This window comes from Dermacentor variabilis, chromosome 4 (genome assembly GCF_050947875.1).
Source record: "Dermacentor variabilis isolate Ectoservices chromosome 4, ASM5094787v1, whole genome shotgun sequence".
Classification (NCBI taxonomy): Eukaryota; Metazoa; Arthropoda; class Arachnida; order Ixodida; family Ixodidae; genus Dermacentor; species Dermacentor variabilis.
The window spans coordinates 58,710,848-58,855,026 of NC_134571.1; the positions used below are offsets into that span (position 1 = coordinate 58,710,848).

Here is a 144,179-nt window from a genome sequence, read left to right on the forward strand (position 1 = left end):
TCGATTCGGCCTTCGAATCGAATAGTAATTATTCATAGATGTGAATATTTTTCGATTATTGCAAAACATCAACTGCACCCAATTAAACATAAAATTGGAGCAGAATTACGGTAAATTTTCACCCTCGCGGGCATATAAAACATGAGAACTTCCGTAGTGGAGTATAAGTCGCTTAGTAGCCGTACTTTACAGGCTATACAAATATCATTCATGCTCTCTGAAGAGCCCTGTGCATGCGAAGAAACTGCTTGTTTGTTCCTAGTGCTCAGTTTATGACTTTAATAAACAACGCTTCATAATGCACCATGTAATGACGGAAGCTTGCTAACTTTAAGAATACCAGCATGTGAACATTGTGATAACGGCCTGTTCATTATCCGAAAATTATTCGATATTCGGCATCAAAAACCACTGTTCTCACAGCCCTGCAGTCAACTGTCAAGGTCAGCCACCGTAAAACCACGCGCGCAGAAAAGTATATCCGTCAGGAGGCGAAACAAACGCGTGCTGAAGCATCGGTTCCGTTCCCCTTCGGAACCCCTCCCCTCCTCCTCTAAACTCCCACGTACGGCACCTCCGGAAGAAAACGAGCAAAACGACGGGCCAGCAACGAAACTCACCGCGCACACTTTCGCGAATCGCCCTTTCCCCGCCGCGAACACAAAAGAGCTTTTACACTCCTCGGACCACCACCCACCCTACACCGAGGGCCGGTCGAACTACGTTCGCGCACTCTCGCCCACCCTCGGACCGTCGCCGCCGCTTCGCTGGCACCGCCGGCGTCCCCTACGGCATGACGTCCATGGAGACACAGGCAAGTTTCCCCTTTTTTTAAAAAAAAGAAAATACGAACTTCGTGCAATGTATTCGCCCTCATAGGTAAGATGGCTAGTGGAGCTACGATAATGTGCACAGTACCTCTCATCGTAAGGTTGAGCAACCTGCACATTTCAAATGTTTTTGGGCGAGATGCGCTAAACCTGCCGGAGCCACCACCATCGCTACGCTCCGTTTGACAAACGGGCGCCTGGGTGTGTTTGTGTCGGAATCGAAGCCATGTAATTGCACCGCTTTTCCACGCGCGAAGTTATACGGAATGAGAGTTTTATCAGCCCCCTTTTTTGAGTGCCGATGTTTGGAGCTTAAGGTCCCATCGCATGCCATAGGAGAGCGCGCAGTGCCTGAATAGAAATTAAGGGAGAGAATGACTGGAGAAGCGCCCTCCCACAAGCCCCGCTGGCCCCGCCGCAACCACCGCTCAAATCGCGTACCTCTGTGGCCTGTGAACCGTGTTTTAAGGTGTGCTCATCGAGTTGACGAAGTAATCCGGCCACACATCTGCCGCTTGCATGGCTACTGTCAATTCGTCAAACTCGCGTACGCGATAAATTCTAGATAGCACAACTCGAAGCTGACTGTTACCGAAGCTGACTTTTGGCGCCAAAGAAGACGACTTGGGATACGCCGATTGTAGCAGTATGTGAAATGCCCTTCAGCGTTGCCTACCAGCAAGTAAAAATAACATGCAATGTCGTGCCCTTCCGTTTTGGTAATTCATCGTTTACGCGCGGAAGCATGAAGCAAGCCCTTCCGCTAGATCTATGCCCATTTCTGCAATGTAAGCTTTGACGTGGTCGTTATTCATGACAAAGGACAGTAGCTGAAATGACCAAAAATTAACTCAACTTTGCGTGCGTCATCATACCAAACGACGGTGCTTACGACAGTGTCATAACGGTTGGTTGCCTATCGCGGAGATTGAAAGGTTACATTGCGGTTGGCATGACGCGGGGGGAAGACTTGCTGACGCCAAGCAAGGCCACATTTCTCCGTTTCGTCGTCGGTGGCGCTTCCGCGTAAAAAAATAGTTTCAGGTGCAGCGCCTCTGTTGCGCAGTGTCGGGTGTTTAGTTGTTCAATGACAGCATTGCAGACGATACGTAACTCGCCCAAGGAATATATGAATTGTCTTGTGTATTGAACTGGCCACTTTGATCGAGGTATTAACGTCATTCGGCGCGGAGTAGCACGACAACAAATGCTCGCCTCCTTGACGCCAAATTGTTGATGTGTTGTGACTGGTATTAACAGTTATTCGGACATTGTGACCCCCATTCGTCGTCTTTCAACTCTTTCTGAATGGAATTAACGCTATAAGATCACCTGTTTACGTCGGCTGTTCTTGTTATGTTTTCAGGTGGGTCTCATTTGTTACTTGCCTTGGCTTGAAAATAGGCTTATTTTCGTAACGTGTTAGGAGAAATGGTCAATTACTTATGTTGCTGCAATGCCACTTGGACACGACGTAGATCGTCGTCATCTGCGGTTCGTTTTGTCGCTGAAGGCGTTCGTCTCTGAGCGTCTGGCTGCTTGTCGTTTGAAATAGTGACTTAATTGGCCCGTTTACACGTAACGACGGGGAAGAACTAACTGATTGGTTCCGTCGCCACTCTCTAAAATTGCTTCCCCGTCGTCAAACTGGCTTTGTCCAGCTGTTAACGGTTTTCGCGACTTGTTTTTCTGAAAGTGGCATCCTGTAATGGGCGCGTTTGAAGCTGTTCGAATTCTCTAGCGTCCTTCAAGTTGCCGATGAACCGTGCGGTAATCTGTTCCCGTAACGCTCGCCGTACGGACGCTCGGTACCTTTGCCGCGCTATGTTTAGCCAGCCTAGAGCCAACCGAGCCCTCATTTGCCATCATGAGTCACAACTCGCGGGAAATTCCCCGCAAGCGTTCGATGATGAGTGTTGCGCAACCTCTCCCCAGTATCGACCTCTGTAAAGAACGGAATATGACGGCGTTCTTGCGATCCTCGAATGCAGCTGTTACGCGACGGCATGTAACGTGTTTCTTGGGTCGTGAGAAATACCTTGCCTCATAACTCGGTCATGCTGTATGTAGTCATCGGCAGCTTGCTTGTGCCATAAGTTCACTTTCGTGTCAGGATCACGTGTGTGCGCTTTAAACGCCTTTCCCGTGGGGAGGTGGGGGGAGCGTTTGACCTGCCTGCCGAGTATACATGCGCCAACACACTTGACACCGTGGAGGCTGAGAACTTCACAGAGTATTCATTGGCCATGTGCTAGCGCCAAATGTTGGAGTGTTGTGCTGCATTTTATCACCAGTAGAAGCGCATATCTGCGAGTCGACACACTGCTGCATTGCCGTTATTAGTAATGGCTTAAGCGTTATTTCATGTGGTAGGTAGCTGCATCTGGAAGATTGCTCTTGTACTTTCCGTGCAGCCTATGTAATATGTACTTTCTTTTGGGGCGGCGCAGGACTGGAAATGAACAGTGCACCTGTTTGCTATTGCAAAGAAAAATGTCTTGTTGGCCCGAATGCCAGCTGCGAAATAAGTCATTTTCTTTATTCTGTTTTGCCTACCATAGGAAGGTTTGTTTACATTTTCCAGTTATAAATCATTCAACACATTATTGTGTTCGAGCCACAATACCTATTCACCATATTTGTACACTGTGAGCTTTCTATTGTGATATTTTACTTTGTTTAGTATTGCTGCTTTGTATTTCAGGTTCTGTCAAGCAAATTTTGTTATGTTGCTATTATAGTCCTCACTCTATCTGGCCTTTGCTACAAATATGTGTTCTTGGAATAAATTATGCTGTACGGTACCGTCATGTTGCAATGGAAAGTGCAAGCAAATTTTATCCTAAATGGTTAAAAATTTTGAACTGAAGACTTCACCCTGTTATATCACAGCACAGAAAAAGAAGAAAACCTGTTTATCTATGAAGTGGTAACTACCACAGCCAACTTTTCTAGTTCCTGCAGCTATTTCAAGATATTCAGTGTAGTATGAACAAAACAATATACCTAACATGAAAGCGAAAACTTTTTGGGGGGCAGTGCTTGCATGGAATCTTTATCGGTATATGGCCTGACGTTGCTGGTCATGAGGTGGCATTGAAGGCAGAAACGTTTTTATAATCTGTACATGTGTAACATAAGCCTGTTAAAGAAAGAAAGGAGGACGGGGGGAGACCTAAACTTACCACATTAGACTGCTGCAAGGCTTAAGAGAAACCTTTAGCTTGGCTCCAAATATATACATATCCAAATGCATTTAAGCTATATAAATGTTCCCCCTATGTAATTGTCAAACAGGTTGAAGGTAATTGCATTAGCAGGAGAAAGTTAAAATCTTTCAGTGAGTGAAATTTTTATATACGCGTTGACTGTTTCCTAAAATTTACTAAATGCACTAAGAAAGTATTAACTATCTGTAGACAGTGTTGCCATGAAGATGTGAACGAAATATCATTCTACAGCACATAGCAGGAAACCTGCGACCTCGCTTAATGGATCGCTTGCTCTCGTGACTTGTGAGGCCCCCACTTTTATCCTCCCTTTGCGACGTCAGTGATGCCATTAGTTGGCCCACAGACAGCAGTCATTGGCAATCAATTATGATCATGCGCCCCCTTCCAGGTATTCTGAGAAATTAGAAAGTGGCAGTTGTTGATGCATCCCGCCCATCCTGTCACAACTTTGTCGAATGCCAACCTCGAAGGGTTACCATAAGTGCTCTGCAGAAAAAAAAAAAAAAGGAGTGACAAGCACAGCACTGCTTGAGGCACCACTTTAGCAGAGAGAGAAGGATAAGTTGAGGGGGAATAGGAGAAGTGAACATAGCATTGTTTATATCTTCTATAATGGAGGGGTTGGGACCAGCATTCTTCTTCAGCACTGTCAGCTCTACACTTCATTCAAATTAGGTCTCTTTCAATTTCTCTGGAAATACATTCCTTGAAAGGCATCACGCTCGTTCTGACATGTCGCTCAGGCTTCAAGAAAAGCCTACCTGTTGATGTAATGCTGCTGCATAGGGCATTTGTGATAGGTAAAGGTAGTTCTGAACTGCATGCTAACAATGGTTTGTTTTGGCATAACCCTTCCCATGTAGAATGATCCAAGCAGGATGTCATATTCATTGGCTGAAGCCAATCGTCAGTCGAGTCAGTTTATCATTTGTCATCAAGTGATAGGAAAAAAACAGACACACTAGCGCCATTAGGTCATGTGAATAATTGGAACCTTGTTCTCTCAATTTAGAGGTTGGTGAACTAAATTACTTGCTGCTCAGTAACCATACTGTCTCTGAGCAGAAACAGACCTGCTTTTGGCATCATATGATCTGATATGCTGTAGCTCTAGAGGCCTGCAGAAGTTGTTACCTCAGAAGTATCCAAAGCCTGTAAGGCATGCATGGCTGTGATGACCATGGGAAGCAGGACATAGAGGCAAACTGTTTTGAGCACCAATGGGAGGGTGGGCAGCAGAGTCATTCTTGCTGTGGCCGTTATCAAATAAGTTTTCGCTTCTCAGTTGGCACTGAAAATTGCTGCCTTTGTTGAAGCAAGGCTACTTCACAAGGGTTCATTGCCTGGTTGGGAAATAGAAAAAAAAAAAAACTGGTTGTACATGCTCATTGAAATATTAGCTATACCATGATGTTCGATTTTGTGGGCAGACTTCATCATCTGAAATTGGTTAGCAAGATTCACACCTACATCTTATTGTTGAATATTGCAGTGTTGGGGGCAGGCTCACTGGAGGAGGCATCCCACATTTGTGAAAAGGCAGCAGTCATTTGTCATCTATCATTTGTCATCTATCACTATACGCAGGGATACTTGCTTTCATATGGGAAGGGGGGGGGGAAAGGGAAGGGATAGCACAATTTCCCTGCCTCGGCGTACCCCGTCGAGATAAAGGTGTTCACAGAGTATGCCTGCTAACTCCTCAGAATTTTTCTTAAAGTTTACGAATTCGAGCTCGTTCATTGATTTTACGACTGTTTTGCAATTTATGAAAAATGCATTCTGATTGCAAAAAAAGTTGCTCATTGGTTTCCGACCATACCACGGGTAATCTTCTGACGGATAAAGGAAAGCAGTAGAGTACTTGCTTTGAACAAGTTTATTTGGACAAGTTCCTGAAGCTGGCTAAATCGTCAGTAGCAAAGCCACTGAAAAAATTACTGATATAAAAACTATTTACTGCTACTTGAAGTTTGCTGTTGCTTGCATGTTGCATCTAGAAGTAAATCATCATTATTGAAATGTGTGTATTTCCCACAAAAGGTGTGTGCTTGGGGAAACATTTGAGGAAACCCCCACCCACCCACCTTTCAATCATGTCTGGTTCGAAATTTACGCATTTTGAGGTTTACAGATTGGCCATTATGCGGGAAGATGGAAACTTGGAAGTGATCAGCAGTGGTCAAACAAGGGATGTCTTTGGAGCTAACGTTTTGACAAAAAAACTTCACAGTATCAGGGCAGGTTGAAACACCTCTTGTTTGACCACTTTTGATCACCTCAGTGTATTCTGTCACTTAACCAATTCGTGAATGACATAAGGTTTTGTTTGCGCTTGCAGTGTCAAGGCTGTGTGTGGGCACTGGTGTATGTTCATGTGAATGTAGTTACATGTGCCCCATCCCACATTTCTGCATTCGACAGCTGCGCTGCATACTTCAGAAAGAATGTTACTCTTTGCCCTCACACTCTCCTCCTGCTTTCAAATCTGCATGCTTCAGTAAAGCATGTATGTGAAAGGACAATGCGAGCAGCCTCAATTTATTCTGTCCATGTATGCTCTGCCTCCCCCGTGAGCAGATTGTGCATATTTTCTTTAGCTACACTTCTCCCTGTGAGAATGTCATGGACTTTGTTGCCATGGGATCACTCTTCAGTTTCAAGCGGTTAAAGCACTTGTGATAGCTCCTCATAGCTTTCACTGTCATCCAGAATAATGTGAAGTATGCTTCATTGTTCCCTCATGCCATGATGTATTGTTGTGCGCATACAATTTATACTGTTGTCATACATGAAAGGCTCTCCCCTTTGGGCTACTTTCTTATCCAATGCATTTACCACCGCTAATGTAAGTTTGCTTTGGCCTGATGACTATTTTTGGCACGAGCCCATTCTGTGTTTGTCAGTAGCTCACTCGAATAAATGGGTCAGACTGAGGCTTCTTCCAGGTCTGTTTACTGCTATTGCGTAGTTGTGACACTTCAGATCAATGAAGGCACACTTAAAAGGGTACTGACAGAGAGCGACACCTTATGGCTTCTGTTTGAGATAGGGCAAAAACTTCGTACTAATGCACACAGCATTCAGAGTTTGCCTAGCACATTTATGATACGTTAATTATGTGTGCTGTGGTGTAGTGAAATACTTAGCAATCCTCACATGATTCTAGTATGTTGGCACATGCTGCATGTGTAATCCCAATGATGTAGGTACAGCTCCCACCTGCAGCAAGTTTTCTTTTTCATTTCAATTTCATTTCTCATTTCCATATTATTTCCACATTTCAATTAAAAAGAAAGCTTAACTTTCCTTATGCTTTCCCTAGCTTTGTTGCCTTCATGTTACTAACAGAAAGATTATCCAGATCCAATGCACATTTTGAAAGAAGTGGTTAATGAAATGCCATAAATTTATTCATTTCATTCCTGCATCATTGGCATGTGGAAACTGGCGTGTGCAGATGTGCTCTTGCGCACCTGTTATACGCAAAGTGACAACTCTTATGTGGGCTTGTACTTTATCTTTTTCTATCCTTTAATTTAAATTTACTGCCCTCTTCTTGGCCAATCTTCTGTTGTGAGTATGTGCCATAGCATGTAAATCGTCATCAACATGTGGCGATCATCTCAAAAATCTTGTTGGCGTTTTCACGATAGAACAATACGTGCGATTGTGGCCTAATGATTAAAGATATGTACTGCTGTGCTGAAAAGCCGCTGTTTGATCCCAGTATCGGGCACATAATTAAATATCTTTTTAAGTCTGAGTTATTCAGCAAGACAGCAGCAGCAGCCACAGTCAGAAATATCCGGAAGGGTTTGAAAAGAAAGCTTCGCTTTAAAAAAATCTAGCCCCTCGGTTCGACTTATTTTCCTTGCTCATAGCACAGCAGTTGTCATGTAAGGCGATGCAAACTGACAACTACATAGTAACCTTATTGCATGTTTCTCGGAATGTTGATGATGTTACAGTAAGGAAGTTTATACAAATACAATTCCTAGCTTTCTTGCTCTGTAGCAATAGTAAAGGGAACAGTACTAGAAGCACTCAAAGTACTTGAAAAAGTTTTTACCATTTGTTACACAGTGTATCATGCATTCAGCAGCTTGAGAGGGAAAAATTGTCATTTACCCGACAGTAGCCAAAGCTACTAGGGAAACCCATGTGGGTTTCTCATAAAAGTTTTGCAGTTGAAGAAAAATTTGTCCTGTTCTGGGGTTCAAACCTGGGACCAATGCCTTCTGGTTTGTGTAACCAGCAGGCTAGCAGATTGCAGAGCAAGGGTGAATTAATTGGCAACTCAAAGCCTCGAGGTACAAAATATTGCAAATAAGTTCTGCGGAAACCTGCAAGGTTTCTGCGGAACTGATTTGCAGCAACAACCTGCAGGAAGAAAATACAGTGTAGTAGCGCAGCAAGTTGAGCTAGTTAGTGGCAGGAAGGAAGGAAGGAATATAATTTATTGATAGGAAAGACAGAGAGGTCGACCTGAGCTAGTGCGCTCTAATCTGCTACTCTGCACTGGGGATGAGGGAAGGGGAGTGAAAGTATTGGGATGGATGATGATGATAAGAGAAGTGGTGAGGGCTTATGCACATGAGACAGTTGTCTCGCTAGAGCCGCTTGTCGAGCTTGGTGTCCTGCAGAAACTTCAACAATACTTTAGTTGCACACATTGAAGTTGCAGTGTTAGGCCATGGGCCGAGGATAGCTTCCTCCGACAGTGGTTGCCTGCCAACGCTGGCTAGGAAACTGTCTAACGTCCTTCGCTCCAGCATATATACTGGGCAGTCGCACAGTACGTGTTACAGTGTTTCGGGCATCTGGCAGTGTTCACAATCAGGGCCGTTCGATTGGCCGATGAGGTGTGCGTAGCGACGGGTGAAAGCAACGCCGAGCTGAATCCTGTGTAGCAATGATGTTTTGCTCTGTGTATGCTTCGGGTGCAAACAGAATTTACCATCTGGGTCAATCATATGTAGACGCCTGTGAATGTTGTCATAGTGCGCTCTGTAAGCCTTCGTAAGGTCCTGCATGAGTGCCTTGATCATGGAGCTGGTGTCAGGTCGCGAGTAGGCAATCCGTACTTCATCAGAGGAAGAGTAGGCCGATCTTGCCTCACTGTCAGTGAGTTAATTGCCAAAAACACCACAATGACTAGGCACCCATTGAAAAGTTAGTCGTAGTTCATATTGTAATAAGGGGGTTACTGCACTATAAAGCGCAGTGATATATAGCGCAGTAACCCCCTTATTTTAGGATGAAAATACAGTGTACTGGGCACCACTGTTCTGCACAATTTACACTTCATGTGGAGTATAAACAAACTGTAGGATGAATACATGTGTGCCACTAAGCAAACCAAGGAACTGTGTCTGCTGAGAAAGAGATCAGCATTGAAGAGGAGGGAGAATTTTAATAGTGTATATGGGGTTGGGGAGGATGAGGTGCAAGAATGCTCGATTCTTCAGAGGAAGGTATCAGAATAGTCATTTGCACCCTGCTTGCTTGCCTTCTGTTTCATTGAAAAAGCCTGTCCCTTGAATGTGACCATTCATTTCATTTATAATGCCATGTTGTAGTGACGCCAAAGTACCACACAGTGCCATAACTGAGAGTCTTGGAACTGGCTAGTTTATTTCTTTATTGGGCGAACTTGTGCCCAGAAAGAAAAGTAACACTCTAAGCATAACAATAGCAGCTAGCACAAAAGCCGGTTGTCTAAATCTGATATGACGGGTCAACTGCACCACCTATTTTTGCATGACTCATCTTCAACATTCTGGACCAGTAACAACATCTTGAAAGTTTCGGGTACATGTAGGCATTTTTTGTAACTGGTTTGGCGGTGAGGTGTCCCTGGGTTGGTGCTCGGGTAATTGTAGGAGTTCTCGTCTTGAAAGGAGGCTATATAAAGATTTCTACGCGTAGTCACTGGGCTCTCCTTGTCCAACCACAGGCAGCCTTGTGGTAGAGCAGCCACCGCAGCTGTGGGAGGCAGACTAGAGCTGCCGCTGGGTATTTGCTGGCAAAGTGGGTACAAGCATGCTGACGGCCAGGTGCTCAGCTATCACGGGACCTAAATGCTTGGGAAGGGGTGTGTGTCCCCAATCCGACCTAATAAGTGCTTTGGGATGCCACATGGGAAATTGCTGCCATGGGAGCAGCCCGGATGGTAACAGTGGTTAGATGGCGAAAAACAGTAGCCAAGAAAGACAAACAATGTACATGTGTCAATAGCGTGTGCCGTTTTTCTGTGCGTAGAATATGGTGAGCAACGGCTACAGCGGCCCCAGCAGCGGCGGGGGCGGGGCATTTGACAAGCTGGAGGACGCTATGTCAACCCTGAACAGCCTGTTCTCCTTCACGAGCCCCGCCGTGAAGAAGCTGCTAGGCTGGAAGCAGGGTGACGAGGAGGAAAAGTGGGCTGAGAAGGCAGTCGACTCACTTGTCAAGAAATTGAAGAAGCGAAAAGGGGCTATCGAGGACCTTGAGAAGGCCCTATCTTGCCCGGGCCAGCCATCAAAGTGTGTCACTATTCCGCGGTCCCTGGATGGAAGGCTGCAGGTATGCTACATGCTTTTTCCACCGGCATTTCACATGTCTATGCCACATGCATCAACATTACTGTATTCAGTGACAACCCAAGAATGTGATCGCAAGTACACCATAGTCCAACTCTAAGAGAACTTATGTAGAGACCCCAACCGAATAAGTTTGTTCATGCCATGATGTAACAATGGAAGTGAGTTTCAATATTGGCATCTCGGGAGCAGCCTTTCTGGTGCGCAGAAATTTGGCGTATTTGGGCATGTCGTGAGATTTTGCTGGTAATGAAAAGATAAGATTGCGATTTATATTGATACTATGGAACATGCTTTCTGTTTAATTGAGAATTTAAATTTTTTAAAATATCACATTCTTTATATTTTAGAAGTGTTTGTGCTTTATTCTGCGCATGTTACGATCTAAGGAAAGTTTGTGCTTATAAGCGGTGTTGTCTATGTGGCATTGAGTGGAAGGGCAGAACCGTGGCATCCCTTGTTGCATGGAAGTGCACATTATGCTGTTTTGCATGCTAGTTTGTGTGAATGAAATTCTGATCGTGAATTCGAGCTAAGATTCTTCACTCCAGCTCACTTAGGTTTTCAAGAGATGACATGCTTCTGAATGGCAACATGTTGAACTGTGCACCACGTGTGAAAGTACAGTTCATTGTAATAAAAGTGTCATTGCACATTCGAAAACTTCGCTTGGCTTGGCTAGAAAAATCTTGGTTTGATTTGTGTATGACCAATACAGTTGGACAGGAAACCATGAGAGCACTTAGCTGTAATATCAGAATTAATTCAACAGTTCAGGGAGCAAAAACTGTATGAACATCAGCTTAGTAAACAAAAGATTAATTTCTCATGGCTAGGGCTGCACTTGTCTGCTTCCCACCAAAGCTGGCGTACAATTGCTATCACACTCGCCTCTCAGTGTTTCCTGCGTAGGATTGTATAAACATGATCACTACTTCATATGGAAAATTCTGATAAAAATGTTCCACAACATTCTCCACGTTACCGCTGCAGTATTGGACACTCTGGCCGACAAACTTTCTGTTGCACTAAAAAAAATAAGAAAGAAAAAAGAGGGTACCATAAATATTGTTTGTTGATCCCTTCAACAATACACCATGTATTTATACATGTCCTGTCAGCATCGTAATGCATGCAGGCCAGCTAACTGTTGTGGGATGCTTAAGGTAGCTGCAATGCTTTGTTGCGCCCTCTGTTTATGGAATGCCTTTGTTGTTTTTTTTTGCTAGACGAAAATGTCACTTCATGTTCTGTTTCCATCAGGTTTCACACCGAAAAGGCCTGCCTCACGTGATCTACTGTCGAGTCTGGAGATGGCCAGACCTACAGAGCCACCATGAACTCAAGCCCCTCGAATGCTGTGAATACCCGTTCTCAGCGAAACAGAAGGAAGTGTGCATCAACCCTTACCACTACAAGAGAGTTGAAAGCCCAGGTGAATGTCTGCATCCATTGTTCACTGCATGATGTGGATATATGTAATTTAAATGTCCAATCATGTTATGTACTGCTGTTCACATTACCTGTACTACATGTTGTGCGACCTGCCCAAGTCCACTTGTTCCTCTTAATCTTGACTTGAGTATAATCTGTAATCAAAGAAAGGAAAACGCAGTAGGAGGGGGCATTATATGAAATGATGTGATTGGAGTATTTGCAGGTGTGGGGCTAACTTCACTGATCCAGCACAAAAATTCAGCACAGTGATCCAGCACAGTGAACTGTAGCAGCTTTATTACAGCATGGTGATGATTGTAATGACTGGCCTTTATAGTCCATTATTTCCCATTTATAAAGAAGTATCAATCTTTTACTGGCATGTTTAAAGTGGAGCTGATCTTCATTTAGTTCTTAAGAAAGACACTTGCACACATTTGGCATCCTGAAGTCATTTTGCTGCACAAACTATTTAACAGCATGACAATGACAATGCATTGACAATGACTGCAGTGTGATGCTGGTAGGTTGACAAAGATGGCAGCATGGCGATGACAAAATGGTAGGACAGTAGTGGCATGGTAATGATGTCACAAAAATGTTGATGACAGCATGACAGTGAAATTTCTTTAACTGACATATAAGGCTGCAAAGAAGCTGCTTTGCAAGAGGAATGCCGAGAATGACTGTAGGACTGAAATCTGTGCTGTGAATGACAGTGATGCAATAATGACGACACTTCGGTGATTGAAGATGGTGAATGACAGCTACACTGAAAATGACACTGAAAGGGGCACTGCGAGTGACTGCGTCTCCCTTGACCAAAGGTGTCCGAGTCTTGATTTTTTTCCTTGTTTCTTTATTATAAATTTTGACAAAGCCAATTACTCCATGACCTTGAAGCTTTCAATGTTTCATATGCACTTCATTGACTCTGTATTTGCCAAATATATCTCTATCTCTATTAGCTCGCCCATAAGAATGAAAGAGTGTACAGTGTACACAGTGAATGTTATACTACAGCATTACACACGCACATTTTTACATAAATAGCTATGGCTGTACAATTTTCCCATGATTTTGAAATTTTCGAAATCTTACTTGTGGTCCAACTCTCTCTGTGCCAAATCTGTCTTTGTATTTCTCTTAGTTTGTACACGGGAGTGATTTGGAATGCATGCTGAGCGTGATGCTCTTCTGGATTGAGCATTGCAAGCTTTGCGTAGCTAGCATGACATGTTGGTGCTAAGTACAGCTGATTCAATCTGGATTTGCCCTTCAGTGAGTATTCGTCATTGTGCTTGAAAAAACTGAATTATAAAATTGGTTTGTGCTTAGTATCATCCTGCTTTAAGGGCTCATGGTGTAATTACGGCGGTTTGCCGCATTTTTGTTTTAGCATGGGCACCATTAGGCATTATGCCACTATCACTGCTCAAGAGCTGTGCTTTCTGTCTAACACATGGTGGCATAATACTCAGCATTGGTGATGGGGAAGAGTCCAATAAAGCCTCTTGGTGGACACGTGGGTATCAGGCTGTAGCTGTATTAGGTGCAAAATAGTGCTAATTTGGGCTGGTTGGTACATGTTATAACAGAATAGAGTAACAGTGCATGGAACAGAACAAAAGGAACGGAGGAGGTGCTGATTGTCAACTAAATTTTATCCCACACATGGCAATACTATATGGAAGGGCCAGAGGGAGAGAGTAGACGAGCAAGCAAAGGGACACATAGAAAAGCAAAAAAAGGAAGGAGGGGTGGGGCATCAATCGTACACGTGAAAAAAAGTGAGATTTTTTTTAAAGTAGCGACACTAACGGCACACTTGAGCATGCATCACCTTTCAGCACTTTGTTCTTTCTGTCTATTCCATACACTGTCACTGTTACTCTATTTAGCCATGTTTAACGGAATCCTTGTTAACGGCCTAACTGAATCAAAATTTCTGTATTCTGCCAAGAAATGTGCCACACAATGGCTATCTAAACATGTTGCGCAGTCCTCCCTCCCGTGCTGGTTCCCCGGCACAGCGAGTACCCTCCAGGGGGCCACACGATGATTCCTCCGGTTTTCCAACAAGTGGCCGAGTCTGCAATGCCGCACAATGTCAGCTTCTCGGCGCAAGGCTTCAGTGCCACCACTTCGGGGTCAGGGGTCACGGCGGGCGCATCCCCTGCGGCGGGAACCACGGCAGCGGCGGGCGTTCCCTCACCGGGCCCCAGCCTTGGCAGCTCCGCACCTAACAGCCCCTTTGGATTGCCCGGTAAGTGGGACTGTAGTGCAGTTTCACCCTAGCTAGTTGGGCAAATCAGTACGATTACATCTTTACCTACAGTGCGAACAAAGTACACTGGGCACTAAGGAAGAATGACACAGCATGAATGCTGTTCAGCAAAATTTAAAGTGCTAACGCAAGAAAACTGCAAAACATGGTAAGGTCCCACTCGCCACAGTATATCAGTGGGTATGGCATTGCCAATGTGCAATTAAGCTTGCAACCAACTTTATTTGACAAGAACAGGAAATCTGGATGGGGAACGAAGTGCAGCACATTACGGTGGTGAAGAGACAAACCATTGATAACACCCTGAAGTGCTGCTACATTTAAAGGTGTTTCAACAAAGTTGTTCAACATAGAGGAGCTCAAAGCAGTGTCTTCTCTATCTTTCTGTCGGTACTGGAAGTCCATGAGTGTAAACATGCGAGTTCCCCTCCCTGTCCAGAAGGGGCTAATGCAACTAGAAATCACTGGGTGTCCCAAAGTCATAGGCAGTTGTGCGTGCTGTGGCATTTGTAAATGCAGTCTGTACTGGCCAGTGTTGCTCACCTTGACCTTCACAGTTCCTTTCAACAGTGCATTTGTGGGCAGTTCCATTTTGTGAAGAATAATGCTGCAGATTTTGTAAACAAATCTATCACTAAGGAAAAACCTCATCGTTGTCCACATAATAATTTCCTGCATGAGTTGGATTAGTATAAAAACGTTAGAAATGGTACAATTAGTTAAGGCTTGCCATTGGGCATGCCCTGCCACTAATTATCAAAATGCAATTTAGTGATCTCCATTGTGTGGAAGCAGGGCCAGCACATTGTGCCTTTGGTTTCAAACAAATGAAACCACAATTTAGGTATTATGCTGTATGACAAGGGAAGGACACACTGTGCTTACTGTGTGTGTGTGCGTGCGTATATGTTTCTTTTTTGGAGCACACGGTTTACAAGTGCGTTTTGTCCTTTTCCTGTGCAGCAGACACTCCTCCACCTGCTTACTCAGCTCAGGACGACAGTCAATCTGCCACTGATGACCAGCCCCAATCAATGGACACATCGACTGTTCCTCCTGGTAAGTGCTTACTACTGGTATTCACTCAGTGGGCTCTGCTTATAAGTGATACTGTAAACTATTATAAAGCAAAGCTTTTGTTACCTAGCTCCTAAGGATTTGGCATGTCACTGTTTGTCTGTTTTGCCTCATAGTCTTAGCAGGAAGAGATCATTTTGCTGCTAGCCAGCTAGTTACCACTCATTTAGCTGACAATAAAAGTGTAAATTTTATACCTGAGAAAGAAGGCCATGCAGAATCATCATTCGTTCGCAGCCGTGCTTGCTGAACCACACTCGTAAAATCTTTGTTGGATGTAGTTGGGAGGTCATGTTTAGTGAAGCTTTCCTTGTGGCATCCAAATGTTTAGATGCTGTGGTCAGTGGTTACTGTGTTGCGCTTCTCCACAAGTGTCTGGAAGTACTGCTACTATGACTGAGAATGGTTATGGGACATGTTTGGGGCTGAAATCCCGCTGCACAAGGTGCGAAAAAATAGAACTTTGCGTATGTTAATGTGTTGCACCGTTTCCTTTTGCTGGCTTACCAAAGCCTTGATTACGCAGGTTCCCACAGTGTGTATGATCGGCATGTATCTTCTTTTTTAGACAAAACATGAAAAACACCTTGAGGATACTGGAACTGAACCTATGGGAATGCAATAAATGTGTCAAACTGCTCAGCTTATTGGAGGATTCAGAATGATGGAGCTTGCCTTGAAAGGAGCTTACTGTGCACAGTTTTGATTGGGGCAAACACATCACTGTTTGAGGAGTACAGATATGACACTCTCGACATTTAATTTTATGTTTTGAGTAAAGGTCCTGGAGTTTGAAACTCTAGACAAAATGCTGGCAAGCCTCTTATCACCCTAGATAATTCACTATAAATGCTTTTCTAGGACCAGATTCAGTATCGCTTCTCATGAGTTCTGTGTAATGTCCTCATGACACAGAAGGTGTTCACTTGGGAGCAGAGCATGGTGACGTTTTTGCACTCGCTCCAGCTTGCTCGACCATCAGCTATTTTGGTACCTGGGGTAGCGCAATGAGTAGTAGCATAGCAAATGATTGAGTGAGTCGGAGCAATTGCCAAAATGTCACCATGTTCTGTTCCCATGTGACCCCTTTCTGTGTCATGACTTCATGACACAAAACTCATGAGAAACGATAACAAAACTGTTTTTAAAAAAAATTTATACTAAATATTTTAGAGTGCTCAGGGGTTTGCCAGTATCTGTTCAAAAGTACTGTTGAAAAGTTTTGAACTTCAGGATGTTCACCCTGTTGGCTACCAAATATTAAAGGGGCCCTAAACCACCCCTTGGGCTTGGTGAAATAACATAGTCCGCGGGTAGCATACGCTGCTGTGAACATTTTTGCTGTGCGACACTTCTGCTGTCGTACGCAGTGCGTGAAGCTTGCAAGTGGATCACGAAGTCGCCTTTCTCTCAAGCGCTCCCTTAGACAGCTGCTATTGGCCGATAGCTGACATCAAGCTGTAGCAAACTACATGGCCTAGATACCGCGGTTGCCGCGGGGTGCCGCCACCATAGTTTCCTACAGTATACTAGAGGGAACTCTGGCGCTGCAGTCGCTGTCCTACCATGGGAAGGATGAAAAGTACATGGATTTGTCTGCTGTTCATGCTTGTGGATTCAGACGTTCTTGTGGCTTTGTATATATGCTATATAAATCTTATTTTCATAAATTTCAGAGCAATCTACACTCTTCGAAGTGCAGAAGACGCCGCGAACATGCACAATCGCTGCTAATTGCAACCATTGAGCTTGTCGAGATGGCCAAATCGAAACACACTGAGAGTCTCAAGGCGTCTCATGCCCATGATAAATTCATAAAGGCGTTTCACACCGCTTGTCGATACATGCGTCCGTGGCTTAATGTTTTCAATATCCGGCTTCTGTGCTAGAGGTCTTGTGTTCAAATCCTGCCGTCAAACAATTTTAATAATGCTTATCTGATTACTTATTACACAGTACAATGTTGAAAATGATGAGTTTACAAAGTCACAAAGCTGTTTGAAGTCAGAATAACGAAATTTAGGCAGATCCATGTACTTCTCATAATTACCATGCTGGTACAACCGCTCCCACTGCAGCTCCCATAGACACTAGCGCCAGAGTTCCCTCTAGTAATTATTTTGACACTCTATGGCCGCCACATGTCCACTGGCTAAATGCACTGCAGCTCACTGAGGACAACAGCGTTTGGCTTATGTTTAGCCCGTCGTAGGCATCAAAGGCAGAAGTCATGGAATCTTCATTAACGTCCAAAATTAAACTTGAACTGCGCACCACGGTGACATATATAAGGTGGGGCACTGTGGGCACGCTCCATTGGGCCGTAGCCTTCGCTGTGCAAGGCATTGAAGAAGGAACGGGAGCACAGCAGAGGCCGGGTTTGATCGCCAGTAACTCCGCTTCTGCTGAAAGCATTGAAGTACATGTTGTGGCAAAGCGTTTGTGAAATAGCCTATTTTCGCCTCAAATGCTTTTCTCCACTTCGATAAAAGGTGGTTCAGGGCCCCTTCAAGTGCACCACAAGGCCTTCGCACCGATTATTTTTGCTGCATACAGGCGCTACAAAATTTTTCACTGAATACTAAAAATAAAAACAGTCTAACCTATGCTGTAGGGGACAAGTATAGCCTATATTGCCGGTTGCAACCACCTTTGAACAGCCTTTTAAACCTTCCATAGCTCCCACCTGTGAATCGCCGACTTTGGCAATATGGCCCCTTGGCAATATGGCCCCTGCTATTGCACGCGACAATTTGTTGGCTTTGGTAGCAAATGGGATAATGCGAAAAATTAAAAGTCGGAAATGTCATGTCCAAACATCTGAGCTAAAGGAATAATTTATGTTTGCTGATTCAAGCCCATCAAAATGCTGCCTCACTGGTCAGAAAACAAATGCACAACCTGGTGCTCAGAGGCAGAAGGGCATAGCAACTGAGCAGCTGCACCAGGTCTCAAATCTGTGTAATACGCATCTTTTTCAGTATATGTGTTCAGAGCCAAAGGAATAGCTGGTCTGCTGTCCTTTCTTTTTTTGTTGCGTGTGGCGGTAGAAGCCTTCTGTTTTGGTAGTGATGCGCAGTGCCGCACAACTTTGATAATTGCATCAGTAAAAATAATTTTAGCCACTCTTGTGTTTCGTATGGCTACACTTAAGCACAGCCATGCGGTTAACAGTCACATGCCAGTGGTAGCCTCCGTGTGTGTCTGATGCCTTGTTTTTTCCTGTCTTTGGCAGACGTGTCCCCGGTCACCTACCAAGAACCACAGTATTGGTGCACTATCGCTTATTATGAGCTGAACTCAAGGGTGGGCGAAATCTTCCACGCACAGAGCCACAGCATCGTCATCGATGGCTTCACCGACCCATCAAACAACAGCAACCGCTTCTGCCTTGGCCTCCTGTCAAATGTCAACCGCAACTCAACCATTGAGAACACACGGCGGCACATTGGAAAAGGTGAGACATTTAAGTTGACTAAGTAGGAAAGAATATTTAGCTGGGGCAGAGCTTTGTCTTCATGCTAACTTAGACAGGCTTCATCATGGTGGTCAGTTCAGTGATCTTTTACATGTGCTCTGTCTATAAGTATCTGAAAGCTCACATATGAAATGTCAGCTCAGTAGTTTCACACTGCCTTCATGCCGAGGTTCTATGCCATTGACTAAAACGCCTATCATGCATTTTATGGTGTTGGTGACTTCTAATGGTTAGCTTTTTACCTTGCAGGTGTTCATCTGTACTACGTTGGAGGCGAAGTTTATGCCGAATGCCTCAGCGACAGTGCCATCTTTGTACAGAGTAGGAACTGCAACCACTCGCACCAGTTTCATCCAACCACTGTTTGCAAGATTCCGTCGGGCTGCAGCCTGAAGATCTTCAACAATCGAGTAAGTTCGCTTGAGCATGTCTTCTCCTGCTGTGAAAGTTGAGCCTCAATTTAGTGAAGTTGTTATTGCTTCTAAACAATTTGTTACCTTGCCATGTTGCTTCTGTACAGCATTTCTATCATTGCACAGTAAATTCTTGCTTGTTATATCAGCACTTATGGTGTATATTTTTAAGTTCGTGTGTTCCTGTGCGTCTTCCACTGCAGCTGAAAAGAGTGCTCAACCAATTAGCCGACCGAATTGTGTTAGGCAGCATTACTTTCCTAAATTATAGAAATGCCTTTTCCTCTGAAGAAGTGTTCTAGGAGGCCCACTTTTTCCACATTTGTTGATTTTGGCATGTGTGTGCTGGTTTTCAGTCACATCAAGGAAAAAGGTTGGTTATAGTGGGAAAGAAGATAAAGGCCAGATTCCTTTTTCTTTTTTTGACATCAGTGTGCTGTCATAGATTTCATGCTATTTTATATTATTGGGCCGTTTCAGCACTGTAAAATTCGCAAGATTTGGTAGGTCAAGTATGTGGTTCTCTTTAGTGTAACATACCGTAGTTGTTTTTTACCGATGAACATTAACTAGACCCATGTAGACACTGTCAGAGTTGGCTACACCAAGGCCATCTGGTGCAAAAGCTTCAGAGGAGCATTGCCACTCGTTTTATTTTCTGCATTGTTTATGACTTACCAAGCTCCCTCTTGTGGTAAGAATGGCTGTTTAGCTATTGCAGTAGTGTAATCTACGATATACTACTGAGCTTAATACTGCATTTACTTGTGTAGGGCCTGCACTTTCTTTTGAAATTTATTTATAGGGGTGCAGGCCTTACATGTGGCAGGCTTATGGCTACGCCCTGAAATCTCAGAACTGCACTCAGACTGCTAAGCAGAGCATCACAAGCACAATCCACCGGCTATGATTGCTTATGTTTATTCGTGCTTGTTGCTTCCACTGCCGTCGTCGTTTGACGAGTTTGCCTCATTGGCGCTCTCCCAAAACAGGTTGAGCTCTATGCTGTCCTGTCTGCAATACGGTTGCTTTGAGTCTCTTTAGACTGCCTTAAACAAACATGCACGCCACACGTTCGAAATTCATGCTTACACTTCTTGCAGCTGTGCGCCTGAAAGTGCAGTGCCGTTAAACCTGCTAAACGATGTGCCTCAGCATTGCCAATTACTGTTAAAGCATGCTGGATCTGTGTGGTGATGATCTGTGCCACATGATTCTGATTGCGATCCAGAGAGAGAATGTGATGGCGACGATGCCATCATTGGCAGGACAGTCACTAGTGCCAGCTTAACCGATACACGGGTGTGGCCTCCAAGATAGCAGCAGTGCCGTTGTTAACTTGGAGGCCACACTTGCAAGTATGTGCATGATGCTAAGTGAAAGCTTTTTTTTCCCCCAAATTTCCGCATCTTAAAATGAGATGCAAACCTTACTTGAGGGTTGGCCTTATACAAGTAAATGCGATATTCCTCTTTGGTGTGCCTTTAAAGGCGCACTGACATGATATTTTTGACTCTTTATTTCTTTAGTTTAATGAAGATCCTGGATCTCTGAAACCTGGGAAAAAATATACTCGCAAGCCTCATATCTTCCTAAGGAATTTAAAGATAGCCTTTCTGCAACGAGTTTCAATTTTGTTTATGCTATGTCTTGACATCATGACATGGAGCAGGACATTGAGGCATTTTCACAATTGCTCTGGCTCACTCGTTTGTCTGCTATGCTGCTGCATCGGCCCTCGCAGCGAGTAGCAGCATAGGACACCATTGAGTGAGTGTCAGAACGTCATAACATTGTATAACCACGTGTCCAACTTCTGCATCATGATGTCATGACATGGTAACCTCCTGGGAAATGAAAGTGCAACTAGCTATAGAAAAGCTATTATATCAAATTTTGGGGGCATTCCCCTAAAACTTAGCGATATTTTTGTGGGGTTGAGAAGTCTAAGGCTCTTATGTAAAAGAAAAAATTTAATAATCGTAAATATCGTGTCAGTACCCCAGAAATGTCTTAGGGAATCTTGTGGGAATGTGTAGCCTGTTTAAGAAGCATGTTTGTGAATAACTTACCAATAAGCATGTACTAAATGCAAGTGATGTATGTGGCCCATCACGGTTGCTCAGTAGATGCGTTGTTCTGCAAAAAACTTCATGGGTTCGACAACTGGCTGTAGCACTCTTGTTCTAACAGAGGCAAATTGCACAAATATTCCTTTATTTAAATTCACACGGGCATTATTAACCCTTTCAGGGTCAATGACGTAAATATACTGCGCCACGAACAAATCCAAAATTGTCGATGCCGTATATTTAAGGCGCAGTCTGTTTGTTTATAAAGTGCGCCAATTTCCCAACTTTTTCTTTTCTGTCATGTGCTGCCACTATGTGGAAATGCAGGTAAATTTTTTTGCGTGCCTCCGTCCCTCAGATTTCGTTGCATGGTTTGTTTTAGAGCTAGTTTGCTCCGGCGCATCTATATACTACCGCTTGTGCATTGGGGCGTGGGCGGGCAGCCGTTTAGGTTTTGTTCTGTGTGCTGTTTCGACTTCGTGTGCTTGCAAAACTGACGGCTATCTCATTTCGCTCAAAGGATGACCGCCTGTTTCTTGCTCGTTTAATGCTCACAGGGGTGCGCGCATAGGAAAGATGCTGCCATACATACGTTTGTTTCTTTTATTTATTAATTTTTTTGGAGACTCGCAAAAACTAATTGCCTCTGGTTGGCGATAAGATGAAGATTAGCGGAAGTTCGTTACATGTTTTGCTTTTTTGACGTGCACACAACCATGTAGTTAGATGTGTGCACCTACGCAGTACGATTACGCTGTGGACGTAAATATTAGTGTAAGAGCAGGAACATAGGAGACTTGCGAAATATTCTTGTGTGCGCATTTTCAAAGCCTTGAACTATGTGTATAACAATGCATCAAATTTTTAATTATAAGTTTATTTCCTTTTTTTATTGTTGTTATTCATGAATGAAGAGTGCATATATACAAACGCAAAATATCTTTTTCTCACTTTACGGTCACCTTAGGAAAATTACGGTAATTTTTTTTCGAAATAGGTCCCTAAGAAGAATTCGAATCTGCAATAAAAAAAATCTACCTTGGGCAGTCGCATATGGCGAAAAAAATCTACCCTTAAATAGTTGAAACCCCAGATGGCCATAATTAATCCAGAACCCTCCAGTGTTGCTCCAATTGTTGCTTTCGGAATGTTGAGACATGTGAATTTGATTATGCAAAGCATGCCACACTGTTGTGATGATTGTCTTTTTTTCTTTCCTTGCTCTTCTTGTGCAGGAATTTGCTGAACTGCTGACTATGGCAGTCAACAATGGCTTTGAAGCCGTGTATGAGCTGACCAAAATGTGCATCATCCGCATGAGCTTTGTCAAGGGCTGGGGTGCCGAGTACCACCGCCAGGATGTGACCTCAACGCCTTGCTGGATTGAAGTGCACCTCTCGGGGCCTTTGCAGTGGCTTGACAAGGTGCTCACGCAAATGGGCTCACCGCACAACCCAATCTCATCGGTTTCGTGACAAGACCCCTCGTTTTCTTTTCTACCGGCAGTACTTCCCTCTTCACCCGTTCCTCTGCCGTTCACAGATCCCCTCCCTCCGGCCATGTTTTACAAGCAGTCTCAACACCCACACATCGTCTGCAGGCGACAAGATGGTCTTCTCTTGCTCTTCTGGCATGCTTGGTGTTGTGTTGTTTTTGGAGTCGGCTACACAACGTGTTTGCTGGAAACTATGACTTCCAGGTGTGCTTGGCTCCAAGTTGGTGCCATTCTCTCTGGGCACTAGTGCGAGCACAAAGCAAGATGCCTTCTTGTGGTGGTGTGGTTCCCTCAGCTTTGCCGTGACAGAGTCTTTTCTGTGTGTGTGCGTGTGTGTGCATGTGCGTGTGTGTGTGTTTGAAAGCTCCCTTGTGTGTTAGACAAACACGTGGCACTCAACACGCGCAAGCCGAGTGACAGGCGCAGTTTGCGGGGGTTTCACCACTGCGCGGCGACTCGTGTCGCATCTGCCACGAATTGAGTCTGCATTGTGTGTTGCACAAGTTTTTCTTTTACACATGCAAAGAGCCTGGAAGGTTTGCTTTCTTGGTGGTAGTATCAGCACATATACCGGCACATCTGTGAAGGCATGAAATTGGGCTAGTTTTTTGGACGTCCATCATTCTTGCGCTGATGATGAGACAATGGTACACAGACGTGAGCGTAAAGAGACGGTACTGGACAGATGAAACACGGCAACATTTCTTGAAGAAAGAAGGGTGAGAGCAGTGACAGAGCCATAATTTCAATCGCTCGTGGATTTTTCTTCGGTGCATCTTGCAGACCGAGCACTAGAAAGTCGATTGTGCCCTGTTGTTGCCATTAACACAGGAACGATTGATATTTTTGGCGCATTGTCTCTCGTGTTTGATTTAAATAGCATAAGGTTGCAGTCGGCAGACACCATCGACCGTGTCCTGTCGAAGATCATTTGGCTATCCTGTTTTTTCCTAAATAACGGGAAAAGCTTTATAAAGTGGGAGTGAATTATCAGCAACTTTCATGTGGTGAGGCTTATGCACGAAACAGATGGTATAGCTCTGTGTGTTGCCTGCTTTATGACTGGTTGCACCAACAACCACATCCAACGAGTTTCAGGCAGGTTGCAAAAGTTGGAGCAGCCATGTTTGCAAGAATCCTGCTTGTCTCATTGAATGGTTTGTTGTGCCATGTGTCTTGTGCATTACTTGGTTGTTAGCAAGCTCCCTCTAGTGTGTAAAGAATCTGCAAAAGATACAAGGAACACAAGGACAGGTTTCTGTACTACCATTTGCATCTGTAAGAGTGTAAAGGTGCTCTTGCACAATTTCTGTCCCTGCATTATTGCATTTTTGCACCAACCTTTGATAGATGTTGCTTACATAATTGTGTAAGTCGTGAAAATAAGAAAAAGCACTCTAAAATTTGTGTCAGAAACTTAAGTGCAAGTTGCACATCTCTTGCTCACTTTTCATATTTTTTCCATCCCTCCTCCCCCCATTTTCCTTTTTCGTTCAAGCACCTACAGCCTGCTGCTGTCCACATTTTCTCACCATGGGCCTTTTTTAAAATTTTTTTTAACACACAATTCTAATTGTTCTATTTTAATTTGATTTTACTTGCCATGTCATTGCCATGCTTTTGGCTCCGTGAAATTGTTTTTTTTTATTTTTTTAGCCTTTTTGGCAGGCCTGAAAACCTGAAGGCTTCCTGTGGATGATTTGTGGGTGTTCTGTCAATGTAACCTTCATGATTACACCCTTGTTATGCTGTACGCTTTCTTTTCTTTTTTCCTTTTTAAACTTGCCTGTCATAGACATTTGCAGTAATCTGTGCTCATACTTTAGGGAGATGCTGCTGTTTTGCTGTATTTGCCAGTGGTCTTTATTGAGTCTGGGGTTATTTGCAGTTTGCTTGGGCAAAAAAAGAAAGAAAAAAGGAATGTACTCACAAATATAAAGGTTACTTTGCAGCTCTCAAAACAAGTGTTAATGAATGGACCTAAGCCAGTGCCACTTCTGAAAAATTTAGCAACCAGTGTCTATGCTACAAAATAGTCATTTTTCAAGCGTATTGCTTTCGGCTCGGGCAGATTGAACAACAGAGAAAAATTTATGTGCATGCTTTCCTGCCGATGTTATTCTTGCATGACATAGCAGTCGAGTGTATTGACAAAATGAGTGGAAAAAAGCTTGTGCTGACAACGAGAGACTGTTGCTAAAGTGAGCCACCTTATCAGGCCATGGGAAGCATCCCAAGAAGGAATTGTGTTGGAAGGTGCCTTTACTTTCGGGTACTTCACTGAAGTGCAGGTGTGATAAGTTTTCATTTTCTTTCTTATTTTTCTGTCATTTTTGTCTGCTACCAGTTGATTAGGGTTTCACCAAACAGATAATCTCTCCTTCTAAAGCAAAAGCTAGTAGTGAGGATTTTTGGCGCAGATTAGTCGGGGCTCAGATTTTAAATGTCAACTGAGATGTTTGTTCCCTCACCACCGCCATTGGAGTTCCTAGCCTTGAGTCGTACGAGTATGCCTCTTGAATATGCGGGAACAGAAAAAATTGTTTACTTGAGTGTGCTTTTTACACGGTGTGCTCTTGAGTAGGTTCTACAGCTGGCTGCCAAGGTTATCAAAGTGCATGAGGTTTGACAGTGACAACATCAACGACAACAACAAAAAATTCTATGGCTGCACTGCACTACTTTGTTTCGGCAGGTGCGCTGTGATGGTCTGCAGCCTTTCAAATCCTGGAACATGTGCATTGTTGCAGGAAAATTTAGCTCTTTTGGGACTATCAAGTTGTTTTATCACAGACAGTATACTCGGTTGTTTTACTCGGTGGGGTTAGTTTCACTTTTGCTTGACATCCAACGATATGCGTCACGAGAGCCAGCAGGCTTGACTTGTCCGGTGGCTTATCCACTGGGATTTGAAAACAAGTTTGTTCCTTGGTAAATATTGTTGCTGCTTTCTGGAAGCATCTGATCTGATTGGCATTTTGCCGAATTTGCCAGGTTGCTTGCATGGGTGCTTGCACTTTTTTGTTCCATGCTTGTGCACAAACCGTGTGTATGTGATTGGTATGGAAGTAAAACTACTTTGCAAGTTTCAGCTTTTATTTTTAGTAAAATTATAGTAGGCGGTGGGAGAGAATGGAGGTTGCTAGGCGTCTGAAGAAAGAAAAAAAAACTGAATTTGAACTGCAATCGCTTCTCCCTGTTGTACTGTTGTGGTCACTGCAAGTGTGACAAGCTCTAGAAGTGAAATTAGTTTGCTTGTTTCAACTTTTATTATTAGTCAAATTGATGTGCGTGTGTGTATGGCGGGGGGGGGGGGGGAGATCACAATGACATCTGTCGTAAAAGCTGTTAACTTGAGCTGTAACTGCTGCTCGCCATTTTGCTGTTTAGGCATTGTTGTAAGTATGACAAGCTCTTGGCATTACTGGTAGGGCCGGCTGTCACAAGCATAATGTGCCCCCTGGTTATTCGGTGCCTGCCTTTGGCCATCATTTCGCATAAATTGGGTGACCTGCCTATAGCAGTGCATCGAGACACCTTTGGAAACATTTTACATGCACAAGCTTTTGCTGCAATGTGGTTCTTGCTGACAAGTAATGTTTACTGCACAGTTTTATTGGGGCACTATTGTTTCATGTCTGCTCTTGAGCTGCACGTTTGGGTGTGTGTTGTGATGGATGTTTTCTGGAGGTACCACTACGATTTTGAGCTATTGGCCCCAATACTACAGCAGCAGCAGCAGTAAGCAGTTGAACAGCAGCTTGCACATTTTTTTTCTCGGCTTTATAATGGAGTTGCTTGGAGCTCTGTACTGAGCATTTCAGTTTCTATGTGTCGTTCATTCTAGCAGTATATAAAGTGAAGGTTGATGCAATAAGTCTTGCTCTTGACACTGCATTACTGATATATTGTACAGTTTTTGTCAGATTGTTTGCTGCAATATCTTAGAACAAGATCTACATTTGGTCATTTCTGACAAGAAAGTGTATGCATGTAATATAGCACATAAACATTTGCATTTTTTTGCGTTGCAATGTAGCATTTTAACTTTTTAACCATAGCGTGTTGATGCTGCTTTCGTGTACTTCTTGCACTGTGTAACAAGTTTGCATTAGTAAGGCAGGTGTTGCATGCTGCTCGTTGTTGCCATATGTGCGATGTGGTCGAAGGTGTTCTTTCGTAACTGTAGCCATTCACTCAGCAGGTGCTAAGCATAGTGGATATATGTAGCACATATTGTACACATTTTGTGCGTAGCATACATTTACACACTGAGATGAGCAGAAATGGTGCATGGCCTTGCATTCTTTTAATTTCTTATCATTTGTAAATGTTTAACTCTCAACCAGCCTTGTAGAATGGCCTGTCTCTGCAAGTTTTTTCTTGAATGCGATTGAGGGCACAAGACAAGCACGCCTTCAGTTTCATTTCATTGTTGTTGAGCGTGCGTAGTTGCTCTTTTTTGAAGTTTATAACCATGCTATGCAGAGAAAAACTATACACTCAAGAGTTGCATTGTGTAGACTCTTCCATCCAGCAAATAGTTTTTCAAAGTGCGCCCTTTGAAATGCCTTCTTTTTTAAAAGCTTCACTGAGATTATTATTGCTACGTGCCTTCAGCAAGCAAAGCTGTTTTTACCAATTCTGTGCTGCACTTTTTGCGCCACTTTTCGGCCAGCTGTTACATGAACATGCAGCCACATTTGATGCTAGCCAACCATGTGAAGAGCTTGTTACGATTCACTTTTCCTTTGCCGCAAGTTGATAACTCCATTCTTCTTGCAGGAGCATGTCACATTTGTGTCCTTACAGCTCTACATTGAAGCTTGGTGGCTTTGTACAGTTTGTATTTGAAGCAGTTGAGTGCAGAGCGATGTGTGTGCGTGCGTGTGTGGTGCCCTCTCTTTCGTATTTCGAATTGGACTGTAGCAGAAAATAAAAAAAAAAAACATTTCTCCCAATATTTTTTTTGTCGTGGTGCTTTGTGGGACTGTGCGAGTGCTTCCTTAGCCACCCGCCGCATAACCGTCGGTTGCTGGTAGCTGGCCCAATCGACTGAAGGGATGTTTGGCGTGCCGCTTGGAGCGGAACAGGCCCGGGTGCGGGAAAATCCGGTGGGAAAACCTGTACGGAGGCGAGTAGGTATGTCGGGAAGGTGAGTACACAGTACGCAAGCCTTCGTATGTATTGCGCGCCAGTGCGGTGCGCGCGTTCGCGCATGCGCACTGCGTCCGTTTGCGGGTGGTGAAACTGGCTGAATGACCTGGAAGGACTCAAGTCTTGATAAAGGACTGGCAACTATGGCATGTTTACAACCTTGACGTCATAGGTTTGCGTTTTCCTACAACCCGCACACACGCAGCAGTGCTGCTGAGCGCGTGTTGCCGGTGTTTGGCAGTCCGGGAGCCTGCAATTTCTTTCGTGCACCGTTAGCACGAGCTGGTGCTCGTAACGAGCCCGCCGCGATCACCCTGGACGCCGAGGAGAGCTATTGCACCTGGTAAGTAGGTTCTTTGATGGATGTTACGCGTGACTCTCATACTGCCGGGTTTTCCTACCAAAGGTTTGCGCGCGGTAATGCAGTATTTGACCTACACTTGTCGAAATCGAACTTCTCTATGTTCCTGCATGACAGGAAAATGGATTAAAGTCGGTTAATTTTAGCGGCATGCGCTATCTACTCGTAGTCGTGGGCTTACCTGAAACATTTTGGCGATCACGGGCGTTTTCGCATTTTCTTCTTCCAGATCATGAGCTCCCTCTTGGTTGGAGTTCACGTGATTGGGGAAGCTGACATAAATCAAGCTAATCAGAAAAGCGATGTCTTGGGTGTGATTAGGTTGTCAGACGTGAACGTGAACCTCAAAGATGTGAGGGAACTTATGGCCCATGAGCTGCCGACATTCCATCGCGACTTTCTGTTCCTGACTCAAGAAAGGTGCGTCTGCGACCCCTTTACTGCATCGGATGCTTTGTAGTTAAATAAAAGAAGAGAGCAGAAGGTTGTTATGAATGGATAAAATGTGCTTTATAATTGCGCCATCAAGAAGCAATTGCCGATCCGTTCAAAAGCCAGCGAAGATTTTGCTTGTATTTAAGAGTCTGTGAAAATATTGTCTTCCTTTAGGATTCCAGTGTTGAAGCACCAAGAAGAGCATATAAACGCCATCGATGTTTTGAAGGGCACCAACGCTCTGTTTATTACGAGGAACTTTGGTAAGTACATGTGTTGCTTTGATACACAATAAGATGACCTGCAGTTGTAATTTCTTTACATATATTACCCCTCGGTTCCAGATCGATGGCGAATTGGGATTAGAAAAGCAGGCGGTTCTGTTATTGGCTTTGTCTTTGCTGATCGGAACCTCAGTGTAACAGATCTTCGTTCTGAGATAAGTGAGCAGGTAAGTGTTGATTTGTGGTGGCAGTCTTTAATCCCTATTTTTTTTTATGGTAATCTTTAGCTGGTTGCCCAAAATTTTCATCTTTTCTATTTGCGTGTCCACAAAGCTTTTAGATGGAGAGTTCGCCTTCTGTGATAGGAATGGCTGGCCTGTTCTCAATGCCCAAGAGCAGGCACTCTTTGCTTGGGACGTGATCTGTCAAGGCGTCGTAACCATACAGCTGCCGCAAAACAAGGCCACCACACCTTTCCATCTGCGGGGCAACAGAGACTGCAGAAAGCGCAAAAAGCACAGGTACAATTACATTTATTTAATGAACACATCTTCTTTGCCAGCCATCCATTTACTGCTTTGCTGACACTATTTTTCTCTTTACTGTTGATTTGCAGCACTGGCTTCACAATACAAGAGGTCTCTAAGAAGGATATTGTCATAAGTTACGCACGTAGCGAAGCAGATGAACATGCAAGGAAGCTCAAAGCGCAGCTTGAGGTTTTGGGAGCACAAGTATTTTTGGTATGTCATGAAAGCATTCCTTGAACATGGTTCCTATTGTGTTTGGCAACAAGCTGTTCTATCTTTGTCTTTTATCTGTGTTGAGATTTTCATTACTAAATTGTACTAAGGGTGCTAAACCACAAGGTTTGAACACAATCCTGAATACCTTGAATGTCCTTGAGTATAAAGAAAGTTTTCAGGGCATTCAAAACTCCATAAAGGGACTACAGACACAACTCCATGCACCTCATCTCTTTTGCATTACTGGACAGCCTGGTTTATTCCAAATTCAGTTTGCATTTGTATGATGAATAAAAGGTCCAATTATTGGAGAAAAAATTGCAGTTAGAGGACGAGTTTTCAAACATAAGAAAGAACGACACAAACAGTGGGATGAAAAATATGCTGCCATGGAACAGTTTTTAAATATCACGCCACGATTTTCATATCAAGTGATGTACAACATGATGGATTATGGGAGCTGTGAGGAGGATGGGAAGCAATGTGGCTGTTGCCACTACGTCCAAAAGAACTGCTGTGAGTGACAGATGCTATCTGGCTTCATCGCTTTCCAGCTTGAGGCAAGCAACCTTGAGCAATATGAAAGGAAACAGCAGAGCAGCTGTTAGGTTTGACCTCCATTGTGCGAGAGAACACTGAATAACTGGCAAACATTACACAAGTTTAATGTTTTGATCACTTAGAGAAGGTGACACCACACAACCTTTCTTTTGCTCATATGAATGCAAGCTCATCTGCATGTTCCCCATGCCATGGCCTGCCAAGCCTCATCAAACATTTTTTAAAGACAGTCTTCTTTGCTGACTTTATGCTGGATTTGCTTATCTGGGATCTAGCTGTCTATCTTGTAACATTTTAACAAAAGGGGCAAGTTAATTACTTTGAAGTGTTGTATGAACCTGAAGAAGGTATCGAAGTGTTCACGTCGTCTCAACAAGACAAGAAGCGAGATTTAGTCGCAGATTAGGTAAACTTAATGTTGCGAGCATAATTAGCTCCAAGATAACAAAATTAACCACATTGCACCATAAGCTGCAATATTTCCAGGACCGACCCAACTGGCCTTTCAGTAAAAAAAAAAGGAAGGCAGATCAACGAAACTTGACGAGAAAGAAGACGGCAACTACATAAATGCGCATAAGAAAAGAAAGTGAACGAAAAAAAGTCAACATGAATGAAAAAAATAGAGGGTCTGTAAAGAAAGTAAGGTCTGATAATGGAACGAAAGAAATATAGCAAAGATTTCATGCAGTTATGCGACTTTGCATCGTCTTCCATTCCCAAATTTCACTACATATACTATGTACGTTGTCTTCTTTTATGTCGTCTTATTGACGTCTTGTATTACAGCAGGCAACTTTGTAGCACCATCTACTTTTCCAACACAAAACAGTTTATGGTTCTTAGTACAGACTTCTATCAAGGTCAATTAGGTCATGTCAGTTACATTATGTTGTTCTGGCTGACAGCTCTGTGTTGCATAGAAGATAGTCAACAGGGTTCTAGAACATTCTAGAATATCGCTGCACACTTTCACTCCATGTAGGTGTATGTTGGGCATCTTTCTCATAGTAGCAGTCATTGGAATGTTTGATCAACTCGGGAAGCACTGTGCACATGTTGTTTCTTTCCATTTATTTCTTAGGTTTCTTTTTGTTTTATACATTTGGTGAACCATGCATTTCTCCTTTCTTTCTTTTCATTTCTTTTTTCACAGTGGCCAAGTTTAGCATTAGTAAGCATCAGACTGTACAATGTTGATTATTCGTTAAAGTAGGTGTGGCCACATTGTCATTTTTGTGGGCACCACAGAATGGGGGACTATTTTCGCATGGATGCTTGGCGTAATAACCAAGACAAACAGTCCAACAAACAATTGAATAATGTAAAGACAGAGGAAGTCACACTGAAGAAACAGTCTTAGCTAAAAAAGAAAAAAAAATGTTTGTTAATTCAAATGCTTAAGCAAAATGTGCTTCATCCCCTTCTACTTCCACTTGCAGCATCGTTAGGTTGTCCTTGAATTTCGAGTCATATAGTTCATTCAGACATTGTACCAGGCATGTTTAACATTTAATAAAGCTCAATGAGTGTTGCTGCTGGCTTGAACTGTATGCTGTTATTATAAAGTGCAACTAATAGTTTTACAGGAAAAGGACAAATGCAGATTCTCCAAAGTTGAGCTTTCAAAGTTTTTTGTAGACACTATTGGTAGGTGCGCAAATGCCATTGTTGCAGCTGTGTTATTTTGTCGGGCACATACAAATTGCAGCTATAGATTTAGCATAGGTTTAACAACTATCCTACAAATGGATATTAGTCTGCTTTTTTTTTAATTGCACAGTTTACATATTTCATTGATATCAAATTGTTTATGCCAGTAATCTTCAGAGGCAAGCGAATTTTGTCTAATCTCATTGTGCCTGCCAGCGCTGCTTCCTACAGTGTGCTATCAGCTGCTAGGTATCAAAGATGTCTCAAATGGCCATGTCACAATCCTTTGTGAACATATGACATAGATAGTAAGCAACACCATATCCTGGAACACAAGAACATTGGCTTATCTGCAGGAATGCTGAAAATGCTAGTTTGCCCATTTGTCATTCAAATTAGTGAGAGTATTTACAGTGTAGGGTCATGAGGAGGGGTGAAAGGCAGCTTTTGACATGATATCTCAAATGATGCACTCATTACATATATGTTGGCCTCCAACAACAGTTGCCTTTATATTTGCAATATTAGCTTAATCTTTAAAGGAATTTGAAATCTGAACAAGCTTTGACAAGCAAATTTGATCAAGTTATTTAGCTGCAAATTGTGCACCTCGCCAAAAGATGCAACTGTAACTGGTGTAGCTACTGTAGCTTCGTCTAAATAATTTTGACTGCTTAGGTTTAAAGATCTCCTGCAAATTGTCAATGACACTTTATTATTGTTAAATTACTGTTAAATGCTCATGCAGCCTAATAACAATCATCTTAATTATATCTCTCTGAAAGGACCAAGATGACATTGTACCTGGTGATGACTGGCAGAACAGATTGAATGATGCCATTCAAAATTGCACAATATTTGTTCCCTTGGTAACGGCAAGATATGGGAACACCACATATACCAATAAAGAGGTATGTGATTTGGTTAATTTCGTTCTCTTTATTTAAATTTTGCTGCACAGCAGTGAATTATTTGTTTTTTTTTTCAAATAAATTGCTGACTCATATATGACTGCTGGTCACATTGGCTGGCTTGAAAGTTAGATGGTGTGATCTGGTTGGCACTGCTTTTTTTTTTTTTTAACACGCTCTCTGTCTTTACTACAGGTGACATTGCAGCATTTGAAAGATTGCTTGACTGACTTCAAATAATGCCATAATGCAAACATTGCTTTGATTCTGCCTGTGCCCTTTCTTTGTTAACTACCTTAAGTAGCTAAAAAATTTATCTTCTTTCTTTATAGGCTTCGATAGTAAATAGCATCCATAGCTCTGTAATATAGTTCAGTAGTTTAGAAGTATCTTATCAAATAGCCACAGATATGCCTACTGCATATACTGTATTTTTCCACGTATAACCCATATCCCATTTACAACAGCTGGGAAAGAAAGAAAATATGGGCGCATATAACCCGCGGAACTAACTGCATACGACAGTGCTCAAATATTTGCAAAAATGGGCTTCATTCATATATGCATGACTCATTCACAGCGTATCTTTGGCCAGTGGCTTTGGTCTCCTCCTCCTTGGTGATACTGATAATCTTCAGCATCTGCTGCACCGTAAAAGACTGTAGCTGAGCGCAGCTCATTGTGATCCTGAGTTCTAGTTCGCCGGTCCCGCGTGTACTATTCACCAACTACTAAATGCAATATGGTGACCCTTAAAGAAGAGGAGAATGGGCGACTATGAAGGAGCTTCAATATGCGGGGGTGAAGTAATTCTGTTATGTTCAGTTCTTTGTTGAAACATGAAGTTCCTTGGATGGTGATCAGTAATGATGATCAAACGCTGACAGGAACTAACGTAGACCAGTTGTTCAAGAAATGTTTATACGTAAACATTTCTATGCAGATGGATCGCAGGTAAAGCAAAGGAATTACCGCTTGAACAGTAGAGCAAGCAGTGTCTCACCCTTCAACTGTCTCAATGACTTTTGGAGTCCAGACTACTGTGCGCTGCTTAGCTGATCGATCAGCAAATCTGATTACAGCTCAAATTCCTCTTAATGTACTTGCACGGAGCCTCACTGGTCTATATCGGCAGTCCTGATTTCATCCCAGACTGAGGGACAGGATATCATCTAGATTAATATAGCTCAAACAGACAAAGCAAAAGGGCGGTATTGTCCTTGGCCTGCCCTCCAGATGCAATTTCCAATGAGAGTCAAAAGTTTGGTAGGCCACAGCCCACAGCAATGAGCTTTCTCTCAAAAGTAAAGATGTTGGAAAACAAAACTATTTGCTCTCTTTCTACACCTGTGTTTATTATTCCCACTAGTCAGTCACGGCTTAGGTGGGAAACACTAGGCATGAACAATTTATTGCCAGGCCATTTCAAACCTGCGTGGCATCTCTAGCCAGCAAAGAGTTTGGGAGATGGCGCCACAACACTGTGCACACTAGTCCCACTCGAAGTATGCCCATGGGGAGAAATTATGACCATCAGCAGCATCCGTACTCAGTATATATAAGACCACATTCTCCGAATCCATTCTTTGCATCCGTACCATGCCTTAAAAAACAAAAAGAAAACTGAAGCAGTTGCCGGCCGGACATGTAGGGGAGTGAACCCCTGCTCTGTGCACATACCTAACATTTAGGAAACCCACAACGATGTGAAAGTATATGAAACAAGTATGCAGCCTTACAGGTGGGTAGAGGGTGGTATTCCCTAGGAGATAACGTAATTGAATGGCGGAGAAAATTGCCTTCAAGTGTGGCTTCGTGGCAGCACACGCTGCACTGCCATGAAGCCACACCTTAAGGCAAATTCACATATAACCCACACCCCAACTTCACTGTTAAATTTTTGAATTTTTGGTGTAGGTTATACATGCAAAAATACAGTACTTAATATTGTGTACTTCGTATCATATTAGTAGCTATGGTTTGCTAGTACAAAATTGCATTGTAGATGCCGACCTTGCCCAGAACATAGAGGTATGTGTTTCTTTGTTAACCTATTTTCTGACATTGTTTAAATATCTGGTCATACAGGTGAAGCTTGCTGATTACATTGGCAAGTTTGTCATTCCTGTGAACTTCATGAAGTCTTGGCCTCCGAACCATCTTGCCATTCAGTTCGCTTCTATACAGTACATTGACTGGAGGAAAGCGCACGAAGTGCAACAAGGTATAGTTAATTTACTCATTCAGATCACTTTTTACAGTAGTGAAACCGCCTTACTGCATGGCTCATCTAGCAGCATATTTATGAATAGTATTCTGCATTCAAGAAAGACAGTTAGAGGCCCCACCAAAGGGGACACTAAATAGGTTGCAAGAATATATATATTTTCTACCTTTAGTGTGAAATTGTCATTTCCATGGTGTCTTAAGCAGACCCATTATTACTATTATTAATTTTATCGTTATTATAATATTATTATATTAGAGAATATGGCTGGTTGCTGCCAGAACACGAGGAATACAAATTCGAAGTCAGTGTAACAAATCAAAGCACAAAACAGGGCTTTTTTGAAATGTAATTAAATGTTTGTTTCATCCAAAAAAGTCAGTATATAATACATGGGGATAGACACATCTGGGTTCATAGCCATTGGCTAGTTATGGATCGGATCAGCGTTGTTGCGTGCTCTTTTCACCCTGCATTCCAATGTGCATCTGGGCCAGCTTCCCCTCTTCTAACCAAGAAATGTAGCTTGACCCTTCAGTTATCTTATGTCTGAACAGTGAAGTTCTATCTGCAAGTGCTTTGCGTTATAAAGCAACATCTGCTAAATGTCTCCATCCTAATAAAATTGCAAAAATGTATGCTTTACAGCAGATATATGACTGGCTTGGATTTATGAATGAGCAACAGTTAATTAATGGTGATTGGATGCTGTTGAGTGCTGGGACCTTGTTGTAAGAAACTGGCAATGATACCCCTCCCTCTCTTGTCTCATATAGGCTGCTTTCATTGGTAAGCAACTTCCTGCGACCGCCTGTGGCTGTCTGAAAATTCCAAGTTGCTTAGAATTCCTGATCATTTGGAGATGGCTAACATTCTCTTATATTCAAACACTCCCAGGTTCGCGTGAAAGTGACGGTGAAGAAGATGAAAGTGTTCGTACTTGGGAGACTCGCTCCGTAGAACGTGTTGCCAATGACATCTACGGCATCTTGAGGCAGTGTAAGGAAGTGGCATTCAGGAATGCGACCAGTGTAAGTATACCACTTTCCTTTAATACATATGATAACCACTTCTGTATTCGTGTGCCATATAAGATGCGAGCAAGACTGTAGAGATCAAATCGGCTTTCCTTACAAGACTGAAGTTTACTTGAGGAGGCGAGTTTGGAGAAAAAAAAAACTTGTATTGCAATGTTATTGCCATGTAGCTACTCTGAAAGATTAGGTAAATAATAAAATTTCACCTCCATCCTAGGTTTGAGCTGCACCTGTATTAAAGTGAAAATATGCAGGTCATATTTTCTTGCAAAGCGGAAATTTTAAAGGTGTTTTTAAATCACTGCCACTTTATAGAATGCTTTAAAACTAAATGCAAAACTGACAAGGGTAAATGCGAGGTAAATGAACTTGCTCCCTTAGCAATTTCGTGCTTATTGGTTTCTCCAATGGCATTGGAAAGCTCCAACTGCTCCAACGACAGTTGGAGCTCTTATCACCTGATTTAATTTCTCTTATTCTAAACATTGCTCTCTTTAGTGCAGTTTGTGTGTAGTAGACATGTATAGCTCAGCTTGAACAATCACAACAGTGACTGTTTTCATTCCGGTGCATTAGGTCAACAGAACTTCCACCGATAATTAATGTGCGCAACGATGGAAGAGGAACTGTATGTTGTGACTGTTCTTTTGTAGTGTATCTTGAACCATTAATGCTTGTGGGTGTAAAGGTAATAATAATAATAATAGTTCTGCCTTGAAATGAATACAAAGACGGGGGAGCTGCAGAAAAGGCTGTCATATATTTAGGACAGCTTGCCAAAGCTGCAACTCTCAGGTGTGTTGAGCCTTTAAGGAAGTTTCTGCCTAATCAGCAGTAGTGTCTAGACTAGTTTGTTCTTGATTCATCCATTAACATTCTGCCTGGCTTACTCCCCTCATCAAATGTTGGAGCAATGTACTGTCTGTCTTAAGCTGATTGAGTTTTGTTTAAGTTCACTTACTTCTAGAGGTATTCGAGTATCAAATTTTTCAAGTATAAATCGAATATGAATATAGTAAGTCATCATCATCATCAGCCTGTTTTATGTCCACTGCAGGACGAAGGCCTCTCCCTGCGAATATAGTAAGTATAGAATATCAAATAGAATATCGAATAGACAAATGCAGACGCACGCATTTACAGCAGGAATTTATTCTGGTATAATTAAACGCCACGCTCATACTGACTAGTAAAAAAAGGACAACTAAGTAAAAGAGAAAATTCTAATCAGTTTAAAACATAAAATCACTAATTGCCACTTTAAAAACTGCATGAATAGCCTTTCAGCATCATTAGAGCATAATTCGTAATCAAGGTTTCTTAGAATAAATGGCTGCTGTTTGACTAGCTTTCCAAGAACGCTAAATAAATGGGTGCTGTAAAGAAATAAGTCAGAAGTTGCGGAAGAAGAAAAGAAAAATGTGCTGAAGGACTTGTGTGCCATAGACACATGTGAAAATACCCAAAGAAAAAAATTACAGGTTGTAAAACTGCTACACGACTAGAATAGCTTGGGGAACAGTGAATTCATTGAACACATGTCATTTCTCGTCGAAAACTCCTTTCAACCCGCCCTAGAAATATTTTCAAGCAGTAACCGTTGCCCACAATGTCTAGTAACGGTATTTATCTTACTCTAATCTGCGCCTTTCTTTTTGTTAAAGAAAATTGTGCCGGAAGTTGCCAGCGTGGTGCAATCAGACGCGAAACCAAACCCGCCTTCGCAATGGTCGTATGCTTTACTGCATAACCCGAATGTATTGCGGTGAGCTAGCTAGCTGTGCTATTTCTAGCAAAAAAAATCTGGGACGCGTTAGGTTTCTACTTTGCACACATAGAAAGTGGGCGAGCTTTTGGTTCAGGGGCGTGTTAGAATAGGGAAAATAATGACAAAAGAATCACGGTGTGTTCTGGCGTTTTAATGTGAAAGCATTATATGCCCCATTACGTGCAAACCCGTCGGTGTAGTCAGCGTAACCGAAAGACGGTACCAAAAATGACCGATAACGCAGCTGTAAAACATGTCACAAAATGCTTGGATTCACGTCAGATTTCTCAGGGACGTTCCTGTAAACAAAGTAAATTAATGGCTGTGAAAATAAAATTCGGGAAATTTCGATCTGGGCAGAAATTGGACCCAAGCCTCCGGGGTGTGAGACGAGCACGCATCCCGGCGCCACGGCGACGGTAACGTTCTGGTTGACTACAGGTGTACCTTGTGCATGCGTCAGTGGGCACGTGACGGTGCAGCCAATGGGGCGGAGCTGGTGCCACGTTATGAGTGTATAAAATAAAAAGCATTGATGTCCAGTGGAACGGTGCTGAGCAGTTGTTCGAGTTATGAACTCCTCATGGGCAAGTGAGCGTGTTAAGATGCTTGGTGCATTTTCATTTGGCCTTACTGAGGCGCGGTTAGAACACAGGCGAGAGCTTGCGCAGACAAGGAACATGTGGAAAAACGCATTTCACCAAAGGGACTATAATGCTTTTGAATTCCCATACGTAAGCAGTCTGAAGAGGAAGCTTTAGCTCGGGCCCAATGCGGCCTATTCGAATACATGTAAAACGCAAGAACGCCTTTCTGAGATAATCCCTGGACCGATTTTAATAAAATTTCTTGCATTTGAGAGAGAAAGGTAAATTCTAATGACTGTTGGAAGCAGAATTTAGATTTAGGGCCTGAATTTTGTTAAAAGAATTTTAAAGAATTCGCAAGTTTGAAAAAAATATATGTGCAAAGTTTATAAATTAATAGCTCTGCATCAAGAACAGATATCGCGGTTCTTTAAACGGCATCCATTAGATCATTAAAAGTGGACAAATTCTATATGTCAATTTATATCTTACATGAATTTGTTACGTTGTGTACAAAGGTTCTGCAAAGGCTGTATTTCCACATTACTGACTTTTTTTAGATTCATGTGCAACATATAAATTTTGTCTGCTTTAGATGCACTATCATATGCAATTCACATAATTCTGATGTCCTTTTTCCTTGCTGAGTTAGTTATATGCCTGACAGTTTCGTTTTCTGAAAATTGTCGATTTTTGCAAATTTTAAATAAAATATTGACGACCTAAATAAAAAATTTGGAACCAACAGTCACTAGATTTTAAGCTTTTCTTTTGAATTTTTGACAAACCTTGTCAAATTGGGTGCAGTGGTTGCTGAGAAAACAAATTCTCCTTCTACATGTATTTATATAGGAGCACCCGAGCTAAAGCTTGCTCATAAATGCCTCTGCTCAATTTTTTTCTGCGTCTTGTTTAATTTGACCAGTTAGATAATTTGATCAATTTCTTTGATCCCCCAGGGTCAAATTACTGGGTTTAGACTGTTCTTCTGAAAGTTGTGAGAAATTGCTTATACATCTTCCCCGTCTTTGATGCGTCAGTTGTCAGATTTGCATACATCTGTGAAGGATCTTTTTGTTAGGGCAGTGCATTTCTAATTTCGCTGCTGGAAAATTGCCTGGCTGTAGAGCATAGCTGAATTTATGTACTCTCATATCTTAAGTGTATCAGGCAAGTGCCAATGTGCTGCTTCTTACCCGCCGTGGTTTCTCAGCGGCTATAGTGTTGGGCTGCTGAGCACGAGGTCGCGGGATCGAATCCCGGCCGCGGCAGCTGCATTTCGATGGAGGTGAAATGCGAAAACACCTGTGTACTTAGATTTAGGTGCACGTTAAAGAACCCCAGGTGGTCGAAATTTCTGTATTCTTCCACTACTGCGTGCCTCATAATCAGAAAGTGGTTTTGGCACGTAAAACACCATAATTTAATGTGCTGCTTTTTATTTTTCTTTATAGCCACACGCCCTTGTTGCACAAGCGGACAGTGCTACACCTTTGCTGTGCCCAGATCATCGGCCTTTCATTGTGATTAGTGCCCATCCCCAAGACAAAGAATTTGTGAGTTCTTGCACGAATCGTACAAGGAATGTTAAAAAAAAGAGACTTGTTACACCAGCAGCACCTTCTAAAGAGCTTTAAAGGTTAACTAGCATGAAAGAATGTGCTTTATTAAGTTTCTCTTGCTGAGGGTGACATTTTCACTACCAGGATACATATTTTGGGCTGTGAGTAAACAAATATTTGCTTTGCTGCAGCTGATATTAACTCATGTATTCCATATTCTGTTTATTTGTAGCTGTACGACACTCACGTGCCTGCCAACTTTCCCAAATTCTATTGTAAAGTTTAGTAATTTGGGCTTGTGTTACAATTCTACGAATTATGTGTCAAGTTTTATGAAATCTGAACTCGTGAAAACATTTTGCTCGGTGGTCTCCAAAGCTTCCTTCAAAGTTCTTCTCATGATGAAATCCATGGAAAATACAGGGTATGGGGGAGGTGAAAATTAAAGACGAGCAAAATAAGAACAACATGAAAGCAGGAGCCAAGGTTCTGACAAGTGGACTTGTATTTTTCAAGGCCTTTAAAAGACAGTCCACTTGTCGAAACATTGGCTCCCGCTTTCACGTTGTTCTCATTTTACTCAGCGGGCTCATGATGAAAGCACATATGAGGGTACTTGCTTTGATCAAGTTCATCCAAACAAGTTCCTGTCATAATAATAATAATAATAATAGAGAAAGCTGGCTATTCCCCTTCAGTGTCATGTCGGTGGAATTCTTATGAATATTAAGGTTTCCAGGTTGGCAGGAATGTACTCACTTATGCAACGCATAGTCAGCTAGATTTTATACGTACTTCATTATGTCCGGCAGTTCAGTATATCTCCGGCAGTTCAGTGTATCTGTGTACGTTTTATTTGAGGTTTGACCGTATCACCAAATCGAGGTTTCTGTTTTTCTCCTTTCTTGTATCAGTGTTGCCGGCTTCAGTGTCTGCTCGAGCACAATCATTACGAGGCCTGGTGCTCATTGGACAGCTTGGGCACGTCCCAGGGACCGCTAGGTGTTGGTGGTGCATCGAGTCCGAGCAGCGCGGGCACCATCACACCCGGCACGCCCCTGCCCTCTGCAGTGCCAAACTTTGGCTCGCAGGACAGTCGAGGCACGTCGGATTCACAGAGCACAGGCCACGGACAGCCGCGGCCGCCCCCATTGCTTCGAATTCCATCCTTCCAGTTTTCTTGCAGCATGGACACTGTTGGCAAGTGGCGCCTTTGTACTGTATTCTGAGCTATGTTCCATTTCATACTTGGCAGGCAATGCTGCAGAAGCTGCATCATTAGTGTGGTGTCGTTGTGTCGCAGTTGGGCATCACACTGAGGGTTGCTCTCTAGCCTACGCTGCCAATGTGTCTTGGAACAGATAGCTGGCCTAAGCTACCGCGCATCACACGGAGGCTAAGCTGGCCCAAGTCATCATCCAAACTTCCTTGGCGAGAGTTGCTTCCTTCATGTTGAGCACAAAGATGAGAGGTTGGAGGAATGAATGGGGCTTTATTCATAAGGGGGAAATAGGACAACCTTATTTAAAGACAAAGACGTACTCGTACTGGCAGGATTTACAGCACATGCTCCATCATAGCACATAGCCACATTGTTCTTGGAGCGCTTCTGCATGATGGCAGAGCATGGTAAATCATTCTGTGAGAGCACTCACCACACACAGAGGACGTCTCTTCAAAACCGTCTGTCCTCCCTAGATCACTTGCCATGGAAATGGGCCATGTCCTAATTGGCCAACCCGGTGGTCATGTACACATTGCTGACCTCACCTCCGAGGAGGAGAAGGTCAGCACAAAGGATGATCGTCTTTAGGATGATCGAGGAAAGGGATAAGCGAATACACCATATCCATTGTCCCCACTAATCACCAAGGGAGGTGAGCAAACCAAGCCATAAGCAGGAAAGCCGCTCCCCAAAATTCCCAGCCACTTCTTGACTGGCTGATGGATTGGCATTATACACAACACTTGTCTTTGGTAATTAGCAGCCTCTTGGATGTGGTCAGCTTGGGCAGCTTACTGAATATGCACGCACCCCTTCTTCAGCAACTAGCCCACATGCCGTGTCTCCGAAGACTGGTTCACAGCCATGTCACCAGCAAGTCGCTGAGATAGAATAGCAATGTGCTCGCTTGTAGGAATGCCGAATTTGTCAGGATCTCAATGTCCATGTTGACTCGGTGGAATATTGTTTGACGTCAATAGCACAATGACCCCGGCCTCCTCTATGCAGCGAGTTCTTCAAACTTAACAATGGTCTTACAAATCTTGCTTCGTGCGTTTCAAAATGCAGTTATTTTTATCTACAACACTTTCTGCAATATAGCTACTTCACATATATATTCAACTACAACTTATGGTTGTCACATTAATGATATTTTCAGATTAACAAGCTTTTCAGAAATCTCCTGCTGACTGCTTGTAGTTTTCATGTGGCAATATTTAGGTACTACAGACTTCAGAATAACGATTGTGACTCAATTTCCATGTCATGTTATCAACGCCCGAGTAATACAGTTGAACCCACTTATAATGATACCGGTTTTAACAGTACATCGGTTATAACAATGAGAAGCTACTGCACTGTCGACTTTTGTATGCTTTCCATGATGAAATAACCCGCTTACTTTAAAGCCCCAATGCTATATTATCAGTTATAATGATGAAGTCTGGCCGCTGAGTGTCTGAGCCGAAAGGTAGTGAAACGCGAAATCCTTGAAAAGAAATAAAGAAAACGAGAAATTTGAGCCGCTGCACGATAAGCCGCTGTTCCAACAGCTGCTGCGCACTCGTTTTCTAGCCATCTCCGCGCTGCTCTCTCCCGTCGCCCTTCCACCCCTCCGAACAGTAATGGGCTGCACCCATAGCTCTACACCGCCCCACCCTCTGAAACACAAATGGACTGGGCCAACTGCGCCGCAAGCAGATTGCTCGCATGTTGCTTGCTGGCTCCTCATTCAGTGCAGTCTGCGAACAGCTTAATCGCTCACATTCGTTTTTGTTGGTTGTGTCGAAATCGTTCCTGGCCACGCGGTTTCTCAACTTTGCTTGACTTGCCACCGAAACGGAGCGTGGCGGATCCACCCGCTGATCATCAGCAATGCACGCTGTTGCCGGTGAAAAGAAAGTGCACAGCTATAGATTTGGAAACTAAGTGCTTCTAACCGATGAGACGATCGTCGCAAACATACATACTTGCATCGGATAGCGATGGCGACAACGGCAGCGATGACGCGGTAGGGCAGGCTGCCTCAACGTTGTCCTCACAGGAGGCCCGGCATGATTCAGTCTCTCTGGGGCTTCATTTTTGTGAGGAACCTTCCGCTGTGCATTACGTGGAGCGCTCGGATGCCTTGGAGAAGGATGTCGGCAAGCTTCGCGTAGGATAAGCGAATAAAATGGAAGAATGTAAAATTGCTCGCTTATAAAACTCTCGTGCGAACAAAATTGGAATATGCTTCACCAATTTGGAACCCGCGACAAGCTTATATTCAAGACGCCCTTGAGTCACTTCAAAAACGTGCCACTAGATTCATTCATCGTTCGTATTCTTATGATGTGAGTGTGTCGTCACTAAAATTAGAATCTAATTTACCCCTTCTCTCATGTCGCCGCCGTATCGCCAGTCTTTGTTTATTCTATAAACTCTTTTATAGCTCGATGGGCATCCCGCCATACATTGTTCCACCAACACGCATATCTAACTGCACTGGTCATCCTCTTCAAGTCGCGCGCCCACGTGCACGCACCGTTACCTTTTCTACGTCATTTTTTCCTCGTGCAGCTGCTGACTGGAATGGATTTCCGGGCGACACCGCTGCCATCCCTTGTCCATCCACCTTCATAGAAAGCGTCACCAATCACCTTTCACCATAGATTAACACATGGTTTCTCCTTATTTCTGTGTAACCCACCCCTTATGTAATACCCCATTACGGGGTTTTTAAGGAATAAAAATGAAATGAAATGAAATGAAAGCATGCATGGCTGACGGACATAGGCTTTTCTCGTGCAAGCCAGGGAAAAGTACGTGGTGAGATGCTTGTGGCGATCTCTCCTCAGCATTTCTTCTGGATTTCTCAAGCTGACAGGCTGCTGCGGCAGCCTTCTCGCACTTTTTAAAAGGGCCCTTTTGGGGCCACCAAAGTGATGCCTCGGTAGTGCTCGCATATCGCTTGCCACCTGTGACACCTCTTTGCAGTTGTTATAGCAGCGCCATTCTTTAACGCCGACAGCCACGGCTTGTTACATGCAATCGGAGCGCCCACGAAGCAGTTAAACGAGTGAACACAATCAGCAGCCGGACAGAGGAAGGTGGTGGGGAGGGGCACTGGGCCTCCCTGCCTATATAGTTTTCTCATGTCAGCTCTGCCATCCCCCTACTTTGATTTTTTCATGCAACCCGGTTATAACAATTATCGGTTATAACAATGGTATTTTCCTGGCACTTGAATATTGTTATAAATGGATTCAACTGTACTACAAATGAATTGAAAAATCTGATGATTCTTAGATTTCTTTGTCTTTCACGCCAGCCAGAACAGTAGGCTAGCAGACGAAAAGGTGCAGAAGGCAGATGCTGCGGCGTATGGGTTCAGAAAATGTGAGACAACGCTGGAGGATAAAAATGCGGGAGGGGACTTTTTTTCTTCTGTTTGCTAAGTAGATGATGCATCAAGCTGCAGGAGTGCATCCTCCACCCAGACAAGTGCTGCCTCCTTCTTCTTCCTGCACACACCTCTTTCTTTTGCGCTTCTTTCTGTAGCCGTACCAGCTACGCACATAGAGAAATGTGGCTTCCATTCTCACGGGGATACCACACTGTCACACTTTCCAGATGGTGTCGTTTACATGTGCTTTTGCTTTCGAATAGTTCAAGTGTCCACCTAAAGCAAGACATTTGCGGTGTCCTTGACAAGGAACGTGAAAAACAAACAAACAAAAAGAAATATTGCACTTTGTAGGCGACGCGGAGCTTCCTCTTTGTCGGTGATTTTCTCGGCATCGGTGTCTCTTTTGTGTGTACCACTCTTACTGTGCGGTACAACAGTGTTGCGTGGCAGTGGAATCGATGTATAATAGAAACAGTGCGGGCGGAGAGCCAACAGTGAAACATACCACTTTAATGATAAATAGATTCAGATTTGCAACATAAAAGTATGAGGCTTAATTTTATATTGAATTAGACGATACATACTTGCATTTCTCTTTCATATGTGGTGCACTATTTTTCGGATGCAGATTCGAGGAGTGAAAGGAGTCTCTCTAGCCTTTGTAACATTGCCTGCTGTGCATGAAACGGTGCGCAGATGGTCTGAGTGTAGCGCACTCGACACAGGAGCTACATGTGTGTGTGTGTTCTATTCTTTCATGCTTCAAGAAACAGTTTGTTTACACGAAAAGGAGCAGCCCTAGAATGCTAGCTATTCAGCAATGAGAACGCACAGCACGAACAGCCAAAATCTCATGTGGGAACAAAAGAAAACAGCTCACAGCACGAACCCACAGGTCATTTGAAAAGGGGGATAAGGAGATGTATTTCATTGACCTTGTGCACAAACTACCTCTTGGCCACCACTCCCCTTAATGTGTTGGTGTCTCGCAGAAAAGCTTTTCCAGCAGGGACACAAAGGATAAAGGTTTCCTTGGACGTGCAGCTGTCCTTGACTATAGTATGATGTACCAACTTATGCAGTGTAAATTATATGTTTAGTCTCTGTGGGGTACACCCTGCAATAGCTTAGTGGCTATGGCATTGTGCTGCCCAACTTCAGATCACAAGTTTGATCCTGTCCGCGGCAGCCGCATTTTGATGGGACGAAATGCAAAAAGGCTTGTGTACTTAGATATAGGTGTTAAAAAATATACGAAGTGGTCTGAATTATTCCAGAGACCCCCACTATGGCGTGTATCATATTCATTTCATGGTTTTGGCATGTCAAATGCCAGAATTTAATTAATTTATTACCCTAATTAATTAGTCTCTGGGGTTGCATGTTGTAATAATTCCCTTACTTCTTTTGCTGTTAGCCCGTGAAACTGAACTTTCCTTGAGTTGCTGGTAGAGAACATCGTACCACTGAAACATGAAAGCCAGCTGCATCTTTTGTTCTTGTGTAATCTTTCTTTTTTTTTAAATGAAAAGTTAGCATGTGGTTCTTTAAAAAGCAAAAGAACAAGAAGGCATCGAGAGCACGGCTTGCTTGTGGCAAAAATTCTGTGCAAAATGTCGCAACTCTTTGATATTATGATGTTTGTACTATTGTAAATGTGTACTCAATTTTGATGAGTCGGCTGGGGGAATCATCCAATAGAATAATCATTTCAAAATTCAGCCCTTGATTAGCTTGATCATTTTGGTACAGTAATGAATTAAGAATGTTATGGAGCGAGAAGCTTGCATCTGTAGGCAACCAAAATTGTGACTGTAGCCTCAGCGCTTTCGTAACGGGCATTACGTTTGAATATGTCAGTTTTGTGAACATTGTCTTTGGGACATTATTACACATATATATTTTTTTTCTTTTCCTTCCAGACAGTGACAGCATGTCAAATAAGGAAAGTAATCGGAAGTACGAGTTTCGACAGCAGGCGTTACGGGCGGAAGTGGTTATTATTGTGCTCTCAGAAAGCTACCTGGAGTCCAAGGCATCCCAACAGCAGGTAACTTACATTTGCTCCCTTGTATCCATTAGAATGTCGCCTCAGTTTGCATGTGGTGCCTGCAACAGCTCATAAGAGGGACATGCACAAATTGTGTGGTGTGAACGGAGTCCACATTGTGCAGCCACCTGATTGGCATGACTAATGTGTAATGATGTCTGGTGGATAGGTGTGTGTCTTGCGTTCACTGTCGGACATAACCAGTAGGAAACTGGTTTTGTCAACGTTGCTTTTGGTATGACATGTTGCCGACTGATTATTCAGACACTGATAATTCAAACAGCTCCGTGGCACTGTCACTGGCTCTGTAGACCTAATGTATAAGGGTGACCGAAATTTTGGATGCTCTACAGCATCCTGTTCAATAATTCTGCCTTCAGTCATATGGTGGCATACTAGGCCACCAAATGTAGCAAGAGTGATATTTTTCTTTTTATAATTTGCGGGCATGGGGGGCTTCTTGGCCATGTTGCCAGTGCATTCTCCAAGAGGGAACTAGCAAAGCCTAGTAGATCCAGTAGTCGCCAGACGTGTGCAAAGCGCAAGACAAGCCAAGCTGCCGAGTCCATGATTGGTGCTTTGTTGTGCGAGTTCTGTGCTTCCAGCATTTTTTTCTTTTATTTTAAAACAGTATTGATGTGATATCGTCAACATCTCATTTGTTGCATTAAAGGAAGGCCTGGGACCTCTAAACGCCAAGAAAGATATACTGGCAAGCCTCAGGGCGCGCTAAACATTTAATTATACAGTGAAACCTCGTTAAACCATAGTTGGCCGGAGATCGAAAAAAGTACACACTAACGGTAGTACTGCTTAACCGAAATAGCATGAAGTGGCCCACTGACCTGTCAAAAACAGAACTTGGAGAGAGTGGAAGAGAGTGCAACGAAAGGGCAGAAACATACAGTATTTATTGACTTGGCGCGACAAAAGTGTGTTTGATGCCACCGCGGCCTAGCAGCAATGACAGCGGCATCTTACTGAAGCTGCCAGCCAGCTTTTCAGCCAGTCCCCTCTTCTAAGCAAACACTCGCATGGCAGATTCCTCGTTGGCGTTGCATATTCTCCATGCATGCACGCGGTAGCACTGCAGAAGTCGCAGGGCGCCTTTTTCATAGTGGAGTGCTGTTCTCATTGCAACGATTGTATATATGAGGCTGACGTAACATGCAGCTTCTGCCACTGTCAGGCCTGAATCGCCCGTGTTGTCGCTTTCCGTGTCGTCGCTTTCCACGTCGTCCTTAGCACTGTCGTTAGGTGACACTTCAGCAACAACAGAGGCAACGATGGTGAAAATTCGAACCTCGTAGCTGACATCTCTTCGTGGTCGCAGCAGGGTTGCCAAGCAACTTCGCATTCCAAATGCCGCACACTGTAGTCAACAATAGATCCCTGTCGCGTACCTGTGCCGACTTCTTCATGTCACGTTCGATAGCATGAACAATGTCCAATTTTTCTTCTATGCTGTGCACCCGGCATTTTTTTATGCGAGCTTCGGCACGATGCGAGTCCCAGCTTGCACGACGCCACAACCCCAAGCCCGTGACATTCCCGTAGGACCAATGGGGCTGGTCTTCGCAGGCAATGCTAGTGCCGCCTGGTTTCTAACAGTAGTTGCACTGATACCAGAAAAATGTTTACTTACTAATAATAGATAACGTTTTGAATATTATTCACTTACAGTTTAAATTTAAAAACGACAGGCGACGTCTGAATAACTTCTAGTTGCTTTGAAAGTTAAATGCGTATCGAAAGCACAATGACGCTTGTGAGGAGCACTGCACAACAGACGACCGACGCTGGCGTCGTCTGCTTCTGTTATTCCTGTTGCGCTTCCCACATGCTTTGGCCGGGTTTATCCTAATTTTACCTCGTGCAAATAAGACATATATATATATATAAAGTGTGTGTTGAATCACACAAGGACGGTATGGTGCACTAGAAGAGAAGGAGGAAGACGAAGCATAAAGTCAGTGTTCGGGGGACCATGTTTGTCTCCGTCCACAATCTCCTGCTTGCGTCGACACAAGTCGACAGGATAAAGACCTGGCAGCCACCTTATTAGCCCCACATTGTCATGCAAGTACTGAACACCGTGGCGTGAACCCAGAGTGCACAGCTCCACCACCACCCACATCCGACCAGCATCATGACTGCATCACCGTAAGCCTTGGACATACCCAAGTACACCGGATCAGCAAACAATGGGCCTGTGGAAGACTGGCTCCACCTCTTCAAGCTCCATGCATCCGCTGCATCATGGTCGGAACGTGATATGATCACCTACTTCAATGACTACGTTACCGGTGAGGCATTTTGGTTCTACCTCACACATATCTTTGAAAACAACGAATTGTGGGAGAAAATCAAGGAAGAGATGATCAATCGATTTCACTTATACATTGCAGACCCCTCCATTATCTAACAGCTAGAGAAATTTCAACTGTGTCGCCGCAGTCACCCGCAACCTCCACTTAGCAATCAGCATCAGTGCCAGACAAAGCCTCGTATGAGTAGACCATCGATGAGTTTTCCATGTCATGATGCTCGCGAAAAGACGATGCACATGTGCTTGTCTAGCATGATGATGACTACCGCAGAGCTTTCATCACCATCTACGCCCTCAACATGCCGCAGGAATTATGTCCTTGAACCATCTGACGCGTTCACAACGTTTTCTTATGCGCGTTGCCCACCACCGGGTTTCACGTCATGTGACACTTACATGGCTCTAAGACAATGCCGCACCTCAAGTGCAACTATTATTTATTCAGATGGAGCGAATTTGACTTGCTTTCTGACGATAGGTCAGTGGGAAACCACCAACGAGTGCTCATTTTACACTGAAGGCAATGTAATTTCAGCAGCAATGGATGAACCACGTACATTAGGAGACCACACCACTTCGAAACGTCGTAGAAACGTCGCACACGCAAAGCAGCATCACGCACTACGGAATTATTGAAGCACCCATTCGTCATGTCGTTGCAGCAGCCTCAGAAGAGACTTCTGTGAAGCCTGGCACAATGCTTTTACCATCAGACAAGCCACAGGAAAGCAAGCAGTGTGTCAGTAGCCAGTCACTGGTGACACAAATATGCCAAACAGATACCAGGCTTATTCCTGCATCAGTGCTACAGCATCGGCTATCGCAGCCCCATCAGAAAGATCTAAATCAGCCACTCCGAGATCGACCTCGACTATCTCGGCGACGACTTCACCACAGACGACGACAAAGAGCGTTGCCTAAAGCACAGATGCGACAACAAGAAAGACGTCATTGCAAAATTCCACTCAACCGGAGCCAAACACAACAAATAGGCCATTTTCCCAGCAAGAACCGTCGCCGAGGATGGCTTTGGCAGCGATCAAGACTGGACCTACGCCAAGGACTTCAACGGCGACGCCACACTATACGATTCAAAGGATACGGACCATTTTCGAGCAAGATAGTCCAACAACTATTCAAGCGAGCAGCAGCACATGTCTGCCATCTGCGACAAGTGGACTGAAGTCAAACGAACATGACGAATAACAGACATGAAACAAATATAGGCCACACCATGTGCCATTCGGTCGCTAAAGACATCAAGCATAAACTGATTTACCGATGCTACGTGGCGCCCCTGCCTCATTCATTTGAGACCAGAGCACATGCTGTGACACTAGCTGTATTCATGTGCGGGGCACTCGTATGTCGCCCTGGACACTACAGCCAGCCTCGCCCACCAGAGCTATGGTAGAGGTGGTCGAACAGCTGCACTTTTCTATGAAGCCGATGAGGTTACAGAACTATCGTGGGACATTGGACTAACTGCACATCTTTATTTTTTCATTTATCACTGTCTCCTAGTTCCCTCGTATGTTGCATATTGCTCGCACCATTCTCGGGTGGAGGGGAAGCGTGTGGCGAATCACACAAGGTTGGTACGGTGCACTAGAAGAGAAGGAGAAAGATGAAGAATATAAGCAGTGTTCGAGCGACCATGCTGTCCCACGTCCGCAACCTCCTGTTTGCGTCGGACACGCGCGCACACACACACACACACATATTTTGAAGGTTGGTGCTGCTGCATAGGCTGAGCGAAGTCACAATGCTCACCAATCACACCAACTGGCTGCAAATAAACAGCTTTATTGTAACAGCATCTATGTTTACATGAAATAAAAGGCACATGAATAGTGTTTCAGAAGATATACTGGAGCATAACATGCATAATTGTTCATGTGCAAAAATATGTATGTACAGACTCACCACACATTTCTGGTGAACGCAAGCTGTCCGTCGCTCAATGAAGAAATACATCCAACTACATAGAGCCGTTACACGTTGGTATGTTACCAAAGTCCCTCCACTTTTGTAGCTGGAGACGTCATGCCACTTCGTTCACAATATTAATAAACTGCAGCTTGATTTGAGCATAAACACATAGCTTTCACAAGGGCGAATTCTGTCGCGACTGTTTGTCTTCTGGTCCATAATGCCTGCTCTCTCTCTTGCAGTTACCCATTGGAGAAGTCACGATATAAAACTTTTCACCATTCAAGGTGAATTTGCTTCAAAAAGTTTATAATTTAAGATGAAACGTTTTTGCGTACATATTGTTTTGAAGCATTGCAAATTAAGTTTACATAATAAAGGCTTAGCTGGCGCTTTGATTACCATTGCCGGTGGTGCGCTGTTGTCGTTTTGATGGTGGCACCACCTCAAGGCTTGGACGCGAAACACTCCACATGCCACAGGCTTGACAACGCTCTCTGGCATGGTGCTGAAGGGAAGTTGACGTGGCTTCACGTGCACACGCACAGGGCGCTTGGAGGCTGTTGTTCTAATCTCTGAGGCTTGTTGTTCTGCCGGCCCGCCCGATGGGGACGATGCACCACTGTGATCGCACGATGAAGGATGGAAACACTATGTGTTAAGCGATACGTACGCAATGAGCTGGTACGGTTTATGCGGATACAAAACACATTATGTTAATGGCTGCTGAGTCAGAGATTTGGTTTTACTGCTTTTAAAACGAAACTACTGTTTAGGTGGGTACGGTTTAACGAGGTTTTACTGTACTAGCTTTTCTACCTGTGTCCTCTTATCAGGTTAAATTGGAATACCTTTCATTGTGGCATACTTTATCCAGTAGCAGCACCATCTGCTGCAACCATTTGAACTAGGGGGAAAATTGTATTTTTCAAGCGCAGCTTGTATTGCCTCACTTGTGTCGGCATCCGTGCTGGTGCCGTACGAAAAAAACCAAGCCACACGAAAATAAAAATTGCATGTCGGGCTGCGGATTCGAACCACCGACCTCCAGGTTGCGAGACTGTGATGCCCAATTGGGGACAAAGGTTCGTGCACTCAGAGGTTCTGACGGTTCTCTTAGGCGGAGCCTTCGAGAACCCAATTGAGGACAAAGCCGTTGGTTTCGAACACACACACAAACTTTTAATGGAACTAAAAAAGGCTTAAAATAAATAGAAGAAAATAGAAAACATAAAAGAAACGCTCAAATAGACATCACGGCAGTAAGAAACACAGTTGGGGCTAGTAAGAAGTTAACTAGTGCGCGAGTCCGGGCTTGCCACGACGGCAGGGACACATAACAGTCTCGACGCGGCGAAAAGCTGATGAAAGGAGTTGTGCCAGTCTCACCAAAGGTCGTGGTGTAAGTGGGTTGGCCGGGCGACCGGAGCGCGCCAGCTCTGGCTTGGAGAGGTAAAGCAGGCGGCTTGGCGGCACAAGCAGACGGTGGCGGCATTCTGGCCGGGCAGCTGGGCGTAGAGCTCGAGCCCATAGCCCGATTGGTCTTGTCCTGCCCACGGGCACAGAAGCTCGGACGCCGGCTTCGGGCAGCAGGCGGCACGACAGACGGGGGCGGCGTTCTGGCCGGGCAGCTGGGCGTAGAACTCGGGCCCGTAGCCCGACTGCTGTCGTCCTGCCCACGGGCGCAGAAGCTCGCCGGCCTTGACCAGCTGGCGGCACGCTCGGGTAGGCTGGCGACGCACAGGAACGGGCTGGCAAGAGGCCCCGGTCGGGTGAAGTCCTGATGGCTCGGGTCCGGAACCCGACGGCCCGTCTTCAACTCCCGGTCCAGTGGTTGACCTCCTCCTGGCGTCGCTTCCTGAAACTCTCCCAGCGGCTCCCCTGCGTCTCCCCGTGCACCACGCTTTTTCATCTCTCTGGCCGATTAGGCATTCTCCGATTGGCTGCCTGACGCCCCGTGGTCTTTCCTAATTGGTTGGCTTTTCTTCTTTTAGTTGCTTTTCTTGCGCCGCGCGTTCACGTGCCGGACGCTCTTCGGCATTGTCATTTTTCTCCTTCCAGCACGGAATTCGCCTCGGCGCGCGCACTCCTTGTCGTCTGTTCCTGTCCGTCCCGATCACCGCACCATGTCGCACGCCACACATCACAGAGACCACCACGCTAACCAATTCAGCCACTGTCAGTTGATCACACGGAACCTTTAAAGCGGTGTTTTATATGTATAAAAAGGTAGATGCATTTCAAGACACAAGCCTATCGCACGCGTCCCCAAGGAGGGAAACGGTGTGATTGGGTGTTTGCTTGCCTCGTGCCTGCTGTTTCCCGCCAGTTCAGGCCAAAGAGCAGGCTGCATTATAGGAACGGCAGTGGAAGTGGGCTGCACATCGTGCGTTTGGCCGAAGAACAGGCGGCGTTTGATAAATGCCGCCGAGAACTCGCTTGAGACAGGGCTAGTCGTCGACATGCCGACCTCGCCGTGAGGTAGCGCGAAGCCGAGGCGTTACGACAGCGAAGAGGCGTGGATCTCGAGCTTCGCTTACACCCCTCTTCAATGTAGTGGAAGGGCGTTAAACTTTTTTTATCACTCTGGCATTGGCTGAATCCTACGTTCATGTCTGGTTTGGTCATGAAGGTATACACAGATATTGATTGGCCCGAAACATTACCTCTATAAACTTTATATATACGCACACACACACACACATATATATATATATATATATATATATATATATATATATGTATATATATGGTAATGCATGAGTGCATGTGCTCTGAAGAGCCCCGAGTTTGTGGACAATTCGCTTAGTTGTTCCTAATGCTCCCTTTGTGCTTTTAATAAAGATTGCTTTATAATGTGTAGTGTTATAATGTGTAGAAATACAGTTAAAGGGGCAGCCTGGTCCTAGGAGGCCAAAAATCACAAAAAGATCAAATCTTTAAAACTCACAATTTCTAAATATATCTCTTTTTGCGCTAATCTGTAAAGTATCTTGCTTCACGTATGACTACTTTGGTCAAGGAATAATGAAATTAACTCCATATACCCATGTCCGTCCTATCCCAAGTTGCTTATTTGCGATTTTCTCGATCAAATTTTTTTACTTTTGCAGTCAGCCAGCATTTATATCTCAGCACCCATAGCAGATAGAATCAAATTTTTTTTTTTGCAGTAGAAAGCTGCATGCATGATAAGTCTTATAATGCAAGCAGACTTTGAAGTTCTGGCTGCAAAATTTAATTATTTTCCTTTTTCATGCTGCGTTATTTCCACATTACAAAAAATGAACTTCAATGTACTATACTGGAACTTATATTCATCACTATTTAGAAAAGCTTGCATTATTGCACTCTTAACCTTTTTGGCTATGGACCATGCATTAAAATTAAAATTTTATTTTCCTACTTTCTCACAATAGTATGTGATATTTAATTGTTTTTATTTACTTGTGCAATAATTGAGGTGCACAAGAATCAAAATATTTGAAATTGGCACGAAAAACAAAACAAGTATGCATAAATACAGTTAGACCTAGATATAACGAAGTGGGTAAAATGAGCAATTTGCTTTATTATATAGAAATTTAATTATATTGAAATTCGACCTTTTATGCAAGTAAGTACAGCTGCCAATTGAAGAAAGGGGCCGCAGAATTTTCCGAATTATCGGGCAGTCGAAAAATGCAAATCTGAATGAGCAAACAATTCATTTTGATGAATTTGCAAGTCTGTGACGAATGATACGGTTTCATGCCTGTCAACGATACCTTCACATTGGCAGTACAAATGAAGCGAAGCCAGTCACACTTTTGCGTGCATTCTGCACCCGCGGCTGATAGTGTCGCCCACGCTGGGACGATGCTATCATGAAAAGCACCGGCAGTGAGGAGCGAACGCTTCGTCTGCCTCTTGCTCCAATGGGTCACTGAAACTCGAGATTATGCAATCTGCAATACTAAATGTGCGGGAAGACAGCTTACATGATGCCACGCCGTCTCGGCACACCCAGTCTTTGCTCACGCGGCAGATTACCTCTAAAGCAAGGTGTGTGGCGGCGTATGCACTCGGCCGCGCTTACAGGCACGCAAGCTTGCCCCCTGCTCCCGCCCCTTGCGTGCGCTTGATCGCGTTATCCCAAGCTCACTCCTCTCCCTCTCCCTTTTCTCGTGCGGGAAGACGGCGCTCGTCAAACGACCATCCTTCTCGGCTTGCCCTTGCGAGTGTTCACTTGCAGCGAAAGCATACAGCGCATGGGGTGCGTTAGGATTTTATCGCTTGACATAAAAATTGTAACAGCGCGAACACATGCATCCACAAAGTAACAAGGACGAAATGCAAGCGCTGCGTCTGCGCTTGTGTCTCGTCCTTGTTACTTTGTGGATGCATGTGTTTGCGCTTTTACTATTTTTTTGTCAAGTATGCACCAACTCGCCCTGAAAAAAATTTTTAATGGAGGATTTTATCACACTTGGACTTTACATGGAACATGACACTGCTCTGCCTCGGCAGTCGCTCTTGGTTGTGCAGTGTGTGATTTGAGGGGTGCGTTTGCAAGCAACCGCTTGTCGTTCAATCATTTGACCATCTGCATCTGCATCTGCATAAATTTCCATTTATTGTCTCTGTATTTCTTCATGGCGGCAGTAAAATGTTGTTATATTGAAATTGTATGTAAACACACTTCGTTATATTGAGGTTCTAAATACATGGTGCTCTATTGACAAGAAGTTATGAGAAGTTAAATCGTTTATTATATCAAGAATTTTGTTAAATGGTTGTTTATTATATTGAGGTTTAACTGTATTCCATATATACTCGATTCAATCTGAGTAACTTCTGGCACTAATTTGATTTGTATTCGATTCGGTCTCAAGAACAGCTGGGGTTAACACAGCCCTAGTTATTACTGATGCAAGAAATTAGCGCAACAAAACGGAAATGTAACGCACACAGAAAGGGAAGACATTGCTTTGCAATTTCTTTTTGTTGCGCTAATGTTCTTTATGAGCAATGCAAGACCAACTGATGACGTGTGGTGTTTAGTGGCGCAAGAGGCAGGTATGGCCAGGTAGTGCCATGACATATGGTAATAAGTTGTCTTTGTATTCTTTATGAAACGATCAAATGACTTGCAAATGGTAGTTGTATTGTGGCTGTAAAGAGGCCTAAAAACGGGTCGCTGTGAACTGTATAAAACATATAAGCATCAAACTAATGTGTATGACTTAGGACATGAGCTATGACCATAAATGCAAGACTGACTAGCCAAACTATGAATTCCCCTAGTTATTAGCCATACTGCCCCATGTTTTGACTGATACTCAGATTTGTACTTTTTTTCTGACCAACAAACACGCTGTACCTCATTCTCATTGCATTTTTGCAGGCATGTTATTGTCTCTTACGAAAGAAAGTGGTGGTTGTGGGCTGCACCGAAAAGGAAGTGCCAGTGTCAATCCAGAAACGCTTGCAATTTGCGACTATTGTGAACAAAGTGAGTCTGCTGATGAGATTTTTGACATTTCATCGAGCACCGAATTTCGCCTTGTTTGTGCAGAAGCTGTTAGAGTGCGAAAGCATGCAATGCCTCATCTTTGGTTCATTGTTTTTTATTCAGCGGGAATCTGACGACTGGGAAGGCCAGTTGCTTGAGAGGATTACCAGACTCTTGAAGCAACCTGAAAAACCAGTTTTTGATGCAAGTTTGGAAGAAGCGTCATATTTGGTATGCTTCCATTGTGATCACTTCATTCCTGTAGGAAAGATGCTCTTAAATTTTTGGTTTGCCACAGAACATTTCCACCATCTTACATTTTATAAATTATTGCGCAAGTTTCGTATTTATGTGTACTTCCCACCACCTGCCCCTTCAAGCTCCCTTTCATGCTCCCTTTCAGGGCATCACTCTGGTAGAACATTGGATATTGGTTGTATTGCGTAGGCTTGTGCAAACATTCATTGTTTTCGATATTATTGAATATTGCTCTTCGATATTTGCCTAGTCTCGAATATCAGTATTAATAGTTTTCAAAGTATTTGAAACGAATGAATATAAATTCAAAACGCGTGTAATCGACAGCTTCAGTTTCGGTGATCAGGATTCCTTGCCATAACATGGTTCATAACCAAAACAAGCCAAGGACTGGAATTCATTTACAGCCATCGACTGAATGCTTGATTATTCGTATATTTCGTGGAAGCACCCCCTTCTCTCTTATACCAGTGTATGACGGCGACCTAAGTTCTGGGCGCCGAAAGTTTTCTAGCTCAACATGACCATTTCTAGGGAAAGCTAGTCATTATGAACATATTAGTAGCTAACTTCTCAGAACATCACGCAGCCCAGCACCACACCACTTGATGATGAATTTTTGTGATGACCACATTGCCTGGGGCACAGGGCTTAATCAGAGTTACTTCAGAGTTAATCAGAGTCAGACGTTGGCTACCAAAATTAAAGTTTGGTGCCTAATCAATGAAGATGTTTTGACAGTTGTCGTACGGCACTGAAAGCCAAGAAGTTGCCCCAATAATATTAACGAGAGTACAGGTATCTGATTGGCGACATTGTTCATGGCCACCTTGTTTACAACATGGCACATAAGGATCATTTCTGAAAATCAAGAACATCGCAGATTGCCTGAAATTTCAGTCGCCATTATATACATTGTTTCTATAGAGTACGTAGCAGTGAAGTCGTGTGGTCTGATTAATCCAGAAAGTTAAAAATATCAGACAATTGAAAAATAGTCGACGCCTGTGCAGCATTTGCATGTTGTGGGGATCTTGTATCTCGCAATGATTACTGAGCACCACGGGTTTGGGTTCGGCGAGCTGCAGGGTCACGCCAGCTGTCGCCTTAATCTAGTGCACCATCGTGCACCCCGGCTCAGCCTGCCAAGACCGCTCAGCACTGTGCCGCAAGAAACAAAGTATTGTCCTAAGTTAACGGAAACAAGTTTATTTGCCTATGGTGACACCACACACTGCACAAACACCTGGTCCTGGGGCGGCATGGGAAGCAAAAAGGCTGCCGTGCCGAGGGCGAAAATACAGAAAGGTGCCGCTAGCATGTCACTGTTGGAGGATCGCTCCCTGCGACACGCCGCCAATTGAAAAGTGTTCCTGCGACTATGTTGCATACTGTCGTGATGACCAGTGGGCCTGCTCACGAGAGAAGGTGCAATCTTCGTCAGGTCGGGCCTTCGATAAGTGTGGCTTGGCATAGTACGACCACGCACAAGCACTAGGCACTGCTCTCTGGCTTAGCATTCAGAAAAGGAGCAACACAAGGTACGTGCTCACCGTAGTAGGGGCAAGGCACCGCAGACGAGCTCAAGTCTGAGCAACGCCCTAAGAGGCTGGTGGACGAAAGGAAAAATGTGTACATACCTCGTGCTGTCCCGGAGAGGTCTCTCTCGAGCCTGCTCTGTCGGTCGCGCCACAGCCACAAACAAGTCCATGGAAAAAAATGCCAACCCTGTCAGCCTTTGCGTGTGGAAAGGGAGAGGCATGGGGACCACAGAATAGGCAAATACCTGCTTAAATGTGTCAGGGCGCTCCTAAACTCCACAATGCGCAGATGCTGTTCCGGAGAGTTCTTCCTTGCTCTCGCTCTGCTGACTGTGTTGGTTTCCTGCTGTGGCCCACAGCATAAGGTGCCACTACTGGAGACTGTCCGTGTAAAAATGCACTCCCGATAAACCGCCGCGAGTGAAAAGGGGAAGGCGCCGGGATGGCAGATTAGGCAAACACCCACATGAAGGTGGCGGGGTGCATCTAAATTCCCTCATCATATATAACTATCAATATACCGAAGTGATGGATGTTTCGGGGATCGAGAAATGAAATACGAAGTATATTGTTGTGGTTATTCTTATGTCATCTTATGTTGCACACAGACACTGCAGTTTGGGGCTTAGAAAATGGACATGATACGGACAGATGCCTCTAAACCATCAATTGATTCTATGCACCATTACTGCATGCTTTCTTCCTACCATGGAGGAAGCAAAGAAACTAGGAGGAAGCCTCATACGACAAAATTTGAAGCCAGAGGAAGTTGGCTTCCCACCACCATGTTTGGCATGTGCTCCTCTTAAAAGGCAATAGGAGCGATAGCATCGTGTGGCTGCTGCATTCACATGTTGCAAAAAAGCAGGTAAATGTATAGGTTATAAGAAACAGCCAAAATTGCACAAACATATCGAGGGAAAATATGCAGAGTGGTTGGCACAGCACCCAAAGAAGCACACACCTATTAAAACTTACCAGGAACCGAACATACTTCATAAATACGTTCATCAAATGAAGTTATTCCGATGTACATGAATCCAGTGTGGCAGCCGATCGAGATAAAGACTCACACTGCGTAGATGAAGTTGATGGACCGTTTACAGGCCAGTATGTTGTCATCGCTCGTATTTTTCGCTACAAATCCTGCCTCACGCTTTGAAAACACTACACATCTGTGGCATGAGACTTTATTGTCTTTGCTGCTGGAACATGCAAGTTGTGTATCACGACAACTGAATAATGGTTTAGGTTTCACTTGCATCTACGGAAACACGGATGCATTTAATTTGTCTGCTTTGCCACAAGCCAGCCATTTGTGGCATTCCCTCCCTGTCAGCACTGTCATGCAAATGGACAGAGATAAACTTAGGCAACTCCTAAACCTGCAGTTTCTGTCCTAAAAATGTGTCATTCTGCATGCCATGTTCTGTATATTTATGTAACGTCGCACTGATTTTTAGAGCGCATGTCTTAGGTGGCCATTCTTGCGGCGAGCGTCGGTCCGCGTAACCAAGTGAACGAACACAGCGAAAGATGAAAGCAAAAGCGAAGCGCAGCAGGAGATGAAAGGCGCGAGGACGAAAGCGGAGAGCAGGGTGCAGCGGAACCATGAGGCGGAAAGCGAAGATTGTCCGCACCAGCTAATATATCGCGAAATGAAAACACTTATAGAGCTGCGCTCGAATTTCTCATTTGAGAGTATCATAATCATTGGTGAATTTTTTTTTTCTTTCATGCTTTAAACTACTTTTTCTTACACAATATTTGATTATGTGTGCGAGCACTGTGCGTGGTAAAATATAACATATGTTTTGATTTCTGCTTATCCTTGCAGTTCTCCTGTCTAGGTATTCACATGTCTTGCAGTGATACCTGCCTTACTAAATGCTCCTCATGGGGCATGCAAGTTACTATGAAATAAATAAATAAATAAATAAATAAATATTGGGCTGAGTCTGCCAAGTGCAGCTGAGACTCGAATGTCATGTCTTGGGACGGCTTCATAGAGAGTTGGCTTGTGAAAGCTAGCGGTTTGAAGTCATGCTTCCTCCTAATTTCTTCATTGCTGCTGCTTACTGCTAATGAGTGATACTAATAAGTTGGGCATCCAACCTCCTGTTGCAAAATGCTTTATCCTGAAAAGACACCATTATTTCACTCGAGATGTCTTGACTATGTTTGTTGTTGCAGGAGAAGAAGCTACTGGCAGAGCTGCCACTGTCGGACTACAGAGTCTACGTCACTGGTGGAACACATCTATCTAGCAAACGTTCTGAGAGCATCTGCTGGTTGGTCACTCATTATGTCTTCATAGCATAAATTATGTATACTCTGTGCACACTTTTCAGTGAAAGTCTGCTCAAAAGTGTTATTTGCCTGCAGCAGTCTTCCGCTGGTTCTGTTTCAGCTTGGCAGGCAAAGCCTCCTGAATGCAATGTGTGAATTGTAAAATCGCTGTTGAACTTGTTACAGGTTAATTGTATACTTGAGGAGATTGTAAATGTTAACTGTGTACTTGCCGAAACCTTTCTTGGGAAAATGAGAATGCTGCGTCTGTGGGGTGCTGTTAGTTATATCCAGCAGGCCCTGCAACACACCAGCGAAAGCTTGTTGAGCGGCACCTATGGAATTGCCACAATGCGACGATTTTGTGTACTTCATAGACAGGATGTGGCAAAAGAGAGCTCAGCTGTGATGATTAGTTAAAAGTGTAATGTGTGATTTACGTTTGCATGGTATTGCAAGTACTGCGAGAAAAGCTATGGCGTTGCAGTTTACAACTATTTTAAGTACTGTATCTCATATCCATGAGCGAGGTATTGCAATCGCAAGAGTGACGCATCACATGCCAAGCACTTTGTCACGTCATCAGCTTCCTTGCAGAAGCTGTTGTAGCCATAAAAGTGATGCCATGGCTTCCGAGATTAGACGGCATGGCACTCGATCGCGAAGGTCATGTGAATTTCATGGAACGCCATTGGTAGGCTGAGCAGGCTTGACAACCATAGTGTGCCGACTTTCACTATTGCCCTGTTGAGATTGGTAGGCACCATATGATGCGGACCTTAAAGCCGTGAGAATTGGAGTGGCGGGTAGCTCTATTTTTGCTTGTACGTATTTTGAATTTTCTTTGACCGATAACTTAAATATGTGTGGGTCAAATTTCGTAATTTTCTTTTGCTCTTTGTTCTATGACATGCTGAGAATAGATCTAGAGCAAACATGGTGACCCGAAAACGGCTTTGTGGTGCCCGTTTAAGTGCTGTGTCGCCAAGATGTCACACTTTCGTATGCTTTGAACACCGTCCGAGGAGTGCAACCACAATGCTGAACCTTGCTATCGGTGTCAGTGCTTCAATCGCTCAGGCAAAACACTCGGTTTCTTTTTTTATTGTGTGCATTGCATGCACACAATCGGAGCTCTTGTGACAAGCAAAAGGAAGGAAGAAACGTTGCCCAAAAGTGATTTCATCATTTGCTTATATTATTTTGTGTGCAGATGTTAGGCAAATGGGCTAAAACGTTTCGGGAAGCCAGGACATGTTACGTAGGTATCGATGAGAGTCTTCAAAACTCTTTCATACCATTAAAATGTCCATAGTTGTAGTAACACATTCTACCAATGAGCACAAGGTCCAAAGGTGGTTAGCGGAGCATGGTGGAGATTGCTGTAACAGCAGACACTGTTTTTAGTGTCTCTTTTCAAAGAGTTCTGCAATGACTTTCTAGGAATTTTTTTCTTTTTCTTTTATGAGCCTTTCACACCAGCTTTGATGCTGCGCACATTGTTGTCTCACAACTCTGATTGTTTTGTACTTTTAGTGTTTGTGGTTGCTAAAAGCCATGTAGTTAGTACTAGTATTTTCTGTCAAATAAGTTCTGCAGAATCCTGCAAGGTGGAAGAAGTATCATGAAAGAGAGCACCAGAGCAGAACAAATTTTTCCTCAACTGCGAAGTGTTCTTTATGAGAAACTTGTATGTGTTTCTTTTGTACCTTCGTGCTACATTCCGGTGGATGACAACTTTTCCCTTTCATAGTCTTTTCTGTGTGGCTTAGTGAACATTTTTCAGATAAACTGTGGCGTAAAGGTCAGTGTAGACACTTAGACTTTATTACTTAAAGAGTGAAGTATTACTCACAGGAGAAATTGTATTGTGCAGTAATGGTTTTCGAAATGTGCCACAGAGTACATTGGTACTTCATATAGTTTGATCCCATACTGGGCAAAGCTACATTTTTAGGAAAAACTAGTGGGGTGCAAGTACATTTTGCCACAGGTGGATTTTGCCAGAACTTTTATAGGGACACCAAGGAGGAATAAGCAGGACTGGCAAATTACATTTCTGGAGTACCAGAAATGTCACTCTCAGTGTAGGCGCAGAGTCCTGGTAAGCCAGAAATGTTACAAAAAGAAACGACAAAAAAGACTATGCATTACATGTGTCAGGTTCTAAATAGCTTAAGTGTGTGACAGAGGCAAACTTTGCAATTCAGTACTTTGACATACTCAGAGTTCGTTTCGTTGGAGTAACGAAGTACAAGGTGTACTCTGGTATTTTCTGTACAGTGCGATTGGACAGGAACTTGCTTCACTAAAGTTTGTCAGCCTCTGTACCAGCGGATTTTTCGGTGTTGAAGAACAAGTCGCAAGGAGCTTCTGTGAAGAGCGCTCCTTGACTGAGAAACCTTTCCATAGGGTCTTTCACGTAGTGCCTGAGAAGGACAAAAAGGTGAGTGTGTGGTCCTCTTCGCAATTTTTTTCTTTTACCGGACAAATCTATTCCTTGCCTAACATGGTGAAATGCACCTGTGTTGCTAGCTAAGTCATGAATATTAAGATTACAGAGGCTAACAGTAAAACCGTTGTATGTAGTGGCTATGTAGCCCCAGGTTCACACGGATGCATCAGTCATGTCTTGACCAGCTGGCAGACTCAGTCTGCGTGTGAGTGAGAAATCTTAGTCAGACTATCAGACTACAAGGGTGATCCAGTTCAAGAAGCTACTAAGTACTTTTTCTTTTTTAATTGTGAAATGCATTTCAATAAAGCTTTGTTCTTAAGGGTAGTATGCATGATGTCCCACACAACTGCTCCAGCTGTTAAAAATGTGCAGATAACTGCAGAAAAGCTATTGGGGAATCAAGTGTGGTACATAGCACAGTCTACTACACAGAGACTTGGCTTTTGTTGTACACTATGGGGCAACTGTGGTAGAGTAATGCTACTTAGAAGAAATTCCTTTAGGTGGTGTTGGGTAGGGGTCCATGGCGGTCGTGTTCCATGAAGGCCTCACACTGCTGGAGACATGCATATGTCAAATTGACTTATATATATATAGATATATATATATATATATATATATATATATATATATATATAAAAACGAGAAAGAAAGGGGTTAATCGAGGGGCCTGATTTTTATTAGTCATATCATATGAAGCCAACAAACACTGACACCAAGGACAATATAGGGGAAATTACTTGTGCTTAATAAATGAAATAAAGAAACGATAAATTAATGGAAATGAAAGTGGGTAAAAAAGAACAACTTGCCACAGGTGGGGACCGCAGGTTGGCTTCATATGATATGACCACATATATATACACGCACGCACACAGGGTTTGTCCGGGAAGTAGTAGGATTGATTTTTTCCACCAAAACATGGTGAAGGAGCATGTTGTTTCTGCACTGGTTGTGTGGTGGTGGGGGGGAGGTCTTAGCTACAAACGCACCAGTTGCCAGTTGTCTGCAAGCCTTCACGGAGTGTAGATCGAGTTTAAAGTGAACCCCTTTCAAAGTGTCTTGTCATTTACACAATGAATTTTTTGTTAGAGCAGCATTACGCAGTGAAGTTTTGTATCAAACTGGGCAAAACTGCAAGTGAGACCTATGACATGATCAAGACTGCTTATAGGAGTGATGCCATGGGCTGGTCAAGTGTTTTTGAGTGGCACAAATTGTTTCGGGAGAGAAGAGAGTAAGTTGAAGATGAGAAATGGTCAAAACGCCCTTCAATGACAAAAAGTGATGAAACCTTAGTGAAAGCGCGAAATCTTTTGAACTCTGACCGCAGATTGAGTGTGCAGATGATAACAGAACAATTAAACTTCCCAAAGAAATTGTGACTGAAAATTTCAGCTTGAGAAAAGTTTGTGCAGAATTGATGCCAAGGATGTTAACCAATGAAGAAAAAGATGTCTTGTGATTTGTCAAGGACTTCTTGATTGTGTTCGTGACAATCCAAATTTTCTCAACAATGTTATCACCAGAGACGAGTCATGGCTTTTTGAGTGCGACCCCACGACAAAGCGCCAAAGCGCTGAATGGCACACCCCGCCTCACCTTGCCCGAAAAGAGCCTGCATGTGCAAGTTGAAAATGTAATTGATGTTCATCATCTTTTTTGACTTCAAAGGAGTGGTTCACATAGAGTTTGTACTGCCTGGTCAGACTGTGAATGCTGCATTCTATGTGGAAGTACTAGAAAGACTCAGAAAACTAGTTGCCCGCATCCCTCTGACAATCGCTGGATCATGGCGGCTCCATCATGACAGTGCGCCATGCCCCACCGCCTTTGCTGTCGTGGACTTCCTGACCAAACATGGCATCACACAGCTTCCCTAGCCACCGTACAGCCCAGATGTCACTCCTTGAAACTTCTACCTCTTCCCCTAACTGAAAAGGGTCATGAAAGGACAGCACCACGTCTCAGTCCAGGCCATTCAAGAATCTGTAATGAGGGAGCTGAAGGGCATTCCAGTTTCTGCATTCCAGGGAGCCTTCAGTGATTGGCAGTGTTGCTGGAAACGCGGTGTTGATGCAAAAGGGGGGCATATTTTGAAAACTATTAAGTCGATGTGTCAAAATTGTGAATAATTTCTTTTTTCTTTAGGTTCAGCCCTACTACTTTCCAGACAAAGCCTGTATATATAAGCCAAATTGACATATGAACGTGTATTTCAATATATATATATATATAGTACATACTTATAACACCTCTTATGCTACCGCTACAGATGTGCTGTTTAACAGCTGTATTCTCTACACAGTTATGCAATGAAACAACAACCACCATCTAAATATTCTCACTGCGACAAATATATGCTTTGAAGCGTTCGGCTATTCACTTACATGGAAAATCATTGTTGATGGTTTCCGCACAAATTTTTACCTTGGTCTCTCCTGTGCTAGTTTATCTGTATATCAAAATGGAGGACTTTTTGTCTTAAATTGCGTATCTGCATTACACGGCACTTCTAGAAGACCAACCACTTTGAGTGCATCAGCACATGATCAGGAGGATGCAGGAAAGGCCATTCTGGTATACTAATTAGTCAATTGCCTAATTAATTATGGATTTATACCTAAAAGCACATTCATGTGTATTGCACCAAAACGTTTGAACAATGTGTGAGTAAATAACACGTGGCTGAAATAGGGGCGCAGGCTTATGTAGAGGGGGCATGTGTTGGATGTGAATTGCAGGCTTTGTGCTTTGGACAAGGACACTTATAATTAGGCAGGTCAGCATAAAGGGAAGGCATGCAGAGCTATTATGTGTGTTTGAAGGGGAGAAATCTTATGGAGCTGCATGAGTTGCAGATAATTGCTGACACTGATATGTTAAATTTGGCTGGAAGTCTTGGGTGAAGCCTCACTGCCTGTCACTTACTGCAGGAAATCTTCTGAACAGAAAGTTTTTATTTGAAAGGCCTAAAAAGCTAGCCTTAGCTAGGCTGCCTACTGCCAAAGGCATTGGGGTGGCAGAGGCACCCTCAGAGGCCTGAGTGTGGTTGCCCTTGGCTGCAACTGTAAGTCTAAGCCAATGGAAAGGACACTGCATGTTGCGTTTCCCAGGTGCTTATGAAGAATGCAGAACACATTGAGCACGAGAGCCGATCATGGTTGAGGCCTAAGTCTGCTGAAATTGGTTGCTCATTTGAAGAAGAAGCTTTAGCTTGGGCCCAACTCCGACGCGGCCTATTCAAGTACATGTAAAACGCAAAGCTTTTTCTCTGAGATAACCCTTGGGCCGATTTTAATAAAATTTGTTGCATTTGAGAGAGAAAGTTAAATTCTAGTGACTGTTGGAAGCAGAAATTCGATTTAGGTCGTGAATTTTGTTAAAAGAATTTTCAAAAATTCGGAAGTTTGAAAAAATAGAAGCACGAAGTTTACAAATTCATATCCCTGCATCAAAAACAGATATAGCGTTTCTGTAAATGGCATCCACTAGATCGTTAAAAGCGGACAAATTCGACACGTCATTTTATATCTTACGTGAATTTGTTACGTTATTCACAAGGGTTCTGCAAAAGCTGCATTTCCATATTGCTAAATTCTTTGAGATTCATGTGTAACATATCAGTTTTGTCCGCATTAGATGTGCTATTAGATGCAATTCACAGAATTGTACTATCATTTTTCATTGTTGAGTTACAGAGTTGTCAACTTGATAGTTTCGTTTTTTGAAAATTTTCATTTTTTGCCAATTTTTTATAAAAAATTGAGGACCTAAATCGAAAATTCAAAACTAACAGTCACTAGATTTTAAGTTTTTCTTTTAAATGCAACAAACCTCATCAAATTTGGTGCAGTGGTTGCTGAGAAAAACAAATTCTCTTTTCACATGTATTTAGATAGGAGCACCCGAGCTAAAGCTTCCTCTTAAGCTGTGATTGACCATGAAACAAAGCCACACAGTGATGTGTTACTTTGCTTTGATGTTTACGACACTTTTGACACAAACTTGCGACACGTGCTTGTGCATTATAGCAGTAGCGATGTGTGCAGTCTCTGCAGGCCAGCCACATTATTTCATGGTTGCCTATTGCTGTATGTGAAAGTCATTGGATGTCTATGGATGTTTATGATAGGACCAGCAAATACCGTGGCTAACTGATCATCTCGTATGTGTTGTGTTTTCTTAGGACTGGAGCAAGAAAGCTTGCCAGAGACCTGATGGCACATTTGGCGGCATCACTCACGGCCAAGTGATAGTTGCAGGCAGCTCCATGGCTGAGAGGGATGCTGTGATTGCACGTGTGTTCGACGTTTGCATTGTGATAGAAGGTATGGCGGCTTTGGCAAATTAGATCTGTGGAAATCTGCAAGCTGGAGAAAATTTGCTGGAAGGGAAAAAGATTTTGTTCTCGTGAGAGTAGCAGGAAGCTATAAAAGGAGCTATACAGCTTTCTCAGAAAGCTTCACAGTCGAACAAAAATGTGTCCTCGTCCACGGACGGGACTAATGCCTTTCCACGGCAGTTGCTGTGCCGTCCGACCTAACCAGGAGGCTAGCTGATTCCAGGGCAGATCCGAATTATTGGACAACTCGAGGTGCAGGGACACTGAGCCTTTTGTCTGAAATGATTTTTTCTACAGCTTTCAAAGCTTTCTGAGAAACACGCATAAGTTTTCTTTGTAGCTTGTGCTACAGTGGATGACCGTTTTTCCCTTTTATGGCAGCGTTGTGCTCTGGCCGTTGTGCTGTGGCCGTTGCGCCGACTGATACAGATTCGTGTACTTAAGGAGACACGACAAAGGAATGTTAGGTTAAGCTGAATTGGTAGATTAGGCATGTGCAATAGCAGAGCAGCCACTCTTACCATGGCTGCTTTCTTGGTAAAAAATGAAAGATCTAGAAGCAGAGGACAGGTGGTGATGCCACCCTGAAGTTCCCACACAAACTCGACATCTTGTAGCAGTGCTTGTCAACAGACACAGCATCCTGATTATGGCAAGTGGATGTGTTTCGACTGCCTATGCATTATGAATGACCTCCCATCAGCTGTTTTCAGTTGTGCTGCACTGCAAGAGTTTCATTTTCAAGTTAAACGGACTCGCAGAGCAACATAAGTTGTGCTTTGTAAGTAAATATCCTTCCACAATAACAAAATAAGGACATTCTGCTTTGAAAAGAGCCTTGCTAAGTCACAAAACTCCCAAAAATAAGCGATGAATGGTGACGTCGACTCCTGCACCAGCTTTTTCGACTTCGTAGATTTTCATGGCGTCTGCTTTGGCCTACTAAATTTCTTATCAGTAAAGATGGACTATGTGCGCTCTCAAAGAGCCAATGTGTGAAATTAGCAAGTTTCAAGAACTTCTACTGAACCACAGTGACCCAAATACGAGAAAATATTTAGAGATCTTTGACGTCGCACTGGTGTACCTGTGCTGGGGTTTCGTCATGATATTTAACCCTTTGAGGGTCAAATGCGACGAATGCGACCGCCCAGGGGCCAATTTCCTTATTGCACATTGTGGGGAGCACCCGCCTCCATTTCCTCCTGCGTACCCGCGGCGTCCCGTTCGCACGTAGCGACGGGTCGCGCCGGCGTAGACATGGGAGAGAGGCACTACGCGCCCTCCCTTTCTCCGTCGCTCTGATGACGCGCGTACCCCTCTTCCCCTCCCGGCGTAGCCGCGATTCCCACGCTACGGGTTGGGAGTACCACGAAGCGACTGCGTGGGGCTAGATCCGGAGCTTGCCTTCAGCCCTAGCCGCACGCAGAGTGGAACCCCCACAACATTTAAAATCTTGACTGACCTATTTCGAAAACAAATTTACCGCAGTTTTTTAGAGTGACCATAAAGTGAAAAAAAAGAAATTTCAGTAGGTAAACATGCATTGTTTGTTCATGAATACAGATGGGGTTCCATAAATACTTCTACTAACAATAAAAAGGTACAGACACTGAAATAGATAAATTGTACAGTTATACCTCAATATAACAAAGTAGGTAAAATTGGCAATTTGCTTTGCTTTATTCGTTGTATTGAAATTCAACTTTTTGTGCAAATAGGTACCGTCGCTGATAGATTCTTCTTCCTAGGAAAGGTGCCACATAATTATCCGAAGCATCGGGCAATCGAAAAAAGCAAACTTGAATCAGAAAAAAATTTATTTTGATAAATTTGGGAGGCGGCGACAAATGATGCGGTTTGATGCCACGTCGCCACTATCTTCACAGCGAAGCCAGTCATCCTTTTGTGTGCACTGCGCACCCACGCCTGATAGTGTTGCCCACATTGGGATGACGCTATCATGAAACGCGCCGGCAACGGGAATGAATTCTTCATCTACCTCTTGCTCCAATGAGTCACCGAAACTTGAGATTATGCAACTTCCAATACTAAATGTGCGGGAAGACAGTTTACATGATGCCACGCTGTCCAGGCATGCCCACTCTTTGCACACGCGGCATATTACTGCTAAAGCAGGGTGCGCGGCTGTGTATACATTCAGCCGCACTTGCAGCCATGTGGAGCCACGGCTGAGACGTGTTCCAGAAATCGAGGCATGCATCATCTTACCCCTTCCCTAGCCCCCCCCCCCCCCCCCCCCGGCCCCCTTGCGTGCGCTGGATCGCCTTACCGCGAGCTCGCTCCCCTCCGCCTCTTTCTCTTTGCTCACGTGAGAAGGTGGCACTTGTGAAGCCACTATCTTTCTTGTATCACCCTCACACATTTTCACTCGCACCTAAAGCACGCAGTCCGCGGCCCCCAATAGGATGTTATTGCACCTGGGCTTTAGATGGAAGGTGTGGCTCTACTTCCGGGGTTGCACTTGTTGCGTGGCGCGCGATTTTAGAGGTGCATTTGCAAGTTTCCATTTATTGTCTCAGCATTCGTTTGCGGCAGCAGTGAAATTTTGTTATATTGAAATCGCATACAAACAGTTCATTATATTGAGGTTCTAAATACATGGTGTTTTATGGAGATGAGGTTACTAAAAGTTAAATACTTTGTTATATCGAAAATTTAATTATATTGAAGTTCGTTATATCGAGGTTTAGCTGTATTCTGATTCTGCACTCGGGTAGTTGTCTGCATAGGAGAAATTGCGGCTCGACTCACTTTCAGCAGGATAATCAACGTGCGTACCCATAGCGTTATCGAACCGTGTACATGAGTGCACGCAATAAAACTCTACGGTTATGCACCTATCACAGAAACCAAACAAGTAAGAAACCTGCAGTAATCCTTCGTTTCATCACCAACGAGGACGAGGGGCAATCAGTTTTCGAGAGCCGAGTCTCGAGAAATAGAACGCAAGCATGGCAGTGTCATTTATATATGGTGGCATAATTTGTATACATATCAGCGCCTGCCTGTGAACAGATGTAATTGCACCTCTGTGAGCAACAGACAGGTGAGCATCTAGCGGTGACCCTTTGAGAGATTAGAAAACAGGTAGCCATCAGTTTTTAGGAGCACAATGAATGGAAACAACCCACGAGACAAAACCAAAACTGCCACACACCCTTGCATGCATGGATGCGCGAGTGGGACCTGAAACACCCACGTGAAGAAGCCATGGAATGAAAACTAAGAGAATAAAGAGCAAATGAAATATTTCTTGTATCTACACAGGATGGCAGCACTTGCCTGGTAATGAAAAGTTGAAAAATTTGTGCATTTTTCAAACATACAGATGGCACTGTAAATATATTGCATCGACCATTTGGGACTTGTTTGCAATGCCGTATGTTTATGGCATTGACCATCAGAGGGTTAAAAAACATAGGACTTTGACTTTAATTTTTTTTTCTAGTAATGAAGCTATTCCCACAAAGTTAACAAACATAGAGTTGTGAAACAATGCTTTATGGTGTTATAATCCAATTTAACATTTCTTTAGTGTCCTTTAAGGCTTGAGAATGTGCTCTAAACATAGCAGGTCAACCAAAAGCAAGGGCAGTTTACATACAAATCAGTTAGTTGTTTTGCCTATAGTGCTCTATCCTCAAGAGCACCACTATGCATGTTAGTTTGAATTATATGGAAACATAAATCGTTTTCTTGAATGAATGAGCTTTTGCACTGCACCTTTCAATATTTTGATGGCAATGAACATCAAGTGAAAACAAATGTACTGCTACCCACTCTGGCAAGGTTGACATTAGGCATGTGTGGCATGCTTAGCGAAGGAGTGGTATGCATGTAGAAGACTGTATTTGCACATTAACTGCAAGCACTTTATCATGTTGCTCAAATGAGTGTAGTATTACTTGGGCTCAAACTTTTTTTGGTTTGATGTGTAGCAACAGGAGAAAATTATATATGAGCATGGGCCTGTGGAAAAGGTGCGACATAGAGTGTGAAAAATTTATAGTTTGGATGATGTGCATTTTATCTTATAGGGGGTCTGAACACAGCAAGAAGAGTAGCCGAGTTTGTGTGGAACGACAAACCAGTAATCCCAATTGTTTGCACTGGAAGAGCTGCTGCTGGCAATTTCAACCCTGGTGTCGGTGTAGACAGCAATGCATTGAATGCCATATGGGAGGTAAGAACTTACATTTTTGTGCACATGTTATGCACTATGTGCTGCTCTTTGCATCTGAGTGTTGGCCTCGGGTATGGCCAATGGTGGCACGCCTTAGTGATGACAGCAAGGGGCCTTGCTTTTGTCCTCTGCTGTGCTTTGGGTGGTGTACCTGCATCTTCATTTGTTTACTCCCGCTCTCAATGCACACGTGCATAGCATGGTGCTTTCAACCACTACAGTTGACACTCGTTATAATGGACCGTGATAATCCATCGAAAAAAGTCTGTTATACCTGAAGTCTGTTCTATCCAAAGTTAAGGTCACAGTATGTTGTGATATGGCAAAACTTCACATATACCGCTGTCTAACCCGAAGGCAATTGCAAGAACAATGAAAACATAAAAATTTAAATAAACAACTGTAGATAAGTGAGTTTGTGCACTAATCATACAACCACACAGTGCGGCATCACGGTGGGCCATTTGCATGGTTGACATGAAAACGCTGCACTGGAGGGGTGTTGTGCATCACACCATTGCGGGAAGCTTGTGCTTGTCTATTCATTCCTTAAAAAAAAGTGCATTTTCACAAATTCGACAGAGTGTCGGAAATAGTTGCGTGCAGCACAATGCTGCACTTATTCTTCGCCACAGCAAGGTACGCTGTTCTTGCACCACCTGGAGAAAGTTTGCCCCAAAATTTCTCGGCTTTGTGGGCAAGCGTCCCAGAGGGGCCCAAGGCATTGGGTTTCGCACACAAAAGACTCAGTCAACCCAGCAGCAGTGGCTATGTTCAAAAGATTGCCTGATGCTATAAAAAGAGCTGACAGTGAAGCTTAGCAGGAGAATAGCAAGAAGTCACTGGTCTGCTGGGTTGGTGTTGGCACAATAGCTCGGATTAGTTCGATCCATTTCCTGGTCCAGCGACAGCTAACCTACAAACATGTCGCCATGTCGTCATATGTGCAACACCAAGATGACTGGCTGGTCGCACGTAAGCGAGTAGGTGGCTGCACCTGCAGGCTACCAACTGCAGACACGTTTCAGAACAAGGTTGAAGGGCGAGCCCAGGTGCGAGTCTGGGAAGCCAGCCAGGTATAGGACCTTCAGGCTCCTGGAAGACCTTGGCGACTCGAGACACGGCCCGCTCTGCCCCATCCATATTCAGTGTTCCAGTAAGCAATGTTTTGCCAGCCAGCAAGCCACCGGGCTGTCGCTCCAGGTCATCAGAGGCCAATGCCATTGCCTTCGCAGAGGGAGAAGCACTGTGGAAACTGTCACCATGGACATTGTGCGATGTTGTGGGAGTGGTAGAAGAGGGAAGGCAAGAAATGTTCCAGCCATAGCTTGCGGCCTGTTGAACAGGACTTCAAGGCCGTGCCTTCTCCACTCCGTGTTCATTATATAGTATATATATATATATATATATATTGGGGTTTGACTGTACTAGAATATTCTACACACTATAGTACAGAGCTGCACAACAACATACAGTCCTTAAACAGAATGCCGGTGCTGGAAAGGCGCATGGCCATATGCTGAGAAAAATAAGATTTTTGTCGCCAAACACAATACACACAATGAGCAGCTTGCAGCGTCAACCATATTAAACTGAAAGAAGATGTAGGAATGTGTAGAGCAGATAATAAAGGCTGTCTGCCATCAAACGTCAAGCTACACACGCCAAGAACTCATTATGGTGGTGCAGCATCACTGTAATTGAACTGAACACTTGTTTTCCTACTGTACATTTCGACTGAATGTTGACCATAGGTGGTAGCACTTCTGAACAGATGCATCTTGGTGTGTTCACCTAACTTTTCACAATTCCCTGATATTTGCTCACTCGGCAGCGTATCAGGAGTAAATGTAAATCACAGTTGATTGGATCAGGTACCACTGGCATCAACAACACCAGCACTGTCATTTGAGGATTTCAGTTTGTACTAGATTGATACAAATAACGAGCTGCTCGTAATGATTGAAGGGCTGCTTTTATGACATTCTCTAGTCCCACTCACAATATCAATATTCGAGTGTAGCCACTTCTCATTCATTCTAACAGTAAAAGGCGAAATGTTTCTGTCCGTCTCATACTTAAGAACTAGAATGGCAGTGTTGTGTTTTCCTTTAATAATTTCTAGGAGTAGATAACGCTCTTTAATTTGAAATAGACCTTCATGCAAATGTAGAAAACGCTGCAACAACAAATCTTCGGAACCTTTTGAGAATGTTCTAGCACAGTTCCAACAATGTCTCAAGTTATATAAACATGAGAAGCAAACCTCTATAGGTTTCCCGATCCTTTCTCAGTGATGTCGGATGACTGGGACTCCATAGTGCAGTGAAATCTCATCAACCTGCAGTGTTTGCTGCAGGTAAAAAGCATGCACTGAAAGCAGCCCTTCCTTCGGTTTTATAAGCAATGCAATAAGAACAAATACAGTAATGTCACTAATAAAGGCGTTAAAATGTTGGCATATGTGAGCAGATGTTTTGTTTTATCACTTGAAGTGCTACATATGTGTTAAGACCAACATAACCTTACAAGACGCGCTCAGACAGCAATGAGTGTGATTACACCAAAGCTATATTGCCTTGCCACAAGCAGAACATCCAATAGTTCTCAGAAAAGTGCAGCCCATGTTGCTTCTAGAGAAGTTGGTTTTGGCCCGTGCTGGTTTTGAGTTGTGCATCTCTACTCTAGCTCAAAGCAAAATATTTTCTTGAGCTAGTTGGTTCATAACAAAGAACAAAAAGATGTGGTGTAAAGAATGCACTGACAAAGACAAATAAAGGTCCCATGCGCAGTGTCTTTGTCCTTGGCTGCATCAAACAGTCTGACATAACAAGCACTCTTCAGATTCTAGTGGATCAGTGCTTAGATGAACTGAACTACGTATCTACATCAACCAACTGAATGGATCTGAACTATGCTACACCAACCAACCTAAGTTTCTACTCTACTGAAGCAAACACTCCCGCAGCACAGTGGTGCTGTCTTGCCAATATCGCTTGTGAGCGGGTGCCACTCAAACTTCTTGAGGCAAATAGCATGCACATGTTCATTAAAGTGACTCTGCCGAGGTTCAGGCTTCTTAAACTTTTGCACACAACTCGTGAAATGCATTGAAATACTGTGCTGACAAAAAAAGCATAGCAGTAAAAGCTGTTTAAAGCCTGCTTATAAATGCATTTTGTTTAAAATTGAGGCTTTATTTGCCTCTTCCCCCACTTTGAGGCTACTTTTTTGTATGGTGGGTCATGAAGGGTCAGGGCTGAACTAGTTTTATTGGCCATGTGGTTGTGATATTCAGCTGGTAGTGTCAGTTCAACAAATTACTACATCATGCAGCTGTCTTGCATGATGTTCCTCTCCCAGAGATGGTACAAACGGCATCCAGAGATAGTGCGTCATGAGATGATCAGGGAAAATAAGGGCATTACAGTAGTCAGAGTGAGTGCAGACATAAGGTCCAGCACAAACAAAAGGAACCTGAAGCTTGTACCGAGTGCGACAGAGGTTCAGAAGAAGCACCATTCATGTGGTCTCGACACACAAATGATTGCTAAACAAAAACAGCGTTCTTCACAAATGCCAAAGAAAGCTTTGCTTTCTGATTCCCACACTACGTGCAAGCTGCATATTCTTTCTCAAAGCTTTATTTCTTGTGTAGCTGACCACATTCATAAGTAGAAACTTTTCTTTTTTTAAAGCACTTTGTTTTTCGCACAAATGTTTGGTCTCTCTTTTTTTACACTATCTATGGCCAGCTCGAAGTTTCTGTATTTTTGTGGTGTGCGAACAGTGATGAGGTGAGGTCATAAATTGTGGAAAATGTCGCATCGTGCACTTTTGCTGTAGGAATGGCACCTTTGGCAGCTGAACACTAGTGTGCATCTTTGCGCATTGTTTCCGACATGTGATGCAAAGCTTGTGGCGCATTTGTGCTGGACGCACATGAGGAAAGGCACGGCTATTTAAAAAAAGATGCAGGTTTTGAAATGTGTTAATGCGGTCTAATGTCAGAGTAGACAGGCAAAGTGTGTTGACAATGCCAACATGCACCTGGACACATTCTGACTTTCATTACTCTCCACGTTATCAAGAATGAAGTGATCATGTTGTTGGCTGTTCACAGTACAGTGCAGGGAATGCAGCAGGCACATGAGTGCAGTCTCTCGGCTAAACCTTATGCAGTAGAACCTCGTTGATATGTTTTTGCTTATTACATTTTCTGGGCTCTTACGCTTTGAAACACAGGTCCTGCTTAGTTCCCATTGGGTCAGGTGTATCAGCTTCTTGTTTGTTAGGTTTAACTTTGTGGTTGTTACGTCCAGAAGCCGACGGTGCACTACCACTGCAGCATTGTCCGTCAACGGCTCCTATGTTTATGTGACTGCCGCATCTCACCGCTGAAATTGGTCACCTCACAGAATTTGGGCTGGATAATGTAATGATTCTATTCCATTTTTTTTTTCCTTGTCACGCTTTGTCGGCGAGCTGAGCGGTGCTCCACCAATGTTATTACCATGATCTGGTCACGAGTGGTGGATGATAGGTACGGTATAGAAGCGAGCGATAGGGATCGCTACATTATACTGGTCCTGCTATGTCGCACAGTAGCATTGCCACATGAGCTAGTCGTGTTAAGATAGTTGCCGATCTCAACATGGCTCACGACTTAAAAACAAAGGTGAAGTGGACGAAGGCACAAGTGGTCACCTGACACCCACATTCACAGGCACTGTCAGGACCTTCGATGCACCATGCGTGATTTCTTCAATATACTACACAGTTGCATGAAAACTGATTTAAAAAATGGCTGTGAATGTTCAAGGAGAGGCTGGTAAATTGTCAAACATTCAACTTAAGTGGCAGATGGAAATTGAAAACTTCATTTAGTGTGATTCATGGCTGCAATAACTCAAGAAAAGTGCTTAATGTCCAATCTAGCCACCAGGCAACAATAGAAAGCTTTATTTAGTGAGTTTTCAGTATTTGGCTTCCTATTCAACTTAAAAAGGGGCCCTAAAACACATTTAGAGCAAAATAGAAAAATGTTGCTGATTTGTAGATGATGTTCCTGTGAACATGCGAGTCAGTATTGCACTGCATGCGGAAGAGAATTTACAATCTTGTGTCAAGAACAGTGGAAAATCAATGGCTCTTTTCTTCGCAATGTCATCATGCTGCTATGTCACAAGCAGTGAAGCCCACCAACGTTTATTGGCTGATTGCAAGAACATTCTCAGTAAACTGTAATTGCTAATTTTTAGTGAAATAGTTAAGTAGGTGAAAAGTACACGTCTGCAATCCTAAAAAAAGAAAAGACAGAAGTATTTCATTTTTGCACTTTGGGTCTACACATGCCAGTTGGGCATAGTTGCATCAGCTGAGCATGATCTTCAAGGTCACACCAGTGGGCTGCGTAGTTTAGACACCGCGGTGCCCTCTTTTTGGTGAGACAATCAGACAGCTGCATGCGCTGATTGGTCTCTGCTGCAAGTGATGTAGCTTCAGGTGCTCGAGCGCCCATCTCACATCAAGAGAGCACTGCACACACCTGATCTGGAACTAGTGTCATATATATAGAGAGAGAGAAAGAAAAAAGAAGAAAGAAACAACTTTTGGCTGGTACCATGCCCTCTTGCGTAGCTTCCAGCATGCTAGTGGAGGCGAGGTAAAGCGATGCATTAGTGCAATAACTACCTCTTGACTCCGCATGTACTTAGAAGATTAGAAATTTTTTCATGGCAGGAGATTCGTGAGGCGATGTCCTTTAATAGTGAGGCCGTTCTATGATTAGTTAGAAAAGTGTTTTTGTGTGGCGGTAGCGTGCTTCATCTGTAGTGCTCCTGCAAGCATTATTGGATGTTACATTTATCCAGATTGCACATACTTTTTCTTGGTCGCCTAACATATCAACAGGGTTCTACTGTATAGCATGTAAAGATGGTGCTATGTCATAAATGCCAGTAAAAGGTCTTTGACTACCGCACTTGCCACAACAATGTCACCAGCTTGAGGTTGAGAAGCACCTGCTGGGAGATGACTCCTTTTTTTATTGTGCCGTGCATATTCAGTGGAAGAAAAGAAATGTTTGCTGATCTTTTGCAACATTCCTGAAAGAGCACTAACAAGGTCTTGTGTACATTTTGCCCTTGTGTCAAAGGCCAAAATGTTTTGATTTTGGCTGCAAGCGCTGCAGTGAGCTGAAAGAGTCTGGATTTTGAACAACTGAAGTCTTATTTTCACCTTGTGTATTTTCTTACTTACCTTATGCAGAATTCTCCTCCTGGTGTTGACTGCATCACATGGGCTGTTCTGAAGAACAATTGCTCAACGGCTGAAGACATTGGAAAAGCAGTGAAAAAAATTGTTGTCAACCTTCATCGTCAACTGAAGGCCAAAAAGCGGCCAACTGAACTTCCCGAGGTGTTACGAAAAGTCAGTAGGCCTAGCTAACATGCATTTTGTTAGTAGCACCCAACAGGGACCACCTGCAAAGCTTTAAACTTCTTTCTAGTATTACTTTTGTATCCACATTTTCTGTGCATCTGTGGGTGTCTTGTTTTTATAAAGAACTAGTGATGCACTGCAGATTAGTAAATGTATAACTTTTTGCAAAGTATTTTGGTGTAAAAGCATGTGATCACAATGACAAGGAGTTGTTTATTCCTCAGTCAAAGAATGTTATCTGTATGGTCGTAGTGCTGTGTAATGAATTACCTTTATGAAAAGCTAAGGTGAGTGGCTGTTCACACGGAATATTTTCAGGACACTGCATGAAACGTTTCTGTCAAGGAACTAAATGTGCTCATCAATTTTCACCTGTGTAGTTATAACAGTTTGTTCTGGCATCTGCCCATCTATTAGTTGTCCTCAATGCTTGGACTGTTCTGACACCATTTGTAGTGTAGTATCTCAGTGCATACCTCACTGACACCATTTGTAGTGTAGTATCTCAGTGCATACCTCACTCAACTTCATGAGTTGTAACCAAAGTGTTTTGCACAACTGTTGTTTCTTGTTCACTACGTTATCACAAGTCTACCTCTGCTGTTTGGGGGGCATTCATCTGTTTCCTAATCACATTGAGCTCGTTTTTACCAGTTTTATCCTGCACTTCAAATTTTATATTTTTATTCATGTTGGCCGTGTTTTAAATTTTGTATAAGGATTTTATGAGCGATATGTTTAAACTTTTGCTGCGTTATATTTTAAACAAATGAAGTGAAAAAGAAAAGAGTGACGCCATGGTGCACTGCAACACAACCGCGCGCACAGTTTTATGGCACAGCAGTGCTGTGTGATGACGATGCTGGCAACGCTGTACTGAGACCGGCAACGGTGCGTTTTGGGCAGCTCGGCACAATCTGAATGTATGTGTGTGATTTCGCCTTATGGATTGCATTTTGATGCTTTTCGTGCCGGTTCTCGACGCTTGCGGTTTGTGAGTCGCCAGTTGCAGTGCGCTTCGCTTCTGTGATCAAGTTTTCCCATCTTTCGTGTACCGTCAACAGCGCAAACGGCCGCAACCGCTGCGGAGGTCCGCTATGGACAGCGACGTGATTCGTGATGGGATCATGATAGACGTCGTCGACACGAAGTGGCGCGAAGACAAGCTACCAGATGAAGACATCGCCGTGCCGCTGATGGAGCTGCCAGACCCAGAACCGGACAACAGCAACGTGAACGAAACTCTGAGAGAACAAGAACAAAAATGGACGGACTTGGCGTTGAACCGCATGAATGAGCAACCGACGTCGACGTTGCCAAATTAAAGCACGGCGTAACTGCTCTGGAAAAAAAAAGTGTACACTTAAAGGCATAGTTGTGGCGGACGTTTCTGAACTAATGTAAAATATTTGTGTAACGATCAGGCGCAGTTTTGTGTTGCGCGTGTTTAGTTGTGGCACGCGGTTGTGTGAAGTGCTGTGGTGCGCTCTGGCATCATTCTGTACCGTATTTATATGGCCATATGTTTTTCCATGGCATAAAAAAATTGAAAAATTATTGTGTTTCACTGTGTCAATTAGGTCTGTCTTGAAGCGCCCGTAGATAGAGCGGCGCTGTCGTCGTCGGTTTCAAGCAGAAGTTTTTTGGGCAGCAACCAATCGGAGCCGACCAGTTACCTTGCTTGCTTGGGTATGGCGGTTGTACTTTACGCAGGATCTCCATGACGGAAGAAAAAGGTTGGAAAATTTGTGTGTTCTCCACGTTTCATTCTTTGCGCAATGGTTGTAGTGACGAATGAAATGCATTGTAGCATGCAAATTTACTGCCTTGTATACAGCTGAATTCAACACATCCGTCGAAGGCTGCTGGGCTGTTAGTCGTCGGTTAGGCTTAGGCGAAGGTGACTTCGAATTTTTTGTGCCGTGTATTAAATGCATGCGCCTCTGAGTGTGCACGTGGTTAGTAAAACAGCTGTCGGGCATACGGCAGTAAATACAGCGCGTGAAGATTCGTTGGTAAGCTATTTCAGCATCGCTTCTATGCGCGTCGCAATACGGTGCCCCACATATTGCGACTATGCTTCAGGCGGAAAGACACGGCTCTACTGCATTGAGCACTTTGTCTCGCACTATTAGCCACATTCAGCCCCCTTTTGCCCGTCTAAATGTTCGAGTTTTTCAATAAAGTATGCCGTCTTGGCTGGGAAAGGCTCCATGACGCCAACGTTTCCTTCGTATTTTGTTCATCTTTGTGGCTTGCGCACTAAGGAAACAGTAAACAGACGGCGAAGCAAGTTTCTTTGTTATACGTGCGAATATGTTATACGGGGCAGGAACGCTTTACGGTCCATTAAAATAAATAAAATTGTGGGATTTACCGTCCCCAAATTGCGCAATGCGTTGTGAGAAACTGCGTAGTGAAGGGCTGCGAATGAATTTTGACATTAGTAGCAGTGCCGCTGCAAGCACTTAGCAACGACCGACAGTTAAGCTCGCGCCCTCGTTTGTGCGCACAGATTAGCACACTGGCTGGACGACCAGGTTAAGAGCAAAAAATCCGACTTTTATTCCAAATTTTTCAGGAAAGAGCCCCCAAATCGGTGTTTCTAAAGCTTTTGCAGCAGCTGTAAATTGCACGATTCGCACATGTCGCCCATTGTGACTGCAGCTTTGATATAAAGACACACAGTGAACAGGGTTAATGATTCGCTTGACATGTTGTTGAAGAAAAGGTGACATTGCTAGTTATTTGCTCGATTCATGGCATACTCGAGTGGTCGTATGAAAGTGTTGTGTGACAGCGCTCTAAAGAGAAAAGTAAAAGAGCAGTGAAGTGTTACTGCTAGCATAAGTAGGTTCCTGAGAGGATAAACAAGCAGTACCATCAATTTATGCATGGTTGTTCTCACAAAGCAGCTTTAAAACATTTTCACCACTCTTGTAGCATGGCAAAGTGCTCTGCCACTCGAATATAGCATTAGCAAAACTTCCATAAGCACCTGAGTCCTGACCACATTATGTGTAATTGTTTGCTTTGCAGCAATGGAGAGTGGAAATCTTTCGCCGCTCGGTGGCTCCGAGGAGCACGATCCACTCTGCGCCATATGCAACAGTGGTTACAAACAACCTAGATTGCTGGCCTGCCTGCACACCTACTGTGAGACTTGTCTTGAATCGACATTAGAAAAGCAGGCTGCGGCAAACAAAAGCAATGCTGGGAAACACGAACTCGAATGCCCCGAATGCGGCCACAGGACAAAAGTAAGTGCCTGCAAAAGTGCATGTGTGCATGGGAAGCTAAAATGCAGTGCCACGCTTCTCCACTGTTGCTAGGTGGTGCTATCTTGTTCAGGAAGGGATCGCACAGAACGCACACGCTGACTTTCAAGAATTAGTGATGTCTAGGAGAATATTTTTGGCGCAGAGTTTTGAATTATAAACCCTATGCAAGCGATCTTGCACGTGACAGCAACAAGCGACGCGATGGAGACGGCTGTCTTTGCTCGTCGCGTACAAGTCGTACTCCATGCGAGCCACGACTTTGAGCGACGTCTCCCCATTGTTTCCGGTATGAGGACAGCAAATACGCGTCAAAGCTGGCTGGCATGATGGATGCTTTATTAATTTAAGCTGGTGCATTTTACTGTAAAAAGCATCATAAAATATTTCTGAGGGTCTTGCAGTAGGTTTTTATCCTTGCACATATAAAATTTCAATCGTTTGCTCGTTCCGTACGACAATCGGCAGTACTTGAGTAATGTACATCCAGTTACAGCTTCGCACTATTGGCTAGTCGCTCATTGCACTTCCGGGCGGCAATCGATGAATTCTAGATTTCCACAACTGAGCAATCGAGCGACACGACTGAGCAGTCTGTTCAAGCGACGGCCTGTGTCGTCACTTGTTGTCGTCGCGCACTAAATCGCTCTCATGGGGTTTAGCCTTAAGGGACACTAAAGAGAAAAAATTTTGATCTGCAATGGTAAGTTACCCTGTTGCAATTCCACAAACTGTGAGAAAGTGGATGTGGACACCACCATGAAGTTCATACACATGCCAGCCTGCTGCAACATATGGATTTTGACAGTGCCTGCTCAGGCCTAGTTCATTTTTGATCATTAAAAATGGACTACAGAGTATTTTAATTGAGGGAAAGACTCGGCTTAGCATGTTTGAAGAGATTTTACTGTATTACAAAAGCAAAAAAGAAAAAGTTACTGCAATATTAATGAAAATGAAGTTTTAAAAGATTATTGGTCTAAACTGGTTTATTGTCTCTGATTAGTGTCCTTTTAAGTCTACTGGACTACATTTTGCACTTGGCACTTCCTGAAAAAACTATTCCTCTAAAATGCTTCTGACAGAAAGATTTGAACCACTGATGGGTGGGTCAACCTGTGCTAGAGTACATGCCAGACGCCTTTGACCAAGTTCAGGTGGCTGTGCTCAGTGATGACCTGTAATATGCATGCACTTAATTTGTGAAGGCAGGTAAATTTACATCAAAAACTAAATATTCCTCAAAAAGGGTTAAGGGGAAGCTGTCTGACTTTTGGCGGACCAGGTTCAAACTGCTACACACAAATTTAATATTGGCCGTGACAGCTATTTGTGCAATGCATTTATGGCCGTGCCATTTGCACATTACTATTGTGCATCTATAGACCCTTCTTATGGGGCAATTTGCACTAGAGAAATGAGGTAGCACTTTTTGGTGGTGCGCCACACATTCCCTCAGCGAACGCGCACAAATGCAAAACCATTACCGTTTCTGCCCTGCTTCTGTGCAATCAGATGTTGGAATTGCAAATAAGGGTTCACTAACAGACTGTCTTCCATTCATTTGCAAAATGAGGAACGATAGAGGGAAGACGTGTTTAGTAGTTGGCTGCAAAAATAGGGTCTGGTATATTAAGGAATGTAATGAATCTGTGTGACCAAGTCCACGAACTACTGCTACATGAGGACTGTCTGTGTTGCCAGCTCCTTGCAATGCACAATTTTTCCCATGGATAAAAAAAATTCACTCATCCGCCAGCAGTGTATCACTAACCTCCTATCGCTATTGCTAACTTCAACCCCAGAACCTCAGCAAGAATGAGTATACCGCTTGTTACACCGTGAGAAAGGGAGTTGCTCCACTGCCTGGCATAGTAAGTTTCTTGCACAGAATCTGGACACATCCACCTCAGCTGACACGCAAACTTGTGCTCACTGATCGCCAGTGTATCAAGAATAAGTAAATGGGCACACACTTGAATCGATGCGTTGAGGCATCGGTGACAGCAGCTACACCAACAAAACATGAATGTTCAGAGTTGAATGTGGCGATCCACAGAGTAAGCAAGTGACTAGCAGTAATACGTCTTTACTATGAGCTTTTAACAATGTATGGAACACCTACATTCCAAACCCCTTGAGTGCAATAAGAAAAAATGTATCGCAACGGTGCACACCCGCAAGCGGTTATGCAGAAAATAAATGATCAGATAGTTACCACGCTGAGGAACTTTATCGAGTCAGAAACATGACAAGCCGCTGCTTCAGAGTGTTAGCCAAATAAAGAACAAAGAGCAATACACAGTGATCCTGATTTAATCCAGAAGTGCAAAGTTTGGACATCTTGGAATACATTTCTAGCCCCATTTTTGTACAGCACCGTATACACGACTTGCGCAGTTTGGACAAGGCGTAATGAGCTCTGAAAGAGCTTACATGTTCTTTGAAGCTGTGGCCAAAGCTTCGTGTCATCCACCAAGTAACCATCTATGATATACACTGAAACAGGTTAACTGAGCTGCACCGGCGTCATGCACGTGCATCGTAAACATGGATGCTACGGAGGCAGCTGAGGCAAGCAATGGACGTGTCACCAGATGATCAAGCATGGCGACATTCATGGGATTGTCATGGGTCTATATTCTTTGTCGTACATGGCAGGCACCACTATGATAGCAAGAGAGAGTTCTCTCGTTGCTCGTATTTGCGACCAAAAAATAGTGCGAAACACGTGAATGGATGATGTATGTATGCATGATGCAATTCCATACCAGCCAACTTTTGCTGTATTATCGTAAAATGCCCTATTTTCAGGGCTCATTTACTATTGTAGTATTGGCACAAATATTTTGCTCTTCTTAATTTGCATATAGTTTTAAGCAAAACGAATTTCCAAAATGATAAATGCAGTCGCTAGGCTATTTTCTATGGCCCATTTTTTGGACTCATTGATTCAACAGACCGACCCACGTGGCAGCGGCATGAACGGATAGAAGCAATGTATAATGGCAACTGAATCATTGGCAGCTGTTTTGTTAATATTTCATTTGCAAACTTTATAAACATTTCTGCTCGTCTGTGTGCAGATTGTTGCTGCGACTAGGGCAGAATGCCCATCCACAGCACCCCTACAGAACAACCTCTGCAAATCTTTAACGAAATGCAAACATTTTATTACGGGGCTTGCAGGTGGTGACTGTGGAGCATCGATAGTCAAGGCCAGAGGGCCGTGTGCGTCTAAAGGTCATATGCTGCCCAACATGATGCTTTCAGGAAGAAAGTGTGGGGTGCGTCCAAAGTTGAGAATAGGTAAACCTGCCCTGTTAGCCCAATTCTCCACAACAGTCGCAACAGAGTGAGGGAGCATGTGTACCGCGCCAGAAGAGCGTCAAGAGAAGGGGAGATCACATAAGTCACCGTCACAAACGGCGGACTCCGAGGTCAATGTGACATACATTGTGGTTGCTGGTCACAGACAGACAAACTCGACACATAAACCCGGTGGTGTCGCGATGTTGAGGTTGGATACAGAAGGAATTTCCAACTGTAGGAGGCCAGAAGAGCAGTCAGTAAGGGCAGAATGGGTGCTCAGGAAGTCATGGGGACACTGTTGTATAACGGCAAATGGAACTGAAATCTGGTGTCCAGTGAAGCTCATACGCGCAGTGCACATGCCGACAGAAGGTGTATCGCCGTCAGCAATTTGGAATGACAGGTGACATGGCGGGCGTGAAAGACGAGTGCTCATGACAGATAGTTGCTCCCCAGTGTCTATGAGTTCCGAAACAGGCACGCCATCCACTTTTACGTAAAAAGGTTTTTTTTTTGGGTAGCCAGGGTCAACAGAGGATTTCCGGGTTGGTTGGCCAATGCAGCATCACGTGTGGGAGCTGCACTGGTCAGTTTTTCGAAGGTGAAAGACAAGGGTAAGGTGATGGCGAGCGATGGTCACTGGAGAGCAAGAGCATCCATTCTGTGGGGATGGCAAATGGTCGTAGCATGGTGTTGGGGCAGGAAAATCAGAGTGTGGTGGGTCATTGCAAGCATGAAACGAAGAGGACAGTCGACCGACTGTCTTTCAGGCAGTAAGTGTACATGGGATGAGGTGATGGCGATCGGCGATAGCTACAGTGATGGGAAATATGGCCTATCCCATTGCAGGTAAAGCATACTGGCCTGCCACGCATGAGACACTAGTTTGGAATCGCGGTATTTGGTATAGGTGCATTGTGAATGGGGAGGTTGAAAGAAATTGCTGACCGCAGAGCGACTTACAGTGCAGGTGGGATGCATGCCTGCGTTCCTGCAACCCCAATGAAAATGGAAAATCATGCAGTGCAGCAGATGAGTACCAAGAAAAGGGAAACAGTTGAGGGCAGAAGAGGATTAAATGGTGTAATAAGATTAGGAAATTATCAGGCATAGGATAGAGTTGGCATACTCGAGCCTGGTAATCAGATTGCTAGAGGGAGGTGTTCGTTCTGCAGTGGACATGAATAGTCTAGTGATTCACACTGCAGCCATCATGGCTCCATTTTCGAGTCCTAAGTTCTAGAAATGCCTGGTGGAAAGTAAGCTTCAGCTGTTTGTTTTTAACGTAATGTGTATCTTTTACTGAAATCAGACACTACTAACCGTCATGCTGGAAGGTAACTGACATTGTTACAATGAGAAAGTAAAACGTGAAAGGCCACCTGAAAAGCTTGAGGTGCGCTACTGGAAATGAAAGGAGACAAAGCCACTGATGCTTCTAATAACCATGTCTAACTCTGCTTGTGCTTGAAGGATTAAAAAATTTTAGCAGCAGGAGGTTTGTGAGGCAACACAATTTATTAGGGATGTCATTCTATTAGTTATAAAAGTGTTTCAGGGCCACTTTAATGTTTGTGACCATTTCATATAGCACAAGGAGCGAGTTTTTAGTTCAAGGCCTCTGCCAGTGTCACATGCTGCGGTTAATCACTTCTGTTTTTTTTTTTTACTAGTTCTCATGGTGAAATGATTGTGTAAACTAAAGAGAACACTAAACTAAATTTAAATTTAGAGCCTTAAACCTGCTCCAAGCACAGTAGTAGGTTCTCCAAAAGTACATTTTGCCTGATCCAGTGGCTGCTCCAAAATGTAGAAGTGCATTGCCACCACTGAACACACACAAAAAAAGAAAGTATTTTCAAGACAATGAATGAAATTAAAGTGCATTTTTCAAGTGCAGTGTCACAAGTATTGCTTCTGCTATAGGCTTGTCTTTATAGCCAGAAAAGGTCTGCAAGTATAATGTCCAGTTTCTCTTTAGTGATCTTTCGCCTGATAGTCTGGCCTGGCATGTGAAGAATAGTTGGAATAGCTGTGCCTTGTTCTTTACAGATAGTGGGGCGAGGTGTTGTGGACAGCTGCCCATTGGAGCACATAATGGTAAACGAGCTGGACCGTGCCGCACTAGAAACTTTGAGCATGGTGTGCACCTCGTGCAAGGCCAAGGAGACCGCGGTTGCCCGCTGCAATGACTGTGCCTCCTTCTTGTGCAACAACTGTGTGACCGCGCACCGCTACATGCGCTGCTTTGAGAGCCATGCCGTGGTGACCTTCGAAGAGCTGGGAGGTGCACCAGACCCTGACCAGATGGCTCAGGTGCATCGGCCACTCACCTGCCTCACCCACACCAGCGAGCTGCTCAAACACTACTGTCTCACTTGTCAGGCAAGTGCTTTGCACTTTTCCTTCGCTTCAGGCATGTGTGTGACACCAGTCAAGTTCACATTATCCAGCAAGTACCAATTTCAGGATTGAAATAAGGAACGTTTGGGGCCTATAGAAATGCATGAATGCCGGCTGGTACTTTTGGGTGGGATCAAATTAACAGAAGTATACTGTATCAGGGTGACTAACCAAACTCTAACCTGAACCGATAATCGTAACAAAGCTGAAATTTTAGCTGAAACTGAACCTAACCTGAACTGGAAAAAGTAACGGTTACCAGTTCGGCACAAAACAGTTCAGTCATATAGAGGGCTCAGTAACGTACATGGTAGCTCAATAGATGAGCGTTTCTTAAAAATATTTGCTTCTTCAGTCGGCACACTCGGCTAGCAAATTGCTACGACATGGGAGTTGCGTTGTGTGTGATATGGGGATAGACCTGGGAGAAAGGGGGTTAACCGAGAGGCCCGATTTTTATTAATCATATCATGAGAAGCCAACAAACAAAGACACCAAGGAAAACAGGAAATTACTTTTACTGACTTATCAAGTTAAAGAAATGATAAATTAACAGGAGGGAAACGATCCCATGTCTTCGCAAATGTGATGCTCCAACCAATTGAGCTACTGCGGCGCGGTTCCCAATCCACTTTCTTGGCTATTTATGTGTAAGCACTAGAACTAACCTTGGGAGTGTTAGCCTGCGCCACCACTCACAAACCTTGGTGGCGAATGCCAGTTTTATCCCACGACCAAAACTTTTTGGGCTCTCCGCAGAATCACCGTTCCTGTTAAAGCTTCCAATTTCGAAGTTACAGGTTGGCTTAATACGATTACTAGATGAAGTGTAAAATGCACATGCCAGGATACACTAAGAGCAAAAGTGACGGTGTTCTCAAGAAGAAAAAAAACTTGGGAGATGTTTAAGCTTTGCCTTTAAAAGTAGAACACGATAGCATTCAGAGGTCTTCAACTGCTTTTCACGCTTCCCGGGAAATGCTTGTGGCTAGTGCTATGCATGAAAGCGAGCTTGTTCTTTTTTGCCCTCCTGTACTGCAGGCTGCATGGAAGCAAGCGCCATCTGGTGGTGCTGCAAGGAACCGAGCAGCACACACCGCTCTATGATTGGTAGAAAACTTTCGCTCGCGGTCAATGCCAGATTTTCTGCATAACCGGGCCCTTAAAGCTGTCGCTTTAAAGGCTAAACCCCATGAGCGTGATTTTGTGACCGACAGCGACGAGCGACAAATCAAGCCGTTGTATGAACAGATCGCTCGGTCTTGTCGCACGATCGCTCGGTTCTGCAAATCTATAATTCGTCGCTCGTCGCCCGGAAGTGCTATGAGCGACTAGCCAATAGTGCGAAGCCGGAACTGGATGTACATAACTCGAAGTACTTCCGGTTGTCGCATGGAATGACTAAATGATTGAATTTTTATACGTGCAAGGATACGAACCTACTGCAAGTCTTTCAGAAATATTTTATGCTACTTTTTACAGTAAAACAAATCAACTTAAGTTAATAAAGCATGCGTCACGCTAGTTTCGGCGCCTATATTGCTGCCCTCATACCGGCAACACTGGGGAGACGTCGCTCGAAGTCATCGCTCGCATGGGGTGCGACTTGTGGGTGACGAGCGAACGTGACAGCCATCTCCATCGCGTCGCTTGTCGCTGTCGTGTGCAAGATCGCTTGCATGGGGTTTATACTTAATAGGAAAACCAATCAGTTCATCAGTACAGCTTCATGTAACAATAACACAGCGATCACTAATGTGAATACTGTCACTATCTTAGTGTGTGGCAACAACGGTACTTAATGGCACAGGAAATGTGCTTTTGTTGTGTTTCTTGGTTCAACATGCATTTGGCACCTCCAAGCAGATTACAACGCTCGTTGATTTTTCAAATCTTTCCCAGGGTACAATGTTGGACTTTTTTTGTCCATGCTTTGTTAACTCAAAGGCAATCACTGGCAAACTGTGCCGCAGTCACAAGACTTCAGGCGTGTATATAGTATGAAGCAGAGCGAGTGCACAAGCTATGTCATGTTGGCAAGAACAACAGCGACTATACTTTGACGCACTGGCGCAGCCAACGTAGCTGGATTCGGCCAACACGCTCAAACATTAGGATGGCTCTTTCTCCACTCATGCGTTGGTTACGCTGACTGCGCAGACCCACAATGCACTGCAGAAAAAGGCACCCACGCCACTTAGCTGACGGTCTCAAACAGCCATTCAAAGCGGTGCATGGGTTGGGGATCATTTTGTGCATGCTCTGAAGAGGGCAGTCGACGGTGCGCACGTTTAGGTACAGAGGGGAGGGCATTTCGGCTGGTGCAGCGCAAGCGCCCTAGTGTGACCAGCCACAAGCAACGCTCGCCCGCGCACTGATTACGTAGAACTATAAACATGCCTTTCCTCTGCGGATCTCCTGACTGAGATACAGCAAATATGGTTGGCTTGTCCATGCATGAGTGCTTAACACAACGAATACAACATGACGAGCACATTCTCACTATTCGAGACTGTAGGGAACTGTTTCGAAGGCAGTGTTGACATCTGGCTTGAGGCTTGTGTCACCACACTAAGTGCAATATGCCACAGAATAGGCTAGAATATGGCGCACGCCATAGCAGAGGACATGGGTGTTGCCACCGTGAGCAGAGCGGGGGAGTGCTACCAGTCACCCTAAGCTGAGCCTTCACCTCCTGCTGCACTGCGCAGGTGCCTATCTGCAATGAGTGCACTCTGGGCGAGCACAAGCCCCCTGACCACGAGTGCGAACGGGCCTCTGAGGCGGGTGCCAAGCAGCGAGAGGAGATGAAGACATTGCTCGCAGAAAGCAAGAACCACCTGCAGTCTTTCGAAGAATCTCTCGAACTTCTGCAAAATGGTCTCACAGACCTCCAGCAACAGCGGGACACAGCCAAGACAGCAATCCAGGTGTGGAGAATAGTTGTGTGCCAATTGAAATGTGTGCTGTTGGTGCAGATTGAAGTATTAAACCATACAGTATGACCAGAACGCACCTCATGACAAGATTATAAGGTACTGTGAGGCTGGATTTCTTTTTTTTTTTTTTTTTTTTTGTTACACCCACATGATGCTAGGGAAAGCATAGTGTAAATAAATTGTTCCCGTTAATTGAAATTTAGGAATAGTGAGATGGTGCCGAGCACACATGTCGCATTATGCAAATGATGCTCTATCATTGAGCTACAGTGGCAGTCATCCTCCCATAACTTTCTTGGTCATTGGTGTATATTTACTAGATCTAGTGCTGAGTGTTAGCGAATGTTAGTGCCAGTCCTAGCATTTTTCACGTGTGTGTGCATGCTCGCTTATTTGGCATGATTCAGGCTTGGAAATGGGGTTTCATTATAGTCATTGGCTGACTGTGTGTCAATGCCATATTGCACAGTGAACTGGTCTATTTTTGCCCTTACGTTGAAAGATGAAGGTGCAATTTTTTTCGTGGACATCACAAAAGGCGAAATTTGGCCGTATTCAGTTACTGCTGCAGTTTTGCATTAGTGTGTTTTGTATTTGGCAATATTGCTCACCCCAGCCTGTATAGACCTGTAAAGTAGGCTTACATTGTCAAAGCAAACAAGTTAGACCCATGTCACACTGGACGTTTTAAAGTCATTCAAATCGAATGGCATTAGCATTGAATGACATTATTTGGTTATTGCACAGTGATATTTAATACCATTAGAATCAAATGACTTACGCAATCGAATGAGTTTGTGAAACTCACTCTGCAAAGCAAATGCATACTCTCCACCACAGAGACAAGGCAAAATATTACATTGAGCATCCGTAATTTCAGGAGCATTCATGTAAAGAGGGAACTAATTTTGTGTGATTTAAGGACTCTGTCATTTTAAGTAGAAAAAAGCTGCGCAGCAGGCGGCGACAAAATGTTTTTACTCTCCACCTCACTGGTACAGTATGGCCATCGCTTTACTAGTCGGCCATACTGTAAACAATCGGGCACCTCTACGCATGTGTTTTCAGCGTATCGAATGGCATCTGCGTCTATTTGACGATCGAGCCACTTCCTCTGATTAGTATACGTTGCTCACAATGCAAAGCACACATCAGCTAACCGCTTCACCTACTGCAACTGAGCGTCGTTCAGCGCTGCCATGTCAGTCATTGTTTGTCTGCAATTTATCGGCTATAGCTGGCCAAGCCTTGTTTTGGCCTATAGTGGCCAGAGATTCTGGAATTAGAAGTTTTATATGCGTGTTAGTTCAGTGGAGCAACACCCCATATTTATGTTACAATAAATCGATTTACTTTTCAGACATTCTACACAACGCTTGTTCTACTTTTCTCACCAATTTTTTTCCAATGATCGCCATTGAAATCATGACCGAATGACATTAATCTTTCCTGTGTAGCACCACCACGGGCCGAACGGCATTCGTTGTATCGAATGTCATTTGAATTTAATAACATTAGAATGTCAAGTGTGACAGGGGTATTAGCTCCTTTATTAAATGGATCCTGACCTAAGGAACAGTTTGTCTCTTCTGTGTATTATGTACATTGTGATATTTTGCATAAAGTGCTGCAGAGAAATGTGTGGGTACGATGGAAGCCTATCTATGATAAGAGTCAAGCCTATAGTGTATAGCAGTCTGGACATGATATGTCAGTTACGCAGGTTGTGCTTATGTTTAATGTGCTGCCTAGGAAAGAGAGTAGGAGTTGCGTTTGTCTCTCTCTTCTCACAGAAACCTCGGCCATTGCTTTTCCTCCAAAAGCTTCGGCAAGAAAATGCCAATACTGTACAAAAACACTCACTGAAGCTGACTTAGTGATGCGCTAAATGATTTCATGCCTCAAGAGTGTTGTTTTTAAAACTGCAGGAGGCATTCGAGAAGTTCAAGTCTCTTCTGGAAAGGCGCCAGGAAGAGCTCCTTGAAGAACTGGAAAAGTTACACTCTGAGGAAGAGCTGCACATAATGGACTCGCTGCACCTAGCAGAAAAGACTACAGAGCACATTGAAGAGGCCTGCCACTTCGGGAACCGCCTGTTGGAACATGCGAATGCTGTTGAGCTCCTGTCTCTTAAACAGGCAAGTGATAGCTTTGGTTGACGTACAGTCAAACCCCATTTTAATTAGGTGGGCAATAACAATCCATGATTGGTGGTTGTGGTATTCTGCTGCTGAGCAATTTTCGAGTGGCGTAATTGAAGCAGTCTACATGGTTTCTACTGACAGAATTTGCGTGAGCCTTGTGAATCTGGAAATGATTTTAATTTCGGGGAGAAATATATTCTTTTCCGATAATCAGCAAACATCCTCAGATGAGGCCACTGAAGAAAGCAACAATGAAAATCTAGAGATAAGAGTTCCTGTGGCCGGCCTCCACACAGGAGGCTGCTTTGAGCACTACTACGCTGGCACACAAGTACGCAGTGTGTACTGCACACGTACTGCAGTGTGTAACTGCAACACCAGTCACCAACGCAGTGAAAATGGTGTTGATTTGCACAAAAGACAGGTTTTTGACTCAGGCAACTTGTCTGTGTTTTGGATCGAAGTGGAGAAAGGCATTTGAAGTGAAAGTAGGCTGCTTCAGAAATACTTTGTTGCGAGAAGTATTTCAGGGCGTTCAGCACAAGTGGAGTTATTGGCAATACGAGCCAAGCTCGGATTCAGACTCGGACAGCGTCTCATCCGAGGAAGCGGCGAGTTCCGCATCGTCAAATTCGAATGTTGAACGGATGTTATAGTCGGGCTGATGATGATGATAATGTTTACTAACAACAGCTGCAGAACACTGAAATGTGCATATTCCATTGACTATGTTATGACTATGAAAGGGTTAAAACCTGTGTCCCCCCTTAATGGAAACTTTAGCTGCTGCTATCAGCAAAATTGCATGCAGAAAATGATTAAGGCTGTCATTGAAGTGATCAGCAGTGAGCTTTTGCTGAGCTCTTTGGTGAGCTATTGCAGTGTTGCAGTGCTATACTTGCTTTGGAGATATTGCTGAATTGATGCCTGGCCCTTCAAAAGCTGGCAGTTTCATACAAATTGACATATCAGGCTAATCTTTTGCAAGTGGACAGCAGCATCGCTCTTTTCTTTATCCAGGTGGTGAGCACACGCCTAAGGAGCCTTATTGCGGACACCCCAAAGCTGGAAGCACCAGGCGAAATAAGGTTCGAGTTTAACGTTGATCACTTTGAAAAGACAGTGGCTTCTCTCTGCGGCCAGTTGCGACAACCTCGGACCGTGTCCGTTTCTTCACCGCCACCACCAGCACAACAGGCCAGTCTGTCAGCATCACCAACACCTTCCTCCTCTCCCGTGGGTTGTCTTGGGGGCAATGCTTCTTCCTCGCCCATCCATTCTGCCTCCTCATCTATAGGTGGAGGCAACATGTCTCCACTGCATTCCGCAGCATCATCGCTTGGGGGCGGTGCCAGCAATAGCACATCTATGGTTGTTGCGTGTGCTAGCATGTCCCCAATCCACACCAACGCGTCTCTGGTAGCTGCTGCAGGGGGTGTGGGCAGTCTGTCGCCACCTCTCCATCACTCTGGAGCGTCGTCGTTAGAGGATGCGGCGGCAGCTGGAGATCCGTTTGCAGCACTTTCTGCAGGAGCGCCCCTGGAGGTCGGCCTGCTGACAAGTGCAGCAGCACAGTACAACCTAGCACGCCTCGCAAACATGGCAGAAGGCCCTGAGGATCCAGAGACAACCCCCGATGGTCCCGTCACAATGGCAGATCTGCTGCTGGACCCATCACTAAGTGTGTCAGCAGCAGAGCAGAATGTGCTGAATAACCTGACTGCCCTCGCCAAGCTTGGATCGGTGTCGCTCAACAATGCAGGTGTGTCTTTAATTCTTCTGGTGTTTTTCACGAGGCTTGACACAGCACTGCTTAGAACTGTACTGGCCACTCTTCTTTCGTCCTATCATGCAATGTGGAACATTTGGCTGCATCTGCCATTTGGCACAATCGATCACTCTAGCTGACAGTGCTTAAAGGTTACATCGAAATTTTTTTGTGTGGGCCTTATCTATTAGAGTTTTAGGTGAAGGGGACGCCAACTACATTGTGGGCCATTTGTGTCCCCCAACACTTGGGTGCAGCTTCTGTCGCCTAACCTAAAGCTCTCCATTATGCTTTCACCATATGCATGTGGTTTCTGTTAATGCCATAATGCCAGTTGTCCTCACCACCTTGACACAATGTCTGGGCTTGGTAGCCTTGGACTAGTGGTGTTGTGGTTGACCAGTAAGCACCGTGCAGCTTCAGATAGGGAAAACAAGAAGTGTTGGCTTTGTGCTTTTCACAGCATGCAGACTTCTTCAGCTGGCAGTTTTCATTGCCTACTGTGGCTTGGTTGCTGTGTCTACACTTAGGATGCGTGTACATACAGCCCACGAAAACGGATCAGCATGGAATGTACTTTCGAATACAGTGGACTTGACATTAATTCAACTCTGGTTAATTCGATCTTGGCTGAAGGTCCCGACCGGTGCTTGTGCATTTCTACGAGCTCAAGCTTTCATTATTTTGATCTTAAAATTGGCCTTCACCTGATAACTCAAACTTGATCAGTCGGCGCACACGTGCACGACCCATATGATGACCCAATAGCGGCCCCTTTAGTGGCAGTGGCTGTCTCAGCAGAGCTTGGGGGCAGCGTGTGCCTTGAGCGCATGTCATCGCTCGTCGAAAACGCCTATTTTCAGCCCAGCCTGGAAAATTTTTCAAGCAATAATTGCGGCTCACAATGTTTGATTACAGTATTTACTTTTAACGCATACCTTTTTTTTTTTTTTTTTAGGAAATTGGCTCCAAAAATTGCCTGCTCGGTGCACGTAGGCATGAAACCAAAACAGTCTTCATACCGTTCGTGTGCTTTGCTGCATGATGCTTCTGTATGGTGGCAAAGTGAACTAGATAAACCGTGTGGCGAAGCTGACCTAAAAAAACCAGCCGCCATTGTGCAATATTTGTTGGTGCCAAAAAATTAAGTGCGTATTGGATTTGTACTTCGTTTAGAAGCTTTAATGTGCTTTCTACATTACTACTTTGGACACATAGAAAGTGGGAGCGTCTGATTCGGAGGTGCGTTAAAATTGGGTAACTGCAACTAACGAATCAGCAGTGTAGTTTGGCATTTTTCCTGCATCTTGTTTAATTCGACCTGCCACATAATTTGATCTATTTCATTGGGTTCGTCAGGGTTGAATTAATAGAAGCCTACATAACGGATGATTCTTCTCACTTGGTTTGGTCTACCTGTATTATCAATGCAACCAATCTGTTACGAGAACTGAAATTTGGGCAAGCTTGTAACAATTCAAACTTGACTTAAACTACAAGAATAAGAAAAAGAGAAAAGAGGGCACAACAAGGAACGCCAGACAGGACAAGCGCCATGCACCATGCTCGTCCCATCTGGTATTCCTTCTTGTGTCCTCTCTCCCTCTTTTTTTCTTCTTTGAATGTCAATTCTTTAACCTGGCTGTAGTGGACTGTTGGGTTCAGTGGACAAATTTTCAAGCAAAATTAGTTCATTATTCGAAGCCGAGCATCAGCAGACGATGTCTCATGCTTCTTAATTGATGTCAGGTTTTTGCCAATAGCAGCCATGTATGGGAATCTGCTGTATAGTGAAATACGGCAGGCAGCAGGAGCCTCGAAATGGGTGACAAGAAGGTGGTTTAGTCATCTGCTGTGAATGGAGTTGTAGAGAAGTGGATCGCTCAATGGTCACATGCATTCACGAGCATGGTCTCGAGGGTTGCTATGGCAACCGTGGCCTCCAGCTAGTCCTGCGCTGGTCAGTGAGACGCCAGTGGCAGTTCCTTTGAATGTGTTGCTGGTGAGCGTTGGCAAAAGACAACGGCAGGGATGCGCCGCATTCGACATTTGCGAGGCAAGGTTTTGAGGGCATTTTAGGCTCTCGAAAGGCACGATGCAATAGCTGTGCTATGAGCTAAAAGAATATTTCGGACCACAAAGGTATTGTGGCCTTCACAATGCGACAAAAGTGCTGTGTGCGCTGCATTTTTTGCCATGGGGAGTTTTCAGTAGTGTGTCTGGAATGAATGAAGGAAGTGATTGGGTTGTTGTAGACATCATTCAGTCACATCATTACAGCCATCGCCAGGGGCACTACAATCGTGGGCAAAGAAAATTAGTGGGTTAGGTTCTTCTCCATATGGCGAAGGAGAAGGCTGCAGTCGAGGAATGCTTTCTTGACCGCTGAAGGATTTACAAGGTTGTGGAATGTGTGGCCAGAGCTCCCATTACAATTATCCGTCGTTAAGAGCCCAGCTTTGGCTAGCAAAATCTAGCGACAAAAAAAAATGAAACGACGCAGTATAAAATTAGACCATGAGCCGCAGCATACATTGCAAACCCACAGTTATTACTGGAAATAACCGTGCAAGTATTTTATGCAAACCAATATTTTTTATCGAGCTAGCAACATCCTTCAATTATTATATTGTCCTCAAAGTACTAACAAAAATGGTGACGTGAACAGCGGATTGGCGCTCGTTGATTGGTCTCTCTCGCGCCGCAACCTTCCACTTTTTCTCCAGTTGATGTAACAGCCAGAGTGAACCAATTCCAAAGCAAACTGTTGCAGTATACAAGCCAGTATTAGGGTTACGATCGAAAACTTGACCTTGGGACTGTCATACTGGCTAGTGTATTGACTGCCAAAGCTAAACACACTGAAATCTACTGTTCTTAAGAGGCAGCTTTAACTCAAATTCTCCTATCTAAATACAGTAGAACCCCGCTGTTACGTTCCTCACTGCTGCGTTTTCCCGGCTGCTACGTCATTTTCATCCGGTCCCGGCATAGCTTCCATAGGATCCAATGTATAAGGAACCCCGCTGTTACGTAGTAGCTGTGAAAACGTTCCCGCATGATACGTCGCAACTTAGCCCCCAGAACCCGCCCGAGCTAAAGTAGGAAACGCGCTCCAACCGCCATTTTGGCTTTTGACGAGTTTTGGCCGGGCTTGGCTATGGAACTGGCTGCAAGAAGCCGCACGCCAGTTCGAGAGGCCGCCATCGAACTAACGTGCGGCTTCTTGTAGCCAGTTCCATAGCCAAGCCCGGCCAAAATTCGCCAAAAGCCAAAATGGCGGTCACATACGACGACTACATCGCCGTGGATGCTGTCGTCGTGATGTCAGAGTGTCAGAGCATCGCCGAGATCGTTAGGAACTTGGTCGCGAGTGAAGCCGCAGACTGCGATGCACGAGCCGCATGATGCCGGGGAGTTGCCAAATCCTAGCTTTGGAGAAGCCGTCGCGGCTTTGGACCTCTTCCGCAGGTACGTCGCACCTCACAGTGACGCTGACAGCAATGCGGCCCTCCAGGCTATTGTGAAACGTGTGGTGATTTCTAGCGAGCGAAGGAAACGGCAAGCCACCATTCTGGACTTTCTTTAGGTCCTAAGCGCACTCTGTGGAAATAAATTGTCTATAGTTGAAGCTGCACTTTCTTTCATTCATTTTCGGAGCTTTCCTCACTGTTGCGTTTTCCCGGCTGTTACGTTTTTTTTCCCCGGTCCGGTGAAAAACGTATGAACGGGGTTCCACTGTACATGTAAATGCAGAATTAGTTTTTCTCAGCAACCACTCCACCAAATCTGGCGAGGTTTGTTGGTTTTGAATTTTTGATTTAGATAGTTAATGTTTTACTAAAAAATTGGCAAAAATTAAAATTTTCAGAAAGTGAAACTATTATGTTTACAACTCTGTAACTTGGCAATGAAAAATGATGTCACAATTCTGTGAATTGCATTTAATAGCATATCTTAAGCGGACAAAAATTGATATGTTACACATGAATCTCGAAAAATTTAGTAATACGAAAATACAGCTTTTGCAGAACCCTTGTACACAATGTAACGAATTCACATAAGAAATGAAATAGCATACAGTCGCCGACCGTTTATTTGGACCTCACGGGGACTGCGGAAATGTCCGAAAAAGCAGATTAAGAAAAAAAAAATGAAATCCTTTATTTCCACGCACTTATTCGGGCTCGGCAGTAGGCTTGGAATAAATCGTGAATGCGCCGTTGCACGCTGTTCCGTTTACGCGCAATCAGATAAGCCTGAATCTCAGAGAGGGCCGTACGGTCACTATAGGTGGCTGAAAGCACAGTCACTGCTTGTACACGCTCCGCATGCGACGGCAGCGTAGCACATGGTGTGTCTTCTTCCGACTCGGAGTCATCGTCTGGCGGTGCTGCAGAAACCTGACGAATGATCTTGCTGTCGTCGAGTTCTGCGCATGTCAATACAGCAGTGTCAGCACCTATGAAACTGTCAAATGAGACGGTGTCCGGAATCGCAATGCAATAACTGCGCAGGTCTCGGCAGAACATTTTCTGCGTCAGTAGAGAGCACATCGGAAGGCGACAAATCTTAGGCCTCCCGGCACCCGCTTGCTGGCATTCCCCAGCGCAGTCTGCGCGGGCACTGTCGGCGCCATTAGACCCTTGACGCGATGTTTCCGTATGCCGCGTTGGATCACCAAAACCTCGACACAGCACACAAAGCAAACACCACTGTGCCGACACCAGTCGCACAAACGAAAAACACGGCCTGCTCGCGGCATCTTGTGCGAAGAAACAAATCAGCTGCTGGATTGTCTTAACATGGCTTACTAAGCTGAAACCGGAACTGCTGTAGAGCCACTCTATCGAACCAGGCAGCAACGATGATGTTCAGCAGGGATTTCCAGTAGGACCACTTCGTGGGGCAGCAAGGAGGCTCCGTTCAAAACCAAAATGGCGTTCAGCAAGTCGAACCATGCATCAGTCGGAGTCGGTGCATGGTGCTCTCGATCAAGCTGGCTCAAGAAGTGTCCGAAAAATCAGACGAGAGGTTGCAAGGTGTCCGAACTTTTGGCAGTTGTTATACATTATGGTCAATGGGGAGAATGGCGATGCCGCGAAGCTGACCGAATAATCGGGCATGTCCGAATTTTTGGAGTCCGGAAAATCAGTCGGCCACTGTATTGAATTTGTCTGCTTTCAATGATGTAACGGGTGCTGTTTACAGAACCACGATACCTGTTCTAGATGCAGAGTTATTAATTCGTAAACTTCGTGCTTCTATTTCTTTCAAATTTTTTAGTCTTTTTAATAAAATTCAGGCCCTAAATCGAAATTCTGCTTCCAACAGTCATTAGAATTTTCTCTCTCAAATGCGACAAATTTCATTAAAATCGGTGCAGGGGTTATCTCAGAAAAATGTTTTTGCGTTTTACATGTATTTGAATAAACCGCGTCGGAGTTGGGCCTGAGCTAAAGCTTCCTCATAACCAACTGTGGTACACCTTCCTTTGACATTGGATTTCTTGCAATATGTAGGGCAAAAATTGGAACAAGCAGCCGATATAGTAGTGGCTGTCTTAATGAAGCCAATCATTGTGTCTAATCAATTTGACATGTAGCTGTCTTTTCCCCACTATTTTCTCAGCAGATCTACTGCAGAAAAACTGACGCAAGATGTATTGGGGCGTCTGTTGCCATGTTGTGCAGGCCAAATCATGTTGAATGGACAAGTAGTGCCGGGGCTGACTCTGGAGCCAAACGCACAGACCTCTCCTCCCCCCCCTCTGCTATCCTCTGGGCGGCCGAGCAGCAGCAGCAGTGGCAGCCTTGGCTCGCATCAGCAGCTGCTGGACTCGCTGCTGAACGGCTCAGCGCTGTCCCCTCGCTCCTCTTCTCGAGGCTCACCCATGCTCGACAGCCTGGTCAATGGCAGCTCTATACTGGGACAAAGGGTGCCCATCCTGGCAGCTGGCAGCGGTCTCGGTCAGTGTTGTTAGCCACACGGTTCAGTACTGTGAGCCATTGCGTTAAATTTTCAGTGATGGCATCTCTGCAATATTGCTTCATCATCTACAATACACTGGTTAGGCCCATAGAGGGACAGAAAAAAGTTTTTCCTGGAAATGTTTTAATTGAGCTGGCTTTGCGCCAACCATTGCCACCATGTGTATTCCCAAACCTGAGTGCACCGCTGGTTCCTTTGATGTCCCCAATGGCACATACCATCCCGTTAAGGCCTCTTTGACACTGGCACTCCTTCTTCCATCCTGCTGCTGTCATGAAGCGAGCATAGGTAATTTTCACAGCAGTTCTCTCTCTCTCTCAAAAATGGACAACCAGCGCATAAGGCCAGTGGTGTTATTTTCGTGCTAAGACACTTGACACAGCCACAGGTTGTCAAAAACTACCTATTCGCAAAATTCCCGAGTGCTGCCTACTTCTCCCATAATCATGACCATGCAGCAAGCTCCTTTTGTGCATTAGGCAGTTGTATTTCGCTGGACCTGTGCAGGGAGAAAAGCTATAATTTAAGGTGGGATGCGGGTCTCAAAACTGAAAATCACGAGGGGAAAAAAAATGTCTATTTTGCAGAACTACTTGTTTCGGTTGCCTAATCCACACCTTATTAAAACAATTTGCCCCGAAATGCAACCTAAGTGTCCAAAAAAACTATTTTGTCAGCGCGGACGGCGAGGAACGACTGCAATGTCGCACAGAAACGCCGGAGTTCACTGAGCTATTTCCCGCCGCTGAGCGCCGCCATCTTGGTATCGTTCGAAAGCTCAAAGTTCCGCCTTTCAGTTCCCCGCATCCTCTCCGACAATGACCACATAGAAAAGGCGCAAAGGTAAAACAATCGGCGAAATGCTTATGCAGAGGTTCTTTACTGTTTCGTTTCAATACCTGTTCACATAAGCCTGACATGCAAGACAGTGGGTCCAGAAACTACCTGCACATTACAATTAGATTTAGGTATGCGAAATATTGGAATGCAGTGAACTGCATGAACTGCAACATTTCACGATTCATAGACAGCTATAAAGACCCGTCTTGACAGTGACGGTGATAGGCATAAAGTATTGATAAAGTTAGCTTCCATAAATGTAAATTTGTTTCATCAATTGAGGAACATATATGCGAAACGCTTTTTGCTTCACTTGTCGAAACTAGAGTTGGATAACCTAGTTTTAGCAAACTCTGAAAAATAATTCAACCAAGAGTGTGGCTCTGTAGCTGGTTTTTATGCTGCTCTATCCAATCTCGTGGCACAATAATTTCCCCATCACAGTGATGGTACAGAATAGGTGGTGGCCGTGTGAATGATCTCTTTATCTGAGATTCTACCTGTGCGTAGGCATGACATTTCCTGCCCAAATCCTGTTTTCCCTCTTGGTTTTAGCTGCATCATCAACGCGTATTTGCTCTTGTATGTATCAGAATATGGCTGTAAAATTTTGCAGCCGTCTCGTGCCACCACCTTAACCTTGAGTACTATCGGCTTTAGGGGAGGCAAGAAAGCCTGTGGGCCATAAAGCTTAATAGTTGGAGCAATACCTGAATTTCTTGAAAACTGGTACAGAGTTGTCATACTACTAATAAATTGACTCGTGAGTGTTTACATTTTTCAGCAATTAAGCAGGAAATGAGCGTTGTGGATTTTCTTGTTGACGAGTGCTCTCCTTGCAGTTTCTCCGTCACTGTCTGTGCAATCTGGATACGTGCCTCCTCCACGTAGTGCCAGTACGAAGTTGAACACGATGCAGATAAGGTACCTGTCACTTGTGTGCGTCCCATTCTGTTTTATATGCTTGGTGTGCAAACACAGTGCTGTTAGATGAAATGTCTCTTGATAGCCTGACTGTTCACTCAGCTAAAGTTGAGGCTGCGATAAGAAAACACAGATGCACTGGAACATGCGCATGTTGAAGATGTTTTTCTCTAGTGCAAATAACCTGCACTAAAAATTTAATATGTGCTGTACAGTTTACACAGAATTTTTGCCTTGGGCTGCATTGCAAAGCCCTATGCCTAAACCTGTAACTGACGGCAGATTTTGCCTTACCATGAAGCTCGAATTGAAGGCAAAATTGGCAGGTAAATGTGCTTCACACTTCATTACAGCTGCACCATGCTTCACAAGAGAACAGCAGTGGAAGTGGCAATCACTGTTCGTGTGAAACGGTTAAATAAAACATGCTGTCCAAAGTAAAATAGGTTGTGCAATGAGGGGGCTATGGCTTTGGATAGTCCTGTGTTTTATTTGCTATGGCCTTTTCCAAACAGATAGAATTCCATGAGATGTTTCATTTCATACTAAAGATGATTTTCTTGTTCACATTGTCCCAACATTGGTGCGAGGCTGTTATGTGAGCTTGAATGTTGTTTTTTACGCATGCCTCCCTCCTTTCCAAGGGCGGCAGTTAGGAATGTAGGTTACTAGGGGGCATGTAATATGCACAGAAATACAGTAAATTGCGAACAGTCTGAAGCTCTTACTGTGTATGCTTTGGTAACTTTGTGTGACCTTGTGCTGCTTCTGTTCTCAAATGCGGTTGAGCATGAGCCCCATCCTTTCAGTTGCCTTTTGTTTTTGTTTTCTCAGTGTTGTCCAAAACAAAGTGAAACAAGTGCATTCTTGACAGGGAACATGGCAGGGCAAACAATTTGTGAAAATTTGGGCAAAAGTAACCCACCCAGCACTTGAGAAATGCATAGAAACTTCACTACCTTTGTCCTTGAGCAGTGCGTGTAGTGTAGTGGCACAGCTGAAAAACTCCTCAGTGTAAGCACTGGCAAAAACCTATTTGAAAGTTACACAAAGTATCACACTGAAGAAAAAGGAAGTTTAGAATGGTCTGAAGGGCAGCCGGGGCTATATAACTATCTGTCCCAAGTGGAATAATTTGGCTCTAAGAACAAAAATTGCACAGCTGTCATTGTGAAAGGTGGGTAAAAGTGATCTTTAGCATCGCATTGCAAAAGAAAAGATGGGAGGGAGGGACATTCATGCAGAAAATGGACCTTTTCCCAATAAGCAATCCCTTGATCGACCACTACTACAACTAAATTTGACGAGCAAGATGCTTATGCTCCCGCGCCTTCTTGTCTCTAAGCAGTAGTAGCATTTGACCAAGCAGTCTTTGGCAAAGTCCCTTCTTATATATATTGTTGCTTGTGTTCTTGAAGTAGCTTCTCATAATCTGCACTTTAGCACAACCATATTTGCTCACACGCAGCAATAACAGCTTTTTATTTTACTGGCACGAGGGCAACATGCGAAATGGGACATGGAAAAAAAAAGAGAAATAACAGTACAGTGAAATCTCGATATAACTAACTTCAGGGTACTGCGGTAAATTGCTCGCTGTTCTTAAAGGCCATTATAGTGAAAGCTAACGGATACTATATTTTTTGTTTATTGAAATATCTTAATGAAATTTTCAGGATAGACTCGTAGCAAAAGTATTAGTAGAACTAGAAAATTTCATGCAGTTATGCTCACTGGTTCTCAAGTTACAGCATTATGTCAGAATGGTGCACATGGTTCTCACATTCCAGACCTGGAGAATTTTCAAAAGGTCCTGCAACTGTGAAATTCCTTATGATGATTCCCCGATAGATACCTCAGGGCAAGACAGCCCTTTTTTTTTAATTTCCTTGCTGATTTTTAGCAGACCACCGAATTTAGTGCTGGTGATTAAGGTTTTATCAATCAACTTTTGATTAAATATGACAAATCACAGACACAGTATATATATAAAAAATGGGCGTGCTTTGCCCTCAGAAATTTATTCAGATGCGCAATAAAAAAAAAAAAAAAAACTTCCGGAAATCTGATGAGCGGTTAAGCAGCCTCGCCAGCCAAAAAAGTCATTTTGTGAAAATGTGCTTTGAAAGTTTTGAGCACTATATTGGTCTAAAATGACCCTGCAGCGTAACTGGAGATGTCCTTAGGCACTCTCTTCTTTTGCCGCCTTTCCAGCTTCTCTTGCGATCGCTTCTTGGCCTTTTTCAAGCGCAGAGAATCTTTCTCGGCTGCCCATTGAATGGCCAGGTGGCCAGTTGTTAGACCCACTGATAAACATCGCTCTTGGGGTGGCCCTGTGGCAGCCAGCATTATATCTTAAAACTGCCTCATGCAGTGCTGTCTCCACAGCAATCATCGACGCATGCTGCTCTTTGGGCATCAGGGACCACATCACGGAGTGAAATGATTCTGATGCAATCTGTGTCTTTGCTCCCAGGCAGCGTTGCAGAAGAGAAGCCTGTGAGATTCTGTCATAAACAGGTAGCAGTGCTTCTGCAACATAGCCTGGAAGATAGTACCGATGCTTCAGAAGTGGCACATCATAACTCTTTCTGGCGTTATGAAAACACCACGAGTCTGCACCCTCAGGGCACAAGTCGAGGTGAAGATCCTCGTGCATCAATGTCACTGGGTGGTACGATGCCATCACTGCACGCTCCATTGCAGCCACATCATTGGAATTGTTCCGTAGGGCCCAGCCATAATATTCGGTCAACTTGTCAATGAGGGCCTTTGTCAGCCTTCCCTACCCTCATAAAGCCTTGTCACTTTTCTGTACAAGGTTGGGCAGTGCTGTCCCCATCCTCTTCTGGATGTGGTTCAGGCATTGCTCTTTCGAAATGGGAGCCAATCCTTATGGATTGGCTCCCATTTCTTTCATAAGGGCAGAGAAGGTGGCACTATCTCCGTCACACACGAGCGTTGTGTAACAGAAGTTGTGCTTTGGCACCGAACGTGAGAAAAGGATGACAGCTGCCTGCCTCAACTTCCATCCTCCCAGGCTTAGAGTCAGTGTATTTCTGGCGCACATGATCTTCCTGCCAGCTTGCATATAGTGGGTCTCCAGGCTTTGGTCCTAGTTGGCAACCAAGGCACTGGTTCGATAAAGCAATGGCATCCAAGATGAGGCCCATATGATATTCAATGATTGCACCAACTCCAATATTGGGCGTGTGGCCACGCTTGTGCCATGTTCCATCAAAGTTTACTGTGATATCCTTGCTGAAATATGGATCCATTTCCTTGGAGGTGGTTTTCACAGCAGAAGCAGATTCTGCATAGAACTTCTCTATGCACTATGTCTGCGGTCCCCTGATTTTCTCCAAGTGCTTCTGAAAAGTGTTATGATGCAGGCCATGATGGGACACAGGACACGTTCGTCACTGCCCAAAAGTCATTGAGGGCTGTTTGTCCCTTCCCTATCTGTTTTGTTGCCGCAATGGCTCTTATATTCATGTCAAGGGCCATTGAGTCATCCTGACGAGCATAACTCCTCAAGCTTGCAACTACTCCACAATGTAAACATAGCAGCTCAAGCTTTGTTGCAAGTCCAAGTTAGGTGCCTCCTTGAACCTTCATTCCAGTCACGAAACACCGCTGGCACGGGGTCCTGGATAGCAGGTCGCCTAGGGCATCCATTTGGACAAGGAGAAATTTTTCGCCTTCACTTGTTTATGCGGATACAAAACGCATTATGTTCAATGGCTGCTGAGTCGGATATTTGACTTTAATACATTTAAAAAGAAACTACTGTTTAAGTGGGTACGGTTTAACAAGGTTTTACTTTACTGCTGAAATGTTTCCTTAACCAGTTTTATTGCCCAGAACAAGATAAGAAATTGTTCAGACCCTCAAGCTCGGAAAATTGCCGCAGATTATGCAAGAAATCACATACGCACTTCACACACATGTGCTGTGGTAATGGTGGTGCAGCTTGGCTGCAGCTTGGAGCCAGGTTATGTGCGTGCGCATAGCTGAATTGGAAAAGGTACGACTCGATGCTAGCTACTTTTGGAACCCTGTAGGCCCAGAAGACAGTCCGGGAGTTCCTTGGTTGTGTTGAACATGAAGTTTCCCTTTTTGAGTGCACAGAGCTTACATTGAGGGCTTTGCTTTGACAGTTGAATTTTGAATCTTGCTGTTTGTTTACGTGTGACTTGCACACCCAAATTGAGTTTCTGCAGTACATGCTGTAGCCTGAAAGGGAAGCCGTGACTGGTGTTATAATGATGATCTCTATGGCTTTCTTCAATTCGAACAGGTGCAAATTTGGCCAATTGGGCCCGAGCAAGGGCCAGTTCAGCTCACCCCATGGCTTCTGCTTGGGCCTAGACGAAGAGATCATCGTGGCTGACACCAACAATCATCGCATCCAGGTGTTTGACAAGTCTGGGGAGTTTAAGTACACCTTTGGAGTGGCTGGAAAGGAGGAAGGACAGCTGTGGTATCCCCGAAAGGTGCTGCTTTTATTATTATTATTTTTGGAACTCTTTATCTGTTGGCAAGCGAGGTGCAGTTGACACTCGTTGCAATGGACTAACAATCCAGCGAGAAAAGTCCGTTATGTCAGAAGTCTGTTCTATACAAAATCGTGGCTGCTGCGGTATGTTGCAAAATGGTGAAACATCACATTGGCCGCTGTCCTAACTGAAGGCAATCACAAAAGTGATGGAAACATTGGAATAAGATAAGTAATAAATAAATGGGTTTACGCAGTAAACGTACAACCCCGTGGCATGGTGTTTTCCTGTCGGTCGTTTTCGGGACGCTGGTTGTGGAAATGTGGCCAGTTTCCCTGCACTAGAGCATGTAAACACTCGCACAATGGTAAGATTAACAGCTGTCACAACAGAGGGGAACCGTTTGGTCAGCTTCTCGCCATGCCAGCCGCCCGACCAAGCGCGTTGCTGCCGCTGGTGACACAAAAATAAGCTACAGTTTGTTTCAGAGCGCAGCTCCTTGGGCACCTGTTCCTGCGGTGAGCATCGGCGTTCGCATTGTAACTGAGCGAACGAGCACAGCTAAAAAGATGAGAGCGAATGCCACGCATAGTGGGGGCATAAAAAATTTGGTGAGAGAGAAGAGGTGCTAGGAGGAAAGTGAGGAGGAGGGTGCTGCGGAACCTTTAGGCTGAAAGCGGAGGAGGGTATGGCGAAAGTGAGAAAAGCGTAGTGCAGCGACGGTAGCTACTAGATGGTGCCAGAGAAGCGCTTGTTGTCTGGGAGCTTTGGTGGCAGTGGCTTCTGTAAATAGGGCTCACGCGTCACCCATGCGCTGGCCATACTTCGCTCCATTCGCAACGTTCCGCACAACACCTGTTATCCACACCAGCCCATATATCACAAAATGAAAACTTGTATAGAGGTGCGCTCAAATTTTGCATTAGGGGGATCATAATTGTCGGCAAATCTTTTTTCACACGAAACAGTGCTCGGTAGAATAAACCATGTCTTCAATTTTATCTCTCGCAAAAAGCGGAGACCACTGTCAAACCTGTAGCACGAACGAGAGCTGGGATGTGAGGCAAGATCAGCTCAAAGCCTGCGTTCAGCTGCTGTTGCACTGCATGTGAGATGGCTCGAACACATCACAGGCTTAGAATCTGGACGCTGCAAATAGCAGTCTGTCTTCTTTTTTGGGTCTTTTTTTTTTTTTGTATGTGAGATTTGATGCAATAAGAAATAAAGTGTTATCAAAGCGATGCATTTTGCTATCGACAGTGATAGTTTTTGAATTTAAGTTATGGAGTCTCACAGCGGATTAGATGTAGCGGCACTTTCGGCACATCAATGGCATTAAGCCGCTTCCTTGGTCAACCCAGCGGGGTGTTGCGCAACGCACACTGTTGTGGGAAGCTTGCCACTAGTGTGTTCATTGTTTAAAGGAAAAAAAAGTGCATTTTTGTACATTACGCAAATGCCTGGAAATAGTTCCATGTACATTCGAACCCACTTGTAACAAATACTCAAGTGCCACGAAAATTTCGTTATAGCTGGTAATTGTTATAACTAGGTGGCATGAAAAAAAATATCAAAATTGGGAATGGCAGAAGTGTTGTGCGAAAACTATAATGGCGGGGAGGCCAGTGCCCTCTCCCCACCACCTTCCTCCATCCGGCTGCTGATTGTGTTCACTCGTAATCGTGTGTAACAAGCCAAAGCTGTTGGCGTAGTGCTATGGGTGTAGCCCATTCGTGTTTGAAGAGGTGGGAAGGTGACAGAAGAGAGGCGCGCGAGGCTGCTGAGGCTGAGAAGGACGAGCACATGGCAGGGTGCAATGGCTTGAATTTTTCTTTTTTTCTATTCAAGGATTTCGCATTCATTACTTTTCGGCACTGACACCCAGTAGCCAGACTTAATCATCATAATTGACAGTGCAGCACATGGCGGCATTGTAGTAAGGGGTTTATTTCATCACAGAAAATATGCAGAAGTTGACGGTGCAGCAGCTTCTCATTGTTATAACCTATATGTTGTAAAAACCAGTATCTTTATAAGTGGGTTCGACTGTAGTGCACTGCTGCATGCACGCATCACCACAGCAACGCGCTTTTTATTTACACCATCTAGACAAAATTTACCAAAAGATTTGTCAATTGTAGCCGATATTCCATTATAGCTGGGTCCTTTAAAACGAAATTTGTTGCATGGATTATATATAATACAGGCAGGCCAAAGTGAGGGAGAAGAATGGTCTGTTATATCTGAAAGTATGTTGTAGGCGGATCCGTTGTAACGGGCATGGACTGTACTTCCTTTTTACATTTTCACAGAATGTCTTGCTGACTTGATGTACAGGATTCTTGCATTGCTACCAAACAGCTGAATTTAAAGGTAACTTTGTTGACTAGAGGGCATGACATTAGGATTTGCAACAAATTAACAGGTGGATAGATGACTTTAAAGCTGAATGCTGCCTTTATGCTGCGCATGGCTTGCATGTCCTGCTTACTAATGAGGTCTAAACGCCTTTGTCCTTGCGTAGGTGGCTGTTATCAAGAGCAGCGGCAAGTATGTCATTTGCGATCGAGGGAACGAGCGGTCACGTATGCAGATCTTCACCAAGGGTGGCCACTTTATCAAGAAGATTGCAATTCGCTACATCGACATTGTAGCAGGCCTAGCCATCACTTCTGAGAATAAGATAGTCGCTGTGGACAGCGTGTCGCCGACCGTCTTCGTCATTTCAGAGGCAGGCGAGCTTCTGCTCTGGTTCGACTGCAGCGAGTACATGAGGGAGCCCTCGGATATTGCCATCAGTGGCCGAGAGTACTACATCTGCGATTTCAAGGTGGGCTTTTTCATTACCATGCTTGTTGGCACTGTGCTGTCGCAGCATGGAAAGCTTTTAACTAAGACAAAATACTCTTGCTCTTGCTCATTGTCCCCCTGCTTTCTTTTTCTTTGAATATTTGATATTTTGAAATGCTTGAGTTTAGCATTGTTAAGGGGGGACCCGGGCCTTTGGGAACGAAAATCGGCCCAAAATTCGAATTTTCAATGTTTATTTTCCACCTTCCTGACGCATCTCTGTGCCTATCTCTGAAATTTGGTTACAAAATACCGCGCAGTTCTTCAGTTACCGTGATCTAAAGATGCGAATCCGCAAGCGTTGCCCCTTAAATTGGGGACAAATCTCGCCCGATTTTCGTTGTGCATAATACGATAACTACGCACTCTGCCAGCGCCATTCTGGTATCATTCGAAAGCTCACATTTCTGGCTTTCTTTATTCACCGGTTGGCAACATTGCCGGTGCTGCGGTCACGAAAAAAACAACAGAAAAAGTAATTCGCGGCGCACTCTATTATTTGTCAGTTTGAGTGCGGGACTAAAATGGCGAGTCATGATTGGCTCCAAGGAACACGAGCGCTCAAATGACGAAAACAGCTGCCATTTTGTCATAGTCTCGCGACTGCGATGCTGTATATGCTTAGACACACAGAACGAAACTTTGTTTCGTTCTGTGAATCGTTATGGGCGGAAACGTACGAGACGCAATAAAGTTCTGAAAGCGATTCCGTCGTCGCAGTCGGCATGGGATACCCGGCAGCTTGCTGCTGAAGTTGTACCGCCGCCTAACCTCGACACCTCAACTGCTTTGCCGGATCACGCATATCCACGCTGCCGGGTGTCATAACTGAAGAGGAACTGGACAAGATAAGAGAACACGAGAAAGCTACGCACAACAAGATTGCATCTACGACGGCCACAGAGCGAAAGATTCGGTGTTTTGTTGAAGATACAACCGCCGATAGCGCAACATCCTCGGTTGCGAAGCCCGCTACTCCGTACGTTTGAGCAGCGTACTTGCAGCAGGGCACAATCTTCTCAGCGTTTTCTTGTGCAATACTTGCAGTGGTTCTGCGTAGCTGGTGCGGGGCTATCAGGATTACGGTCTCTCACCACTATACTGACTGTGGTGTGCGAGATCTGCGATGAAGTTGCGTCGGGCTGGAGCTCGCTGAGAATTGAGGGCCTGAAAACGTGTAATCCTTTTGAAGTGAGCGTACTCGCAGTGCATGCTATGTCGTCGACCGGCAACGGCCAAACAGCCATGAATTATACCTAGCGCCTACTCATGTTCTTTGGTGCGTCTTTTCAAACTTTCTTTCAATATATCAGTTGTGAATTTTTTTTTTTTTTTTTGTTTTCTCAATACCACAATTTTGATGATTGGAGGTGCCTTATCTCTGCTTGTACTGCTATCTATCACTAATGTTTTCTTTTTTTTTCCCAGAAAGGTGGCAAAGCTGTGTAGAGTGCGAATATACGAAATAACATAACATTTATTAGAATTTTTTTTAATGTTTTTTTTTTTTCAGCAGTTAGATGGATTTCTCTCACTGAAGTTTGCAATGTTCTCATTTGATATAAAATTGGGTTAGGACACCATACTGGCTCATTTGCACTCTTTGTTAGTTCCACATCATTTTCATATGTCAATATTTATTATGCCATGTATAGTTTGGTAGATAGCTCACCTCCATGCAACTTATGCAATAAAGCTGAATTTCTTCAATTTCTGGAAAGTTATTTACTCTGCAAGAAAACTGAATGTGTATTTAAAACTAGCACATTGAAATATATAAGCTCGGCAAGTTTCATCAAAATTGACAAAGAATGAAAAAAAAAAATGCTTTCAGGCGCAGGGTCCCCCCCTTCAGGCCTGCCTGCGCAAAAGCTTCCAAGATATTTATTCAAATATTGGACTGAACATGTTTCTATTACTGAATTTGGCAAATCATTCTGCAGAAGCCAGCAAGGTAGAGGGAAGGTTTTTGACAGAGAAAATTGTCGTCCAACTACAATCAACAACCGGTTATTCAGGCACCCATAATTAGGACAGCCCCTGCCCTAACACTAGCCCCATGGACTTAATGTATAAGGAATAACAAAAGGCATTGCTATAAAATTATGGCCAAGGAATGTCTAAGCCAAGGGCAAGTGTATGTGCACCCAGCAACACGCATTGACAGACTTGGTCCAATTCTTGGATGATCACTTTCAAAAGATACTTTCATTGATGCTTTGATGCGTGCTTTGCACACACAGACTAGCCTTGCACTTGTCACAAAAGTAACATGCTTGGTACTGTGCCAGGAATGCTGTCACTCGCAGACGCCCATGTGTGTTGCCTTAGTCATGTGAAATAAAAGGCATCTCTGTAAGTGACGATACAGGAATAAAACACACTTGTGGAATAACGTCGCCTATTTCAGGGCAAATCCGGTATTTCGGAATCCAGATTGGTCGGACGTTTCAGCGGTCCCTAGCGAGTCTTGGATTATCGGTTGGTGACTGTATTTGTAGCACAAAGCTATGAAAGGTTTCCTTCGTAAACGTTGCATCCATTGGTCAGTGCACAGATGGGTGGATGACATTTTTGCCTTTTCATGAACATTCGTCCACCTTGTGGGTTTCCACTGATTTGCCATATTTAGTGTCCCTGTGCTTTGAGTTGCCAATCAATTCGCCCTCCCACTTCAACCTGCTAGCCTCCCGGTCAGCTCAGATGCGTCAAACAACCATCCCAAAATAGCATTGGTCCTGGGTTCGATCCCCTGACCAGAACGAATTCTTTTTCAGCTGGGAAGCTTTCTTTCTGAGAAACCCATATGATTTCTCTTTGTATCTGCATGGCTACGGACGGGTGGATAGTTCATAGTTCTATTACTGTAGCTGACATGGCGGGTTGTAATGTACCCACAGAGTGCCCTTGTAGTGGACTCTCTTCGTTTAAACGAAACCTCAAGGGACCAGGGAAACTAGTTTCTTTATCAGGCGTTTCATTTACTGAGAGACAAAGCTGAATACAATTGCATGAATACAAAACCAACCAACCGTGAGGATGGTGTTTCATATAGTAGGCAGTTCCGTGGAAGTAATTTTGTTTATCGAGATTCCACTGTATTGCATGCACCAAAGTAAAATACTTCATTAAGAGACATGTTCGCACTTAAGCACCTATAGTTTGTGACAATCTAAGAATGCTGTGGCAGATACGTCGCTGTCCGAGTCAAAGAGAAGTTGCAAGATGTGCCAGTCCATTACATTCCTCATTTCTGTGATGTCACGGCCAAATTGCACTTGTTTCAACATCTTCATCCCTCGGGAACTGTGTTTTGGAGTGCAGGAGCAGCAGTGCGTTTTTGTGGGTGGAAGTCGTATTAAATTCTTCAGTGTAGCTGATGCACAACCATGGCACTGTTGGGGCACCTGTACCATGCCTCTCAGAGCTGTGCCGTGTTTGAGCTTTGTTGGTTGGTTGGTTGGTTGAAGGTTTATTTCCGCAACTGGTGTTGCGAGGACAGCCAGGGAAAAAGCTGTATAGACAGCTTGAGAGGTCCTGGCTTCCTCTTACAGTGCAGCATTGACGGCGGCGGAGTACAACAACAAACAAAACGTGAGGAGAAAAACAAAAAAAAACACGTACGTTCGGTACAGAGATGTACTAGGTGCTAGTACTAGGTACTAGGTACTAGTACTAGGTGCGCCACTTGCTCGTGGCGCACCTAGTATACACCCTCTCATGTGCCTCTTCTTTTTTTTTTTTTTTTTTTCAGGGCCACTGTGTCATAGTGTTCAATGATGAAGGTCACTATATCCGCAAGATTGGTTGCGACGGTATGACCAACTTCCCCAACGGTATCGACATCAGTGATGCAGGCGACGTGCTTGTGGGGGACAGCCATGGCAATCGTTTTCACGTTGTGGTCTTCTCGCGCGACGGCTTGCTCCTGTCAGAGTTTGAGTGCCCCTACGTGAAAGTGAGCCGCTGCTGTGGCCTCAAGATCACCTCGGAGGGCTACGTGGTCACACTGGCAAAGAACAACCACCATGTGCTTGTGCTCAACACTCTTTACATTGTCTGAGGGGTTGGTTGGGGGTGGCCCCACCTCCGAAGCAGCGCGTTTTCAGCTGGCTGTTTTTTTTTTTTTTCTTTCCTTTTGTTGTCCCCTGTTACCACTGGGCAGCCTCCCATGTGCCCCTTGCCTTTGCTGCGCGTTCACCCTCTCCTCCCCACCTCCTCCGGCATCCTTTTGATGCACGCGTGTCGGCTCTGTTTGGCGGCACCAAGGAGGCCTGCTCCCTTTCCTCGCTGCCTTCAGTTGATCACTCGTCGTTTTCAATCTTGACATTGTTGTCCTTCATTTCATTAGGTGCCTTATCATGCCTTTTTTTTTTTGCTTGTTAGCTACACTGCCTCATTTTTATTGCTGTTTTTGTATAGCCCTATCCACACCTGCCTTTGTTTTGCTTGGTCGCTTCCCGCATTTCTTCCTCTTCCCCCTCCCCCCCTCGCATATTTCGAAGCAGGAGCTCCTTGGAACTGTTCCTGGGCATTGTTACTCTTCCTAAGAAGGGCTTGACACGAGCGCAGTTTCCAAGGCACACAAGCACAGTGCACAGCCGACTTTCGTAGGTGGTGATGTGGATTTTGGCGCTCCCAGCTTCTTTGAGTGCTGTGTGCGGTTAGTAGCCAAAAATGAACTGTTTTTTTCCAGGTTAGTCTCTATTTCATGACACTCTTATGTGATTGAGTAATCGCTCTCCACTGTGTGTTGCGTATTGCACGTCATCTTTTAAAAATTTTACCTCTTCGGTTGCTATCCTGTCTTCCTTTGTCTGCATCCTCTGTGCGTTAATGATTGTTAGCTAGGCTCCCAAAGACAAAGTAATAATGCCTTGTTGTTCACACCATTTAGCGTCCTTCCTCTCTCTCTCTCTCTCTCTCTCTCATCCATCCCCCGCTGCTGTTCCTGTCCATTTCTGGAGAGTATGAGCAAGTGCTTGGGCGGTGTTGTGTTGTAGCGCCATGTTCTTCACTCCCACTCACCCTACCTGGCCACCTACTGTTCGCACACGAGCTTGAGAAGACACACAAATTGCTAACTGTGATATTCTTAAAATGTTTTTTGCTGTGTAGTTAGTGTTGTTAACATTTCATTTTTTTTTTCCTATCAACTCTTTGAAAACAGTCCCTTGTCTGGCCTGTAATCTCATCTTTAAGGTTCAGTCTTGTTTTCCATTTTTTACTTGAAGTATTTCTTCTGGCCAGTTGTTCTTGCTAGTGTAAGCAAGCATTACAGTCTTGTAAGCTATTCCAGTACAAACATTTGTTTCTTCTCACTTTAATTATTTTCTTTCGATTTTTCAGTGCGCGTCGCCATGTTGAAGCGCGACATTCCCTGCCTTAGCTAGGAGCTTGTTTTGTGCTCCTGTTAGTCTTCTGGATAGCAGTCTACTTAGCGTGTAAAAATGAAAAAGCATGTTTATAACATGGCTGGTCTCTCAACATAATAGCAGCTATGTGCAAGTCTGCTGGCACAAAATGGGCAGTTTAGAAGCCTTCTGTGCTCAGCATTTACATTCTTGCATTTCTGCGATATTTGCAGTGGTGGTTTTATATGCCCCCTTCAATCAGCATACAGCTTTATTGCTGCTTTCGTGGCTCCTTTTTTTGAAAATGTTTCTTTTTCTTAATGAAAAAAATATAAGGGTCTTTTCTTCTGTCATCATACAGTTAACAGCTGTTTTGTTTACTTTTTGTAATGATACCAGTCCCTTATTATCACACATACAGCTGAAAACGTTAGTTACAGATTGGGCTTCTTTTTTGGTTCCTGCTAGGTATCCTCAGGTTTAGCGTCAACCATTCGAAGACACCGACCGTCTAGGAGAATCATATGAATATATATAATATATATATATGTATACACACAACATATATATACCCTCGTGCCTAGTCCTTTTTACTATGATTTAGTGGTTTTTTATACATATATATATATATATAGTATATACATAGCGAAATGTGCCATGTGGGTTCACTCCCAGCTCTATTCTGAAGTGAAAGAAAAACAAAATGGAAAAAAAAAAAGACAGTATGTGTTGCACTGTGTACCAGTACTCGCAGGTATATCACAAAAGTGTAAACGGCTGAAACTGTATTTACATACAAGCAGCAGCAGCCGCCACTGCAGCAACATTGTCATCGTCCTTGAAGGAGGTTTGTCACACAATCTTCCCACTCTTTATCACCTCCTCTCGGCATGAGCACTCGCATCCTTCCACCGACTATTTCCATGTCCTCCCCCCATTTTCCCTCTGCGCTTCGAGAGCCAATAGAAAGGGAAGAAAAAAAGAAGGCAGATGCTCAAGCGGCTCTTGTGTCTTCTCACGCCAAGTCCTGGCTCCCCCCCACCACTCTCTCTCTCATCTTTCTAACTGCTGACTCACTGCAGAGGCTGTTCCTGCTTTCAGAAAAACTACCAAGTTTGTGAACAGCTTCTTTGTCATATTTTTCACTTACGTCTTTTCTGATTTTGTTTCGAGCCTTCGTTGCCTCTGTCGCTGTTGTAGTTATGGTCATCATCCCTCCTTGCTCTTTTTTTTTTATGTTTGTTGGTTGTTTGGTTTTAGAGTGGTGCCTGCTGACTGCATGCAGGCAGATGATTGTGCGATCAGTGTCCCAGCTCAGTTGTATAGTGTCGAGTGGCGGCTTGTTCTTTTTTACAGTAGCATGTTACAGCCGAATCTGGCTGCTGCTTCCTCGAGCCAAGGGAGTAGCGGGAAGGAGGAGAGGGGGTGTTGTGTGCGCTGGCTTCGGAGGTGGGGATGTTGCATGGGCTGCAGTGAAGAAAGCAAAGGGAGGGGAAAAGAATACTTGCAGCCAAAAGTTCCTGTTTCTTTTTTTTTTTTTCTTCCCCATCCACGTGACAAGCTTGTTGTGCTTTATTTTCCTTCCTTTTTCACGAGGGCACTTTGTCTCATGTGCTGCATTATTTGGGGCCTCATTGACTTGCGTGTGTGCAGGGGTTTTCCTCTATTCATAATTTTTTTTTTTTCTTGCGCTATTCGTGCTGCCTGTACAAAGCGTGGTGGGTGCGTTTGGCGCCTTTCTCGGTTGTTAATGCCAATGCGTTTGGTTTTTTCCTCTGCCTAAAGAAAAGAAAATGTCGGTGGTTGCAGAGGTTTTGTTGTTGGGCAAGCTGAATTTTGCTGCTCAGTTTCATTCCTTAGCTGTGTACCTTTTTTTTTTTTAACTGCTTCGCGCGACCTCTTCTGCCAATCTCATCCTTTTAGCCAATCTTCCCGTCGTAATTTGTGCTTACTCCGGCCCATTCACTTTGCACAGTTAAATGACACACACACATTGCCTGGTGTGTACACATCTTCTACATGTACCTCAATTTACATCTTAATTTCGATGTCATGCAGCTATGCGGCATGCAGCCTCATGCTGGTTGGATAGGAACAGGAGCAGAAGTGCAGTTTTCGTTGTTATACATTTTCTTTCCTGCTTTTTTGTTCTTTCCTCACGCAGCCCGTCACTATGTTTGCAATCTTTGCAAACAGCGTAGTGCAGGTTTCTCCAGATTCTTCTTTGTTTCTTACGATTTTACAATTAGCTTGTCTTTATGTGTCGCTTCATCTGACTTGCGTAGCGTGTTGCCTGCAATCTTTTCCTTTTTTCTTATATTTGTTGAGTGTACATTCTGAAAAGAAAGGACAATTTACCTTTAGAGCTATCTCTCTCTTTTTTTTTCTCTCAGTTTTTCATTGCCATTTTCTTTTTCATTCACAGTGCATTTGCATCTCTAGTGTGCCTGATGTTACGTACACACACATATATATATATATACACGCATATACTTACCATGTTATTATTAACGGTGATGGAGAGTTTGCTGCCACGTGTTCTACTCCCTTGTGGCGCTTGAGTATACGCGCTGCTGTGTTGTCACTTTGCGCTCTAGTAAAGTCGGGCATCGCATGTGTGTTGCCAGCAATATTGTGGAGGGGTGGGATGGCAGCAAGCAGCAACAGCCAAGGGCGAGCGCTTACACCAACATTCCATGGCAGCCACTTTTTAGGCGCTCTATATATTTTTCTTTAAACTGTTGAGAGAGGAAATTGCCTTCTTTTACCAGATCTTATACAACGCCTCCCCCTCCTGATGAATAACTTGTTGTGCCCTTCCCTTTGTCTTCGTTTTGAGGAGTCTTGCCCTTAATGATGAAGAAAGACAAAAAAGAAAACCTAACTTCTTTGCGTTTTATTAAGAGACAGTACAATGCTTTATTTCTCAACATGTGGCGGCAAAACCCATATTACACAGTGTTCATTTTTATAACATTCTTTTCCTTTCCTTTAAAAAGCCCTTTTCTCTCTTCTGTGCCTTTCTTGTTCTTCCTTTGCAAGTTTTTGCAAGCATCCATGTGTGCATACATTTACATGCATCTAGTCAGAATCTTGAGCACATGTGTGCTTTTTTTTTGTGTGTGTGTGAGCTTATTAGAAAGGTGTTGACATTTTGAAAGAAGTGTACCCTGCTTTCCTTTTTGGAAGCTGACCCTTTGGCTTTGCAGTTTTATTATCATCGCTTCCTTTCTTTTCCTTGTTTGCTCTTTGACTTTACATTTAATTGAGGTATCTTATGTCTATTAAAATCTTGTTAGTGCCTGTATAAGCATATGAACCTCGCTTTGGAAAGTGCTTTTCCGTAGAGTGCTTTATTGATGTGCATAGAGGTTTCGTGAGTGTCTTACCATGCGAGGGGGGGCACCGGCTGTTTTGGGTGCATTGCGTTTCCTTTGGCATTGAGTTTCCTTTGTCCTGCCAAAAAAGAAATGCCCCAAAAATTGGGGTGTGTCATGCACCTGTGCTTGGAGCAAGGAATTGCTATGTAGTGCTTCAGGCGCATTCAGTGAGTAACAAAAAAAAGAAAAGAAGAAGAGGTCTTGTGGCAGGTATCAACTTCAGAGGAACAAAGTGAAGCATAATAGGACTTCTCACATTTACAAGATTTTTTCCTTCTCTCGTGTGTTTTTCTTATTTTGGTAAGCTTGTGAGTTGTAGGGCTTTGTTTTTGCAATGTGTTTTTGTGCGCATGTGTGGTGATACGTCTTTTTTTTTTAATTTGCTTATTTTACAAATCACTGTGACAAGACTGTGACACTCATTTTTATTTCTCAAATGTTGGGGACAGACATTTCCCCAACTGACAAGCCTTTATTTGCACGTAGTCTGCCAATATTATTATTATACAATATGAATATTATACTATTGTATACTATACATTACCCGAAGGGGATTGTTTTCTGGGGAAAGGGCAGTATTTTTTCCAATGTTTCTTCTCGCAGGGTCCTTAATATTCTGTTTTATTTTTGTGTCTTTCAGTGAAGAGAGAGTTGTTTGTGGAGTACATAGAATGTGCCTCTCATCTGCTTTAAGGGGTTGATGAGACGAGGCCTTTTTTTTTTCCCCTTTCCCTTGTCGATACTTTTACAAACCATACAAAATTTGTTTTATCTTCTTTTTTGCATAATCTTTGTTGGCGAGTAGCTTACAGTATACTGCACTGCTTCACAACATTTACTGTTCTTAACCTTTGCGAGGTCATCTTGTACACTATTGCACCATATCTTCTAGTGCCTTTCTGTTAATATTGAGCAAAGATTAGCTCGTGCAGCTTTCATTTTCTTCACTTGCTGCTGTTCACTGCAATCGCCACGACTCATCCACTATGCACACCATTGCTCTTTTATTGGCAGCATATATCTGTTATTCCTGAATCATCTTGCCATAACATTGGAAAGAAAAAACAGTTTGAAGAATGTAGGTATGAATTTCCTCTCTCCTTGCACATTTTATTCAGTCCTCCCCTTACCCACTGTTCATGAGATATGTGTATACTTTTTTTTCTTTTGTGACACTTGTTTACTGCTTAGGCTGTTTCTGCAGCTTGTACTACCAGACTAGTCCATTTATATTGAGACAGTGTGAAATGAAGCTTACACAAACTTAGTATCGAAGACTGCATGAGTGAGATTTAGGGATTAGAGAGAATGGGTAACCACTGTGCTGACCTCCCCCCCTCCCCCACTCTCCCTTCATTTGTTTGTTTTTACTGCCTTTTACCTCAGTAGCCTCACACATGCACTACACCCCTTGTTTGTCGTAGGGTTCTCCATGTCTAGCAGGAAGTAGATGTCGGGTGTGTCCGAGTTAACCACGCAGTGAACAAGCCCTGTGTGTGTATGTGTGCGTGTGTGTAGGAAGAGAGCCTATTTTTTTGCGTTTTCTTTTTCCACTCTTAATCTATGCAAAAATGTTATTTTGCCAGTGGCATGCGCTTGCAACACTGGTTGGCCACTGCGGTTTTGCTGTAAGAGCTCAGTCAGTATTTCAGGGGGCCCAGTCTTGCTTGCTGCGGTTGTGGCATTCTCTCTCACTCTCTCCTCGCCCTACCCCGTTTTTCCGAGTCTCCCGTTGTGGTGTGGCATTGCCTGCTTTACCAAGGACAAGCGCCACTGAACACTCGAATAATACTAGAGCAATAAAAAGGCGTGCTAGACGCTACACAGTGAGGTCCCCAGAGCAGTCGCTTTTTCAGGCCATAAACTGCTTCAATTTGCACCCGCACAGTTTCTGATGCTGCCGTGACCGGGTTTCCCTTCTTGCTTTCCCGTTCCTGGTTCTTGCAGTCGGGGAGGTTTGTTGTCCTGGCATTTGCAATGGGAGAGGCGAGTCTCGTGTAGTTGGCATGCGATGTTAAAGACAGGGCCACCTGGGCATTATTGCAGCCGTAGCTGCCTCGTTTGGCCACACTGCGAGAGGCATTATGCTGAAGTTGGTGTGTTTGTCAGCTGTCATTGCCACGATTCTTGGGTGCTCTGTTTCACTAGTGCTGTCGATGCAGTGTGCACTCTTTAGTGTTTGATCATAAAAATGCAGATTACTTCATGTGAATGAAGGTTGCAGTTGAAGCTTGCCGTTGCAGTCCTGCAGTTCTTCTGACAGGTCTCTCTGTGCAGTGAAGGGGCGAAACTTGACTCTTTACATTGTGCAGCATTGAACGTGCCTGGTTGGCTGTAAGAGTTCTCTAATGCAACTCAGCAAGTGCTTTGGCCAAGGGAAAGGAACGAAGACTGCTCGTGTAGAGTTGCTGCCAGAAAGGCAATACTTGGAAAGAAATGCACCAGAGAATCATGGCCACAAATGGTGCATGACATGGCAGAAACGCCCATTTTGGCATAAGGTTTTACAGTGTGGTTTGATTGCACAGGGTGTGGAGATATCTTCTGGTTGACACCATCAAAGGTTTCCTAGTGGCAGGCAAAGCGTCTGATGAGCTGCTAATCCTATGTGGCAGACGTCTTTAGCGGCATGCCCAGTGCAGCAGTGCGTGCAGACATCGAGGGGAAGACGTGACTTTGCATTGCTAGCGTTTCCAGTGCTTCCGGGCGTTAAATATATATATATATATATACTATATATACACTTCTTTTTGTCTCATTCCTTGAATTCACTCGACCCCCTACTGCACCACTTCAAGGCAGAGGAGACTCCTTATTGCTTTGTATCGCTCTCTCATTGTAAAAGCCGAAAGTAGACCAAATTCCTTGGGCCATCCTTGTTGCAAGTGATGTCATGTGGTAGTTCTCTGAAGTGTTGAGAAAAATGTCGACGAAAAGCGTGAAAAAAACAAGTTATTTTTTCTCCCTCTTTTCAATCCCCCCGATGTTTCCGTGGTTTACACTTTTGAGACGTTTAATGTTTATGTATTTTACACGAGCACTGATATATTTTTGGTGCTGTTTTACAATGGCAAGAAGTTAAAGTGGTAAAAATAAAAAAAAAAATAGATGTGCAGTTCACCTAAGCTTGCAGACAGCAAGTATGTTACCATACTGAGCAGGAGAGGATAGGAGGTGACGAAAAAAAAAAAAAGTCAGAGCAGCCATTTTTTTGCCATCCAAGCTGGATCTTGTTGAGATTTTCGCGCTGGCTTTGTGCCTACATGGCTGTTCATTACATAAGTGGAGGTGATGGAGAAGAAGAGAAAAAGCAAGTTGAAGTATATATACATATATATGTTGGTACAAAGCAGTTTTTTCTTGTCTCGGTTGCATGGCTCGCGTGAGCGTTCAAGACACTATTGTCTGGGCATTTGCTGAACCATGCATCCGAGATGCTCGGTTATATTGCATTTACTTGTACTATTTTTGGAAAGCAGTTAAATGGAAATGATTTGTAACAATGTTTCATGTTAATTCCAATAAAAGGCAGTTGCAACCGTTTCACACTTCTTTTTCTTCCACACTCTTGGTGTCCATGAGGCACCTTGAAGTTTGCTGGTTCTTGGGCTTGGTGTTTTTTACAGCGAAGCTGTATACCTCTACCGTTCAAGGAAATTTCCGTGTCGTAAGCAAAAAAAAAAATGTGGGTCGACTTCGAAGATAGTGAAATGCCGGGCCGACCCGCGGCGGAGGTGGAGGCGTTGAGCACTCCCAAATTCGTGAGCCGATCCCAAAGATAGTGCAATGCCGGGCCGACCCGCGGCGGAGGTGCAGTTCGCCATTAAGGGGCCCACACACACAGCTTCGCTGGTCATCTTTCAAAGTGGAAGGGCACTTAGTTTTTTTTTTTGTTTTTTGTTTTTTTTTCATTCATTGAGCTCTGGTGCGCCTCTAGTTTTGGCTTGATGAGCTTTCAGCACTCTTTAACATGATTTGGTGTTCATTGAGGTCCGCTGTTAAAAGGGGAAGGCATGAGCAGAGAATGTGGAAATTTTGCTCTCTGTCTAGCGTGGAAGTGGCTGGGTTTCTAGCATGACTTGGTCGTGGTAGAGCTGGCACTGGCATTTTCCAGCTCTTGCTAATGGAGTGCTTGCAGAATAAAAGCCGCATGTTTACGTGTTCCTTCAAACAGTAGATTGCAATTAAGTTCGTTAGCTTGAGGATGGTGCAAGACCGTCAACACTAGTGGGATTGCACCTGCACGAAGTTCTGGGGGTATAGCAGGTATCCAGCGTTGACAACCAGTGTGTTGATTGTATTCTAGGGACATAGCAAACCTCGGTTTGTGTGTGTGCGCGTGCGTGCGTGCGTGCGTGTTTTTATCCCCGTGTGTAACCACCTCGCCGGAAAGTAAAAAAAAAATAAATCTTCCGGGTTGACATGCACCGTGTTCATGCGCGTTGCTTCCATCCCTCGCATACAATTAATTTTGATATAATAAATTTTGAATGCCGAGGTTGTGGTCCTCGACATTCAAAAGCTGGAGTGCTCTCCCACACCTACAATCGAGTTCACAGAGCTGCAACACTCTGCCCGTGATCGAAGGGTCCCCAAGACTGCAGGGCAGTGCCGACATACGAAAAAATCGTACAGCTAAACACCGTTCCAATTACTGGCATTTATTAAGCCAATTTTTCGTGTGTCGTTGGCACCGTCCGTGACTGTACGCGTGTTGACACTGGCAGAGGGCCCGCAACGGCGCTGATACGTCAGATCACGTGGGAAGTGGGAAACCGGCAGTCGACCATGGATTACTGTCTGATGACGGAAGAAGTTCATGATAAGTTGAGAGAAATGGTCATTGATGAGGAAGGGCATAGCAGCATAGGGAGTGACCATAAACGCATCGTTTTTAAAATGGGATATGTAGTTGGGAAAGAGCAAGGAAAGCACAATGGCCAGTCCAAATTTGAACGCTGAACAAATAGCAAATATAGTCACTAGAGTCGAGGGAGAATTTGGCAAATGGCCAAGTGTGGGAATATGTTGAGCTTCTAAGTGTAATGACAGAAATACGGAAAGAGAAACATGTTCGTTAGGAAGGAAGAAACCGAAAAGCTGGTGGAACAGGGAGATACGAGAAGCGATCGCCGAACGACAGAAAGCATCTCGAGAGCACACGCAGGCAAAGAAGGCGCAGTTGCCACAGGATGAAGTAACCAGTAAATGGGAAATATACCGGGAGAAAAAATCTGTGGTTCAAATACTGGTGCAAGCAAAATTAAAAGATGAAAGTGAATATTGGTTGTCAGAAATACATGAGAAAAAGAAGGCAGCACCTAGAATATTTTGGAACCACATAAAACTATTAGGCAGGAAGTCAACAATACGAAACGTATCCTAGATGAAGATGAAAACAGACTGGAAGGAGTAGCGGCAATAAATTACATCCGAAAAATAACAGCCCAATCTTTCAAAGCCAATGACGAGGTTGTATTTGAAGAAAAAAAGAGCATGAAAGAGACTCAAGTGGAAAAGGAGCTGGTGCTGACTAAGTTCAACTGGAAGAAAGCGGAAGAGAAAATTCCAAAGCGCACAGCCACGGGGCTAGACGAGTTCCCGTTAGGCTGATTAATGAACTAGGACAAAAAAGTAAGGAAGCTCTGGTGAAAGCAGTGGAAAAAAACTTTAAAAGGTAGACGAATACCAGACAGCTGGCGACAAAGTAGAATGAATTTAATTTTTAAAGGTAAGGGGGAGAAAGATAGAATTCACTCGTATAGACCGTTGATCATTACATCGGTAATGTACAGGCTAGCAATGCAGGCAATCAAATTAAAGCTTCAAGCATGGACAGAGAGTAATGGCATTTTTGGAGAACTTCAGAATGGCTTCAGAATAGGTAGGCGTTTAGATAACTTATTTGTTCTTACTCAGTGTATTGAAATATCAAAAATAGAAAGCAGACTGTTATATGTGGCCTTTTTAGACATTACAGGAGCCTATGACAACGTAGACCGCAACATTTTGTGGGATATTCTGGAAGAGGAAGGCTTAGATGACTATTGTCTACAGCTTTTGAGAGAGATTTTCCTAGAAAATACCGTTTGCGTTGAATGGGAAGGGATGAGGAGCGAGGAGAAAGTTCATATCAACAAGGGACTGAGGCAGGGGTGCCCTTTATCGCCACTGCTGTTTATGATGTACATGGTGAGGATGGAGAGGGCGCTAGAAGGAAGTAATATCGGGTTTAATCTCTCATACAAACAGGCGGGGTATACAGTAATAGAGCAGCAGCTCCCAGGTTTATGCGGACAACATTGTGTTGCTAGCTAACAAGCAAAGTGATTTGCAACGTCTGGCTAATATCTGTGGGCAGGAAGGCAACAATTTAGGTTTGAAATTTAGTGTTAGAAAATCAGGTGTTATGGTATTCAATGAAAACAGTGAACAGACAGTGGAGATGCAGGGCCTGCAAATGCCTCGGGTAACAGAATATAAATACCTCGGTATATGGATAAACGAAGGCAATAGATACATGAAAACACAGGAAAAAACAACAACAGTGAAGGGGAAGAGAAATGCAGCCATAATGGAAGCGCAGGGCGCTATGGGGATACAATAGGTACGAGGTCCTCCTAGGTATGTGGAAAGGTGTAATGGTTCCAGGGCTTACTTTTGGAAATGCGGTTGTTTGCTTTAATTCAGGGGTACAATCAGGACTCGATGGGAGCCAAAGGTCAGTGGATCGCCTCGCATTGGGCGCTCACGGGAAGACTACAAGTGAAGCTGTGCGGGGTGATATGGGCTGGACTAATTTTGAAGTGAGGGAAGCTCGCAGTAAAATTGAGTATGAAGAACGGCTGAGGAATATGGAAGAAAGTAAATGGGCTGGGAGAAAGTTCAGGTATCCCCCCCGGCGGAGGCAACACACCTCTTTGGCCTCGGCTTCACCTAGACGGCACCTCCAGACTGACCCACCTGGAGGAAATCGGCAGTCGCCTTTTCCTGTCCTCCTCTCCAATCTTCTCTTTCTTTCTCGCCTCTTTCATCTTTCCTGTCTTCTCATCACTTCTCCTCACTTCCTAGTTTCCCGGCAGCAAGGGTTAACCTTGTGTGGCTAGCCAGCCTTGGTTATGCTGTATTTGGTTATAGCAGCGATATACGGCTGGCGTTGGCAGGGTTTCTCTAGCAGGAACTTCTGTCACGTCCCCCTGTTGGGCTCCATGGTGGGTGGTCGACATCGCGGCCGAAAACCCAACTGTACCTATGGAAAACGCTTTTCCTAAACTCCCTGATCGCCCTCAGAAACGAGGGCGCACCAAAGAGGTCTTTCAGTTTTTCGGACGCCAAGTCCACAATTTTCCTCGTTTTCACGTGATCCACGCAGAAAAACCAGCTTAAAAGTGCGAACAACCTCACCGTTCCTTGTATCGAAGACTCTTACTGAAGTTTTTGGTCCAGGGTATAAGGCGTCGAGGATGGCTAGCGGTGAGCTCCTCTTGGAGCTCCGCGATCAGAAGCAATTTGAGAAATTGCCTAAACTAGCATATATCATTTGGGGAGACCCAAGTAGTACTAACCCCGCACCGCACGATGAATACCTCCCGCGGCGTTGTCTCACCGAGGCTGAGCTCTTGGAGGGCTTCAGTGAACAGAATCTCATAAATGTCAAAAGAATTAAGATGAGGCGAGATGGAAAAGAAATCCAAACCAAACACTTGATAATCACCTTCGGTTCGATGTTCTGCCCGAGTCAATCGAGGCCGGGTACATCAAGCTCCGTGTTAGGCCGTACGTGCCAAATCCCCTCCGATGTTTCAAGTGCCAGCGTTTTGGCCACAGTTCGCAGAGCTGCCAAGGCCGCCAAACTTGTGCGAAATGCAGCGCGCATGAACACACCTCTGAAGCTTGTGAGAATTCTCTCCACTGTGTAAACTGTGATGGGAAGCACGCCGCGTACTCGCGGTCGTGTCCATCCTGGCAGAAAGAAGAAAAAAATTGTAACGATCAAAGTAAAAGAGAACATCTCATTCAAGGAGTCACGCAGGCGGGTTTCATACTTGCCCAAGAAAAGTTTTGCCGATGTGACGCGTCGGGGGGCAGCGACACAACGGCCACCGGCGGCTGTCCAACCCACAACCAGCGAGTCGGCAGTTACGCCATCCGGCCCCGCGGCGGTTGCAGCTAGCGCTGCTCCGTCAACCCAGCAGACGGGGCCACAGACCCCGAAGGTGGGCGCAGCCGATAGGCTGACCCAACCTCCCCGGCCCCTTCCAGCGCTGGCAACAGCCGGCGCAGCCAAATCCCCCAGGGCGCCCCATCGACCTCCGGGCTGGTGGGCGCAGGGGTCTTGCCCTCCAAGGCGGGACCCTCGCTGGTAACTCCTCTCTCGCGAGAGTACGTGTCCGGCGCCTCACTAGAGGCAATGGACACTACACCTATCCTCAAGGCGCACCAAGCGCCTAAGGAGCGGCGAGGCTCCCTCGAACGCTCCAGAAAGGGCAAAATCCCGATTACAGGGCCTCGAAAGAGCTCTGTAATCTATAACTTCCGCTCCTTATACACAGCACTAATTTACGTTAAATATGGATACACAAATATTACAATGGAACGTCAGGGGACTCCTACATAACCTCGAGGATGTCAAGGAACTCCTGCGTAAATATAATCCAAAGGTGCTGTGTGTCCAAGAGACCCATTTAAAACCTACACAGACAGGCTTCCTACCACAATTTAGCATTTTCCGCAAGGACCGGGACGATGCTCTCGCTTCGTCCGGTGGTGTCGCTATTATAGTGGATAAGCGTGTAGCATGTCGGGCCTTGGAACTCCGAACGCCTCTTGAGGCAGTTGCGGTCCGAGCCTTACTGTTAGGAAAACTTGTTACAATCTCCTCTGTGTACATACCACCCCACTATCGACTCCAGAGAACAGAATTTCTTAGCCTAATCGATGAGCTGCCTCAGCCCTACGTACTTGTTGGGGATTTCAATGCGCACCATTCTCTCTGGGGAGGCTCGCGTTGCGATGTAAAAGGCCGCCTAATAGAAAATTTTCTTGTTTCTTCAGGCGCAGGCTTATTAAATAAAAAGGAGCCGACATTCCATAGCATAGCACATGGCACACACTCTTCGATACATTTAGCTATCTGCTCGGCTACACTTGTACCATGCCTAGAATGGGAGGTGGTTAAAAACCCATATGGGAGTGATCATTTTCCCATCTGCCTCAAAAATTTAGAACAAAATGAATTCCTACCACACCCCCCTCAATGGAAAGTTGCATCCGCAGATTGGAAAAAATTTGAGGAAATCACCCAGATGCAGCGAAACACTTTTAAAGATTTTAGTGTGAACGATGCTATTGCTTATTTTCCCGCTTTTATAATTGACGCTGCAATAGAGTGCATTCCACAAACGAAGGGGACTACAAAAAAGAGGCGCGTGCCATGGTGGAATGAGCAATGCAACAATGCGCGTAAGGAGCAAAACAAAGCCTGGCGTTTACTACGTCAATCTCCAACGGCAGAAAACCTCATCAACTTTAAGCTCGTGAAATCCAAAGGCAGACGAACGCGTCGTATAGCTAAAAGAGAAAGCTGGGGAAAATACGTCACAGGCATAAATTCCTATACACAAGAAGCAAAAGTCTGGAACAGGCTAAGAAAATTAATTACTCGACAAATCTACAACATGCCTTTGGTCGATGATGAAGGCCACAGCCTTCAAGACCAGGCGAACACTCTGGGAGAACACTTCGAGCGAGTTTCTAGCTCTGCGAACTACTCGCAATCATTCCAGCAACATAAACAGATAGCTGAAAGTAAGGCAATGAACCGTAAAGCTAGCGGAAGTGAACCGTACAATCATCCTTTTAGCATTGCTGAGTTCATAGCTTCCTTGAACGGCTGCAGGAAATCGGCACCAGGAGCCAACAGAGTCATGTACATAATGATAAAACATCTTCACCCTGACACGCAGATGGTTCTGTTGTCTATTTTCAGCACTATCTGGGAAACAGGAGACATTCCATTGGCATGGAAAGAGTCGATTGTAGTCCCTGTCTTGAAACAAGGTAAAGATCCGTCCTCTGTGGCAAGCTACCGGCCCATAGCGCTCACAAGTTGTCTATGTAAGCTCTTTGAGAAAATGATAAATCGCAGGCTCTTGCACTTTCTTGAATCAAACAAGCTCCTTGACCCATATCAGTGTGGTTTTAGGGAAGGCCGATCAACGACAGACCGCCTCGTTCGCATTGAAGCATATATTCGCGACACTTTCATACATAAACAGTTCTTTCTTTCTGTATTCTTAGACATGGAAAAGGCTTACGATACCACGTGGCGGTATGGAATTCTACGTGACTTATCGGAAATGGGCATCCGCGGGAAAATGCTTTATGTAATAGAAAGCTATTTATCAAATCGCACGTTCTGTGTTAAAATTGGTAATATCCTCTCGAGGCCATTTCTACGGGAAACTGGGGTACCGCAGGGTGGCATGCTTAGTTGCACACTTTTTATCATAAAAATGAATTCTTTGCGCTCATCAATACCGCGTAATATATTTTATTCGGTATCTGTTGATGACGTTCAGATTGGATTTAAGTCATGTAATCTCGCTATCTGTGAGCCACAAGTACAGCTTTGTCTAAAAAAGGTGTCTAAGTGCGCCGATGAAAATGGCTTTACGTTCAATGTCAGCAAGAGTACCTGTCTTCTTTTCGCACAAAAAAGAGGTCTTATAGCAAATCCTGAAGTTGAACTTCAGGGGCAGCACATACCTGTGAGCACAGAACACAAATTTTTAGGCGTAATTGTAAACACGAAATTAACCTTTATTTCACACCTCAAGTACCTCAGAAACAAATGCCTAAAAACCATGAACATTCTTAAAATTTTGTCACACACAATGTGGGGTAGTGATAGGAGATGCATAATGAACCTTTACAAGAGCCTCATTCGAACACGCTTAGGTTATGGGGCAATAGTTTATCAATCGGCTAGCCGGAGTGCATTGAAGATGCTAGATACGGTACATCACCAAGGTATCCGCCTGGCGACCGGTGCCTTCAGGACAAGTCCTGTGGAGAGTCTATACGTTGAAGCTAATAAGTGGTCGCTTCATCTTCAGAGGTCGTATTCAAGTTTTATGTATTTTCTGAAGGTAAATGCAAACCGTGAACATCCCTCTTACTCAAGTATAAACAACATGACATCTGCAACTCCATTTAATAATTGACCGGCAGTTAGAGAACCTTTCTCACTGCGTGTACGGAAACTCAGTCAAGAAATGGATGTTCCACTTTTTGAAAACCCTCTAATGGTTCCTGTCACGCTATGTCCGCCGTGGCAATGGCAGCTCGTTGAGTGTGATACTTCGTTCATTGAAATAACGAAGAACGCTCCTCAGGTACACATTGAAATGCACTTTCTTGAACTTCAATCGAAGTACTTTTGCCAGGAATTTTACACAGATGCCTCAAAGTCGCATGCCGGCGTTTCGTATGCAGCCGTCGGTCCATCATTTTCAGACTCTAACGTCCTGCACCCAGAAACAAGCATATTCACTGCTGAGGCATATGCTGTACTGACAGCTGTTAAACATATCAAGAAAATAAAATTGCAAAAGGCCATTATATTCACAGACTCCCTTAGTGTCGTAAAATCTCTTATGTCACTCCGGAAACGCAACAATCCTGTACTCAATGAGCTATATTCGCTCCTGTGCACAGCATATACATCTAATCAGCACTTCATAGTATGTTGGTTACCTGGGCACGGAGGCATTAAGGGCAACTACTTGCAGATGAAATTGCCACATCCATTGCAACGAAAGCTGGCAGCTGTTCCGTAGGTATTCCTGCCTCAGACTTAAAGCCATTCTTTCGCAAAAAACTTCGAAGGCATTGGCAACACAAGTGGGACACCGAAACCTCGAATAAACTCCATTTGATCGAGCCACAATTAGGAAACTTGCCACCGATAACGAAAATAAGGCGAATCGAGGTCATTTTCTGCCGCCTTCGGATAGGTCATACGTATGGCACGCACTCTTATCTCTTGACCGGTAACGAACCTCCCATATGCTGTAGATGTGGCGAGACACTAACCGTCCTCCTTGTCTTGCTGGAGTGTAGAGAAATGGAAACTGGAAGCAAAAAACACTTCCCTCTAGCCTACCAACAGAACATTCCTTTTCATCCTGCAATGTTGCTTGGTGCTGACACATTTTTTCACAGAAAGTTAGTTTTAACTTTCTGCAAGATGTTAATTCATTGCAAGTTATAGGCCGAAGAGATTCGTAGCTCAGCATCTTACCAGACGCTGCTGCTGCGATAGTAGCATTTTGTAGAGCACGTGCCTACAGGCCCTTGCATTTAAGGGCCTCTTGAGGCAATAGTGCTATTGGTATTTACATATTTTATTCCCTCCTTCCATCAGAACATATCTTTTAAATTCATAGTACATCTGAAAAGTCATTGTGACAATTTTAATAAATATATATTTATTTTACAATTGTTTTTAGGCCCCTATACAGCCAGGTTCCATTGTTATAGCCAACCACGACGCCATTGATCATTATTTGCACCACTGACTCCATTAAAACATTGCTTGGCGCTCTTTGGCCATGAGTGGCCCTTGCGCCATGAAACCCCACATATCATCATCGTCATCATGTTCAGGTATCTGTACAGGAAGAACATTGATTCACAGTGGAGTAAAAGAACTAGGAAGCTTACTAGCAAGTATGCGGCCTGTAGGGTGGGCAACACAACAACACAGAATGTCGAGCGGAAAGTCAGAGAGGCTGAAATAATCTCATGGGTGGCGGAAATGGAAAAGAAACCTGCCATGAGTAACTACTTAAGAGGAAAAAACGAAATCAGGAAAGAAACAATTTATGATAACTCAAAGGGAAGCTCATTACTTTTCGACGCGAGATCGGGATGCCTTAGAACACGCACCTATAAAGCGTGATATAAGACGGAAGAAGAAGCATGTGATTGCTTCAGTAAAGCTGGGGAGACTATGGAGCATGTTTTTATTAGAATGTGAAGACGCCTACCCAGCGGTCGATTTAGGCACCACTGGCCTCGTTGAAGCCCTTGGGTTCAGCGAGAGCAGTGGAAAAGTAAACCTGTCCGCAATAGGCATTAGTAAGAGGCGATTGGAGGATTGGTGGAAGGAAAGTAGGGAACGACAAAAAACGGAGACGTACAAAAGCACAGTTCGAAATAGGGGATCAGAAAATTTGGGTGTGGTAGTTCATAGCGTTTTTTTTAATTGTTTAACCTAGGTAGGACATTAAGCAGTATAATAGCAAGAGCTTGGTGGCGCAACCCACCTCCCCGTTCCAAAGTGGACGCTCATAACATCCATCCATCCATGCACGTTGAAGATGCGTTCACCACATGGAGGGAGGAAACCATGGTTCACCAGCAACCGCACGGAACTCTTCCTGCGGATTGTGGGCACGGTGGCGCCCGTTCTTATTATCCATGTCTATTATGATACCATGTTGTGCATGCAACTGGATTAGTGAAAAAAAAAAAGCATCCTGGGGTGTTACGTACACTCGGTGCATGGTACACGGATGTGTGTGGGTGTGTTCCCGCCCCCATCGAAATGCAGCCGCTGCGGCCGGTATTGGATGCCACGCTCTGGGGTCCAGCAACGCAACACCAAACCCACTGCGCCATGACTACGCCACGAAGGCGGGTACAACTCGATCAATATGACCACATATACAGGGTCCTGGTGTTAACAGCACAAAACGTAAATGGGGCACGAGACGAGAAGACGACACCACAAGCGCTGATTTTCAACAACGTTTATTTGAAAGAAACACGGCTTCTTATACCATTGCCCACACGTGTCGCAGTCACGTGATTGCACATCAAGAAACCAGCAAGCCCAAGCTGCTATTCTAGCGATATACAGGGTGTCCCAGCTAACTCAAGCCAGAGTTTAAAAATATGCTAATGCCACGTAGCTGGACAGAACCAAGGTAACGTTTGCCGTCGCTTGGACATACTCAGATTTGTTTTCATTCTACCTAATTACATTAGTCCTAATTAATTACCTCAAATATTCTAATTAGATTAAAAGCGTCGACGAGAAAATTGTAGAGCGACATGAAACTCTCCCGATAGAACTTTCTGTTGCTCAAGACGTGCTACAACATGGAAGTTTTTCCGAGCGTGAAAGAAGCCCGCGAATACACGCAAAGTGCCTCGAGGGGCCACTCGCGCGGCAATTTTTCGTGCATTTGCGTGCTTCTTTCACGCTGGGAAAAACGCTTTCATGTGGCACATAATTGAGAAAAAGAAAGCTGTATCGGGAGTTTTTCATGTCGCTCTACAATTTTCTCATTGACACTTTTCGTATAACTATAATTGCGAAGTTGATTGAATAATTAAAATTAATTATGTAATAGACGTAATCAAAAATATAATTTTAATATCTACAACAGACGGCAAACAATACCTCGGTTCTGTCCAGCTACATGGCACTCGCATATTTTCAAGCTTTGGATAAAGTTAGCTGGGACATCCTGTGTAGAACGAACCTACTACAAAGCTACAATCAGTGCTGGACAGTATCGAAGATGCATCTATCTTAGATACTATTTGGGTGTCTTGTATCTGTATCATGATACGCCTGGCAAGACATGTATCAGTATCTGTATTTCCGATACACGAAAGAATGTATTGTGCATCTTAAGATACAAGATACTGAGGCTGTCGCAACATCACCGTGCGAAACTATAAACATTGGCTGAACTCCGCTTCTCAAGCTGCTGCTGCTGCCACTAAGCCACCTAAATGAAACCAAAGGCGCCAAAGACATCGGCATTCTTCAATCTTTCCGCCAGAGCTCTCCAGCGAGGGCACGTGGAAAAACTCCGCAGTAGTATTTGCGCCATTGCGCAGAGGTTTCTCATTGACGTTCTTGTAATTAGATGGCGACTTGCTAGTTGGTCGGCAAGCAGTGCAGCGACTCCCATCAGTTATAAAAGCGACGAGCAAAAACCGCTGACGGCGTAGCATAGAGCTTTCATGTTAAGCAGCTAAAGCAACCCCAATAAACTTATTCGGAATAAAAATATTATACTTTGAGCAAGACAAATATGTTGAGTTACTATAACATACATTTCATTCAAGTGAAACAAGGTTGGTCAGAGTTAAGAAATTTCCAGGCAAACATTTCTGTGCATACGTGTTTGCTGCTACATTATAGAGATTTGTAGATGTATCGAAGTATCTTAAGGTACAAATGGAAAGTATTGTATCGGAGACAGTAAGTAATTACGGTAGTATCTTTTATCTGTATCTCAAATACTTGTTGTCCGAGTATCTTGTATCGTATCACGTTATAATTCCAAAGTATCTTTGCCCAGCCCTGGCTACGTACAATTCCCACGGCTGCATATCGCGGCATAGAATTTAGTATAAAAGCTCTCCGCAACACGGTCATTGGGCATCTTAACATGGCGTACTGACGCCGGGCGATGTAGTCCGAGCAATGCATAGGCCACCCTCTCACAAGAAAGCGTTTCATGTCGCAGCCGAGAAAGGACGCGCAGCTCACTCGGCATGCACGTAATGCTTGACATGCACATGATGACCGCTCGCTGGACGAGACAACGCGTTAAAAATTGTGGCAGTGCTCAACCATCGCCGCACGGCTCGGATGTTCGAAGTTGTGCGGGTTTAAATTAGGCCGCCAACCAAGGCGTCCGTCCGTCGCTCGTGCGGGCTAGCAACACGACACGCGCGCCAGCTTTTGTTTCGCTGACAGTCGAGCACAAGTGAAAACAGACGCGGTTTCAGCGGCACCGTGATAGCCGGTATCGAGACGAGAGACGCCGCGGGCGCGTGCACACCTTATCAAAACGGTTGCACTGATTAACGGCGAGCCTTGGCCTGGAACAAGTTGCGGCCCCGCTCGCTCAGCCGTTCAGTGTCCACCGCGATATGGCGCCCCTCCGTCTGGTCGTCTTTCTTGCGGTCCTCGGCCTAGCCAGCGCCAACGATGCCGGCAGGGCACGCAAGGTAAGGCTTCGACGACTACTGCGCATGCGCCGCGCCGCGCTGGCTCGCTCCGTGGGTTCGCGCGTTTTGTGACGAACGAGAAGTGCACGCGGAGCGACGTCGCAGCCCAACGGCGAGGCGCTGCTTTGGTTCACCTGTGGATCATTTCGTTTTATTGGAGGCGTGAAATGTATTCAGGGAACCGAGATGGATGCACTGCATGATATCCTGCACCGTTCATCATAGCCATACGTGATTTACAGTGATACAATGATTTGCAGTGTAGGATTACGCCAGTATTCTTATGCGCGTTAGGCCTAACGAAAATCTATTGCGTACACCGTGAGGTTGACGGAGGCCTTCTGTTTCGTCGCTCTCGCGATCACACGTTCTGCTGCACAGCTGTGATAAAGCATGTTACATCGTTAGCATATAAGCCAGACGAAAACACAGGGCCCACTTAAGCGTGTTATATTGAGTCAAGTGAGAAGTGAAAGCACCGTTTCGCGCGAGGAACGTCGTCGAAGGAGCCTCCCTGCACACAGTCCTTAAGAGAGTGTTGAAACTAGCCGGAAGGGCCAGTGCTACAAGTTCCGTCTTTATCGTATAACAATAAGCACATGCAGAAAATTTGAAGAGTCGAATATGGTGGTCCTGCTGGGATCTCGTTCATATGCAAAATAAGACATGCACAAGAAGGACAGGATGGCGCCTGCCCTCGCTGTGTACTTGATTTGGTGCGAGGAAAACTAGGGGGAGTATCGGTACTGCTTTCTCTACTGAGTCCTGCCAGGATAGATAAGAACTCGATTCTTAAAGAAGAGGAAAGAAAAAAAAAACTGCAGATTCCATTGACTATTGTTCAAAGAGTACACGGCGCGATAACGTCTCCATCGTTGCCTCTACTGAATTCCTGCAAAGCGCGCGTTTTCCTTCTTTTTCGTTCTTTTTGTCTTGTGCATGAGTGCGTTGTTGTTTTATGTTGCATTGAACTCGTGTATCTCTCACGTCTCCTGTATTTAGTAAACCTGAACTGCAGCAGTTTAACGCGCGCGCTTGTAAATTAACATACAGATTACTAATACGGTTGTATGTTAAGTAGCCTGTCGACTCAATATTTCGTCTTTTTCTTCTTTATTTTTTTGGCTGCCAGCCTTTTTTTTACAGCTAGCGACCCAGCACATTTATCCGGGCTAAGTCGTCACTTCATGTCACTACGGCAATTTCTGCGCATGCGCGCCCACATACATGCATGACCCGTGCGAAGAAAATTTTAATGATTGCAGTTCATTTGTCAAACATTCAGAAGTCGTCAGCTGAGCTCAAATTAAGGGGCCCCAAATCATGAACAGCTAAAGTACATCTGCATAGCCGCTAGGCAGTACATGTCCATGAATTTTGGACATTGCCTCTTCGGAGATCTGGTGAACTTCACCGCAGTGCACCAGCGTAACTCGATGGGCAGCATAAATGCTGAAATTGCTTATCCGTCTTGCCAGTCAGCCAGGTAAAAGTACAGCAGAAGCATAATGAGTAACCTTTTTCAAAGCACAATGGACGCGTACGCATGCAATACTCGCACACGCAAAAAAAAAAAAGAGAAATAACTACCAAGGTGATTTATTTCGTGAAAAATGTGTGTGGGCAGAACACTCAGACATTAGGTTTTCGAATCGGCCTCTACGCAGGAAAGTAGCACCGTTACATCAACTTTTACTGAAGCAGAAATTACTGGTCCTTTTTTTTACCTGCGTACAATGAACAGTTCCTTTTCACCATCGCTGCTGCCAACATGTTGTAATCGCTATATGTCAGAATCATTGACTTCTCTATTAAACTTATGCGTTTATTAAAATTGATATATATCGGAAATCGATCACTATGTCCACAGCTCGTGTACACTTGACTGCAGCCTCTGACTTTTTTGTTTTGTTTGTTGCAGCGCAACATCAAATGTGAACGTGGTTTGGAACCACTAAATAGGTAGGTGATAAGTGTTAGCCATCTTTGAAAAAAAATAGCGAATATGTATGTCACGAGCGTTTCAAAGCAGCAGTGCGACCTTTATTGCAGCAGGAAGAATGATCTGTAGCGCTTTCTCGAATGAGGTGTTGTTAGCACGAGGCGCAGCATGCATGGAGGGACACGAAAACGCTCACATTTATTTGCACATGCGACTATACGTTCCCATTTTACAAAAATTTGCACGCATGAACTTTTAACAGATAAGTAAACGGTCTGACGTCATGTGGCATCCGATCGGGAAGTCTGCGGCAAGTGCACGTGGGTCGGATGCCACAAGCTATCGATAGCAGCCGTAAGTTTTATACATGCTATATTGCCGTATGGAATAGCAGTTTCACCTAACTTGAGCCAAGAATTTGGGAAAAGTGGTTAACCGCAGCTGAATGAAACCAGCGTCATATATTTTGCCGTCATGTGGTGCTCCTTAGCGTATACTTATATTCCGCTATATTAGTTAAACTAGGATAAATTATGCAAAAATTTTAATGTTCACCTAGGGCCAAGTGCGTTACGTTACGTTGTAGAGGGGGATACAGAAACTACTGATCCATTTTTTTGTCGCAACGTGCATGCTGCGTGAGGATTTTTTTTTTTTCGGCGTTCAAAGAAATCCAGCGAAATATGAAACAAAGCCACGTGACTGCGTTCGAGCGCTATCCTAGCTATTGCATGTAGCGCTCTCAACTGTGCGCACGGACCGTGGCGAAGCGAGCGGCGGCGGCCCTAGGCATCGGCGTCACAGTGCGTCAGCGTCACCGTGGTCAGCATCTTCGACGGTGGCGCGCGGAAAGGGTGCGCCATCGTCCCTGATGAGCGATAGGCTCGACGCGCGGTTGAGAGAGCGCTGCAATACGACAGCGCATGAGCGCACTCGCGCGGTTTTATTCCCTTCAACTGCTCAATATAAACATGGCGTAAAGCGGGTAAATAGGAAGTCGCAATCTGTTTACTTAGTAAATGGGTTGCTTTGGCCTTTCTTGCAGGTTACATCCGCCTGTGGTGACGTAATTAACTTTTGTACGCATCTAATAGAAAAGAAGAAGAACACTGTGGTGCTAAATACGGCGTTGTGAGGGAACCGAACCGTCGGCTGAAGGGGCAGCGATGGATGCGAGAATGTAAATTTCTGGGCACATATCAAAGCTTAGCACATTGAAGCGTTTTCCAGGAAACTTTGGCACGCTCATGCCACATCGCTGGTCGGCCTACGATTATCTTTTTCCTTCTCTCTCTCTCTCCATCAATAAGCGATGTGTCAACCAACGTGCAAGCATACTGTGCTCGAGTCCGCGCACTGGCACGCTAAGCTATATATTATCTGTCCATTGCAGCTCTGTCGTGCCGTCCTTCGTCATAAACCTGGACTTGCCACCGCGCGAACGATGGGTCGAAGTCGCCAAAGCCAAAGAAGCAGAGGTAACCTTCGGAAACCATTCACTTTTGTGATATTGGGGTATGGACGTTTCAGAGTTCTTCAGTGGCGCTTCGAAGGCCGTGGTGCTTCACTGCGAGCGTACAGGGACTCCATTGGTGATAACGAAGCGCGACTGCCGCTTTTCGACCCGCCTACGTAATAGAGCTTTAAATTTGAATTGCACAACCTTGGCAGCGCTGTATGTCAAAGCGCTCTGAAAAGAGCAGTTGAATACATTTCCTTAGTTTCTCACAGCTCTGCCGTGTAACGTCGCTTGAAAAGCGCCAGCGCCTGAATCTGCAGCGTAAACATTTTTGTATCCTTGGTGCTGGTTCGTCCCACGACAAATCGTTGATGCCGACAAATTAAGTTTTAGGTCGACTCTCTTTGGTCAGTAAAACATGAAAACACCAAGACTGCATGGAATAATGTTCAATCGCCATTGCTATCAAATTCTCTTGTCAGATAATTCGATTCACATCAGATGGCTAGAACGTATGCACACATACTTTCAACTACGGCTTCCGTCATCGCAGGTGTAGTGTGAGCTCGCTTTTGCGTAGAATAATTTTTTTTTGTTTAGTCTTGAGGGTAAGAGTATTAGTTACGTGTGCGAGAACTGTGCAGTGCGGAACTCAGATTTCCACATTTCCTCGGGCCACTGACTTGTGCATGAGGGTTAATCGGTGACTACGTTATCCCCTGTGGTTGTGCCTGCAGGTGTTCGGTTGCGCGTAAACCGTCTTTTGAAGGATTCACTAAATAAGCAACGCAACAGCTCGATATGGGAATTCCATATCCTTTTTTGTGCGCTCGGTGATCGTTAAAGTTGCACCACGACCTGCTTTTATTCAACAACAACGACAACAAGAACAACAATAACAACAATCGGGTTACGGTGTCGCAGAATTCGAAAGTGGCCGTCAATGTCACGGTAAAGCTATTCGAGCTTTTAATCGAAGCATAACTGCGAGTAGGCCTAGTTGGAACAGATTCATCTTAAAACTTTTTGTGCGCAAACAAACAGGGACGAAGAATAGGGACAACAAAAGGACGAGCGCTTTCTAACAACTGGTTTTATTTTTGAAGAATCACCTGCTTAAATACCCACAGATCTGCGCGATCAAGTCAAGAGAGCATGTCAATAGTACATATAACACTTGTGATAAAAAGACTTGGACAAAAGCCACCTGGTCAACATAAAAACAGCAAGGTGCATAAAACAACCACTTACAATAAAATGCGTTAAAGATGTGATAATAGAAGCGAATTTTCTTTATCCAACAATGAAACAGAAGGATGGCTGATGCATTTTTCTTTTTGTGTTTCAATCCAGTGTGCTTCCACAATTTCCCTAGCGGTTTGATTCCTATGCCTATACAATATGACTGTGCTACTAAGACAAGGTGAGCAATCATGTTCTTGGCAATGCATTGCCAAATGCGTACTAGGGCGACCTTTCAGACTAGACAAGTGCTCCCTTAACCTCGTGTTAATGCATCTCGCACTCTGCCCTACATACACATGGCCGCAGGTCATAGGAATCTGGAAAACAACGTTCTTCGCGCAATCAACAAATTGGTTCTTGCGCGGATGTTTAACACTACATTCTTTCTTTACATCATCCTTACTTTTGAACTTCTTTTTATGTTCTGGTACGAGATTACAAGGGTGCATGCGCTAGGGTTCGGATGCCTCGAAGTTGGCTCGGTGGCTCAAATCTCGAGCCACGTGGTTGGTAACCTCGTTCCCCGGAATGCACGGTTGAGCTGGCGCCCAGATGATCATGGATGATCTCATTAGCGGATTTTGATTCATAATTTTGAGCGTACCGGCACGAATTCTACCACTAGCGAAGCTGCGACACGCCTTTTGAGAGTCGCTCACTGACTTCAACCTCTGTTTGGGACATCGCGAGGGCTATGGCTGCCTCCTCGGCTTGGAGGGGATTGTTTCGGGGGAGTGAAATGATGCTTCGACGTTCCTTGTTGGAACATCGTGGCTGTTGTGGCTACTGGTCTGGGGTAAGGCCCGCATGCATGTATAGGCGGTAGAGGGTTGACTGCCGTATTGCTTGTGTATGGCCCGGGCCTCTCATTGCTATGCGTGGTGCACTGGGTGCATGTTGCGAGGGCAGGTACGGTGATGTTGCTCCGGATGGCAAAGGGTAAGTCCGAGTCGGCGGGTGGCTTAGCGGGGCAGAGAGCCCCAGGCGTAAGAGGACGGACCTCCCCGTTTCCGTAAACGCCAACTTTGTTCGCTGGCTGGATAAATGTGCCTCGATCAGCTCCTCGGCTGTATTATGCACTGCTAGTTGTAGCAGGCATTCAGCGGACGTACTCGTCGGCAGGCACATCGCCTGCTTATGTGCCTTTCTGATGATATTGCGTTGATTTTCTTTAACTCCGTCGCGTGGAGTATAGTGCGTATGGAATAGCGTAAGTTATTATTTCAGAGCACCCAACTATGGCAATTCTATTAGTGAGTTGCATGGTTTGAAACGTTTAACCCTGTAACTTAATCTTTAATTACATGTGATACGATTTCAGGTCTACAAGATGCACGAAGCTCTGAAGAATTTGACTGTGGACATCCTGGGCGAAAGAGTTCTGAAGCTGATTGACTCGGTTATGGTATCGCAAAACCTTTTTCTATGAATACGGCTAAACGAACCACAAACTGGGCGCTTAGAGGACTCAGAACAAAGGCCACGTATAAAGTACGTGTTCAACTCGTTCCTTCTTTTTTTTTTTCTGCTCAGCCAAGGCTTCTCAGCACTTTGCCCTGGCAATTCACTGAAGAGATGAAGTCACTTTCAGAAATAACAGGTTTGCCCTTAGGTAAGCATGGTGTTGATGTTCGTGATACCATCTTTTGTAGCACCACGATGTTCTTAGCTTGAGAAATCCACTAACAACTGCTTTACTGATTTTTTTAAAGGCGAAGTTGTTCTGTACAACGTGTTCTACGAATTCTTCACTGTATGTACTTCCATTGTTGCTCAAGATGCGAATGGTGAGTTCGACTTTGCTAAATATATCCCTGAAATCTGCCGTTCTGGACTTGTAAACTGACAGTAAACGCCAACAGTGTGTTTCTTTCTTTTTGCTTTTTTGTCGCTAGCGCACCATAATATGTTGGTTTGATATCCAAAGGAACTTTATAGATATGACTAACGAGTTGAACATGAGTGATGGATTACACATATTACAAATGGTTATACGCTCACTGTAGACAGAAGTTGGTCGTCCAGAAAGGATGAGCGCAAGAAGGACGCCAAAAGGCCACTGAAATGTTTCCGCATCGCAGCTTTTGAATTTTCGCACTTCACGACCGCATTATTCTCTGTCATCGAGCGCTTGGCTGGGATAGCTAATGCAATAAAATTTATAGCACTAAACATAAGAAAAGATGTCCTACTGGGCAACGGAATATCAGCGAAGCTTGTTATACTGCATACATGGGCTGCATGCATTATGAAATCATGCCTTAAAAAACACGGTACCGCACTACGCCGATACAAGCGCCGCCGCGGTCACCGCACCTGCCATGCATCTGCCGCAACCGCTGCTGCAGCGGCGCCGGCACTTCCGAAGCGCGTGACGTACGTTGTAACCACAGAAGAGGCAACGGGCACAGGCACCGTCGCCACTCTCTTTCCCCCTCTCATTATTCGTCAGACAGTATTTAAAACGAATAAAGCGCATGAAGGTCAACTTGCTACAGTAAGCGCATTTTCTTATATATATATATATATATATATATATATATATATATATATATATATATATATATATATATATATATATATATCATCAGCCTGGTTACGCCCACTGCTGGGCAAAGGCCTCTCCCATACTTCTCCAACTACCCCGCTCAAGTACTACTTGTGGCCATGTTGTCCCTGCAAACTTCTTAATCTCATCCGCCCACCTAACTTTCTGCCGCCCCCTGCTACGCTTCCCTTCCCTTGGAATCCAGTCCGTAACCCTTAGTGACCATCGGTTATCTTCCCTCCTCATTACATGTCCTGCCCATGCCTATTTCCTTTTCTTGAATATATATATATATATATATATATATATATATTGTTTCTCTTACAACGGAACGTCGAATTTGAGTGGTTCTATTTGGACCCGAGGTATTAAACTTATTTTTCCAAGTTAGCGGAGTGCTTGAAGTCTGCTTCACCTCCGCCGCGGGTCGGCCCGGTATTTCACTAGTTCAGAGATCGGCCCACGCGTGCCCGTCCACGCGGTAAGCCGGTCAGGGTACCAACCCCCCCCCCCCCCTCTCCCATGAACGGCCCGGTATTTCACTATCTCAGGGATCGGCGCACACGTTCCTGTCACCTATACGGACATAAGCCGGCCATGGTGCCCCATATGGGAACCCATGCGGAGGTTGCATACAGGGGCTAGAGGTAAACAGCTTCGCTGTAAAAATTCGTGACGTCCCAACGACGTCAGCTTTGCTGCGGTTTGGGCGCGATGGAGACACAAGAACAGAAGTTTCTCCTTCATTTTTTTTTCACTTCATTTGTTCCTAGTGCTCCATATGTTTCCGACGCAGAAGTGAAGTTATGAAACAAAAAAATTTCATGTCGGTACGATTTAGTGCGGGTGTCCTTCTAACCAATGAGCGCATCCCTCTTGACGCAAATGGTAACGTGTGCCTCTGTGTTGTGACAAACCGAACGTCGATGTTGAATAAGCGATGAAGGAACATTTCTTTTGTTGCGTATGTTTTTATTTCAAAAAAGCACGCCTGTAAGCAATCTTCTGAGACGTTTGTTCCTCTCTGCTAGGTGAGATATACCATGCACGAAATATGGATTTCGGACTATTTCTTGGGCAAGTACCTTATTTTTGGACAGAAAAATGTTCGCATGGGATGCTCTTAAGCTCTTCACGTCAGTTACTCTCAAGAGAAGTAAATGTTCTCGCCCTTGCTTTTGCAGATGGGACTCACAAAACCACACGTGGGCCATGACGGAAGTGTTGAGGCCGACGGTCATTAAGCTAGATTTCCAGAGGTCTCAAAAGACGGTGTTCAAAGCCGTCAGCTTCGCGGGATACTTGGGTATCTTGACCGGCGTGAAGCAGGTACAGAGCTTGCAGCTGCCTTGCCACTGCAATTTACAAGCCGAATAACTTAAATGTTACTTTTTTTTCGCTTGCCATGATTCACCATTAGCGTTACGTTTTATTTATTGCAACAAACATTACTCTAAGTGTAACTTATCCGACTTTTACTGACGCTTACGGCGTCCACGAGTTAAATACTATAGCCTACATGTCCTCTTATTGCACGTTTGCAGGGGGCGTTTTCGATGACAGTCAACGAACGGTTCCAGTTGAATGGGGGATTTATTGGTGAGTTTCGCTTACTGCCGCAATATATGTCAGAGCTAGCTTCCTATACTCTGAAAGCTGTTGCTTCGTTTTGAGCCTGACGTGAATGGTAAGGCTGCCGTGAACATTGTCGCTCAATGATTTGTTTATGCGGTTACGTGAGGATACTTCTTGCGCCAAAATAATCTGTGCAAAAGTCTGATCCTAAGAACGTGTAAGAAATTGTGAGAGTTCTAAAGAGCTTGCCGGTCCACCATTCAAAGATCTCGAGCTCTCCTACCACGAACGCGGCTTTTACGAAGTGGCGTTTTATGTATACATGGATCGCGAAACATCATTTTCTCAAATTGACTGAATCAGTGAGCCCCGGCTTACCAGTCTAGCGCCGTTAGTCTAGGTGCACAGTTGGACGACTGTTTATCCCCAATCTATACGTATACCATAGCGGGTGTAGGCGGATTGCGTAGGTGACGTGCAGCTGACAACCATGGCGCGTACATATAGCGTATAAGAAAGCGCGTGTGGGCGTGCTTTGCAGGATTGCTGGAATGGGTCCTCGGTGACCATAGTCAGCATTGGGTAGGCTTCCTCACCAGACAGCTGATGGAGAACGAGACCAGCTACGACACGGCCAAGACGATGCTTTCCACTTCCAAGCTGATTGCCCCCGTCTACTTCATTCTAGGAGGCACCAGACCGGGTGAGGTAAGTGGACCATGGTCGAACGCCCTGGTGCGTTTCGAATGTGCCTGTTGACAGGCTCCGAGTGGAGTGCGCGGCAGCGCTGTTCCGCATCTTTATAGATGACCACTGAAGCGTACAGATCTGAAAAAAAAAGTGAGTTCCTACTGTCAGACGCCCATAGGTCAGCCCTATTTTCTTTTAATTCATTTTTCACATTTTGCCCCGCATTAACGAATGTCAGGGGCCATTGACAAGCGAACCCACTGTAATGTGCACATTGCACGCAACGCTGCATTGGACAAAAGTATCTGTTTCTTCTGTCTCATTGTTTTGACAAAAGTGATCTTGGCAGTTATGATTGCAACTGAAGTGCATATGGCTCCCCCAGTGGCAATGAAGCTTCGGCACCACTATACATGCATGCTGCAGCTATCCGTCGCTTTGGGACGTTGCAGACACCGAGAAAGCCTAATCAGGAGAGGCCTGAGCTCCAGGAATTTTGGGCTTCTGCTGATTTGTTCCGGGGCCCATTGCGCAAATCCCCTAGCTTTTCTTGTGGCTCACCAACTTCGCTGAATAAACGCAATGGATTTAAAACTGCGCCCATTTTTTAAACGTAGCCGCTGAGGCCGTGACCTGTCGCGCTTCATTCCTCGCTTAATAACAGAATAAAAACTACTTTGGACAACGAAGAGCAACATTACACACGTAATTTTTGAACTTTTATACGAACATGTGAGGCTTAAGGCTTGCAAGACGCGCTCGCGACAGTCCATGGCCTTCAGTGCGGCGGCGCGCGCCATACCACCCGACCATGCAACTCCGTAGACAGCACAAAACTTGCATTCCCTGACTGTGAAGCCATCTAGGAGGCCGGCGTTACTATAAAAAAAAAAAAAAAAGCT

General features: G+C 44.4%; 5 protein-coding genes across 12 annotated transcripts in view; all 5 read left to right on the top strand.

Moving 5' to 3' along the window:
- Nucleotides 1-676: 676 nt before the first annotated feature.
- On the top strand, nt 677-27,869 carry Mad (mothers against decapentaplegic homolog 1). 6 transcript variants are annotated; one of them, XM_075689197.1, is made up of 8 exons: nt 677-814; nt 10,328-10,630; nt 11,911-12,082; nt 14,087-14,350; nt 15,335-15,430; nt 18,684-18,905; nt 19,176-19,336; nt 22,647-27,869. In XM_075689197.1, the coding sequence occupies exons 1-8, from the start codon at nt 794-796 to the stop codon at nt 22,884-22,886; spliced, it is 1,479 nt and encodes a 492-aa protein (XP_075545312.1). In that variant the 5' UTR covers nt 677-793; the 3' UTR covers nt 22,887-27,869. The 6 variants fall into 6 exon arrangements, with proteins under 6 accessions (XP_075545312.1, XP_075545316.1, XP_075545313.1 ...); XM_075689201.1 differs by lacking the exon at nt 677-814 and adding an exon at nt 1,390-1,476; XM_075689198.1 differs by lacking the exon at nt 677-814 and adding an exon at nt 1,878-2,196.
- A 95-nt stretch (nt 27,870-27,964) lies between these two features.
- On the top strand, nt 27,965-78,432 carry LOC142579210 (uncharacterized). Its single transcript, XM_075689194.1, has 19 exons — nt 27,965-28,406; nt 28,654-28,844; nt 29,034-29,122; nt 29,204-29,310; nt 29,417-29,604; nt 29,700-29,826; nt 32,829-32,954; nt 35,043-35,178; nt 36,079-36,212; nt 40,028-40,129; nt 41,050-41,339; nt 46,675-46,798; nt 56,446-56,553; nt 56,677-56,784; nt 60,546-60,643; nt 62,925-63,087; nt 67,289-67,430; nt 71,506-71,651; nt 77,922-78,432. Exons 2-19 carry the CDS (start codon nt 28,657-28,659, stop codon nt 78,099-78,101), a joined length of 2,556 nt encoding a protein of 851 aa, XP_075545309.1. The 5' UTR covers nt 27,965-28,406; nt 28,654-28,656; the 3' UTR covers nt 78,102-78,432.
- Nucleotides 78,433-78,607: 175 nt separating this feature from the next.
- Nucleotides 78,608-79,652, top strand: LOC142579213 (anaphase-promoting complex subunit 13). Its single transcript, XM_075689202.1, has one exon. It carries the CDS (start codon nt 79,193-79,195, stop codon nt 79,418-79,420), a length of 228 nt encoding a protein of 75 aa, XP_075545317.1. The 5' UTR covers nt 78,608-79,192; the 3' UTR covers nt 79,421-79,652.
- Nucleotides 79,653-79,681: 29 nt separating this feature from the next.
- mei-P26 (E3 ubiquitin-protein ligase meiotic P26) lies at nt 79,682-121,320 on the top strand. Of its 3 annotated transcripts, none has more exons than XM_075689191.1 (11): nt 79,682-79,831; nt 81,135-81,355; nt 86,738-87,070; nt 89,800-90,018; nt 91,956-92,165; nt 93,192-93,933; nt 99,633-99,908; nt 101,613-101,709; nt 105,995-106,190; nt 108,718-109,023; nt 112,798-121,320. In XM_075689191.1, the coding sequence occupies exons 1-11, from the start codon at nt 79,816-79,818 to the stop codon at nt 113,104-113,106; spliced, it is 2,925 nt and encodes a 974-aa protein (XP_075545306.1). In that variant the 5' UTR covers nt 79,682-79,815; the 3' UTR covers nt 113,107-121,320. The 3 variants fall into 3 exon arrangements, with proteins under 3 accessions (XP_075545306.1, XP_075545307.1, XP_075545308.1); XM_075689192.1 differs by having other exon boundaries at nt 101,613-101,694; XM_075689193.1 differs by lacking the exon at nt 112,798-121,320 and adding an exon at nt 109,764-112,639.
- Nucleotides 121,321-133,576: 12,256 nt separating this feature from the next.
- Nucleotides 133,577-144,179, top strand: part of LOC142579214 (acid ceramidase-like) — a 13,026-nt gene continuing 2,423 nt past the window's right edge. Inside the window, exons 1-10 of the mRNA XM_075689203.1 lie at nt 133,577-133,818; nt 135,740-135,780; nt 137,154-137,238; nt 139,786-139,869; nt 139,998-140,076; nt 140,177-140,251; nt 142,044-142,089; nt 142,197-142,341; nt 142,557-142,611; nt 143,129-143,295. Coding sequence (XP_075545318.1) covers nt 133,741-133,818; nt 135,740-135,780; nt 137,154-137,238; nt 139,786-139,869; nt 139,998-140,076; nt 140,177-140,251; nt 142,044-142,089; nt 142,197-142,341; nt 142,557-142,611; nt 143,129-143,295 — 855 coding nt within the window. The 5' untranslated portion in view covers nt 133,577-133,740. The remainder of the gene's footprint in view (nt 133,819-135,739; nt 135,781-137,153; nt 137,239-139,785; nt 139,870-139,997; nt 140,077-140,176; nt 140,252-142,043; nt 142,090-142,196; nt 142,342-142,556; nt 142,612-143,128; nt 143,296-144,179) is intronic.

Bases quoted from the DNA above. Each gene is read 5' to 3' on its own strand.
- LOC142579210 (XM_075689194.1), top strand. From the start codon at position 28,657: ATGAGCTCCCTCTTGGTTGGAGTTCACGTGATTGGGGAAGCTGACATA. The intron at 36,213-40,027 runs GTAAGTATACCA...TTTTCTTTATAG, and splicing joins CATTCAGGAATGCGACCAGT to CCACACGCCCTTGTTGCACA. The intron at 63,088-67,288 runs GTGAGTGTGTGG...GTGTTTTCTTAG, and splicing joins TGCCTGAGAAGGACAAAAAG to GACTGGAGCAAGAAAGCTTG.
- Mad (XM_075689195.1), top strand. From the start codon at position 2,262: ATGGTCAATTACTTATGTTGCTGCAATGCCACTTGGACACGACGTAGA. The intron at 2,325-10,327 runs GTTCGTTTTGTC...TTCTGTGCGTAG, and splicing joins GTAGATCGTCGTCATCTGCG to AATATGGTGAGCAACGGCTA. The intron at 14,351-15,334 runs GTAAGTGGGACT...TTTCCTGTGCAG, and splicing joins CAGCCCCTTTGGATTGCCCG to CAGACACTCCTCCACCTGCT.
- mei-P26 (XM_075689191.1), top strand. The intron at 87,071-89,799 runs GCAAGTGCTTTG...TGCACTGCGCAG, and splicing joins ACTACTGTCTCACTTGTCAG to GTGCCTATCTGCAATGAGTG. The intron at 109,024-112,797 runs GTGGGCTTTTTC...TTTTTTTTTCAG, and splicing joins ACTACATCTGCGATTTCAAG to GGCCACTGTGTCATAGTGTT.
- LOC142579213 (XM_075689202.1), top strand. From the start codon at position 79,193: ATGGACAGCGACGTGATTCGTGATGGGATCATGATAGACGTCGTCGAC.